At 33.0% G+C, this 144,179-nt stretch overlaps 8 protein-coding genes and 3 pseudogenes across 11 annotated transcripts; 4 read left to right on the top strand and 7 right to left on the bottom strand.

Moving 5' to 3' along the window:
* Positions 1-2,143: 2,143 nt before the first annotated feature.
* LOC145613424 (carboxypeptidase SOL1-like) lies at positions 2,144-12,710 on the top strand. The gene is made up of 15 exons (XM_081668528.1): positions 2,144-2,310; positions 2,556-2,592; positions 2,758-2,853; positions 3,123-3,153; positions 3,234-3,290; positions 3,456-3,551; positions 5,996-6,118; positions 6,884-6,988; positions 8,112-8,158; positions 10,001-10,126; positions 10,243-10,345; positions 10,988-11,050; positions 11,141-11,224; positions 11,910-11,973; positions 12,210-12,710. Exons 1-15 carry the CDS (start codon positions 2,199-2,201, stop codon positions 12,521-12,523), a joined length of 1,458 nt encoding a protein of 485 aa, XP_081524654.1. The 5' UTR covers positions 2,144-2,198; the 3' UTR covers positions 12,524-12,710.
* Positions 12,711-14,633: 1,923 nt separating this feature from the next.
* LOC145613763 (tryptophan aminotransferase-related protein 4 pseudogene) lies at positions 14,634-15,875 on the bottom strand (annotated as a pseudogene).
* A 732-nt stretch (positions 15,876-16,607) lies between these two features.
* Positions 16,608-20,757, bottom strand: LOC145615460 (tryptophan aminotransferase-related protein 3-like). The gene is made up of 5 exons (XM_081670532.1): positions 20,272-20,757; positions 19,111-19,408; positions 18,043-18,338; positions 17,422-17,702; positions 16,608-16,857 (listed from the first exon to the last, which is right to left on the bottom strand). The coding sequence occupies exons 1-5, from the start codon at positions 20,553-20,555 to the stop codon at positions 16,634-16,636; spliced, it is 1,383 nt and encodes a 460-aa protein (XP_081526658.1). The 5' UTR covers positions 20,556-20,757; the 3' UTR covers positions 16,608-16,633.
* A 1,172-nt stretch (positions 20,758-21,929) lies between these two features.
* LOC145614361 (putative S-adenosylmethionine carrier 2, chloroplastic) lies at positions 21,930-32,856 on the bottom strand (annotated as a pseudogene). Its single transcript, XR_014107095.1, has 12 exons — positions 32,823-32,856; positions 31,085-31,192; positions 28,398-28,484; positions 27,006-27,078; positions 26,365-26,455; positions 25,152-25,205; positions 24,972-25,067; positions 24,723-24,812; positions 23,477-23,528; positions 22,529-22,590; positions 22,339-22,421; positions 21,930-22,189 (listed from the first exon to the last, which is right to left on the bottom strand). The product of XR_014107095.1 is annotated as a putative S-adenosylmethionine carrier 2, chloroplastic (transcript).
* A 1,038-nt stretch (positions 32,857-33,894) lies between these two features.
* LOC145615468 (uncharacterized) lies at positions 33,895-34,630 on the bottom strand. Its single transcript, XM_081670542.1, has one exon. It carries the CDS (start codon positions 34,502-34,504, stop codon positions 33,989-33,991), a length of 516 nt encoding a protein of 171 aa, XP_081526668.1. The 5' UTR covers positions 34,505-34,630; the 3' UTR covers positions 33,895-33,988.
* A 3,217-nt stretch (positions 34,631-37,847) lies between these two features.
* On the bottom strand, positions 37,848-41,682 carry LOC145613418 (putative choline kinase 1). The gene is made up of 8 exons (XM_081668517.1): positions 41,606-41,682; positions 40,320-40,739; positions 39,622-39,743; positions 39,295-39,490; positions 39,082-39,199; positions 38,883-38,930; positions 38,433-38,533; positions 37,848-38,296 (listed from the first exon to the last, which is right to left on the bottom strand). Exons 2-8 carry the CDS (start codon positions 40,665-40,667, stop codon positions 38,165-38,167), a joined length of 1,065 nt encoding a protein of 354 aa, XP_081524643.1. The 5' UTR covers positions 40,668-40,739; positions 41,606-41,682; the 3' UTR covers positions 37,848-38,164.
* A 4,362-nt stretch (positions 41,683-46,044) lies between these two features.
* LOC145614904 (uncharacterized) lies at positions 46,045-50,533 on the top strand. Its single transcript, XM_081669974.1, has 10 exons — positions 46,045-46,128; positions 46,244-46,305; positions 48,189-48,308; positions 48,408-48,507; positions 48,686-48,766; positions 48,890-48,939; positions 49,033-49,183; positions 49,347-49,403; positions 49,691-49,812; positions 50,057-50,533. Exons 1-10 carry the CDS (start codon positions 46,072-46,074, stop codon positions 50,265-50,267), a joined length of 1,011 nt encoding a protein of 336 aa, XP_081526100.1. The 5' UTR covers positions 46,045-46,071; the 3' UTR covers positions 50,268-50,533.
* Positions 50,534-50,907: 374 nt separating this feature from the next.
* Positions 50,908-71,493, bottom strand: LOC145613396 (type IV inositol polyphosphate 5-phosphatase 3-like). 3 transcript variants are annotated; one of them, XM_081668496.1, is made up of 12 exons: positions 71,261-71,493; positions 71,106-71,157; positions 60,533-60,578; positions 60,124-60,277; positions 58,641-58,713; positions 58,451-58,555; positions 57,327-58,188; positions 55,921-56,105; positions 55,632-55,740; positions 53,296-53,438; positions 51,900-52,134; positions 50,908-51,354 (listed from the first exon to the last, which is right to left on the bottom strand). In XM_081668496.1, the coding sequence occupies exons 3-12, from the start codon at positions 60,566-60,568 to the stop codon at positions 51,328-51,330; spliced, it is 1,929 nt and encodes a 642-aa protein (XP_081524622.1). In that variant the 5' UTR covers positions 60,569-60,578; positions 71,106-71,157; positions 71,261-71,493; the 3' UTR covers positions 50,908-51,327. The 3 variants fall into 3 exon arrangements, with proteins under 3 accessions (XP_081524622.1, XP_081524620.1, XP_081524621.1); XM_081668494.1 differs by having other exon boundaries at positions 60,124-60,367; XM_081668495.1 differs by lacking the exons at positions 71,106-71,157; positions 71,261-71,493 and having other exon boundaries at positions 60,533-60,911.
* Positions 71,494-104,380: 32,887 nt separating this feature from the next.
* Positions 104,381-105,937, top strand: LOC145615287 (3-ketoacyl-CoA synthase 4 pseudogene; annotated as a pseudogene).
* A 9,709-nt stretch (positions 105,938-115,646) lies between these two features.
* On the bottom strand, positions 115,647-117,430 carry LOC145613526 (large ribosomal subunit protein P3-like). Its single transcript, XM_081668642.1, has 2 exons — positions 117,144-117,430; positions 115,647-116,021 (listed from the first exon to the last, which is right to left on the bottom strand). Exons 1-2 carry the CDS (start codon positions 117,339-117,341, stop codon positions 115,860-115,862), a joined length of 360 nt encoding a protein of 119 aa, XP_081524768.1. The 5' UTR covers positions 117,342-117,430; the 3' UTR covers positions 115,647-115,859.
* Positions 117,431-130,203: 12,773 nt separating this feature from the next.
* LOC145615193 (uncharacterized) lies at positions 130,204-133,932 on the top strand. Its single transcript, XM_081670264.1, has 2 exons — positions 130,204-133,060; positions 133,376-133,932. The coding sequence occupies exons 1-2, from the start codon at positions 130,204-130,206 to the stop codon at positions 133,759-133,761; spliced, it is 3,243 nt and encodes a 1,080-aa protein (XP_081526390.1). The 3' UTR covers positions 133,762-133,932.
* Positions 133,933-144,179: the final 10,247 nt, after the last annotated feature.

The raw sequence follows: 144,179 nt of genomic DNA on the forward strand, positions 1-144,179 counted from the left end.
TAAAATGCTAGCCCAGTTAAGCAATGCACGGAGTAGTATTACACTATTACACGATCACCTAAACAGCTCTCTAGGACTAACACTCACAATGCTAGCCTACATCTTTATGCGCTAACGATTCACCTTTTTTCAATCTATGGCTTATGAATTAAATTCAAATAGCTAATGACTACTATTCTAGGTGTAGGGTAATAGATTCTTAAACTTTTCACTTGAAAAAAGTAGCAACCTATGCAATATGACTATCTCACGCAAATTGAGCAAACCAAGTATACATTGTTTTTCACACAAATTGGACAAAGCATGTTGCATGTAGAAAACACTCTTTCACGCATAAATTGGTTGATATTGCACTACTATATTCTAGATTTGTTAAATAGAGCAAACACTCATTCACGTATAGATTAGTTAATATGGATATAATTGCCTGTTCAGTTCACATTAGTTTAACTTATTTGCATCTAGAATATAATTTGAACTTATTAACCAATCTTTCACGCATTATAATAATTTAAACTTATTATCATAACTTATTTGACTAATCTAGAATATAATTTGAACTTATTAGCCAATCTTTCACGTATTATAATAATTTGAACTTATTATCAGAATTTATTGAACTAATCTATAATATTTTTGAATTTATTAACCAATCTTTCACGCATAGATTGGATACTATATATTCTAGATTGGTTAATACTGCACTCAGGGCCGTCCCAATCATTTTCGAGGCCTTGTTCTAAACTTAGAAATTGGGCCATAATTATTTTTTTATTTTTTATTTATTTATTTATTATTTTTTTTACGAAATTATCATATAACAACATTTTAAACGAAACTCAAAAGCGCAAACTTACTTTATTTAAATTGTAAATATTATAATTATTATCAAATTACAATCTCAAATTATTAAAAATGCAAAAAGGATTGAAACAACCTAGTAAATTAAAAAAAAAAATCCCAAACTTTAATTGCCAATTTGCCAGCTTGCCACAACCCACTTCGCCACTTCACTAAATCAGTTCAGCAACTCCATGGCATGCATCTTTCTTGACTTCTTGTTAACCAATTATCATGCCCAATTTATTGTTGTTACTAATTTACTATGAATCTTAATTTATTTATTTTTTTATTTGAGTATGATAACAAAGGTTACTGAAGAAAATAGGAGATTGAAAAGAAATTTATAGGGGTAAAAAATTTAACCATTTTATAAACGAAAATTAAGGGGTTTGATTGTGCAAAACACGAAATCAATTTTTCCTTGAAAGCAATTCAAGATTTGAGAAAATATTCTTCATGCCCCTTGTAATTGATAGAAAACAAAGCGTTAAAAATGGAAATCGAATAATATGGGGGTAAAACAATAAAATCAAATGAGAAAATAGGAAGGATTAGAAGGGAAGATAGAAATTTAGGAAAAAATTTCAGAAATTTGTAGGTTGGAGTAATTCACGAAGTATGGGGAGATGAATCTATACAAATGATTAATTATGGGAGTAAATGGAGGAATCTGACTTTCATCCTTTCATTGCCTTAGAACAAATTATTTTAATTTTTATTATTTTTTATTTTTTTTATATGGTTGGGTTGGGCTCCAAAAATAAGGGCCCTCAAAATTTCAGGCCCCTATGCTAAGGTTCTGTTTGCACCGGGCCTGACTGCACTACTATATGACTTAGGAAAAACAAAATGAACAAAAAAAGGAAAAAGAAAAAAGAAAAAGGAAAAGCAATCATATCCATATTTGAAATTCACAAATTATGAAAACAAAACCTTTTTTTTTTTACACCAAAAAATCTTTTATTTTTATATAGTATAGATAATAACTCAACCTCTATATTACTTGCTCCAGATACGAGTCTCTACACGAATAAATAAAAAACTGCTTTACAATACTTGAGCGCCAACAAGTTGTAGTACATAATAATATAGCTTAAACCCAAATTGGTAGTTATTTATTTGTATTGTATCGAGTCCATCTTTACTTGAACCACATTTTAATCGACTTTGATCGTGTCGAATTTAGCGAGTTTGACCCCGAATGCACGGGCGCATGGGCATGGGGGCATTAACTAAGGTACAAAATGGCGTTACTTGTACTCAATGCGCCATCTTTTTTTGAAACACCGATCTGTTTAAACTTTAAACCCCCAACTCTCAATGAATTGAATTGAAAACCGTATGAACTAACAAACATGAATTCCCTTTCTTTGCACCTACTTTCATTCATCACTTTCACTCTTACTTTCTTCTGTTTCATCGACCTCGCCTTTGCTAAAGGCGGGGCTCTCACCTCAGAAATCCCAGGTAAAATCTTTCCTTTTTTATTTAATAATTATGGGTTCGTTTCAATTTTTATACTTGTATAATTTTTGAGTACATTTTGTTTTTGCACTAGTTTAATTTATGAATTTGGCAATTGTAAACTGTGAATTATGATTAATATGATCCCATTTTATGAATTGTAAAAAGGGGGTGAATTTATTTATATATTTATTTATTTTATTATTTATGAACTGGGTTTTGATTATTTTAATTTTAAATTTGATTAGGTAGAAGATTGTTGGATGATGACTCCTCTAAACCCAGGTAATTTGAAGTATTATAGTTATTTTTTCTTCAGATTTTGATTATTTACTGTGATTTGGTTGTAAATTTTGATTGATGGGTTAATTTATTTTTGCTGCTCTATGTCACTATTATCAATATTAAAGAGGAATTTTATTTTTTATTTTATTTATTATTTTTATGTAGGATTGATGTAACTAAGGGATACATGAGTAATGAAGATTTAGAGAATGCTATTATGGCATTTGGTGAAAGGTGCAGTAACATTTCGAGGATATACAGGTGATTGATCGGGCTTTTTCCGTATTGATTTCTTTGTACCTTGTGTTGTACATGATAGAAATTGGAAAAACTAAACTATGATTAAAAATTTGAGTAATTAATTCTCTCATGTACAGAGGAAAATAACTAAATCTTTTTTAAGCTAAATCATTTTGGGACTAAGGCTTTGTTGTTGTTAATCTTTTTTCGGCTTTTTAATCCAACCCAAATTTGAATTTACTGACTTGAAATTTTTCTCTCCTTGAGGGATTTTACATATTGCTGCTCAGTATTGGAAGGAGTGTCAATGGATTTCCACTGGTAGTATTCTCTCTTGAATTAGTTTCGTTTTGTAGTGTGTTTAGCATTGACTAATGCCTGGTTGGTTTGGTTGCATATAGTGGGTAATAGAAATTTCTGATAAACCAGGAAGTGAAGAGCCTGAACCTGCATTTAAGGTGAGTTGTCGATGTTTAGAAAGAGAGTTTTGAATGGAAGTTGGTCTTTCTGCTTGCAGTCAACAATCTTTGGCGCATCCTATCATATGTATATAACGTGCAGGATGAGGGAAGTTGCATCTTTTTAACTTACTAATTTGTCGGCCTATTATGTCGTTGATGCAGTTCATTGGAAATGTTCATGGAGATGAACCTGTTGGACGTGAGCTTCTAATACGTCTTGCAAATTGGCTCTGTGATAATCATGTGAAGGATCCACTGGTATTTCTCCTTACATTCTGGGGTAGGCAGTTATTCGACTTATTATCTTCACTTTCTATTTGGCTGTGTATTTTTCTAAAAATACGCTTTTGCTGTGATAATTTCACAAGATAAAGAGTTCATTTAAATAAAGCCTTACATAATTGAAAGATCCTTGGAAATTTCTTAGAAGAGCAGCATCGATTGGATGTAGGGTAGTAAGGAACACATATTCTAACCCACAAATCCTATCTTCCAAATCCAGATATTTGTTTTAAACAATAAACTGCTTAGAAACACCCAAACAAGCTCCTGCCTGTAAATATTTCCTCTCGAATTTCTCCCTTTGAAATCTCTCATAAGAGGTGTATTGATGTGATGAAAAACATGGTGAGGTCAAACCTACTTTATAAGTGTATAACCATAAGTCCAAATTATGTGCCTCAATAATATGTAAGCACTTCACGATGCAAAAAAAGACAAGTCTTTACCTGCCAATTTTGATGGCACGATATACATACAAACAGGTTTTTAAGTCTGCAGGTCATCAATAATGTTAATCCTCGCTTAGTAAGTTGTCACCATAAAGGTTTGATCTTTTCTGAAACATCTGAATTGCAAATGTAGTGGCCTTCCTTTTTCATCGTGGAGTGTTTTTATATGTGACCGAGATTTTGCCCCACAGATGCAAAGGAGATGCATGTGGAAATTTCTCTGAGTGATTATAGACAACATTTCCAAGTAAACGAGCCAGAAAAATACCCCTACCACATCTTACTTGATGAATGTCTTCTACTTTGAAAATTCTAAAGAGGATGTCACTATATTCAAGAAGGAAATCTGGTGTTCAAGCAAAAGGAAAAAAAACAAAAGAGACAAATAGGAACTGATTCCTATTTCAGTGTCCTCCTAAGAGGCTGTCATCTAGTTGGGTAATATACTGTCTTAATTTGAGATTCTTTTGGCAGTTGAGCTTACAAAAGAGTAACTGGTGAAGGAAAGTTAAACCAAATCTGGAGGCTTAAAGGAGAAATGATATGTCAATAAAAGCCGGTGATAGAAAACAGATGCTTCCTTTAAGTTTTTGTGGGTTTATGATAATCAATTGTAGCCAATTTGGGGAATAAGAAAGTGCATGAAGTTTCTGTGTAATATTAAGACGCACATACTGCAATTTGGCAATCTATTTGTGATCTTATGTGACTTTCATATGTATAAACCATGCACAAAAAGAGACTGTAATTATCTATTCAGGAGTAAAATAAGCTTGGGAATTTGGTTTTAAAATTATAGATTGAGACGTGAGGTTGATTGTAGGTATAAAAAATCTAGATTGAGGTATAAGAAGTTGGTTAAGAGTGAGATAGGTAAAGCTAACTGTTGTTAAATTAAGAGATGGAGAGGGAAGAAAGAGAGATTGGGTCTCTCCTCTTGTACAGCTCCTACTTAAACAATTAACCCCCACATGTAGAGAATCTCCGTTATAAATCTGGATGTACTATGCAAATAGTACATTCTTTTTTTTTTTGCTCATTTGGAGCTCTCTCAAATGAGAAAAAAGAAAGATGTAGGCTTAGATGTACATTACATCTGGATGTACAATGGAAATCGCCTAGCAGTAAGTTGCTGAAATGTGGACTACGGATGACAGTGTTTTGTTCATGGATCAGGTGACTGGAAACATTTATCATCACCTTTTTATTTTGAATATCATACTTTTACTTGTCCAGTTCCCATTTCTTATAATGTCTTCCATCCATTAAGGGTGTCTTGTGAAATTTCCACATCTCACTTGCTATTTTTCATTGAAGAAAGGGAATGAGAGAAAAAAATTCTACGATGCACATTCGTGCGTTTTCAGTAACTTTCTCTTTTACAATACTAGGTTAGGTCCCGTGCCATGCACGGTTATTTTAATTACTCTATATTTTCTTATTATAAATTAATTTATGGCATACAAAATAAAAAGCTAATATTTTTGTAGAATAAATTATATTCCACCATAATTACATCTTCTGTAAAAAGATTATTTATTTCCTTATTAATCCGTACTTAATTGCGTAATAACATAAGAAAGGTAAATATTATTGCTTGTTTATTTGGTTGACAAAAAAACTTTTCTTTTAAATAACTTCCCTAAATAATTTTTTTAATTAATTAAAAAAAATAAAATGCTAAGGACACACCAGGAAATGACACGTGTCATTGCTGGTGTGTCTTTTAGTATATAGTTATTGATATTCACGAATGTCAAAAAATCAAAATAACATATAAACTTGAAATTTAATTGTGGGTGGATGAATAGAGGTGGACAAGATATCCTATTAAAGTGACAAAGTCTATGAGATATAATTTCTTATGATACTTTGCGTGTTATTTATATATATGTACCTTGCCAGCCAATAAACAATAGAGAAAATAAAGAATGAACAGTTTGAAAATTCACGAGATTTTTGTGTTTTCAGGCAACATTAATTGTAAAAAATGTACACCTTCATATACTACCATCAATGAACCCAGATGGATATGCTCTTAGAAAGAGAGGGAATGCCAAGAATATTGATTTGAATCGAGATTTTCCTGATCAGGTATGTTTTAGCTTGCCTTTTTCATCCTCATTCTTGGGTTTGGAGTATGGACAGTTAGAGTTTTTGTAAAAAGAACACCATGCTAATTATGTTTCCAAGAGTCACAAAACTAAATTGTCTCACATTGGTTGTCATAATACCTGTCAAAATCTTTTTGGGGCTTGCGCATTGCTGTTATTTAAGGTACAATCAACAGTATATTTTTTTTTTTTCCTTTTTTCCCTGCACAAAGATATGCTTGCATGTCAATTTTCAGTCCCCTGCTCTTTGCCTAGCATCCTGCACTGAACTTATGTTTAATTGTTTACTATAGATAATCACAAGATACATGTATCTTTTTCATGCAAAGTTTCCAGAAACCAAATGTCTTGCTTTCTTGTCTTTTGCTCAAGGACATGGAAACATTTTTTTTTTCGTGGTAATTTCCTGTTAACTAGAAGTTCCGGTCTTCAAGGATATGCGCCGTCTTGCAACTTTATTTAGGAAGATAGTCAAATATATTGATTTTAAAGAACAAGAGTTTTCAGAATTTCATGGTAGTTATATAGCCATTGCAGTTTGATTTGGATGTTAGAAGCACCTACCTTATTCATATTTCCCCTTTTAAAATAAAAGGTCTTTTCAGAATATAGATAGACTTTGTTATTTGAAAACAACTTGAAGGAAAGATGTGTTTTTTAAGTTCCATCTTGAATTAGTTTATCTTTGTCTTTTCTTATGGAGCTACTGATGATGGATTTTTATGGTTAACATGGCATATCATAGTTTTTCGCTATCAATGACTTGGAGGATGCAAGGCAACCTGAAACAAAAGCAATTATGCGGTGGTTGAGAAGGATACAGTTTACAGCTTCTGCCAGTTTGCATGGGGTAGTTCCTTTTTGCCTCTTGTTTCCTTAAATTATGTCCATAGTATCCTACTGACCTACTTTGGTGTGATCATATATCCTTGAAAAAAGAAGTGTATATATTAATCTCCCTGTTGAAAAACTGAATGTTCATACCGCAGTTGTTCCAAGAATATTACCTTTAATAATTGTATGTTCATCTCTCTGTCAACTTATGGATATAGACTAGAATTAAAGTGTTGTAATTTTATTTCTCAGTTCATCTAGGGTTATAAAGTTTTGTGAAGAGTTTGAAAAAGGTGTACATGTTCTATTCTCAGTCAATCTAGGGATATTGATTATAATTGGAAGCACGGATTATATCTTGACTTGATAAGTCTTTATAAGGTTTATGAAATTTGCTTATTGCTTAACATTTGATAAGAGACACTTGAGCAATAAAAAGTTAAGAACCTTACAGTTAAGAAAAGGAAGGTAAAGGGTCTTTTGTTGAAAACCAGTTTTAATATTTCATTAGTTCTTTGTTTGTTTCAAATTTTATTTAAAGTCTCAAATCTGTCATTTCCAACGCCCGATAGTCTTTGTCGAATTGACATAGTGTGAAATAATTAGATATGTATTTATAATATGCTTCTGTCTTGGCTTTGATTAGCAAAGATTTTAATCATTTTATTAGGTGTAAAGTAATGTATCACTTCTGAGAGTTGATGAAGTGCAGATTGTTGGTTCTTTACTTCAATCATAAAGTTGATACCGAGCTTCTTAGAACTAAACTATGTCCAACATCTCCTGGCATGTCGTTCTCTTTCACTATGTGTTGTGCCTGTCTTTCGTTGCAGTCATTTTCGTTGTTACCAACAATGCCACTCTCACGTTTAATTTTTAATTTATTTTATTATTTTTTAATTATTTGTTTTAATAAATTTGGGCCTCAAATTGTTGAAAACTATTAAGAAAGTACTTAACTCTGGTTTGCTACTGAACTCAAAATTTTGTGACACACACTCACCTGTGCTCTCACTAAAGAATGAAATTCCTTAGTGGGGGGATGCTGCTGCTGCTTATCAGAACATTATATGTGGCTTGCTGGATGGTTGACTACAATAGCTGTTTGATTTATGATTTGTCTTTCCTTGATTTTGCAGGGTGCCCTTGTTGCAAATTATCCTTGGGATGGCACTCAGGATAAAAGGTATAGAGTAATGTTTTTCAAAACTCCTTTACTGATAGATAACCTGTATTCTAGCATTGCTTGTATGTTTAGAGAGAAACATAGCGCCATATGACCTACTTGTGTGTTTAGAGAACCATAGATAACCTGCTTGTGTGGTTTTAATTTCTGCAGTGAGCCAGTTAGACATCTTTCAGAAACCCTAGAGTACCCGATTCATCCATTTTATTCTGCAATGAGTAGCTTGATCTCATTTATAGGTTGCTGTTTTGTTATTTATAGATGTACCTTCTGACCTTCATGTGGCAAGGTGGTACTTTCTAGATAGATTAAGGGTCAATCTATAATAGAATAATAGTGGGATGATTAAGGATAATGAGCTGGACTATAATAAACTTGACCCTTAAGAAGGGTATTTTCACCATTAATTGTGATTGGGCTTAGGACATGGGCTTATATCATTAAGGGTCAAACACTAACCAAATGATCCAAATGTTCGGCATCAATCTTTTGAGCGATGAAGAAGCCGAAGACAATAATGATGCATAGACTATTAGGGCTCTCAAAAACAAATAATTGTATGTAATGTCTAGCCTGACGTAATATTAAAATCAGATTGTTTATAATTTAGTTAATTGCTCAGATTAATGGTTACTTTTTTTAATTGTTGTTTCTATAAGCTCACACTATATGTTATCCTAAATGAATGAATGCAATTCTTACACAAAATTAGGATTTAGCATATTAATTTTTAAGAGTTACAAATTAAGGGGGACATTTGTAACACTAAGAATTATTAAGTTGACTTTTTAGAATGCAATTTGGGCTAAAATGGCGATAAAGTGGATCAAAAGCCACATTAATTTACTATTAAAGCCAAAGAAAGACAAACAACACCATATGTAACAAGGCACATTCCAAAAAAAACAATAGGAATTGAAATTCTTTTGGGGAAGTAGAAATTCGTATGATATTCCTTACAAAATGAATGAACTTAATTACCTAAGGAGACCTAGGTAAGTGTATATTTTCATGGTTAATGTTTAACCAGACATCTAGCATTTCCTAGGAAATCCAATTACATGGGAATATAATTTTCTAAGGAATTTGCGATTCCTACATTCAGTCAACAAGACATCAATTAAGAGAGGATTCCAAAATTTATTTGGATGTGGTTAGAAGATCCTCAATTTCTACAAGTAGTGGCAAGCAAAATGAACACAAACAAAAAGATACAACAGTTGCTCTTTTGTAGTATTCTTTATTGCTTTTCTTAGCCTCCTCTTGGCTTAGTAAGCAAGCCTTAGTTTAGTAGGTTTTAGTAAACAACAATTGAAGAATCAACTTTCCAATTCCTTGTAGTTTTCTTCTCTCGTTGAATGCAATTGTGAGCCTGATTCTTTCCTTTACACAATGACTATCGCCAGTTTAATAATGCATGTATTATTTTGTTTGATTATGCTTACAATTATAGAACTCCATCCATTTTTTAAGTGACATGGTAGCTTCTGCACGGAGCTGTCATGTGTATATGTTTAAATATGTGATTGATTAATGATAATTACTTGTGACCAATATTGTATCCTTGTATTGGTTTCCAAAAATCTTTTGTGAATCTAACAAAATGTCATTTGATCTGCATGGAAACATGTGGAATTGGTCTTCAATTGTTTAAATGTTTCTTAAATTTGAAGCATTTTATTCTTTCCTTTGCATGGACAGTGAGTCTTTCTTATCACAGTTGTCAGCATCTTGTTATTCTTATTGTGTTCAAAAGTTTATCTGCATAATCTTCGTTTTCGATGTTGAGCCAACTTTTGTTTACGTTTTGGGATTGTACTCATTAATATAATTATTATTCAGAAAGGAATACTACGCAACCCCAGATGATGAAACATTTCAGCTTTTGGCTAGTCTGTATAGTCAATCTCACTATAACATGTCTACGAGCAAAGAGTTTCCTGGAGGAATAACCAATGGAGCAGCTTGGTGAGCCTTTGTTTAACTTTTTAAGCTAGTGGATCACATCTGCTGATTATTTATCAGCATTTTTAGTCGTATATATACATGTGTAATTTAACCAGTTTTACTAAATCCCAATGAAGGTATCCCATCTATGGAGGCATGCAAGATTGGAACTATATACATGCTGGTTGTTTTGAGTTGACATTGGAAATAAGTGACAATAAATGGCCTAATGCTAGTGAGGTTAGCTATTGTTTTTTCCCTTCTGACTATATAAATCAATAAGATTACAAATTAATTAATGTTATTATCTATATGTGTGGTTTTTACTGCACTTAAAGTATTGTTTTTATTTTTTGTAAAGATTTTTATCATAAAATAAATTATTGTTTTTATGTAATTTTCTTGCCATATTTTTTATTATTATTCTTGTATAGTCAGCACTACCTTATCAATTTGGATTCAAGATTTGTGGTGCCTTGATTCTACTTAATAACGATCCTTCATGGCCTGTTTAATTAGTGTTAATATATGGCGGTAATGGGAATGGTTATTGTATAATTCTGTAAAAAGAATAAATCTTCACTTTGATGGTAATGGTAGCTCGCTCCAATTATCTCGTTTTCTTCACAAATTTACATTACCATTTGGGGTGGTATTGGACTATAGACATTTACGAAGACACAAGTTTGGGGATAAGATTACATTATTATGGACATTAGAATGTTATTTAGCTTGCCTACACTTAAATCCATTTGTATTGCCGCTGTATATAACCAGTTACCAGACGGACCGTCAATGATTTTCTACGTATATAAGTGCTTTACATTAGATATTATTAGTGACAAGGTTCCTGATCATGTTGGTTTACTCTCTGATGTGCAGCTTCCTACAATTTGGGAGTATAATAAAATGAGCATGTTAAATCTGGTGGCTGCCACTGTGAAGGTATATTTAATATTTGGTTCATAATGTCTAATCCTTGTCCCCTTTCTCATATCCAGTCATATAACTAATTAGAATTGTCTTATATGACAGACCGGAGTCCATGGAAGGATTTTTTCATCAGATACTGGGAGGCCATTGCCAGCCTCTATTAATATCAAGGGATTTAATCAGACGGTGAGTTCTTTGCTGACTGTTTCTGTAAAACTTTTTAGACAAAAAGCTCTAGATTTAAATCTGGAGCCTCTCCTTCAAGTCCTACATCTTCTTCTTTTTGAGGGAGGGGGGGGGGGGGGGGTTGTTTTCCTTTCTTCCACGTCTTGCACTAGTGAGGCAGGGTTGCTTATGTGTAACATTATCGAATTTCGCCAACTGTGGACCCTTATTAGCCTATTAGGTAATTGTTCGGGATGTCGTGAAGTTCAATTTCAAACAAATTAGTCCATGTGATGCTGATTGAAATTTTTATAAGATTTTCTTCTGAATTCGAGCTTCTGTCTGTTTTTTCAGATTAAACTGTAATTCACATCAAAAACATATTCCTGTCTCACCTATTCTTCTTGAAACAAGTTGTCTAATTTGCTTTCACTCTGAATAAATTATCAGAAGTCCCTTGCCCTATGATTTTGCAGCATTTAGTGACATGTGATGTTTTGTCTTTGCATCTGGCCTCTTTTTATATGTCCATTGGTTATATAGCAGCAATTATTTAATACGTATTGACTTTGCCTGGTTGAAACTCATATGGCTCTTGCTTTTGTAATTCATCTAGTCTGCCCATGACATGTTTGGCCCATATATAGTCTTAGAATTTGAAATGAGTGATATGCTTTATAATACCCTTTCTTTTTCTTAATTACAGGTGAAAGCTGGACGTCTGTTTGCTGATTACCATCGTTTACTTGTACCAGGTGTAAAGTATCAAGGTATTCACATACTCTTCCTTTTTTTTTTTTTTTTTTTTTTTTTTGACAAAAGGAAGTATAATTTTTACTTGTTGATCTATTAAGCAAATAGTGAATAGAAGAATGGCTTCTTTCTGTATCCCTTGTACATTGTTTTTTTTTTATTTTTATTTTTTTATTTTATTTTTTTATTTTATTTTTTTTGGTTTGTGTTGGTGAAGCTACTTAAGTTATACCGTCTTGTTGTTTGTTTACAGTTACAGCCTCGAGTCCAGGTTATAAATCTAAATCGACCACTATCTTTCTCGAAGAGGGAGCCACAACAGCGGACTTTATTCTTGAACCAGAAATCAGTAGTGTGGGGAAAATACTAGAAACAGGTTGCCCTTGCTCTGGCAGCAACAAAAATAGGCTTGAAGTGGTTGATATACTTGCTCACCCTCAAATGGAGATTTCTCTCGTCATTGTTGTTGCATTTGCGTTTCTCTTGCTTTTGTACAGAAGAAAACTCTGTTTTAGCCTTCCAAAACATAGACAATTAGCTGGGTCTAAAAGACAGATTGTTGTATGAACCTCATCTTTCTCTTTTTGACAGATTAGGAAACTGTAACCTATGTTAGCACGTTACCATAGCATTGGTTGCCACAGAGCATTACCACAGGAAGGAAAAACAGCTTCGAGCAAATACTGTATAAGTGTCACTGTAGAAATACTTCGTACATTGTAACTTTTGTATACTAATTTATCGTATGTCATTGTGAGCCCTGATTTTTACTCCGTATATAGTTATAAAAGATTTCAATCATAAAGATGTTGTTTATAACAAACTCGTATGGTATTTGGAATGATTCCCAAATTCAGTAGAAACCAATATTTGTAAGTTGTACAAAAGAGAATCGAAGTCATCTTGGCTTTTAAGCAGGCTAAGCCGCACATAACGATCTTCAGCTTCAAATAATCGTCCCCTACGACCGAGGATTCCAGCTTCTTTTAGCACTTCATAACAATCCTCATCTTTTTCTCGCTCGCACTTCAACCATGCATACGCTGCCATGGTCCAAGATCATTCATAACAACAAAAAAATGTTGTACCTCAGCAAGCGTAAAAGTCAAACTGTTGTAATTTTAAGGAAACAGAGGAAGTATATGTAGACGAAACAAACATGAAAATATTACCTGGGGAAGGTCCTCTAACTCGTTGATAGAAAGAACATAATTGAGGAGGTATGTGTTGGAGGGAGAAGCGCGATGAAGTAGACAAGATTGCGGTTAGTCCTTCCCATCTTTCCTTCATTATCTTGTGTCCGAATTCAAATATTTCTCTTCCGCCTTCATCAACAATAGCTTTCAATAGCTTCAATACTCGCAATTTCGTATCATGAGACACACCTATCGTATTATGCATCACATAACTCTCCATTTTTTGATGTACAACCTCGTCCTTCACCAATGCCCACCTACATATCAAAAGAAAGTATGGAGTAACTTTTCTTTATTTTCATCTTCAACTCTAAGTCAAAGAATAAAGGGAATTTCGGCTACAAAAGTAGGGTTTGTTTGATTCATCTTTTTTTTTTTTTGAAACCTTGTTTGATTCATCTTTATGTAGTTTATCTTAATTTGGCCTATACACGAGGTACCTACATACATATACACGAAGTATATGACTATATGAGTCAAGGCTCGCTAGTCTCAACTCTCAAGTGAGTTTTATTATCACGTACACATGATGTCAAACATTTTATAGATTCAAATAAGTTAAAACGCGGTTAATATGGACTAGAAGGAGTAGATAACTGTACCCGAATCTGCTGCCAGCATGACCAGTTAACTTGGAGATAGAGAAAAGCATGAGATCTTCAGCAGCAGGGGTTGTAATAGCAGTGTAATGAGGCCAATAATACACACGATCATAAATAGTCTTAACTGAGGGTCCTTTAAGAACACTCTCTTTAAATTGACCATCAGGATTGTTTGGGGATGTCACAAATTCTATAAATGTAACGTTTTCATTGCTTGTTTTGTTCTTCCATAAGGATGTGTCACCTTTAAACTCGTATGCACGAGATTGAAATAACTCGGTTTGTGATTTGTATATCTAAAAGGAAAGATACAACAGATGTAAGTGATTAGAGATAAATGATACAGAGTAAGTGGTGGATCTAAAAATAATACGAGTATATAGCGAGGGTTAATTATTAGATTAAGATTGGTAGTTTCTATTTGGATTATATGATTTATTTCACTCCGTATATCACAATTTTTAAGGCGTTCAAGGCGAAGAAGAAGAAGCAGAAGATAATAAAATGTAAGTTTGGGTTAATTGACCCTACAATCTCTAATGTGGCTCCGTCCATCATACCACATTACCACACCAAACATTATGCTTATATGAACATCCCAATCATGTTGATGATGTATAAATGATCCCATAAAAATAATTGATATATAAATGCATGGTACTTGTAAAGTCATTTGTTATTTTTTTTTTTCCCTGAAATGTATACTACATACTATACGTAATAATAATCTAGATATTCTGTAAAAAAAAAAAAAAAAAAAAAAAAAAAATCTAGATATTATTATAATGTTGTTTCCAGAATTCTGGCAACTCAAGTAGATTTTCAAAGTAATTAACTTTAATTAAAAGTCAAAAAGTTAAAGAGTAGAAAAAAGTGGTACTAGCATATTCCATAGTTGTAATACAAGTCTATTGTGGTCTCAGGTGTCTACAGCACATGACCACTATTTATGAAAGATCAACACGACACGACTTTTTCTTAATAAATTTCAAGTAAAGTAATTAGAATACATACCGGGTAAAAAGGAACGGAAGCAACCACATAAGCAGGACTAGAGGAGTTAGAGGAAAGAACATTCACAGCAGCATTAAGTAGTTGAGTAGAGCCAGTCCCAAATACAATGTGTCTTCCTTCAGTTTCTGCATTTCCAACCAACTCATGCACTTTGCGAATGTACATCTCTAGCTCCGTTGACAGCCTCCGGCCGTTGTCGACCGGTATGTATGTATATCCCATTCGATGCCATCCTGATATCAACACTCCACTGCTTTCCTTGTTACTCATCCAGTAAGGCTCCATATACATAGGATTCCCACTGCAAAATATTACATATAGACATATAGTTACTCGTAGAATGAAAATCTAATAAGTTCATTCAAACAAGATTGTTGGGTTGATTTTGCTTGATTTGAGAACAGTTGTATAAGATTATTTGTTTGTTTTGTAAAAAGATCTCTAATAAACAATTTAATACGAAGAGATGTGCATCATACGTGGACACCAAAATAATTCTCGTGAGTTAGGGCCTGTTCATATTTACTGAACTGAATTGAACTGAATTGAGCTGAAAATGAATATTTTATGTGAGAGGGAAATTAAGAGCTAAACTGAACTGAGCTGAACTGAACTGATTGGAACTGAACTGATTGGAGCTGAACTGAACTGAACTGAAATTAAGTAAATGTGAACAGGCTCTTAGACTTATAGAGTCCTATGATACTATAACGTATTTACGTGGTTTGTACACGGTAAATGTACATAAAAAATTAATCGTGATTGTTATGTTAGATATTTGAACAAAGGGATTAAAGACCAAGAAACTCCTTACTCATCAACATCTGCAACGCATGGCAAAGAAAGAATAGAGCAATCAGGGGAAGTGTAGCAACCGTAGCACTCGCACACTGGTTTTCCATCAACAACCAACCCATCCAAGAACGCCCTTCCATGACCCGAACACGATATAGCCGCCACGTCCTCCGCCTCGATTGCCGCCTCTTGTGACCAACTTAGCTGAGTACTTAGATTATTTACATCACCCCACTTAACATTCAAGTATAAACCACTAAACACAATATTAAGGATTATTGAGCAAAGCAATAAGCATAAGTGCTTAGCCATGTATGAGCACTTTTAACTTGAGAAAAAGCTAAGCTAGCTCCTTTTAATTGGTCTAAATATGGAAAATTAGACCCTCATAATTGAACATAAAATCAACACTACCCATTATTTTTATATGCCAATCAAATAAAGCAAGCAATGCAACTATGCAAGGTGGGGTTCTACAAATATAGATACAAAAGATTGATACAGTTTTATTCTACTTTTTTTTAATTTTTATATACATAGACAACATAAAATGAGTGAAAAATGACATTATAGACTTTATAGATCAATTATTAATCATTAATCACCCCCATCTAATAATTTTATACCTTTGGATTCTATATTAAGTTTGACTAGGTGACTGATGAGTGATGACAATATTTATTTTATGTAATAATACTACATTATTTTATATTATTTGCAACGATTAGATATAAGATAATATTAAAATTCAAGAATAACAATATATAGTCAATCACGCTAGGTGTTACTCTTATTTTAATCTATCTTCGCTGTTGCAAAAAAGATATGTTACCAACTAATCTCTACCATTTTGTCATTTAATTATATCAATAATTTCTTGTTCCCACGTGATTCACATACATGCATGAAACAATCAAGATCTTCGTTAATATATATAAATATATAATTCCAAACAAGAATTATGCCCATACAAATAATTAATTATGCCCATACAAATAATACAATCTTGTATATGAGTCAATGTATTTCATCAAATAATGCGTATGTTACCAAACCAATTCAATTTATTATTACAAACTCATGGTTGTAAAATGATTTCGAAATTCAGTAGAAACCAATATTATTAAGTTGTACAAAAGAGAATCGAATTCATCTTGGCTTCTTAGAAGGCTTAGGCGTACAAAACGGTCTCCAGCTCCGAATAATCGACCCCTACGACCGAGGATTCCGGCTTGTTTTAGCACTTGATAACAATCTTCATCTTCTTCTCTTTCACATTTCAACCATGCATATGCTGCCATGGTCCAACACCATTCACAGTTCAATGTATTAATCACAATGTGTTCAAGTTCCTAAATTATTGTATTCATGTTAACTAGAACATTTAAAATATACTTTCAGCTACTACCGAATTGCAACACATCTTAAAGTCCCTAGCTATGTGTAAACATGTTAGATTAACACATTTTATTAGGTTTGGAATAGTATTTGATGTTATCTTGAAATTAATTTTCGTAAATTCAGCTTTGATTTAAATCCCTCTACGGCTCTACCTTAAACAACAACTAGAGATGGTAAAATTATATTTCGTGGCATTGAGCAGTTACACACAACCCTGTTGATTTATAATTGCAACAATTCAGCTTTTATACTATGTAGTATTTATTTACCACCCTAAAACGGTAACTTTGACCACATATTTACTAACTTTATTTTTAGTTTTATATGGACGATTAGTAGAGCTAAAGATATTAATATGCATGACAAAATTATGCAATAATAAATGTAAAAGTCAAATTGTTGGAATTATAAGGAAACAAAGGATGTATATGGTGCAACGATCAAAGAATATTATTACCCGGGGAAGGTCCTCTAACTCGTTGTAGGAAAGTGCAAAATTGTGGAGGTATATGCTGTAGGGAGAAGCGCGATGAAGTAGACAAGATTGTGGTTAGTCCTTCCCATCTTTCCTTCATTATATTGTGTCCAAACTTAAAAATATCACTTCCTCCTCCATCAACAATTGCTTTCAATAGAACCAATACTCGTAATTGGGTATCTTGTGACACACCTAACGTATTATGCTTCACATAATACTCCATTTTTTGTTTTACAACCTTGTCCTTCACCAAAGCCCACCTGCATAAAAATGAAAGTTAATTGTCTAATTTTTTTTTTTTAACTTTCATTTTCAATTCTAATTCGAGCAAAATAAAGATTTCCATATACTACATCTGTTTCAATTTATTATATTCGAACAATTTGGCCCTGTACGGCCTTGTACAAGTCTACTAAACAAGGAAAATGGGTGTCGTACGTGTAACATGTAAGATGTACCTATATACGTAATACATAAACACAAGCATATAACTATATGAGTGTTAGAGCTCACTAACTTTAGGTGACATCAAAAAATAATCTAATACAAATAATTAAGATAAAGTGAAGCTTAGTGTGAAACGGAGGGAGTAGATTGTACCCGAATCGACTGCCAGCATGACCCGTAAGCTTGGACATAGAGAAAAGCATAAGATCTTCAGCAGCCAGGGTTGGAATGGCAGTGTAATGAGGCCAATAATAGACACGATCATAAATAGTCTTAACTGAAGGTCCTTTAAGAACACTCTCTTTTAATTGACCGTCTGGATTATTTGGGGATGTCACAAATTCTATAAATGTAACGTTTTCACTGCTTGTTTTGTTCTTCCATAAGGATGTGTCACCTTTATACTCGTATGCTCGAGACTGATACATCTCAGTTTGTTCTTTGTATGTCTAACACAAAAACAGCATGAAGGTAACCAATTAAAGATATATGTTATCTACAAAAATGATTGATTTACCTAAAACTATTTGTCGGTCGAAGTGTAACACTTAAAAAATGGAGTACCCAATAAGATATATTAGAATAATAATGTAGTTGTATTTTTATAAGTTGTGATCTGAGACCATAATGCTCATTAAAGTCCATCATGGTCTCATGTCTATTGAATTAAGATTGTAGGATGAGGGAACCAGAGAAGGGGGTGCATAGGATCGGACCAAGCATGGGTTTAGCCAGCACAAGAGCTAATCAACCATGACACCAAAAAGGGTTGAATCTGGCTTGAGCTTTAACACGGCTCAAGTGGCACACATGTGGGCCTTGAGCCATGCATGAGCATGACAAGACGACCTAAGATTTGTTGGTTCAACAAGGCCCAACGTACGACTACATGGGCTCCATTTATGAAAGATTTGCATGAGCCCATGATGACGTAACTTTTTCGTTGCCCATTCTAAACAAGGCTTGTTGGCATGACACACAGGATTACACTGCCCAACGCATGAGTGTATGACTAACTGACTAAGTCGTACCTGGGCTCCATTTATGAAAGATTTGTATGAGCCCATGATGACATAGCTTTTTCGTTGCCCATTATAAACAAGGCTTGTTGGCATGACACACAGGCTTAATTACACTGCCCAACCTTTGTCTAATTTTAGGAGTTCGATTAAGGGAACTCAAAATCAAAATAGCTCAAATAGAATTATTGAGAATACATACTGAGTAAAAAGGTGTGGAAGTGACCACAAATGCAGGATTGGAGGAATTTGAGGAAAGAGCATAAACAGCAGCATTAAGTAGTTGAGTAGAGCCAGTTCCAAATACAATATGCCTTCCTTCAGTTTCTGCATTTCCAACCAATTCATGCAATTTGAGGATGTACTTCTCGAGCTCAGTTGAGAGTGTCTCAGCATATGGGTTTATATATGTATATCCCATTCTATGCCATCCTGATACCAACACTCCACCACTTTCCTTTTCATTCATCCAATAAGGCTCCATATATATTGGATTCCCCCTGCAAACAATTTCAAACCCGGCATCACATTTAGTAATCAGAATAACATACTACCTCCATTTCTTTTTAGTTGACACGTTTTCTTTTTGGGTAAATTTTTTACCTTGCATTTACAAGCTACCCTACTTGCTTTTTCATTCTCTATCACTCTCTCTCCTCTCCTTAATATATGTGCCTAAATCAAACGCGTCAACTAAATAGAAACGGAGGAAGTATTGTTTTATGTTTATGACGATAGACCTGACCAAACTAACACAAGATAAATGTGGGTTATGAATTTGCTAGAATGTAACAATACAATTAAGGTGATGTTTATGGCTTATAATTCCTTCGTCCTTGATTATTTTCTCCTTTTAATTTCATCATTGAAGTCAAATTTCATTGTTGGAGATTTGTATATGGTTTTTTTTTTTTTTCCTTTTAATATAAAACTAGTTTTTAGACCCGGACGATGTACTGAGTTACTGCATGAATAAAATTTATACTCTTGTGCACGAATAGTGTCATGATAATCAAATCATTCATCATTTTATATATTTATTCTAGTAATTCATTTAAATGAATATATGTAAGGATGTAACTATGTAACATGTCATAGCCTAGTGCTTATAAGACTATATTGTCTATACATATATATTTTTGAAATCGTAGGTGGACCGTTGAATAGAACCCATATTTTCAATTTAGTAAATACATGAGGGCATTTTTGGCAAAAGCTTTTTTCTTTTTTTTGGATACTAAGCCCCTCATGAGTTGGTTAATTGAATTGAGATTTGGAGTAATACTAAAATATATACTACGTATATGATTCTTAGATACTCGTATTTGAATAAGGAAGAGTTAAAAGACCAAGAAACTCTTACCCACCAGCATCTGCAACGCATGGCAAAGAAAGAATGGAGCAATCAGGGGAAGTGTAGCAACCATAGCACTCACACACTGGTATCCCATCAACAACCAACCCATCCAAGAACGCCCTTCCATGTCCCGAACACGATATAACCGCCACTTCCTCCGCCTCGACTGCTGCCTCTCTTGACCAACTTAGCCGAGTAATTTCATCACCCCACTTTATATTCAAGTATAAACCACAAAACACAATATTTAGGATTATTGAGAAAAGCAATATACATAAGTGCTTAACCATGATCGCCTTTTAGCTTGAAAAAAGTTCCCTTTGATTAGTCTACTATTGAAAGTCACACCCTTATATGTAATTGAAGATTAAATTAACTCTTCCAATTAATTATCATGACTAAAACTTGAGCAAATGCAACTTGGGGTTCTACTATATATTACTCCGTATTATTGATTCAATTAATTTTATTCAAAATGTGGAAATTGTCATTAAAAATCAATCGTCAACGTTAACAGTTAACACCTCAATATCATACACTTTGGATCCCAATCAATTGTCATCCAAATTATTTTATTTATACCTTTGGATCCTAATAAAAGCTTTGAGTACGTCACGTACGTGACAACATCTTTGCTTAGGATTCATTTCATAATAACTTATGTAATGTTCATCACGTTGTGTGTTGCCCTCTTAGTTCAATATGACAGTCATAATAATTTATGTAATTTTCACAGTCATGGTTTCTATCTCAAAAGAGACAATCAGATTTTTGCTCAAGAAAAAAAACTATCATGTTGCCCAACTCAAAGACTGTATCAATTTTGGAAATTAGAGGCGTTATAAGGAAGAAGCCACATAATACTCATGAAGTCGAGTCATCCTTCTTCCATCGAGCAATTAATCCCATTATGGTTGAAACCCCGAATCATCTTACTAGCTCAAACTCTAGGAAAGAGGACTTGCCAATTGAAGGATCGAGCCCATACCCATACAGCTAATTGAGTCCATTATAGCAAAGTGGAGCATGGACATCAATGAACAAAGGATTCGTGGCTCCATCTCTTACAAAAAAGTTGTCGGCATCTCACACAGTCACACTCCTATCAAGGCCAAGAGCAAGCTTACCCCCCAAAAAAAAAGCCGTCGGCATCTCACATTCCTATTAAGGCCAAGAGCAAGCTAGGAAGGAAATTATTCAATAGAGTTCTCTAACAAATGTCGTCTTCAACTGACTAAATCAAGAAGACTGGACCGGTAAAAGGATGTTTCTTTCTCAAACAAATGTCGTCTTCCAACTAACTAAACCAAGATGTCTCTTTCTCGAGTTCTAACCCAAATAACAAGTTGGTTATACAAGAAAATGTGATTCTTCCCCTGCAACGAATTGGGAAAGTCGCTGACAGAAGAAATTTTAATACCATAACCACCGCAAATGGAGACTGCTACAAGTCATAGTCCTAAGTCATATATGATTATATGAACGACAATCAATGCCACCACGAGGCCAGTTAAACAATAACTTAATGACTCTTTTGCTTTCCAAAAAACAGGTCATGACAATAAAATACAGTAAGAACGACAGTACGAAGCATGTAAAAATTTTATTTTATAAAATGCTATAAGTATGAATTAAACAAGCATTGATCTGAAGTCATGATACAATTGCTAAGACTATACCAACTAGATAAAATTTCACTAGAAAATAAGTTGTAAATTGTCAATGTGATGTTCACAAAGAGAATCAAAATTTCGTAAATAAAAGCAAAAGAAAGCAGAGAGAAAGAGATAAGAGTATGCTCATTTGCAGTTTAAGCTGAACAATTCTTGGGTTGGCCTTGGGATAAAATTTGTTTTGTCTTCTCCAAGACACCAAAAAATATCGAGCCTCCAATTCCAATCCATAAAACTCTTGGTCCAATGCCCTGCAGTACATAACAAATGCACAGCTTAGAAGTTCCTTTTTCCTGATCTTTCCCTGACCTTTAGCCAATTTGATAATAGTACAACCTAATACACAATCCCCTTCGAAAAAGGAAAAAGAAAAAAAAAAGTCCAACAGATGAGGACAAACCTTCATAAAGACATGGCTTTTCCTTCTTCTCTCAGTATGGTCCTCACACAGTCATATATGCCCTTGTACTGCTTTGAAGACCCCTGTAGAATTAAGACCAATGTTTCACAAGAGGACAGGCAACAAAACTAGCATGTTAAACTTCAAATGAAAGAAGACTCAAGGCAGAAAAAAATGGATTACTATATACCTGAATCATCAGTCGGGTCTTGATCACATCAAGAGGTGTCGTTATAGCTCCTGTTATAGCTCCTGTTCAAGCAATAAATAGTAAGTCCAGCAAGTACTAAATAGACCAATAATCCGCTTTTCTCAAAATTTATTCTCAATGTCTTGCATGCGTTATGTTTTTGAATATCCTGAAACCGATTGATCAGCCTAATCCATAGAACTCAGCCCATATTGCAGTTTTGTTATATTTGGAGCATACTACACAGCCAAGTGGTCAAAACAAAACAAACCCTCCCAATAACTTAATCTTGATTATATCATTACTCTTTCTCCAGAAGAGGATTGTTGAAGGTTTTAGGCATGAACACCATGGCTAAGGTTCAAGCCCTAAAAGTTCATTGGGGAGTAATAGTGGAGAGTTTGTATCCGGGCCTGGGTTTGGGCCCTTATAAAGGGCCAACTCAAGATCGTAAAACAACCAAAAAAATACACTGCACCCTAATTGACACCAAAGACAGGTCATAAATTTACTGCAGCAGGTCAAGATTTTATTTATGCATCGCTATCTGAATTCTTTATCCAGTCTGATACGTAGTATTTGTATCATAAGCTCATAACATTACACAGCAATATCCATATTTCATCTTAACTGCTTCTCATTCATACTAGAATAGCCATTAGCTCAGTTTACAAGAATCTGTATTTTATTTTACAAAGCGAATATAATCATAAATTCCTCACTGCCCCCAACGACTAATCCCCGCCCCCAACCCCCCCCCCCCCCCCCCAACAAAAGTAACTGAAGAAAAATGATTATGGTTGGAATAGGTATAAAATTGGAATTGCTTACAAATATCAGCCATGATCACAGCACAGCAGACTGCAGCCAGCAGCTTTTTGACATTTTTTGTTCATCAAGTAGTTTTAAGCATATTTTTACGGGGAAATAAGAAGAGTTCTTCATTACCTGCAAAAGCACCAATCAAAGCATTTTCAGGGTCATTTAGTTCCCTCTTAGCCTGCCAAAAAAAAAGTTGTATTTGGTCAATGGACATGGTAACCAAATATGTTGCTAACCATCAAACTTTCTACTTCAACAATGTTAGAAGAAAATGGGCAGGTTTTTACCAACATATGCTGAAACTGTTAATCCTAAAGCAGACAAAGCTGAAAATCTATTTGAAGATTCACAAAGAGGTTGTAAGTGTCTGTATGCACTATGAGCATATGACAGCAAATCATGAAAAGTATTCTCAAGTTTTTTAGATCTCACAAGTGAACATCAAATAGATGAAACGACAACCAGTTACAGCTTACAGAACATGAATATTTAAAGAATCATGGAACATCAAAAAATGACTCCCTCTTCAAACTTTGATTTGGCACAGAAATCAAAAGTAAAAATAGTACTTTGTAGGGAGTATAATTGTGTAGGATAGAAATAGAAAAATTATTGATGTGATGGAATTAGAAGAGTGATAAACAATATGTATTTTTTTGAATTCAACTACGATGAGTTTCATTTGGTGACATAGACAATAGATAGTAAAAATTATATTGAAATGGAGAATGTGTATAATAGATGGGGCAATTTCACTGAATAATCCTATAGTTTAGCAACTATCACAAGATACCCTTACATAGTTGCACATCTCCTTCATATATCTCAGAAAGTTTAAACAAAGAAATGTATCTAAAAAATTGGAATGCAGATGAATTTTTGCTAACATACAACAGCCCCTGTTAATGTTCCAAAATGTTTACTCCATGCCACTACATTCATAGAAACCTACTGTTATTAAATGCTCTCTATACCAACTTTTACCCATCCCAAAATGGACTAAGTTTTTTTTAAAAGCATCAGCTATGGAAGATGAGAGAATCCCACAGAATAACAGATACCGACGTTGATGCATGTGAATATATCAAGAGCTTTGTCAACATTTAACACAGAAATTCGCAACGGTATTCTACAAAAGAATAACCGGTAGCTACATTAATTGCTACTTATGTAGCTTTTGGAACTTTGACGGTGAAAAACATAAAAGCAGCCTTTTCAGGTTAAAAAGTATAAAGGTAATAATTTATCTTTTATCCTCATAAGCCTACAATTTTCGATAAATAAGCCATATAAAATTTAGCTCACAAAACAGACAAGATGAAATATCCAAATGAATATAAAGCTATTATTAAGAGAATATATATCAGTTCACTGCTAGTTTATAACCAATCCTTATTTGCTCATAGATACAAAATTGGATGGCATCGAAAGGCAAATCGCGCAGTAGAAAAGATCCATAGCCCTACAACAGAAACCAAAATTTTAGGATTGAAAGCATCAGGCAATAGACAGCAGTCCTCACAAAGCTACAATTAGAGAAAGCATGGAGCATATAGCCTACTAACCAACTTGACAAACAAGATTTTTCTATCTTTATTGCACAACAGAAGATCTCACTTACCGCATAAAGTCCTCTGAAGCCCTCTTTAGAAACAATCATACGCACTGCATTAGGGGCTGTTGCAAATTGACCCGTCTGCATCCTTTGTTTCACAACCTATAATATTGTTTAGGATGACAGTGTATTTTAAACTGTTTACACTTGTAAAACGAAAATGACAAATGGTATAAATCTTAATACCTCCGTTGGGACTCTGACAATAGACGAGGCAGCTCCTGCAATTGCACCTGCAGACTAAATGAAGTTTAAAACTGGCTGCATGTAAAATCTCTACAGCTCAGCAATGAACTAAGTTGTTACACAAAAGTTATTGTCATGGAATTATTGATGAACAGTAAATTGGCAATAAGAGAGATGCCTTGGACACATTTAACCCCAACACCCTTCGTTCCAAAAAGAAAGAAGAGGGACAAAAACTTTAGGCTACAGGAAGGCTTCAACCTCAGCGTACAATGAAAATCATAATAGAATGACCTATGCAATGTTAGATGCTAAATAATTTTTTTTTATTTTTTATTTTAATTGAAAGATAGTTAAATACTTGCAATATCAGACCATTAACTTAAAACTTCCTCTACACAGTGCATAATGAAGGGGAAAAAAAATCCAAATCCCTTTCCTCAAATTCCAGAAAGTATGTGATACATTAGGCTAACAATAAAGCAAAGTAAGTAGGATCAGATTGCAGTGTGACGAGGTCATTACCGCAAGACACCCATTGGAAAACTATAGCTTGCTATCCCTTTCGATTTAGATGCATCACTATCTAAATAAAGAGGTTTCAAATTAGATGAATCACTTTCCTTTTTAGGTAATAAATTCTCTCTATCTCTCTCATATTGCATGGGTCCTCTTTTTTTCTTTCTCTCTCATCTCCAAAAACTAGCTAGGAGTCCGTGTTTTTGCAAATATTGCTACTAAATTAACAGAGGAAGTACATAAGTACAGTATTGATTAGATAGAGGTTTGGTAACAGCTGCCAGAATCCAAAGTTAGTATTGGCGAGTAGTACTCTTGCCTCTCCCCCCCCCCCCAACACCCCGAAAAAAAAAATTATTATTATTAATAAAATCACACATAGAAAACCTCAAAAAGTGCTTCAGCAAACTTTAAAGTACTTAATGCCCGTCAAAAAAAAAAAAAAAAAAAAAAGGTACTTTATGATTTTTTTTAACAGTAAATGTACATGAAGAGGACACGATGTCCCTGGAAAATAAAATTAAACAGAACTACACATTAGCACATTTCCTTTGTATGACCCCAATAGTGTAATTTGGGAATGAAATAAATGATTATATCACCACAATTAGTCTGTCTAACACGAAAGTTTCAAATTGCATCTTCAAGAAAATTTTCAGTTGGTGTACACATTTTGCTTAATTATGCAACTTACAAGATGAGCTAGAGAACTGAAGTTCTCAGGAATAGCCTTTAACAATTTCTGCTTTACTGGCTCGTACACACCCAAAAATATCGCAGAAGCCCTGAAAGAAAACAATGAATTTCGTCTTTATAAAACTTTGCAATGTCACTAGTACAAGCTAAAGGAAAGATATAACAACTGACATACTATACAGCTAACAACTATACATGGACAAGTAATATTACTACAGTGGCAATGGTCTAAAGCAGGGTTAGGGAGGATTTATAAACAGAATATTACTTTGACAATGGCAAAGAGGCTCTTTCAGCCTTACCCCTTTCATATAAAAAAAACTGCATGTGCTTGTTCCTTGATCAAAAAGGCAATTACCGGTTGTTCTTTCAGCCTAAACCATTGCAAAACAATGGAATAAGCAATGAATGAAATGTTGTGAGACCCTGAAGGTTGTCATCAATCTATGCAAAATCCTGAAGTTGCTTACAGAAATAGGCATCATAATTGTGTACATAGCTATGTATGGCCAAGCACAGACCATCAAGGGGTGCACACTCACGCTAGTCACACATACATAACCAAGAGAGACAGAATCAGAATGGAACAAATTTGCATGAACCCAGGCAGAAAGTACTATTAAAATGGACAACACTTACGGTAAAACACCAACCAAATTTCCAGACAATCCGGAGTAGAGGCCTTTTAAAATGATTTTTCCACCACCATGAGCTGCCTAGAGTTGGAAGAGTTAAATTTAGACATTAAGTCAAAAGGCAACTTAACATATGCGTGATATAATTAACAATAAAAATACAATGGTTATAGCAGTTTCATTCTGTTAAAACTTTAATGCAGCTACAATTGACACATTAAATGAAATAGTAATATTGAGGATAAGTACAGTTTTTTTATGATTCATATTTAGATTTTGAGAAAGAAGAAAGATAGATAATTTAAGACTTTAAGCTAAGAAAGATTAAAGAGGAAAGAAATTAAATCAGTAAATACACAGAGGATAAAAAAGGGTGGACATTGAACTAGAAGTAAGTAATCAGAACTGGAAAGCAATAAACAACAAAAGTATCCTATATTCCTATGTATTATGCAGTCTTCAATTGCATTCGGAAAACTTATAACTATTGAAAACAAATATAGGCTATGAACTTAAATTACCTAGTACAAATCTTTAACTTATGTATTCTTTCCAAAAAAATCTTGGGACCTAGAATAATTTTACTTGTATTTCTTTTTTAATATCAGTGCTTCCTGCCATGTACTCGCATCTCATGAGTTACCAAGAAAATACTAATACGGATGTCAATTCAATCCAAATCAGACTCGAGTCAGTCCCAATCTGAAGGAAAGAGTCTGACCTGAAGCTGCCAAAAAAAAACAAATCTGAATCCGTTAAAAGGTCCGACTCTAATAAGAGTCTAATCGGCTTCAAACCTTCCGACTCGTGAAATTTAAAGACAATTACGCTTGACAATTTGATGACGCTTTCGTAGTTAGATTTAGTGAGGTCATGTAGTTGTCTAATTGATTTTTAAAAGTACAAGGTTGAATACCTTAAAAAGGTTGGAAAAATTGCATTTTTATTTGTAGGGTTGACTTAGATTGATCTAGGCTTGTCTTAGCAACGGAGTTGCAATTTGCAAATGAAATCAAGAAGAGAGGAGAAAATTGCAAGGCTTTGGTGACGTCGTTGGCAGAAGGAAGTGGTTTGAAGAAGTGAGTGAGATGGCAAGAGAAGCGAGGTAAATGTATGTAGCTTGTCAGTGATTGATCTTTGAAATAAAATAGCCAGTACATTACACAATAATAATAGGATTATGTTTCCCATCATCATGAAGAATATCAACCTCAACTTAGTGGTATGACAACATCTATAGATTCAATTGATGATATGCTGCATGAAGCACATATTGAAGGCTCTATACATACTCATAATAATTGATCAGATTTCAGTAGATTAGACAAAGTATAATATTCAAGCTTTAATTGATATAAAACAAATTACAGACAACAAGAAGTTGAAGATTGTAGACCTGCCTGCAGCCGAGTTTTAATTGTATCTATCGGATATAAGGCTGCTTCTACTACACCACCTGCAACAGCTCCAGCTATAGCACCATCTGTGAAAGATATTTTGTAATTATGTTATATAAGTTATTTTCTTGCCATAGGCATAATGCCAAATAGTATGATCAACTATGATGATTGAGGAACAACCTCGGAAATGTACAAAAATTTTAGAAAAAAATAGCATTATGCAACCTTAGAGAAAATGAAGGATTGAAAAATAATATTCCAACAAGAGATCCGGCGCCCAAAGGCCCAAGAACTTAATGTAGATGGATTCTTCTTGAAACCACTAAGGCTCTGCTCTACCTTATTTCACTTATTTCATGTCTAACAAATTTAGATATAGTAAGATGAGATAAGATAAGGGACGATAAATTCAAATAAATTAAGATAAGATAAAACAAGAGCTATTAAGTACGGTAAATAAGTTCGAATAAAGTATATAAGGTCCTTCATTCATGTCTAATAAGTTCATATAAGATAAGGTATATTAAGTTCAGATAAGATTTATATAAGGGCCATTGAATTTGTATAAGATAAATTAAGGTTTGATAATTTTAAAAAGGATAAAATTAAGTCAAATAAGATCCATGACAAGATATACTAAGTTCAAAGTAGGCTAATATTTCTTCAAAAAAAAAAAAAAAAAAAAAAAGGATAAAGGCTAATAAGTTTAAATAAGATAATATAAAGGGTTTATAAATAAGGGCTAATAAGTTTAAATAAGATCATAGTTTAAAAGTTCACAAGTTTGAATAAAATAAAATGTAGGCTAATATAAAAGAACACTACCTAAGGCCTCTTATAACTTAAGTATAAGCATCCTAAAACTCACCTATTTCTAGGTTTGTATCTTTTTAGACAATTCCATGCCATATTCTATTGGAAATTTAACTTGATTTACATTCTTCTAGTAACTATTTCGTATAGAATACTTATGGCTATGCAAATGTCATCATTACATAGTACAACTTTGATGCCAGCATACTAGGACATGAATTCAATATCCTATGTCTTTAATCAATGTGCCATCCTTACCATAAATACAAAAATATGGGTGGCAACCTTGTAAATGCACCAATAAAACCCTCTATTGTGCCGCCAATTCAAAGGCAATGCTTTGGTTAGCTTGTAACCTATAGCATCAAACTTAGCTTTGTATATCTCCACAACACTCTTAATGTTCTTCTTGATTTTGAAGATTCACCTAAGTCTGATTGCCTTCTTCCCTTTTAAAAGTGTTTCCAATTCCTCTGTTTATTCTTTTCAATGAGACACATTTCCTCATTCATTTCTCAAGTCCACTTCATACTTTCTTCTTACTTTCTTGGCCTCATCAAAGCTCATTGGCTCAAAATTAGAGAATAAACAGTGTAAAAAAGTATATCCCAATCTGTTAAGGACTTAATAACTAAATAAACAATCTAAAAGACTTTGATATCTCTTTGGCCAGGAAGTAGGTAGGTTAACTTGATAACGGTGAATATGTGTAAGGGAATAGAAGTGAAGTTAGGGGAAAGGTTGCAAGCAAATAGTTACATGCATACTTTGCTTCAAAGAAAGGAAGAAAATCATAAAATTCTTTCTCTTAAGCACTCCAACATTTTGACCCTATCCCCTCATCAAATTGAACATCACTAATTCTCTATTGAACAATGAAATCGATTTCTTAGATCAATTTTCACAAACCACACCGATACCTTAGTTTTTATGACTTTTTGAAGATGGCTTTTGGTGGAATAAAATGAAAATCCATCACACAGTTTCCTTTATGTAATGGAATGTCCTTTCTCCAAATTCCATGTGAATATGAATTACAATGGTAGTGGTGTTATGGCTAAAACAAAACGACAAGACTGTTAGATATGCAAGTTGAATACTTTGTAATATAGAATTTCTTACCATGTTTCTTTATGATGTTACTCTATGGTGCATTTTAGGCTTGGAGGTAACCTAAATCAGCATGACAGGAACACATTTGCTCTCATTAACTTCTGAACAGGTCTATAGGTCTTTTGTTGATGTACTCATGATGTTATTTTTTATATGCTTTAATAAAGTTAAGTATTCAAACCTATGACTTCCATCGATGAAGATTTTTTTTATTAAAAAAGCCCTACTTTGAGAGGCAGAATTTCATTATCATATACTTCCTCCAATTCATATAGGCTTTCTTACTTCCAACTTTGAAATAACTGCCTGTCCTAGATTTTTTTTTACTCCCACCACTCAATGGAAAAAGGAAAAATGCACAAGTCTATTAGAATATGCTACAATCGTTCTATTCAAGCACTGAATGATTTGTCATAAACATCTGACTGAAAACTTCAAATAAAATTAAGATCTCTAGATTATATATTCAATTGACCCATTCATGAGAAGATATTAATGCTCTTTGAAAAAGTAGCAGGCTGCATGCATGTTAGCTACTTGAAATTTCTCCTATAATCGATAAAGGTGTTTACATTTGGAGATGCAACTAACATATAATATTCTCACATAAAGTAGCCTTCTTTATGAAGTTATTATAACATGTTGGTCAGTAAAATAACTAAAATACTGTTTATTGCATCCAAGACAAGGTGGTTTCAGTAACATAAGGTCAACATTTTTCACAACAGAAGTATTTTATAATAACAAAGCAACATACCATATAGGGATTGCAGCAAATTCAATGGATTTTCTTCCATGATAATGCCAGATGATGCAAACCTCTTCTCTTGATCTTTGGAGGATCACAATTGATAATCCAAAGCACCTGCAAGATGTAACATGTCATACAAACAACCAATGTGCTAAGCACAGAAAGAGTAACAATATAAAAATAGAATGGTTATAAAAGGTAAGAGAAAGAGAGTAATAAAACACAGGGCATGCCCAAATCAATGGCACCTGGAGTCCTGGACAGAGCTTGGACGACAGTGTTTTAGAATGTGGTACTACTACAATGACATTTAGACATTTTCACCAAAAAAAAAGGTTTAAAATGTCCCTTTACACAAGGGCCTAAGGGGATATTGGAGTGTCAACACAAAGAAAAATCAAAGAGTGTATAATCTCCATGCTAAGCACCTCAACAAGTTAATTGGTTGTAAGTCATACCAAGAAAAATTGAAGAGTGTAAGATATCAATTTGGATCTTAAATAACATTCACTCACTCAAATACTTATATTCTAAACATAAGATGATTGCATCATTCGATTCACTTGCACCTTCTGGTTTCTTTTTTCACTTCCCTTATAACTATAGTCTCAATGCATAAAAAGGCTCAAGGCATGCCTTAGTGTGCCTCATTTAAGCGAGGTGCACATACCAAAAGAAGAAAAAACATCTGAAAATATTGTTGTACGCCTTTTGGTGAGCGTTATTGCTCCTTTTAGTGTGTCGCACCAAAATCCCCTCCTCTTGACCAATAAAGGTGCTTGGCCAATATAGCCTTATACCTCAGTGCCTAGCCTTGCCTCAGATGCGCCTTTTTATAAACTGGGTAGTCTGAATGATTTGAGAAGCAAGCTAATTTTGGTATAATGAAACTAGCAGCACGGAAATTAAAGAAAAAAATTGCTTTAAGCCTCTAATATAACCTAATAAGTATAACTTGCATGAAAGAATCACCCTTGACAACTACAAAAGTTAAGAGTAATGACTGAAAGATTAATTGCTCATAGCCTCATATACTAATGAAACACAAGTAGACACATTGCAGAAGTGGACCATTAGTATAATAGAGCAGCGACTACAACTAACAATTTAGCATTATTCACAATAAAACGGGCAAATAACACGTGGCTAACACGCGTACAAAACAGATTAAGTTCAGTTTAAGAATAATGTGTAGCAGAAGCAGAACATTTCAAAATTAGCATAGAACAAAGCAGATTTTGACATATAACACTTAATAGTTGATAGTGCTATGTTTGAGCATCAACTATCTTACAAGGATGTACTTCTTTTCCACTCAAATTCACTTCTTTCAGTCTAATAAAGTTCAATTCAACAATTGAACTCACTTAAATTCCTACAATTATCTTACAACTACTTCCGGCGAAAATCAAGAAAACTAAATTGTGCAGCGAAATCTAAATCATATAAGTAAAATTCAAAAGTTCAAAACCACAATCATTTGACAATGTGATTGAAGAAAATTGAGGAATTCCTGAATCAAACCATACAAGAGAGCTCACTACTTGGCAATTCATACTACAACTTTATTGCCACTCAGATTAAGGCAAACATTAAAGCACAAAATTTAGAATTATACATTGCAATTAGAAAATATAATGTAATTGAATTACTATGATTATACAATAAACAATGAACAATTCGATTAATGAAGTTGTACAAGAATCGGAATCAACCCTAGAAATTTAAAGAAATAAGAGATTACTTGAAGGAACAATAGGAGAGGTTTCTGTCTTCATTATAGCTGCCTGCTACTGCAATTTCTCTGTCTAACACAAAAATGAGGAGGATACTGTTTTCTACTGTGATTTTCTAATTTCTAATTTCTAATTTCTAACTGTTCGTTCAAGTACTGAGGAAATAAAGAACATACTCGTGCTCAAGTGAGTCGTGTTTGGATGGATCAACAAAAATCTTGTCATGAGCCATGCGGCCCATGCCTACCAATCCATTATTTGATTAGTTTTTGAAATCGGTTAAAATAATTGGCCCAATAAGTTGGTTGACTTGGGTAGATTTGTCCCAAATCTTGAAAATGATGTTTATGTACGGCTTATAATCTATTGACGTGTCTCGTTGGACTTGTCGTGAGTCATTAATTTTCACCCTATTGTTCGGATACAAGTCAGGTTTAAATTATTGTCGGTTCAGGTTGAATTCTTAGATCGGGTCAGTTTTTGACAACTCTAATTGCATATTTTTAATTTTAATTATTAACTACTTTTGGGCTCATACAATACCTTTATTCATTCTCAATTTTCATTTATTAGATTTTGTTTTAGATAAAATCATCATGAAGTTGTTGTGGGTTGCGATAAAGTGTCACATACTTACATGACAAGATAAAATTTTATTAAACACCAAAAAAAAAAAAGGCCTGTAATGGACTAATGGGTAGTACTTATTATTGAAACTATTCAACCATATCTCATATACTCGTAAATACGGAGTATATTTTTCTTACATATAAATTACAAAAAAGTAGTTGGATGAGAGTGAATAAATAGGTGTAAAAGTCAAATCGTACCGAATAAAAAAACAGAAGTATTCTTATACACCTTTATAAATTATAATCAGTCCTAACTCCTAAGTACTCCGATTATCAAATAACCCTAAGATGAAACTGGATTTATCAATGCTTGTCAACTTGAGCAATAATTATGAGACACCGATTTATTTCTTGGATATTGACTTTCTTAAATAGTTTAATAATATGCAAATTAAAGAATTTGAGAGCCGTAGCTATTAGCTACCCACCATAATTAATCCAAAACAAGTTTCTCCTTGAATTGTATACATAAATAAAATTTGAACTTACACAGAAAGCATGTAAAAAGATACACAAAACCAAATAGAACTTTTAAACTTAAGTTAAATAATCTTATCAGTAGATAAAAAACTATAGATGTACATATCTCGAATCTCTCCTTTATTAAACCCATACTTCCTTAACAATCCTTCCTTCAAAAAACCAACTTTTTCCAATACTTTTTGAGACCCAATATTCTCAACCTCTACCAAAGCTTCAATTCTTACAAGATAAGGAAATTCCGTAAAGATTACGGGTATGACCTTCCGCAAAGCACTTGTACAAATGCCGCGTCCCCAGTACTCTGAGGCCACGGCATAACTCAAATGAGCTCTAAATTTATCATTGTCTGAGCCAGGCCGAACTGACACGTATCCTATTGAATGGTTGTCGAGGCACACGGACCATCGGAAAGGATGGGGTATAACAACGTCCTTAAGGTACGTGAATGCTTCCTCCTTAGAGAGGATTGTGTTCCATCTAAGGTACCTAGTTACTTTATCATCACTTGCCCATTTAAAGAAATCATCCACGTCCGAAAGTGTAAATGGACGGATGAACATTGTTGATAGATCCATCTATAAAAATTAAAAAGCTTGATATATAAAAAAAACTATGGAGTTAATACAAGTCTCTTAAGTCTTTTTTGGTAGATATTAAGAATAAATGATGAACTTTTTTTTTGAAGTGGTGGAGAAAGACTTTCATCTCATATTCTCATGGTTATCCATTTTTGACTTTCGTGCCTCGTGACCTTGACTTAGAGTATATGACTTTTCTTTTTCCAAAAGATTTTTAATATTCTTTATTGGCAAGTGATTGCGTGAGACAGTCTTAATATAACTTATTATGAGATGAAAATGACTTGTTGAAGTTGTTGTGCTTTTAAAAGATTTTTTTATCATACACTCAAGTGTATACTTCGTATTAACATATAAAATTTAATGCGATTTTTTGTAGAACAACTAAACAAGTTATTGAGTATATTGTACTCCCTCCGTCCCTAAATTACATTCCTCTTTCTAGCATTTATTCCTCACATAATAGAGAGAAAGAGGAATGTAATTTAGGGACGAAGGGAGTAGTATAATCTCATGTGACCATTTATTGCACTAGAAGGATATACATACATTGGACAAAGTATAATATAGAGCCATTTCGTATCCTACATGTGAAGTGGAAAACGAAAACAAAGTAGGTGGACATGAGATTTAAGTACAAAGAGCCATGTTAGGATTAGGTTACCATATGCATGATTGATTGATTAAGATAATAATAACAACGTTTAACAAACTTTGTGATTGTTACTTTCTTGGTTTTTTTTATTTTTTTATTTTTTTATTTTTTTTTTATTGAACTTATTTTGTTTTCACAGTTGTTTCCTATATATTTTATATATATATATTTGACCGTTAATATCAATATATTAAAGTATGTATTAGTAACAATTACGAGTATAAAAATTTGAAATTTTGAATATACAAATTGAGAATATCGAATCTTACATGATCCCTCACAATAACACTTGTTTTCTTAATTACATACTAGTATCATAGAAATATAGAATACATAAAAATTTTATTTTCTCATATGAATGTGAGTATAATACTATAATATTATACGAGTAGAAATGAACGAAACTTACTTAGTATATTTGTATAGACTACAAATTACTAGCTAATTTATGAGTTTATCATCGATCATCCTAAACCAAAAAGGAAAAATAGTATGTATTCCCTCCATTTTTTTAGTGCAATTTTTTGAATTTTTGCATTATTAAGCTAATTCACTATATATAGCTAATTTAGGGCTTGTTTACTTCAGCTTAGTTTCAGTTCAGTTCAGCTCCAATCAGTTTAGGCATGTTCTCATTGACTGAACTCAGCTAAACTGAACTGAATATTTTATAAGAGAAGGAAATTAGGAGCTTAACTGAACTGAACTAAACAGACCCTTATTAGTTCAGTTAAGTTTCAGTTCAACTTCAATCAGTTCAGCTCAATTCAGTAAATGTGCACAGGTCCTTAGTGATTTATACATAAGAAAAAATGTAGTCGTGTAGGTATTTGTTAGAATCGTCACAATGTTAGTGTTTTACATAAGAATAAAAATACATATAGTTTTTACTTATTGATAATTAAGTGTATTAGTCAAAGTTTTAGACATGCGTACCCACGAGAAATGGTGCACTTGGGAAAAAAAAAGGGGGGGGGGGGGGGGGGGGGAAGCTGAGTATCTGTCAACAGAACCAAAATGCATAGTTTCGTATACATTTCAATTTGCCAAGAGCCAATTTAAAGAGTAAGGGACAATTAAATTAGATGAGAAGGTCAATGATCAAATTATTCTAGTTAGGGTCAAGGAAAGAACCTGTTATGTAGCTGTGTAGCATAATATGACTAAGCTTTCCTTATACCTGTTTCCATAATAAAGTGAAACATATCAAAAAAGTATCTTGATATTCTAAGTTACAAAGTGTGTAAGTCATTATCATTAGGTGTAATTTGATATGTTTACTATTTTTTTGAAGAGATTGTATGATATTTATAGTTGTAGTAAGAAGGGACAATGACATCATACTAGAATTTTGAATTTCAAAGCTATAACGCACGTATGGTGTATTGTCTAATGCAGAGGTACTACTTATCTTTCTTATGCGCATCTTGTACTCTTGCATTAATTTGGGTTCAATTTCAGTTTATATATTTAAAATTATGAGTTTGAAGATTAGATTGTATCACTATGGACACTAAGATGTTATTTAGCTTTCAAATTACACTTTAGTTCATTTTTAATACTGTCATTTATTAATTTATAATTGGCTACCAAATAGGTCATAAAAGATATAGATACAAAGCATTATATATATACAAGTATGTGGACTATGTAGAATATAATAAGAAGTATATAGCACGATTTTATAGCCTAATTGTGAATGGAAAAGGTGTAGATGAAGATGAGATGAGCTACAAGAATATTAATAATGGATTGCATAAAGCCATTTGAGATTTTGAACCATGATAGCTAGTAGAACAAAGTGAACGGGGTAGTAATTTTGTAGGGAATGCTACTACTTTGTAAGCATAACTTTTCATATAGCGTATCTCTTTTCATTATATAGTATGAACAAACCAACAAGTGCTTAGATCAGCTGGTAAGGGAGTTGTTCTAATAACTTAATCAAATAACAAGTTAGTGACTTGGGATCACAAAATCATTTGTGGGCCAAGAGAGCTTTAATTCAGCTTAAATTCGGATTAGTCAGAGTTTCGTAAACTCTAAATGACCCGTTTACGCCGTCATTTACATAAAATACTCCGCAATGTGAAACAAATCAAAGAGAATCTTGACACTTTATTTAGAAAGTAGGTTAAATTAGAAAAGTATGTAAAGTATGGCCATTAGGTATACCGAAAAAAAAAATGATATTAATATATATGTATGGTTCTATACGTATGGATATTTATAGGTGTAAGTAATGACATGATTTTAATTTCATAGGCAACTATACTGTGTTATACATACCACTAATTCACTAAATTACCTATCTTTCTTAAGCAGTCTTGCATTGATCGGGTTTACAAGAAGTTTATTGTACAAACATGCATAAGTTGTTACCTTTGTATGATTTTAAGTATCCTTTCTTAGGTAACCATGTTGAAGCTACGTACCCAACTACGCGTTTTAGTGATTGTTATAAAATTATAAGGGTAACACAAATTTGAGAATTGGACAAGTATTGAGGTTTTTGACTTTTTGTGTAGTGTTAGATAAATTTTGGTTAGAAATCTACTAATTGTCTAATTGTTCTACTACTGCTACTTAACTGTAAATATATTTCAATGTATCAGTAAAAGCCCAATAGTGTTGTAAATGTTGAGTTTTTTTCATTAATTTGAGTAGCTATATGTCATAGCAGGCTAAAAATGAATTACATATGATTGTTAAACTAGTAGATTTCAGAAGTATACATCAATGCAAGAACACAGATTCTTCGGCGAACCAGATAAGTACTGTTTCCTCATAATCAAGGTCATTAGAAGATATACATTCTAAGACTCTTTGAAACAAGGTACAAACAAGTACTTGTTCTTTACAATTTACAGCAGCAGCATCACAATGCTAAGTGATCTAATGCATTTTGAAGATCATTACATTTCGATTTTACACTGCGCTTAATTTACAAAACTTTGGGCATCATGAATAAGCCAATCCTGTTTTCTGATGTTCTGCAAGTTTCAGAAACCATTTTCACAGTCATCGCGAGGTACTGCAAAGGGACCGAGGAGTTGAGGCTTCCTTAGCCAGTACTGCTGGAACCTCTGTCGCGCATACTCCTTGTAATCAAAGTCGATATTGTTCACATAGGCCTGCCGTGACAAACCAAATACTCGTTACCAAAAACTGATATTTTTACTGAACATAATGTCCTACAATTCTACTGTCAAATCCAATAACACGAAACAGAGATAAGATATAGCGCGAATGTCAACAAAAGAGGCTTACCGAGATGATTCCCCACAAGCCCCAAAATAAATGATTTGCTAGTGAGTATTTTTCAGCATTTTGGAGCAAATTTTCCACTTCACTATCACAAATGTCATCACCTGTATGTGGACCATATGAAACACACATTACCAAGCTGTTCGAAAACACGAATTGAATCAATTGATTATGAAAGTTGTACAACATTAGAATATATGCAAATTTCCAAAATATTGATTTGGATGGATCAGCAGAAACAAACATAAAATATCAACATGAAGAATCTAAGTTAATACAAGTCGATTAGATTCCGAGTCAGCTCCAGATAACACTTATTTTGTTCTCACTTAACAACTGGCCAATTTTTCGACATTTCACTAAGCTTAAAGTTGGAAGAAATTATTTCTGAAAAAGATTTCTCAACTGCTTGGAAAGGGTAAAACTACTTAAATTTTACTGATTAACACTAACCTGATGAGTTCAAATATGCAACAACAAATCTTCGACGTTCTTCCTCATCTGTCATAAAATGCAACAGAAACTGTTAGTTTGAACTGTCACAAGTATTTCCCTAGTCCGTTAATCCAGATTTAATAGTCACGTAAATAGTGTAATTTGAACTAAACCCGGATAAAAGTAGTAAGCATAACTTATATGACCAATAATTTACCTGGATATTTAGTGTAGTCCAAAATATGAGGTTGATCAATGTGATAATTGGCAGCCATTTCAGAGAAGTGATTAGCAAGATCATAGGCAATAGGATTATAACTCGCGTATTCATAGTCCTACAGAAGGTTATTAATTTAGTCAGATAACAAATTATGAGCATAAGATAAAGAAAATCTGATGTTTTTAATCAAACAAAGTCATTGGAATTTACAATTAGAGTGACTAATTTAGTCTGTTCGTCCATCATTATGTTGCCATATTGAAGATCATTGTGACAAAATCCTATCTCTTGATCGTCTTGTGTGAGTTCCTTTTCTAAGAGCTGAATTTCGTCGTCTAAAGTATCTAATCCATACTCCTTGATGTCTGCAAGTGAGCATAAACTCTTTGCCTTCCTCAGCCAACGCCTATGTAACGCCACGAAAAAATGAACAATATTAGGTTCACTGTTGTAACAATCAGTTCAATTTCGGGGCTAATTGGTTAACTGTTAGTCACCTAATACTCGATAAATCATTTTTAAACTCGAGTTCAGTACCTCAGTCTGTTCCACAGGATGACAGTTTTCGTGCCAGGCATATCAAGGCCATGAAATTCTCTCATTTTGGTAGCAATCAGAGATGATATTTCAGAGTCACGTAAATCCTCTGCTGTTAAAGTCTGTAATTCACCCAAAAAAAAGAAAAAATAATAATTAGATTAAGGAATAATTCAGTATTTATTATGAATTAATGTGATTTCTTGTTATAATTGAATTGTAAATAGTAGGTAATCTCCATTTATAAGTTTCTAATAAAAACATGGTTGCTACATTCACCTACTCAAAATATATACCAATAAGTTCATCTAGTCGATTTGCAACAATGGAAAAAATAATCGTATTTTAATCCCAAAAGGACATGTTCGGCTGTATGAAACAATAATTTATTATCTAGGGTCATCCAAAAATATGTTCAAATATAAAAGTGTTATCTAGAATATAATTATTTCTTTGCTAGGATATTAAGAAATAAACGTGTTCTTGTTTACCATGGTGAATACAATACGTAACAAAATTTTAAACAAGCATTCAAGTCATTGACAATTAATTGACATAATGACATTCATGCTAAAATAAAATAATTTTGATATTAGTTGTAAAAGATTTTATTTATAATATTTATAGCATGGGAATTAATTAAATGAACAAATATAAAATCAAAAAAAAAAAAAAAATGTTCATACAATCATACATACCCTGGCATGGAGGAACTCTTCAACACGGCCATCGGGAAACCGGCCTAGAAGACGAGGGCCTTGGCCGTGGTGTGACAAGTTTTCGAACGTACGAATTTCATCGTCTCGATTGAAGAAGACCTCGACACCTTCACCATAAATTCTGACCAAAACTTTTCTATTAAGATCATTTTTATCATTAGGCCAAAGAATTTGAAACACTTCATTAGTCATGGCACCACTTAAACGTTTTACTTGTATGTAATTAGGGTCATTGACATCTTCCCATGTTGATGCCAATGTCACCAAAATTTGCATCAATTCCTCGGGTAATGAACCGTCTACGAATCCATTAGTCTTGATCGCCATCCTTGTACTAAAACTCGAATTTCGGGTGATGAAAATAGGGTGTATTTAGGCTTGTTTTGGAGGTTCTTGTACCTTAAGACAGGGGAAACAGAGCATTAGGACTTGGTGTTATATAGAAATGAAGTAAAATAAAAGGTGAAGAATATTATATTAATATTATAAGGTTACAACTAATATTTGACTAAGAAAAATAATGCAAACTTTAGTGGGTATATCAAAAACTTATTTTCAGTCTTATTGTACAAGTAATTCGACCGAATCTAGAGCTGACAATCTCTAACACGAAAAAGATCGAAGATATTATTATCATAAACTTTTTGCAATATGCTGTGATATTTTACTAAAACTGAAACTACATTTAATGGTGACCAATTAACTTAAAATGCAAGCTTTTAAGAGAATCATTATAATAAAAGTAAGAAATCAGAACAATAAATTTGATTCTTTTTCTAATCAAAATCATCAAATACAAGCAATTTTGCATCAATCAAAGTGGAAGATGAATTGGTTGACTGAACCAAAAAAAATTAAAAAGTAAGAATCAAAATCTTTCTTTCAATTATAACCGTTGCTTTATTGTTCTATACTTCTATCCATCCATCTCTTTCTCAAGTTGGCAATTGAATTGAATAATCAAATCAAATGCAAATTAAAAAAGTTTTTCAAAAATCATAAGAACCCCAGAAAGTGAGAAATCTTTTGGTTGGAGAACAAACATTCAGATCTTTTCTTTCTCGGGATTTCAATCCCGTGAAATCCCGTCTACATCATCGCCCTTTACACGCCAAAAACAAATGAAATAACATGTAAACATTACGAACAAAATTGAGGATTCTTAACAATTTTAGCCGGTTTTTATTAAACCCATTAATCAAAGCAGAAAAACCCAGAAATTTTTTAAAAAAATTACCCTGAAAATTGAAGAAATTTCCACTTACCAATGAGAACAAAAATGAGAGGAGAGAGAAAATGAAGGTTAGTTAGTTGCAATAACAGAGGAAACAATTGCGGGAAGTTGGACTATTTATTCTTGAAAATCAACCATTTTAGATTTTTTTTTTTTTCATTTTTTTATTAATGAAGATTTGTGGCACGCGTGTTTAAAACGCGTGAAAGGTGGGAGCAAATGGAAATTGAACACGTGGATGGATTTGATAGGGTTTAAAATCTGACTAGGAGAGAGAAAATGAGCTGAAAAGGTCTTGCTCGGCTTAACGTGAAAGAAAAAATAATAAAATAATAAAATTAATTAAAAGGGTGGAAATGAATAGTGCAAGTGGGTGATAGACACGTGTAGGTTGTCTCCCAGTTGGCGGTTATGACGGTAGAGAGTAGTGATGGTGTCGGTTAACGAAATTACCAAAATGGTTCTGCCTACCTTTTCTAGTTTTTCCTTATCCATTAAGCTTTTTATATTTAATACTTTTTTCTAAAAAAGAAAATAAAAATATTTAATTAGTTATGAAAATTGTTCCAAGGTACGGGATAATGTTTAAACCTACATTTAATTTGTTTTTGAGTTTTCCTCAAAAAAAAAAAAAAAAAAAAAATTGTTTTTGAGTTAAGTTATTTGAATTTATTCCTGTAAAAAAAAAAAAAAAGTTATTTGAATTAATTAATTCTTATCCTATCTTATTTGAATTTTGTCTCAAAAAAAAAAAAATCTTATTTGAATTTATGAAATATTAAATTTTAAATTATATGATATCTTTTCTTATCTTATTATCTTATATCAGTTATATGTATAATGGCTGATTTTATTAGTCACACATATCTAAAATATTAAAGTTAATACTATCTATGCAAATATTTGGTGAGGAGAATAGAGCGTAACTTAAACTTTGACACTAATTTTATGAGTAAATCTTAATTTATAATTTAGATATTTAATGATAACATTAAAGTTGTGTAATGACCTAATTACATGAGACACAAAAGGGATATTGTAAAAAGTCGGTTCAAATAAAATTGAGGGGGATTGATACATCAAAGTACAAATCATACAATTCCCTCAAAAAAAAAAGTACAAATCATACAATATATTATATACTTGTAGAATTTAACAAATTAATAATTAAATTATACAAAAAAAAATGTTTACATATCATTTTAATTTAAAATGTGAAAATAATATAAGTAGAACATTATTAGTGTGGCGTGTATAATTGTAAAGATAATTGTATCAAAGTAGGACAAATATGGTATTCAAGTGTCTATAAACATGTATAAATTGAATATTATTTTTCGATTATCTAACACATTTAGGTGTGCTTTATGTGTATTGTTGTCGAACATTATGTTTGACAAGTATGACAATTGAATGGTATGTCATTCTTTACAAAAAAAAAAAACAAGTACTACCTCCGGTCCAAATTACTCGCAACTTTAGGTATAAAATATTCCAAAGTTACGAGTAATTTGGACCGAAGGTAGTAATAGAATTACTCAATAAAAAGTATGAGTACCGTATTTCTCTTAGGCTGTTTTTAGATAATGTATTTTAATAGCATATACTTTGACTTGATGTTTGTCATGCTCACACCTTAGTGGTATGAATTTAATGAGCAAACCAAATTTGACTGGTGAGTCTACAGCTAAGAGTATCTCAAGTCTAAACTCATGCTTTAATGTCGGATACTTGTATATCCTTTTGACCTTATCATATAACAAGTAGTGATGGTCAATAAAGGAAATCAAGATAAGACTACAAGAAGAGGGTAGACAGAGTAGAGTGTGTTTAAGGTAGTCCAATTAATTTCTTTCGTTCAATTTTTGTATGCGGCTGGCCACATGGTGCAGCAGGGGTTACTTGTATGGTGTTACTTGTTTCTGGGGTTACTTGTATGGGTGTTACTAGTTTTGTCAGGGGTTACTTGTAGGTGTTACCTGTATTCTGGGGTTACTTGTATGGGTGTTACTGGTTTTGGTCAGAGGTTACTTGTAGGTATTACTTGTATTATGGGGTTACTTGTATAAGTGTTACTAGTTTTGGTCCGGGGTTACTTGTAGGGTGTTATTGGTTTGGTACGAGATTTTGATCTGGGGTTACTCAACCCATTCAAGTGTTCCATACAAGTAATCCCAGAATACAAGTAACTCTAGAATTGAAACAAGTAACCCAGAATACAATTTTTTTTTTCTTCAAGAGTTACTTGTACGATGTTACTGGTTTTGGTCAGGGGTTACTTGTAAGGTGTTACTAATTTTGGTCGGGGTTACTTGTAGGGTGTTACTGGTTTGGTATAGGGCATACGTACAAGCAACCCTTGAACAAGTAACCTTGAATAAGTAACTCATACAAGTAACCCATGCATACAAGTAACCCTTAAATAAGCTAGTAACTCATATAAGTAACCCTTGAATAATTAATCATACAAGTAACTAACTCATACAAGTAACCCCTGAATAAGTAATCCATACAAGTAACCCCTTAAAAAAAACAAGTAACCCCTAAAAAATACAAGTAATCAGTAACTTTTGAAAAAAAATAAAACAAGTAACCCCTGAATAAGTAATCCATACAAATAACTCTTGAAAAAAAAATTATAAGTAACCCCTAAATAAGTAACCATACAAATAATTCTTGGGAAAAAAAAAACAAGTAACACCTGAAAAATACAAGTAACCTTGACAATACCAGTAACCCTCATTATTTTTGCTGACTTGGCAGCAGGCCACACCTGCTGCACCAAAAAGGCACTGTATTTTTTTTCTTCAATAACTTATTTTTTCTGGCGACTAGAGCAACTTTAATCGTTACTTTTAGGGACTAACTTGCAATTTTAATAATTTTCAAGCTAATAGCCCAACCATTGGAGTATATATAATAATTAGCTTGGTCAAGCTAATGCCAAGCAAATTAACTTTTTTTTTTTTGATAAAATACCAATTATTTAAAAAATAAAGCTAAAAAAATCTAAATGTTAATTAGCCAAACCATTGTGGTATGAATAATAGCTTTGCAATCTTAGGTGGCATGGCAAGCTAATTTGACAATTAGCTTGCAATTGAAGTTGCTCTTAATATACTCGTAATATACTAGGTTAGGTAGTGTGCCATGCACAGTTATTTCTAATATTGTGAACAATTTTTTTTATCAAAATATAGTTATTTACTTCTATTTCATGTCTTTACAAAAATTTAAACATTGAATGTCACGTGAAAGAGTTGTTTAGCACTTTAGTCGAATGAGTATTTTAAAATTATGTCGAATACTATATACCATCATACAATTCGCTTTTTGTGTTTAGAATTTAAGCCCTTATTAATTTTTTCTCAATGTCCCTAACGTAACGACTTTATAGTATTCAAATTGCAAAGATCTAACATCAAAAAGTAAACCTAAGACATGATGTTTTTCTTCTTAAATTTTCTATTTTAAAAAAAGATAAACCAAATGCAAAGTACATGTCTTCACCTTTTATCATAACTTGTTCTCTTAACAAGTTTAAAATTGGAAATAAGGTGCGCGCAATAGGATCTAAGCTCTATTCTAATCTAGGAAAAGATGTAAAGTTTAAGAGAAACAAGGGTTATTCAATTTTGATTTAGGGCTAAAATGGTTTAGATTTGATCTGTAAAAATAATTATATTAAGCAAAATCAAACAAAGTAAAAATGATCATAATTGATGAAAATAAATCTCATTTTGGTTAAATTCAAGTGAAGAGAAGAGACATTACCCGCACAAATGATGATGGAGGCTTATGCTTTTTGCTCACTATACATCTGTTGAACATCAAGCCTAGTACAAATAACATGAATATTAACTCCAATAATTCAATGAACATACGAGTCATAACTAAGGTGATGGTATACACATTAGAGTTTATGTTCTTTTCATTTAGTCTTTTTTAATTTAATGTTCTTTGATTTTGTGCTTGATTTTCTCTGGTTGCTTAGTGTGCACCGTGGATATGCCTCAATCAATATTCAATAATACTCCATTATTGGTCATTACCAACTTTAGAATTGAGGTCTTGACTAGAGGAGTGAATTCGAGTGTTCGGGTCAGGTTTAGTGAGGTTGGGACGGATATATTTTTAAACTTGAGCCATACTAAATTATTGTGTCCATACTTATCAAAATCTGAATCGAATATTTTTCGGATCGGTTTTAGTTTGGGTTAAATTGAGTGAGATTTTGACATCTCTAGACTCTTGACTCTTCTAGCAAAAAAAAGGCCTAGTATATCCAAAAATTACTTTGTTACAATGATGGGCTGCTCCAAAATCTAAAGTGGTCGTAACGTGCCTAATTGGCCCATATGCTGGGCAACCCAAAATAGGATAATGGTGTCAATACTTGCTACGTGGCATTTTCTGAAGCCCCTTATTAATTCGTACATTTTCATCAAATGATGAGTTTATACAATCTGATGTAATTAAAAGTACTGTAAAAAGAGTATGATACAAATTCATATTCATATTTCTCTTACACATTGCATCATGTTTCTCCTCAAGGTTTTTTTTTTTTTTTTAAAAAATTGTGCAATTATTTTCCAATTTGGCTTTAATGGTTCAAATTTTAATTAATTAAAGGATTTAATTTTTGTAATTTTTTTTTTGGGAAATGAAGGCATGGAGATCAGCAGCTTTTGGGATGTATGGATACCTTAATTTCACCAAGGCTGGTTTCATGTAAGTCATAATTTAAATGTTGACCTCTATTTGTCTGTGTTTTCCCTGATGTTGTTGCATGAATTAGTTGTTGTACATTGGTAGAAATTGTGTTTTTATTGTGATATGCTATTATGTAAGTCATCATCTTTCGCCGTACTTTATGGTTTATGATTGAATTTTCTAATATGCCGTTATTAAGTTATTGATGGGTAGACCAGGAGAGGTTCTTTTTGTAAAATTATGTCATAAGGGTTTAGGGGCTTAAGTGCTTAGGAAAATGTGACTAATAGTTTAGGACCCAAACTATATATTTTCATCCATAAATTTTAGTAATTTGGGCATGTCATAAAAGCTTAATTTTAAATTGTTGTTGGTGCTTAGCTATATAATCGCCGATTGTCTAGGCTAAACTAGTAATTTACATAATCTTGTTGATAACAATTATCTTATTGATATTGAATTTTCCTGTCATTGAACAGTAATGGTGCTGAAGCTTATTTATCAATGCTTGTTTAGTTGTTTGGTTGACATAGCAATATGTGAAGTGGAAGTTCCTAAGAAGTGTAAGCATGAGAAATTGTTTAGTTGACATTTTCATAGGAAATTTTACTTTCTACAAAATAGAGGAAGTTGCTTACCTAGGTACCATAGGAGTATAGGAGTATAGGACATAGGTAAGTGGAACTTCCCTGGGGAAATCGGACTTTCCATGATCAACCAGACAAATTGAAAATTCCTAAGAATTTCTAAGAAATGACACTTCCTATGATCAACCAATTGGTCACCAATTTGTTGGCTATAATCTGGTGCGGACCTAATGTTTACTGTGTAGCATGGAAACGACTTGCACTTCAGTAACGTTAATGTTTAAAAAACAGGAAACCTTAAGCCTTGCCTATTTCTAGGCTGCACTAGCACGAAAACAGTGGGTTTTCATAAACGGGGAACCTTCATGTCCCAAATGTTTCCATGCTTCCTAGATGCTTTATTTAGTCTTGTGCTATCAAATTCAATTTTTTGTCACTAAACGTGTATTATACCGTGAAACTGATGATAAAATGAAGAAAGGTGGGATGACAGGCATAAGAATCCATGGGAGTGTCTGAGGGTTCTTCACTGTTGTCCAATATACTTCTCTTGATCAAAAGCTGTGTAGTTAAGAATTTGCAATGGACAAGAAAGAATACATGCATGAGGGTGATGACAATAATTTATATGAGGGGAAGTATATGCACTTAATCTTTGGGATGTCCTGGGCTGATTAGTTGGAGTTACTAATTGCATCATCGTTCTAAGGTTTGAAATACCGGGTTTTTTTTTACTGATCAATACATTAGACCTCTCACTGTCCCCATCATATGCAGTGATATTTGTATCAGATACAACTTAAAAGCATGGAATACATAAGATAATAGTAATCGAAACCGATCACACACTAGAGAGGCATTACCCATCTAGTCAAATTTTGATTTGTTTCATTAGTTATCATCAGAGTTTGTTGATTAATATTAAGGCCTGCATTATGAATGAAGTCTGAACTCTGAAGAATAACACGCATCTAATGTTTAGCTAATTGAATTTCTGATTGTTTATCTGCAATTAGAGTTTCTCTTGAACTTTTGAACTTCATCTTTGCAGCTGAGCTTATTAGCACAATTCCTGTTCTTCCTTCCTCTTATATGAAAAAAATGGATTGAGGAAACAAGCTACTAAAATTTTATGTTGTATATTATGTTCTTGCTGTATTAACAATTCTAACTTTTAGAAATTTCATATTTTATGTTATGCTAATTAATAATGTTATTTTTAGTCATAATAAAATAAAATGAATAATTTTATTCTTATGTTTCATCCTTGTGATTTTGTTCTTCTTAAAGTTCTAAAATCTGTTTATCATCTAGAGAACATTCTAAAAACTTTAAAGCCGAAGATATGAAAGTGAGATTGGACGGAAAGAACTGTATTGTTACTGGAGCAAATACTGGCATTGGGTTTGCAACTGCTCAGGACCTTGCTTCAAGGTATTCCCTGCGCTTATCTCAATAATTAATCCAGAAAGCGAGTTCTTATATGGAAACTAAGAGGTCTTTTGGTCATGTTATATCTATAATTGTCTACAGAGGAGCATCTGTCTACTTGCTGTGCCGTAGTAAAGAGAGAGGAGAAGCTGCTCTTTCTAAAATCCAAACTGAAACCGGAAACCAGAATGTTTACTTGGAGGTGTAGGTCACTCTCTATATAACTATTATTTAGAGACTGTTGATTCAATAATTGATCTTGTTTCAGATAAATTTCTGCTATTTCCATGAAGTCCTTAAGATCTCTTGATTGTTAACTGTTTATTTAGACAAAACTGCTGCTCTGCTGATTGCAATTGCCTTCTAAATTACATGTGTAGATATGTGATTTATCTTCTGTGAGTGAAATCAAGTCGGTCAGTGCAAAATTTGCTTCAAAGGGTACCCCTCTTCACGTTTTGGTAAGTTCATATCTCGTTTAGTGAATGAGGTCTTACACCATTTGGGGTTTATTGCACTAAAACCTTTTTGTTTTACTTCATGACTCTGAATGCTACCTGTCTTATTTGCTTAAACTGCTACAGGTCAATAATGCTGGCATTCTTGAAAATAATCGTATTACAACTTCTGAAGGGTATATTTTATGATGTTTCTGGTTAACTGAAATGCTACCATATTCTTTTTAGTTGCATTGCTAATAGAGCTTTTTCAATTGGTATGCTTTCAGATTTGAGCTAAATTTTGCTGTAAATGTATTGGGAACTTATGCCATGACAGAGTTGATGTTGCCTCTATTAGAGAAGGCTGCACCTGATGCACGAGTGATTACAGTTTCTTCTGGTGGGATGTATACTTCTCCTTTGACAAAAGATTTGCAGGTGACTGATCTTTAAATAAAATGTTAGCATTCTTTGACAAAAGATTTGCAGGTGACTGATCTTTAAATAAAATGTTAGCATTCTTTCAAAAAAAAAAATTTGTTAGCATCTTTCATATGAACAAGAACCAGGTGTAGTTTGTGACTGTTTCTTTCTAATGAAGTTCAGTGAGGAAAAATTTGATGGGGTGATGCAGTATGCTCGAAACAAGCGAGTTCAGGTTGGTAATAATTTTCATGCTCAAAATTTATTTATTTTCTGATTTTTTTTAGCTAGAGTGTTACTTAACCATTTGTATAATCATCCCCTCCCTGGTGAATTGATCGAAGTTCTACCTGTGAAATACTAAAACATTGTGGTGAAGAATATCGTATACACTTTCTTAGATTCTCTAAAATGCCAGTCCTTCAACTAAGAAAATGTACATTCATGCGTACATATCTCTTAATTTTTGTTTTGTACAGGCTGCATTTTGAAATCAGTATGTGCATTATTTGTTTGTTTCAGGTTGCATTAACAGAAAAATGGGCTGAAAAGTACAAGGATAAAAACATTGGATTCTATGCGATGCATCCAGGTTGGGCCGAGACACCAGGAGTTGCAAAAAGTTTGCCAAGTTTTTCTGAAAAGTAAGAGCTAAAGTGCTGTATTTTGTTTACCTTGGCAACCCATTTTTTCAGATTAGTTGGCCTCTTAGATGTATTGTGAGTTATGAGAAAATAATGATATGTTTGGGAAACTAGTCCAGTTTAATAGACCATTAATATGTTTTATACAAGGCTATGTCCTGATAAATGTGGATCATCAGAAAATTTTAGTTGTTTGACATCTGATTGATTGATTGACTTGATGATATGTATTGATAATTGCTAGATTTTCTGGGAAACTTCGAACATGGGAAGAAGGTGCTGATACCATAATATGGTTGGCGTTACAGTCCAAAGAGAAATTGGTCTCTGGTGGATTCTACTTTGACAGAGCTGCAGCACCTAAGCACTTGCCATTTGCAGCTACTGCTGGATCTCATTCTATTATTGATTCAATCGTTGAGGACCTTCGCTCTTTGTCCGGAATTCCATCATAATTCAAATAAGTGTGCGTGCGAGCATGCACCTTCATTTCCTGTATAGACCAAGAAGTTGCATGTACAATATAATCTCTCTGTATTTTTCCTAATTGGCTCTCTGTACGCGTGATCTGTGTAGGTTTATGGTCTAACAAGTATCCAAACCATAATAATGGAGTATAGATATTGAATTATAATGAGAAAATGTTACTCCCTTCGTTCCTTATATTTGTTATGTTTGGTTGTATTCAATAACTTTTTGATAATTAAAAATGCTATTTCCCTTAAATTTTTATTCATTGTGTTTCTCCAATACAATTTTTACACTAATAAAAAAAAAAAAAAAAAAAAAAGGAAAAAAAAAAAAAATGAACATTGATTGCTTATTGGAACATTGATTGCTTATTGGAACATTGTTGGCTTAATAACTTTTGTTGAAGATGTCTGTCCAAAATTTATAATATGAATAGAACAAATTCCTTGTATAGTGAAAGGAAACACCCAAAACAGTATACACAACAAGGAACAGAGGGAATAAATGCCTATTTGAGGCAAAGAGATGCACATATCATTGCCCTGATTATTAATGAAAAGCCGGTAATTCGAGTTAATACAGTTTGACAACAAAAGTGATATATAATCCACCTTTGGGGCAACGAAGAGTTGAAGATAGTATTTACTGCTTATTCATAGAACATCATAGGCATACAAGTTACATGATTTATCCAACTGCAAGAGCAAAATGTCATCTGAACTCTGAGCTGTCAAGGAACATACAAAACTAGTGCCGCATAGTGACAGTGTGAACTATGATTACAATACATGGAGTGCTAGAATTAGACAAAATTTATACATAATATGGTTGTTTCATCAAATGTACAATTATATCAATGTCTAAATGAATGATGATGCTCACAAATTCATGCTTTTGCCTATTTGTCAAAACCTGTACAAGTATCACAGATCAATGGAGGAAACGATCTGCAATGTACTATACCATTGAGGAATGCTGAGCACTCGAATGCTACACACGAGACAGACCGAGTCACTGGATCCAGTTCAAAAGCGGCCCACCAAGTTAGCGGACCAAGCCAGGTATGTCTTGCTGCAATAGAAACAATATAACCATTAATAAACTGAAACATTATTATATTGGATTATACTGTATATGTAAATTAAGGGCTCAGATTTGCGTGTTATGCTACTCATGACATCACATCCTACTTCCATGGACTCATGGAATATAGTTTATATGCTGCAAGGAAGCATAAAAGAGACATCCACATAAATGGACAATTGCAGAAATTAGGAACCTATCCAAATTACTTCATTACTGCACTGTCTTAATCTCCTAAAGGTGGATCGAGCATTACTTCAATTTCCTTAAACAAACTATTCTTTGTCCTGATATCAAGACTAACAGCTGCCACAACAGACCTAAAATTTTGTAAATAGGTAGTTAATGAATGTTGTAGTGATAAGCACTAATGCTTAACATCAGCTAACATAATATACTCTAGGCTGTGACAATGTCTCTACTTGAAACACACAATAAAAACGAAGAGCTGATAATCAAATTGACAACCTACCACTATGTAATTATTTATCCAGGGAAGATCACTACATCAGAAACAAAGTTTTGTTACTTGCCTCTTTCGGTCTCAAGTGGCTCAACGCCGCATTCATTCTGTGGTCAAACACAATATCTTCATTTTCCACTTCTGCATTAGTAAATGTAAGGGCCCGCTGTAACTTTCTAGGAGAGAACACCTCCACCTCAATATCATATATTGCAGTGACAGGTCGATGATCAGAAAAAATAAGTTCACATCTTCTATAATCGAGCTGCTTTATTCCTTTTCCGAATGAGAGGACACGATCACACCTGAAAAGCATACAAGTCAATACAGTACTTCCAAGCTAAGATATCTTTCATGGACAATACTAGTGAGGTTGCAAGGCAATATAGGATCTGTTGGCATTTCGAACTTACCGCTAAGAGCCTGCCTAAAGAGGCATGTTTAACAATAAAGGTGCAGAAAATAGTAACACATTCATAGAATCAAAATGTAGCACAATCTACATGCTACTGATGACTTCATTAAGAAAAATGATAAATTTAGGCTCTGTTATGATTGATGGAAAATATTTTTCGTTGATCTTCTGAAGAACAAATCTCGCACAATTGCATGAAAAGTTCCTCCTCAAAACTACTCTGAAGGAAGAGGGGTACTTGATTTTATGTGAAAAGTGAACAGAAAAAACTTACTTCCTCATTTCCTAGAATGATTACTCATTGAGAGAAAGGGTTACCCCAACCCTTTTTTTAAAAAAATCATGAAATACTACAAAATACGAGGTAACAAATTAGGAACTTATATTAAATTAGCCTAGGCATTCGGGTACACATTCATTGTGTGAATTATTCACTGTTTTTTTTTTTTACCCTACATCTCTTCACTACAATCTTCTCTTTATAAAATAAAATCTGTAAGGTTTTTTTTATAGCACTCTTGTCTGAATTGAAACACCCTTTATTTTTACCACGACCTAAAACATCACAGTAGAAACACTGACATATGTCTGCTTGAGATACATCCTGCAGAGTGCACAGTGCAGACTACAAATTCTAGCACCATACTAGATTGTACTTCTTTTACTTTTTCGAAGCAGTAATTTTACAATTTGTATAGATTAGTTCAACTAATTTAACTTTTCAAATTTTGTCGAGACATGATTTCTTGAATAACTTATTGAACATATCAGTAGAATACTTACATTTGCAAACACGGACAAATATTATGTAACAAAGCAATATAGAAGAAGAAAAAAAAAAAGAGGGGGAGGGGACTGAATGAGCTTTATTAAAATATTAGATGATCATCCAAGACAGTTAGATAGGTAACAGAAGAACCTGAGATGATTTGGAGGAGAGAAAAAGAAAACCACATCCCACATAATACGGGGAAAAACACAAAAAAAGTAGTAAAGGGGATTAGAAAGAATAAAGCTAAAAACAGCAAGATTGTATAAGCCATCAACTTACCATGCTGGGTTACGTCTCCCCACTTTCAGATCTTCTCCATAATAATTATCAGAATTCATCTCATATTTGTAAGTCGGTGGAAATTTTAATATGCCTTCAGACCATCCATCAAATACATGACCTTTTCTGAACTCTTTCACAAGCTGCAGTTATAAACGTCACCAAGTTAATAATAATAACACCATAATGGGCAACCTGTCAACAAAATAAGTTATTCAAAGAAAGTTATTTTATCCTAAGTAGTACTTTTGTCTTTGGAATTACATGATTGTTTTCTTTTGAACACTATGAGACAAATTCTAATTTACATCAATCAGGTTCTTAGTACTTCAAATTGCCACTCAATATGTTTTCATTATCTTGATGATTCCCATTCCAGGTAAACATGTGGAAGTTGACAAAAAGGCAATTATACATGACTAATTATATTTCATTGAAGGAGTTGCATATTCATGAAATGGCATATGCCAAAATTAATGAGAAATTAACATTAACGTCTACAATCACTATCAACAATCAACATCTCATTATTGGGATGATATTATACTTTAGCACCTCAAATGCTTAACATTTTGCTAGATTGGTTTTTCAACCCCACCCCTCTCACCCCCCCCCCCCCTCTCACCCCCCCCCCCCCCCCCCCCAATTTAATTCTCTCTTGGACATGTTATGACAATATACTGTAGTTTGGAAAACATGAATAAGCATGCACTTCACATGAAAATTATCAGACAAATAGGAAACTAATATTTAGCCACTGCAAAGCAGCAGACAACCTTTCCATGTCAAAGTCAAACTAAGGTTCAAGAAAATATCCCCTCCATTGTCACAGGAAGCAATCTGTGCATGAATCCGCCCCAAACCTTCACTCATCCAGATCAGAGGTGGAGCTTAAATACTAGAAGACTAGGGGTATGAATGACACATCGAATAGGAATGTCGTACAATGAGCTTCATACAAAATTAAAGCTTCTTTTAGGATCAGAGTTGAATCTTTATTCAATGTTTCTTTGCCAAATAATAAAAATATTATCAACAAAGTTTTAGTGTGAATTCGCCAAGGATTAGGTCTATCCTCTTGTTTAACAAAACTCATACAAGAGGTTTGAGCAAAATTCCCTTGATTGGCTCATTGGATTTGTCAATATATTACTTGTGCCCCTTTCTTCTAATTTCTTAGTTTGGAATTAAGTGAGCATTAATGTCTTCCAAAAGTAAGTAATTACCTGTTAGAATTGACCAGCAGTAGCTCTAGTAGTTTTTATTATAGTGCCAGTCAAAAGAATTTGAATTTTGAGCTATACAGCCTATACCATATCATGATATTTAGTAACACTTACCTGACTCATTTTGTCACTAATTCCTTTCCCAATCCAAGGAAGCTGAAGATAAGCCTACAAAGCTAAATGTAGAAAACAAAGAAAACTTATTTTTGGGCTAGGGTACTAGTATATTAACTACATAAAAGCTCTTCAAACCAGCACCAGTAAATATAATTCCGTAGTTTGAGATATGTCTAATTACTAATCCATGTGTTTCCCTCTCACTCTTTTCAAGGTAGTCCCAATGTGCTCTCATCGTTGATGTTTACACAAACTCACATATCCTTAATGATAAACATCACCAACAAAATCATTGATTACAGGGGTTATCTTCTTGACTGATGTGACACAGTGTGACAGGAGAAGCTCCTCTGCCTGGAGCCAAAGCTAAGACTTATGGTAATGCAAATTCAAAATTAACGAAATGATAATGCCCCCAATTCAGAGATTTGAAGAAAATTGGGTTTCCATTTTAACTTCTTATATATGCTCAACAAACTGAATCCCAACAGTTGTAAGCTGATTAGTTAACATAACTAATGTTACCAACAGGTCAGCAAATAATGCAACCTTACTGCACATTCAGCATAAAGCCATTCACAATTAAGGCACTATCAGATGCCACAACCGACCTTCACAGTGGGCTTAAACATACAAGTAGAACCCTACCAACCCAAAATAAATCTAAAAAGTCAGCATGTGGCACGCTCACAAAGTCACAAGTCACAGTAAATGCATTGCATGGACATTCTTGTCAGGATAAGAAATCTTACAAAAACAAAAAAAAACTAAATAGCTTGACCTCATAAAATCATGTTCTTGCATATGTAAGCACTAGAAACTAGAGCTAGAAAAGCTCAAAACAACTATGTAAAAACATGCCAGATGAAGGCTAAGTTCAAATTCCATGTGATTTTAGAAATATGGAAGATTACAGAAATTTAACTTTGCTTGTGATTGAGAGAGAAATTTTTATTTGATTCTTTTCAGAGAGTAATATATCTTGGCTCATACCTGATCACATTCAACCAATTTGGACCATTCTTTTTCGGATATTAGCTTCCGTGTATCATCATATGACATACTGATGCGATAGTTCAAATCACCAAGCCAAATTATTCTTCTGTAAAGATGAATACATAACAAATGCCATGTATCAGATCAACCAATATAGTTTTAGCAGCACTTTTACCCCAACTCCCCAGATCTCCAAATTTGTGCACCAATACAACATACAACTAGGATAAAGAAAAAATCACTTGCAGAAAATTGAGAGCAAGAAGTGTGAATAAACTGAGCTTACTCGTGATCATAAATGCTTTTAGGAACTCCAAGACCTGAACCTGTGCGAAAATATGTTCTTCGGTGTATTTCATTCACATCAGCATTCCGTTTTAGTTGGTCAGCTTCCTTTTCCCCAGATGTCAGATGAGTACATATGAAGCAGAAAAGAGTCTGATATATAGACATGCTGATAGAAACTGCTCCCTGTAAATTAAAAATAAAATTGCTTGAGTATAAAAGGTACAGTAGGCAGAAGATGCAAGTGGATGTTTGTTCCTTCTATATATATATATATATATATATATATATATATATATATATATATATATATATATATATATATATATATATATATACAAGAACAGGAATTCCATCAGTAGACAAAATAAATAAAACAGACATATAGAACTCCAAGATTTAATTTTTATACTTGTAAAAAAAAAGGGAAAAAATGAGTTACTAGATTCTCAAAGGGAAAGCAGATTGGACAGGTTTAAAGTCCAAACTCATACAGATGCTCATCTGGAAGTCATGACTAACTTTATTAAGATGCGTTTTTGTTATTAAAATAAATAACGAGAAACTAGACAAGTTTTATAGTAAAATATGTCGTCGTTACATGAAATTAAGGAAGAAACAATTGAGATCCAGTTTGATAAGATTCTCTTTATATAGTTCATGGACCAGTCAAAACTGTAAGCAAACTAATAAGTTCTTGTTTATTCATTTTAACAAGGAACAAGCAGAACCAGAAGTGGTTAAAAGGAAAATCATGGAGCAATGTTGATTCTCAGAATTTATAGCACCATGGTGTTACCAAAAGATTAAGAATGCATAGAAATGTGAATGAGTTTCTATCAAAATCATAAATAGGCACCTATCAGCAAAAAAACTTGTATATTCGTGTTTCCATCCATATGCTAACTTTACACTTACTCTCAAAACAGCTTCCCATGTAATTCACCCATAAATACATAAAAGACTTCGGCTGAGATGGAGACATGGAGAAAGGGTATCAAGATATAGCTCAATATACAATTATTATGACTTGGAATCAAAACCATCTCATTGTAAACTACTCACTAGTTACATTGGTATCATAAGGCAACCTCTAAAGATGGAACACCTTGATTCCCACTCACCATCTAAATTTTAGTATGGACTGCATGCTTAGAATTTAAGAAAAACAAACTAATAAAGAAGCTCTTTGAATATATTTCTGCGCAGCTGAGCAATTACTCCAAATCGAGTAGGCTAGAAGAAGAAATAAATTTATGTTTAGCATAAGTATGTAGAGAGGTGACTCTATCAGACATTTCCAAAATCAGAACTAAGCTTCTACATACAAAACTATAGAGTAGAAGGTTAAAGAAAGGAGGATGTAGAAATAAGACAAGATAAGAAAAGATTAGGAAAGAGACAAACCTTGTTACCAATATAGCCCATAACACCAACACCAACGGTAGACACCTTTAAGTTTTGTATATGTTTGCGCAAGTCTTTACGAACCCATATAGTGAGGAAAATTCCAACCATTTGCTTACTTGCTATCCTCACATATTCTGGTCTTCTTTTCCTTCGTATAAGTGTTTCAAGGTCAAGTTCTGCAACCGTAGCAGCATCTGACAATATCTTGCAGTCACCGTTTATCTTAAATGAATTGTATGCCCTAAATGATTTAGACATCTTACAAGATTTTCCTGACTTAAAACTAAGTGGTCTCTCCAAAACACGTTGAGCTAACAAATCTAGGGGAGGCTCAGGCCAGCTCAAACCAATCCTTTCCGTTCCACTTAATGTCTTAGTTAGTTTCGATGTCATTGGATTGATGGCAAATACATCATTTGCGTTCAGAGGACCTGACTGAAAGCTTTGTAATCTCTCAAATCTCTTTGAAGGTACTGTTTGCCTTTTCAAATCCTTCTCTACACAAACGTCTGAATAAGGAATCTCATCACCTCTTGAAACTCCAGGGTCTTTATACATTCCATCACCACTGACCAGTTTGTCTCTAACTTCATAAAATCCATTGAGCTCCTCATCCACAGGATACACTTCCTCCTCCCCTTCGCTATCAGAACCAAGTGATATCTCATCCTCTACATCAGGAATATCATCTGACGGCTTGAACTTTGATGGAGAAGGGGGATCACTGTAGCTTTTAAAGCCCTTCTTAGCTGTAATTCTACTAAGTGTATCTCGAATAATACTTTCCCATTGCAAGGCTGGTCGGTTATCTTCAGCCCCAAAAATGTTACCAGCATTCAGTGGTACAATTTCCTGGAGACTATTTTATATATTAAAAAATAAAATCAAAATCAATATTAATTTTAAAAAGACTGAGAAAGAGGTAGAAAATCATGCTATTATATAGTACAGCAAGCCAAAGGAAAAGAGCATAAAACAGCACGCATATGTTGAAGTATGCAAGTGCTTTGAAGGCAGCCTCATAGAAATAAATGAAGGTGATCACACTGTTAGAAAAACTCAAAATATATGAATGGGAATAGATAGGGAGGTACTTTAAGAATTAATAACAAAGATCTTACCCTAGCACGTATATATCAGATGGTTCGTTGATGTTTATCCAATCCTCAATATCAAGATCATCAGGCGGAAATTTTCCACCGACATTCCATGTCCCAACACATACTCTGCAATCCAGGAAAAAGAATTCAATAAACATATCTCAGAAAAAGAAACAACAGTAGTTTTCAATATCCAAGATGAAACAAGTACCTGATATCCTTCGTATGTATATATTGAGCCCTGAAAGTTTCAGAGTTTCGCCTTCTCAATCGTGGTAGGTTGTCTGACATTTAAATGTGCAGATTTATGAGAGGGCATATAATATAAGGAAAAATATGCAATGGATTGACATTATCCATGGACAAGCATAGGAAGGTATAGTTCACTGAAAACCCTCGTATTTAAGTAGATTAACAACGTTGCATAGAATAGCTCAACTATATATTCTGTCATCACAGCAACTTCTGCCAAAACACAGAGGTGCTTCGTCCAACCCTTTTAACCTTTTGCATAGTTTTGGCAATTCTCATGAAAAGTTTATTAGCAGCACACCCTGATATGTTACTCATCAAAAACAGTTCTATTTATCTTAACCTCACTTTCGATAACTACTGTTTAACACACAGTCAACCATATAAGACTAGGGTTTCTTAAAAGGTGGACATATCCATCTTGAATATTCATAATGGGTGTCTAACAAATGTAATAATTGGAAGAGCCGGAGTAACATATATCTAGAATACAGTGATTAATAGAGTGATTAGCAGCATCAAGTTCATGAAATCTTGGGTAAAAGGAACAGTGTATACAATCATTAATTTTTAGCAGATTGCTATTTGGTTAAGGGGAAAATGTGGACATTTGGGTACTGTAAACTTTAGATTTTGAATAGTTGTCCATAGTTTTTCCAACAACTTTGAAGGATAATCAATGGAGTAACAAATCAGGTAAAATATACGTAACTATATACGAGACTCATGCTTTCCCAGATATATTTTTCCTCTTAACAACCAAACATTGTCAAAGAATTTCTCAATTTTATACAATTTTGCTTAGAGTTTTCTCATTAAAAACTCTGAACTCCCAAACACACTGTACATAAGACCATTAACTATGGCAACATTACAATCAACTAATTGGACAGAATAATACCTTAATATTTTCTATACATTGAATAAAACCGAATTGACACTGTTGATTCAACTAATTGCATAAAATTAGCACTCTAAATAATACTCCCATGTCTCTTCCAATTTACATCATCGTCTTTGGAGCCAATAATTCCTAGCGAGCTTCAATGGATCGAAAAAAATCGAATTCGACATTGTTGTTGATTCAACTAATTGCATAAATTTAGCACTCTAATTACCTAGTCAACTTGAATCCTTCTCACTTCTTCCATAATCTTTTTTTTTTTTTTTTTTAATAATTTCCATAATCAAAAATTTGCAAACTTACTTAAGAAAAATCACCAAAATTATACAAATCCCAAAATAGAAAATCAAATTCTAAACAAGAATTAACACCCTGATGCCAAAGTAACTGTCACCATCAAAAATCAAACTTAACCAATTCAAACAACAGCAATTAATTAATGAAGTACTATTTATACAGTAAAAATAACAAACCATTCAATAAAATGTTCCAATTCCATGACCCTATATATATAACTTGACATAAAACAAATATATACCTTCTTCATCAACAGAAGCAAGAGAACCTAACAAATCATCGTTGTCGTAGTCGTCATCATCATCGATATCTTCTATATCGGTATCGGCGCTGTAATCGGAATCCTTGGAAGAGATGTTAAGCCATTTGCGCAGAACAACTCTAGGCCACAACAGCTGCAGGCAGGTGCAACCCAAACAACACAACTCAGCCCAACTCATCTTACCATTACTAGTACTTGAACTAGTACTTCTTTCTCCATTTCTCTACAATTTTATTTACTTTCAATTGTAAAATTTGATCAAAAAAATTTCTGGGAAATTTTTTCTGCTCTCAAATTTTTTTTTAAAAACAAAATGAAGAAAGACAGTTTACCCTCCAATAATTTGAAATTGAGGTTATTAATAATGATGATATTAAGACATAATTACCTCTAATGATCGGCGGCGAGTATGACGTGGCTGCATCCTGTGAAATCTAGAAGCTTAATATGTTAGAGTTTAGAAGAGAGAGGGTGCAAAGCTGTATATGATTGGTGGATGGAGTTGAGATAACCACCACTTTCATTAGTAATTAACGGTATTTTTTTATGTGTTTAATTAGTTTAATTTTGTATGATCAACTAATTCACAAGTCATTCGGGTCATCGGGTGGGGTGTAATTAATTTTAAATTCTTAATATTAACCCGACCTGATTCGAACTGAATGACTTGTGAGCTAGATTTGGTCAAAATCAAACACAAACTATGAAACTAGGCTAGAATGCTAGACTAATAAGTGCTTCTAGTTTGGCACTGAATGAATGAGATAAGAAATCTTGAGATACTTGTTTTTTAATCAATCATTTATGATTCTATTTTTGTCTATTTGTTTGTGCATTTAGGAAAATAAAAATACCTTCTTATTCTTCTTTTGTCCATTTGTCTATGCATTTAAGAAAAAAAAAATACCCTCGAGGAGTCAAAGATATTGAAATCAACTACTCCATCCGTCCCACTAAAATTGCCCCATTTATACGAGAATAATAGGTGACTAAATGGGTAAATTTTAATGGAACAGAAGGAGTATTGTTATTCCAATCCTCCTACTCGTATCTATCATTCAACCACAAAGTATTACCAAAGTGGAATCGACAAATTTCATTCGAGTATTTAGACCGTTTAATTTGTCAATGTAGAATTTTAACGCATAATTATCATTAAATATTATTATATGTTGATATTTAAAAATCATACTACCTCTGTTTTATATTAGTTGCAACGAATTGACATAAATATGAGTGAAAAATATTTGATCATTGCAAATAATATAAAAACGAAAGTAGTACATTGAAACATAAGACGGTCTCACTTAAAACTTGATCGTTACGAATACAAATACACCTACTTTGTAGGCCGTACCTAGTATAGTAGTAGTATCAGTATAGAAATTTGCGAAGTAGTCGTACTACTAGTATTGAATAGTGAACACAAACAAGAGGGAGGGGTGGTGAAGTGGGCCCACGCGCCATTGAGTAGAAGTGGAAATGAGTCATGTCCTTATGCCAAATGTCAATTAAAACTTTGTAATAAAGATTAAAACTTTGTAATAAAGTAGAAAATATATTTGGATACAATAGTCGACCCACTTGGCCACTAACAAGGTCAATGCTGGTATAATTTAGCGATCGTCTGTCGACTGCTAATGCATTATGCAAAAGCTTTATTGTTTATTGTTTGTACGCTATGCTTCACCACTTCCAGATTGTGGTCGATATCGTTTTTTGTTTTCAGTTTATCAATTTTAGACTATTTGAATTGAAAATTATTGAATATGAAAATCAAAAGAAAGATTCAATATTCTACATATATATAGTTTTGTTTGATTAATAAAATACAATTTGCATGACTATATATATAAGTTTGTAAATTAGATAATACACTTCAAATCACAATTTTCTATATACAAGTATTTAGAAATATTATAGCGCATACAGATCGAAGAAATTTATTTTATTTTTTATTTACAGTTTTTATTCTTTTAATTTAAACTACTGGACTATAATTTATTATGAACCATATATCTTTTGACAACATGATGTCCATCACGCTCTCACATGTACAATACAATATAGGCTCGATATAAACGTTGGACAATTATAATCAATTTTGATTTCTTATACGTATAACTTCAACACGAGCCCATATGATATAAGAATGACCGGCCAATTTTAGTTTTTTGTATAATAATGCCATGTATTCATAAAGACTGATGTTAACACCATAAATTTCTGATTTTCATCAACATCTCTCTCGTGAAAAATTGATGTTTAACATACAAAGCAAATAAAATACCAAAATAGTTTAATGTATAAGATGTTGAATTTGTGGTGGAAAAGGATTGGAGTATTTTTGTAGGGTATATCAAAGGTGAGGCTTGTATTTCATTGAGAAACAAAGCTAACTTATTTTATTGGCTTACTTTTTTTCAATTTTTGCCTATTTATTTAATGCTTTTTAACTATTTAAGGGGCAGAATCTCAAAAGTAAAATTAAACCTTGCTTTTGTTGTATACGTGCATGCTTGATCCTCTTTTTCTTTATTATTATTATTATTTATTTTTTTTTTTTTGAAGAACAAATCTCCAATTAAATGGGTGCAGTTGGGCAACCCTATTTTAGCTATGCCTTTTACTTATTCATCAACTGTCATCTTTATAAAAAAAAGCCTTGTACCAACATTAGACGGTGCCACCATAATTTATTAATTCACATGCACTTGTATTATATACGACTAGTAAAAGATGTGGAATCACCTCTAAAACACATAATCGGTAATTATTGTACTACCTTCACTCTACTTGACTTTCGCTTGTGGCGAAAGACTTTTTAATGTTTAATTTTCTTACCTTTTCAAACAACAACAAAAAATGAACTTTGTATTTTAGTTGTCCAACTTTAGGTGAAATAGGACGTAACAATTAATAGGGTAACAATTATGGGGTTTTATTGTTTTAGTAACCTTATGCCTAAAATGAGAGAATATATTTGGGCTCGAAATTTTTGCCCCCCTAGATAAGGGTAATACATCACCCACCCACCCACCCCCTAGTGTAATTATTTCAAGGTTACGTTAAAATTGAACTTAAATATCTTCTTCTCCATTTTAGTCGTCATTTGTTCTCTCTCATTTTCCTAGACCAGCTTTTAGATTAAATTATTTTTTTAACCAAATGAGAGTTTTTGGTAAATTCATGAACATTTAAATTCTTTCTCTTTTTTTTATTCGGTTTTTTTTTATTTTTTTTTTCTTGTATATTTTTTTAGAAGTTTTCCATTCGAATGTTAGTTTATGAATCTACATAGAATCTCTAGCCTTTGGTAGTATTTTATTTATTATTGTTTGAAGTTTCAACAAAATAAAATATATGTTTGAAAATAACTTTTTGTAAAAGCTAATTCTATAACAATTTTTTATAAATATCTTAAACTAATGATCTTTTCTATTATTCTTGCAATTTTTCTTTGTTTTATTTTTAAATTAAGAAGGATAAAAATGAACATGTCTAAATTTAATTAGCATATAATGTGAAGAATGTTTGATGTTACCATATCATATCAGATCAAAAACTTTAGCTAGATGAAGTTATCATAATCACTAAAACTTAATTTTGGTCCAATAGAAATTAGGCTAATAACAAAAACTAGGCGCTAACAACTTACACCTTTTATACATATTAATTCTACATGTCGTTGGTTTTTGTTATTAATTTTATTTTCAAATATGATTAGAAGAATTTTTGTAAATTTGAATGTGAGGATGATATTAAAAGTGATAGCATTTTTTGAAAAACAAAATAAAAGTTTTAATATTAAGGCTTTGGAGGTTTGTCATTAAAAGTTAGAAAAATAACTTTGCAATAATAATAGTCTTTATATTCTACTCTACAAAATTTATTGTTTATACAATTATCAATTGTTGCTTATTATAGTAGTTGATCAGTTAGAGCCATACAATCGAAAAAAAAAAAAAAAAAAAAACTACTAATGCTCATACTATTTAGATCCATTCATTTAGAAAGAGAATCTTTGGCCACATTTCTTAGGAGTACAAAATTTTCATAATGGACATTTATTGTCTAACCAAAGAAAAGAAAGAAAAAAAAGTAGTGGTTGATAATAATTATTTAATTAGGTTTAATTAAAGTAATGAGAGATGAAGTAACCCCAATAGATAGATATTTTCAAAAAGGAAAAACTAAACAACTCCCATAGATGAGCTCTTGATTTCTTAGGCCTTGTGTAGATGTCATCAAACAACTTTAAAAGAATGGATTAGCTTAGTAAAATATAGGAAATTATTCCTTTTAATTTGTCTCATTTAAATCTATTATTTGAAGAGAGATGAAATTATGAGTATAATAGAATGTTGTTAAATGTTAATTTATCTCAAGTGGTGGTTTCAAAATATAAACTAATTAATATAATGTTTTATATTTGAAGATTTTTGTGTGCTCAAATGTGTGCTTGGAAAATAATGCCAAAAAAAAAAAAAAAAAAAAAAAACAAATGAGACAAATAAATGAAAACAAAAGGAATACTTGAGAAAAGGAAAAAAAAAGTAGAATATTAGTGTATATTCTCAAGCTAATATGATAAAATGGTAGGGAAATTTAAATTTAACCATTGCCCAAAAAAGTCGACAAATTATACTCAATGACCCTACTAATTTCTTTATCCTTCCACTTTGCCTAATGAACCTATACGCATCAATTAACATGTAGAGATGACCACAAGCAACAGTTAAGATCAATAATAACGGATCACATGCACTATAAGAATGAAGTGGGACTATTTCAGCTTAATGCTAAAGCAATAACTAAATTTCTCCCTTTTTTTGAGTAAAACTCATGTATTTTTTGTGCACGTAATTAGCTAGTTGGTAGAATTTTAGAGGTGATGAGAGACTAGCCACATCCACCTAACATCTATGGAAAGATAAATTCTCAAATTCCAAATTGATCTATAGCGGTGGAGGCGGGTGCAATAGAGAAACCATAGATGCCCTAACCAACTAGTCTGCCACACATCGGCAAATTGGATATCCATTACCCATCCGGCCATCACCTATCTAAACATCCACATGCCCTCCGTGACCGTAAAACACTCATGTCTAAGTACAATTGTGGAGATTGATTTATATTTAAAGACAATCGTAAATTATCAAATGGAAGGAGATTTAGGCCCTGTTCTCTTCACCTTAAAAAAATAGTATTAAGTAAAAATAATTTCAGTTCAGTAAAAATAAGTTCAGTTCAGTAAAAATAATTTCAGTTCAATAAAAATAAGTTCAGTTCAGTAAAATTCAGTTTTCTTAAAGAAGAATTATAATAGAAAATCAGTAAAAATAATTTCAGTTCAGTAAAATTAAGTTCAGTTCAGTAAAATTAAGTTCAATTCAGTAAAAATAATTTCAGTTCAGCAAAATTAAGGTGAATCAAACAGGGCCTTACAATGAGGTTGATGAATGTTCAATTTGTTGCGGAATCAACAATTTCAACGTTACATAGGTTTTTTATTTCATGACTTCATTAATTGTGAGATTACTACTCCACCTCCTCCCAAAAATGAGATTGTATGAGTTGATTTTGGATTAATGATTGTTGACGGTATTCTTTTAAAATTTAAGTAACATTAACTAATTGATTGTCATGTGATAATTCATTTACAAAATAGCTCTACATTAGCTTTTAGGACTTAAAGCTCGATCGTTTCTTTGTCTCTCTATTATCTAATTTATCTTGCATTATAACAAATTAATCATGCGTAAAATTATGTTCCATGAAAATACTTATGTATACTTCTATATACATATTCATGTAAATAATTAATTTGTTCTATATAAATAAAAGACAATAAATAAGAGAAAACGAAAGAAATAATTTTAAGTGCGCGGGTCAAAACTGCCTCCTAGATGAGTAGCACTACATAATGAATTATTTCTTATTCCATGACCCTCCTTCAATATTCTATAGAGTATATAATCCATTTCTAAAAAAACAAAATTCATGTAAAAATATCCTCAATTAAGTTAAAAAATGGTGGGGTTTTAAGCACAAGAGTTGTTGATCTGCCTATAACGTGCAAGTGAGAAATAAATACAATATAATATGTAGACATAAGATAGAGAGCTAAAGATAAGATTTGATCAATTGGGAAATTCTATTGTCGGACCAAAATTTTATGAAAAAAAGAACATTTCCACAAATAGTAAGCTTTTTTTTTTTTTTTTTTTTTTTTTCCGATGGTGCTTTAATACGATCTCAAGTGGATCGTGCCGTACCGTCTTTATTAAGAAAATTAGGGGTTTGTCTTTCTCGTTTTGTTATGTTATGAAAAATGAGCTCAAATGAAAAAACTAGAGTGTACTCTAATTAATATTCCCTATGTTCCTAAATACTTATAACACTGAATTTTATTAAAATAATGGCTTTAAAAACCTTCATTAAGCTCCTATCGAGATTTTGGAGGTTGCTAACTATGATTTCATATTCTCTTATTTAATTACTTGTATCATTGTATGTATTGTTAAATTGATTATGAGACATGTAACATTCTTTTTTATAATTACAATTATTCTTTATTTTAAGTCATTTTCTAGATTACTAATAAGACACAAGGATATAGTTGCATACTTGCATTGTGTTCTTATTGAATAACAATATACCTCCCATATTAAGCAAAAACTTGCATTATATTGTGTGATTCCAATCCTTCACCCAAATACATGACTGTGAAAGTGATGCCGTTGAATATGGGTCTGGGCATATTGACTTAACATATTAGTCTATGTGCCGCATTTCAATTAATTATGGGAAGTATTTTTTTTATATTATATAAAAATGATGTTTAATTTTATTTATAACTAGATTAAGTTCCGTGCCACGCTTAGGGCCTGTTCATATTTACTTAATTTCAATTTAGTTCAGCTTCAATCAGTTCAGTTCAGTTCCAATCAGTTCAGTTCAGTTTAGCTCTTAATTTCCCTCTCACATAAAATATTCATTTCAGCTCAATTCAGTTCAGTTCAGTTCTAATCAGTTCAGTTCCGCTCCAATCAGTTCAGTTCAGCTCAGTTTAGTAAATATGAACAGGCCCTTAGTTTTAACGAATACAAAATTTTATAACAAATTATAATGTTTATTCAAAATCTACCAAAATAAAATCCTCATGATTTTAAATGAAATTGAAAAAGCCTGAATCTTAATTTATATCCAGAATTGAGTTTCAAAAATAAAAGTAAAATAATATTTATAATATAAAAAATATAGAAAATATGTAAATATTTTTTTTTAGGAAGTGAATATATATACAATTATATGATTTGGTGAATATTTTTTTTAAGTAAGTGAATCACAATTATATAAAAAGTGAATTTTTTTTTAAATAAATAAAAAAAAAAAAAGATTTGGAGGGAAAAAACAGCACCAAGGAGTGACACTTGTGTCTGTTTTAATATTATGTTATTGAAATATATAAATGACTACATTAACACCTACAAAATCAAACACAAAATTTCTTGAAGTATAAATCAATTATCAATTACATAATACTAAAGGCGAATCTGACATGACACTTGTCATGTTCTGATTAAAAAATTTCCCGCCACTTTTTTCTTTCCCTTTTTATTTTTTCTTTTTGTACAAAATCTTCATTAATATCAATTTATATAACCTATAATATTTAACCTTCAATTTGGCAATTATATTCGAAATGTATTCTATATGCATATTTTTTATAACTTTTATAATAGGTATTTTTCTATAATAAACAAACATATAAGGTAATATATTAAATTAGAATAATGTACTAATCCCGTACTTCGTATCATTCTACAATGTATTTTTTTCCTTGAAAGTTTTTTTTGCTCCAACCAGGATTAGACACTTTAGCTTTTACAATAAATTTTTTGATTTATTTATAGTTATAACACTACAATTCAATAACTATAAACATAAATATAAAACAAAAATTAAAAAACCTTGATTATTAATTTTCGTAAAAGTTAAGTCAATTAAATTTGTATAAAACATTTTTCCGGTTATAGTATGCTATAAAATATTGTGCCGGTCAAAACATGCCAGCAAAATAGGAAAATACGGGGTATATAATTACATTGCACGGGTTATAATTAACATAAATTTTATTCTCATATAAACAGTATAACCATTAAATTTGAGTGTTTTTTTTTAATGTTTATTAATCAATAACTTTTGATAACAATATAATATTAATTCAAGTTATTTTTTTTTTTTTGAAAAGAAATTCAAGTATTTGTTTTAATTTTTTTTTATATATAAATATATTTATGTTATATTAACATTGTAATTCATAATTTGATTAAGTAAAACCGTGCATTGCACGGGACCTTAAACTAGTATTCAAATAAGGACAAAGATGGGTATTTGAAGTTCAAAAGGTCAATATTCCTATATAGTACCTCCTCCAAAAGGTCAATATATAACTAAATACACGTAGTACTCCGTACTACAATTAATAAGTCGGCCGACGTATTTATTTACAGTACTAAACTACGGAGTATTTCGTACAAGTTCTGTGTGATAAATTTCCTTGGCACAATTAAATGTAACATAATACGGAGTAGCATTATCAATAAAATATTAGCTCATTTGATAAGTTTTTTACCTCAAATTCTAGAGGCTTGGGTTTCGAATCCTGTCAAATTATAGTATTTAGGTGTAGAGATTTTCTTATCCTCTACTAAATAAAAATAAAAAAAAAACGTAAGAGGTGTGGCTCGATTTTGATCGTTGCTACCATTAAAAAAAATGTAACATTGGTAAATAACTAAATATGGAGTAAAAGAAAAAAAAAAAAAAAAAAAAAAAGGCATGTGGTAAAAGTTATTGTGTTAAAAGTCATATCAATTCAGAAGACTATGCAGTACAGCATAAATCACATAATTCAAACGTGTAGTCACATTCATACGCCTTTGATCATTGCTACCTCGGAGAATAAATACATCCTCCTTTTTTTCTTCTTTTTTTGTTTTAATTTCTTTTGTTTTTTTGCGGTTCATTTCATTTTTAAAATCATTATATCACACGAAATCTAACAACAAAGCATTGCACATTAATTGTTTGCCAGTTTTAATAAAAGCATCGTCTATAATTATTTGTCATTGACTAATGACTCATTACTAATACTTGTACTCCGTATAACATACTATTGATATTTGATACTAGTATAAAGCATAGTCTATTCGAGTAATTGTGCACAGTAATTATTTGTCACGTCAAATGGATAATCTACTCGTATATTTTTTGTCGTTTGGAGTCATTGCTACTCTATTAGAGACATACTTATGTCTAAAATTTCGTAAAATTCAATTTTAATTAACGCAAGTACTAAATGCAGTACAAAATAACCTAAATGCAGAAATTAATTAATAATATGAAAATAATAAAATGACTGAAATACCCTTTTCCAAAATAAAAAACTGATTTGCCATTTCACCAGGCTTTTTGTTTTTACATTTCTTATTTTGCAATTCATTATACTCGCCTATTTTTTTCATTTCATTCACAATTTTAGCCACCAATTTTTTTTTTTATTTTTTTTGCAATTCATTTCATTCCATCATTTCCCTTATAATTCTTCAATCTAATAAGCCCTAGAGACGAAGAAGTCGTTCACCGCTCATAAACCATCCAGTCTTAGGTTTTTTTTTCGTTTTATTTTTTTGTTGAATTGTTATAATTTTTCATTATAAGTACCCCGACTTTGTTTTTCGGGGGTACTAGAGACCCCCGGAAATCTTAGCCGGGGGTACTAAAGACCCCCGGAAATCCTAGCCGGGGGGTACTTGAGACCCCCGGAAATCCTAGCCGGGGGGTACTTGAGACCCCCGGAAATCCTAGCCGGGGGGTACTTGAGACCCCCGGAAATCCTAGCCGGGGGGTATTGGAGACCCCCGGAAATCCTAGCCGGGGGTACTTGAGACCCCCGGAAATTGTATGAGGGGGTGCTAGAGACCTTCAAAAATATTAGCCGTATAATATGGAAATTTTATGTTGTTTGATTGTTCATCTATTACAACACATAATTTTCATACCTCAAAAAAATGTCGTAGTGCATTTCATTATTGTCTAGGAATTTGTTTAGTATTGAATACTCCGTACTAAATAGGATACAAGATTGAATACGTTAGAATATGATTGTAAATTAAACAGTTGGAATGATTGATTTAATTTTAATCATTTAAAAAAGTGTAAAGGATTAAGTAAAAACAAGGACAAAATTGGAATATAATTTTTTTTTAAAATATAACTTATCCTGCATTTAGATAAAATTGTCCTGCATTTAGTACTCCCCTTATATCATTACTAAGATGTTTTAATCAATTTCAATCTTTAAAAATTGATTTCAATGATTAAAAATCGTTTTCCATCATGAAAATAAGTGGTCAATCCAAGTAAACGTGTACTAATACTATGCCCTGTTCGTTGTTTATGTGAATGCGTTGATTATACTTTTAATTAACACATATTTGCTTTGAAAAACGATTATTCACTCGTATTCAAATGATTAAAAATGATTATATCTCAAAAACAAAAAAGAAAAATATAGGATTCGTTTGGTATCATTGTCTATTTTGCTGACAGCAAAACCCGGAAAACACCCTTTTTGGTTTCACATTTACGTACAATCCCTTCTTCCTCTGTCCTTAGATTGAAAAAATTCTAACAAAACTTTATCCGATTTTAGGATTTTATACTATAAAAAAACTAAAAATAAAAGTGGAATAATATAGTTATTAATTTATGCAGAAAAGGTGAGACTGAATGATTCCTTCATAAAAAAGGGGTGAAAAAGAGAGGAATTATTCAGGATAAGATCTATTAACAATACATAAATAATCTAATTTAACAAATAAATAAATGAATAAAAAATCAAATAAAATTATGCTGATTCACAGTTAATGGAGTAAGAGAGAAATTCACACCTGATTTGCTCTAGCTTTGCTTGATCAGATCAATCAAATTTGTCTTCAAATTCTGCGCAAACATTTCAAAATTAGGAATATCATCAAAAATGTATAAATTGTATTTTTTTTTTGAATAATTTAATGTTGGGTGCAAAAAATGTAGAAGAAGATACCTAAAAGAGGAAAGGAAAAGAATATAGTGAAAGTTAAAAAGACGGCTGAGATTAATATTAGTTGGGGTTTAATTAGTAAGAAAAACAGAGTTTTGGTTAAATATAGGAATGAAATTTCCTATTAAGCGTGTTAGTATTATGAGTTTGACTTGGGAAGAATAAAATTGGTAGTTGGATGGGGAAGGAAGGAAAGAAAGAAAGAAGAGGGTGTTTGTTTGTTTGAAGAGACTGATCGGTGGACTAACAAGACGGTGCTCATATATATATTCACACTCGCTTTTCTAATTTCTTCGAACTTTTAGTCTTTTACAGACCATTTTTATGCATGGGGTGTATGTTTTTTTGTGTGGTCAGGGTTAATCGAGATAAGTAGCCCCTAACCGAGTAACCTCTTAAGTAATCCCGGACCGAGTAACTCGGATAATTCCTAACCCCCTGTCACATGTGTCTGGTTACTTGCAATATCAGGTTAGATTACCGGTTGGGTGCAATAGAAATTAAAACCCCCAAAAATTGGGAGTGATGAGGAATAATCCAAAGTAGGGATTAATTTGGGCGAACGAGGCAAAGTTTAGAATAATGAGAGAAATTTACTTTCTACGACACTATAAAATGAAAAATAAGTTTAAAAAAATAGGAAAAAGAATGTCGTATGCTTCCTCTTGCTCTGATGTAGTTGCAACACGAGGGTTTTAAACTTTTAGCACAATTCATAAACTCCCTTATGACATATTGTGATCAATAATGTTACTTCATCTATTTTCTCTTGTTTGTCTTTGTAGGGAATATTTCAAGCATTATGACCCCAAACTTGAACCCCACTGTGATCATACACTAAAGTATGGTGGCGTTCCAAAGGGAAAGAAAAGAGAGCAAAAGAGTCGCCAACAAGTTTTAGGAACTTGTAAACCCAAAAGACAATCCAAAAGGACCATCAACTCCATAAGGTCTTGAACCAAACAGAGTCCGGGGATGAGGGTATGAATCCAATCTACAAAAGAAAGGACCCGCCCTATAAAATAGGCCTCTACTTTGTTCTGCTCGTATTCATGCGCACTTTTCGAATAACATACAAACATTATATTAAACCTACCTTGTTTATCTATGTTGGTTGAAATTAATGCACAAACAAATCTATTATTGGCGATCACTTGAGTTAAAATCACATTAGCCTAAACCAAATTATTAATTATCTTATTAAGCGTGATTTCAAGTACAAATTCCCTTTAACAATCATAAAAGGTGTGATCAAGCAATAACAATAAAAATAATCAAGCAACATAATAAATAAATAATAACAATAATGATGATAATAGCATGATAAGGCATAATAAAGCTTAATAGAATAGCAAGATCCTATGCATGATACTAACAAGATTAATAACAAATCCTAGCATGTCACTAAACGATAAAGATCAAAGCTTTAAACCTAACATGGTACTAACATGATATTAGAAAGAGTAAAGGCACCCTAAACATGATACTAGAAAGCATTAAATAACATCCTAACATGATACTAGAAAGCATTAAAAGCATCCTAACATGATACTAGGAATTAAACATCAATAAACATGCTTTCTACATTGAAAGAGAGTAATAAGATTACATACTTTGAAGTCTCGTACCTCTTTCTAATAACAAAATACACAAGTTAGTAAACTTCAATGAAAATAATAAAGAATAATTAAAGAATTAAATTGAAATCAAATTAAATAAAGTTTTGACTAGTTTTGGACCAAACCCTCAGAAAATATCAAACCTTACACGTCTAGGGCGAAGGCAACTTCGAACTTGGCTAGGTGTTTCAAGATTTTGTGAATGCGGAATATTGTATTTAGGAGGTTAGTTTAGAAAGAGAGAGAGAGAAAGAATTAAGCTATATTGCTTAGAGAGAGAATAGAGAGAATTAAGGATGAGAGTTGATAGCTAGAATTGATGAAAGTTGATGATCTGAAAACAGAGGTTCGGACCCTATTTATAAAGAAAATAGTCCGGAAAAATACAGAATTTGATAAGGAATAAAACTACACGCTGTCGCCAGGAATCGACTCTATCGCGACGCGACAATGTCTGTCGCGAGGCGACAGGGTCTGTCGCGTGGCGACAGACTTGTCGTTTGGCGACAACCTATATTAGCGTGTTTTCTTCACGCGGAATCCGATCTTTAATCAACTTGATCTACGGAATCCGTACAGAAGATAAAATACGTATTTTTAAGATAATAATAATAAAATAATGTTTTACTCCAAATAAAAGTCTATTTTAAAAATAAATAATTATTAAATCTAATAATATTAGAATTAAAAAGAACCTTCTAGAAACTTCTAGAAAATTATAATTAATCCTAATGATTTTAGGAATAATAATCAATATTGGGCCCTCCTCTAGATCATTAGGCCGTATGTAAATAATTAACCGGGCCCACTTTAGTATTTTGGCCATAACTTCCTCAATATTCATCGGAATTGGGCTTATAATATATCGTTGGAAAGGCCTTTTCGAGCCCCATCCAAATACACTATTATTGGACCTTAATTATGGACAAAACTAAACTGGTTTGACTATTTTCAAATAAATAGAGTTATTTTCAAAAATAGAGAGAAGAGAATTTTAATAAAACTAAACTGCAACACTTGACTTTCAACCACTTTCACCTCATTCGATTATGGTTCGACGTGAAAGACATTCATCACTGGGTTTGGTTTTGAGGAGACACGAATGGGTGTCTACAGTCCTATTAAGAATCTTGATGCATTTTAGGGGTCGTTTGGTTCACACGGGGTAATCGGAATGGAATAGAATGGAATGTAATTACCTCATTTTTGTTTTGTTGTTTGTTTTAAAATCAAAAGAATCAATCCCACCACCACACCACCACAACCACAACCACCACATATTTCATTAATTCCATCATTTTCCAACCAAGAAACCGCCCGCCGCCATTAGCCATCCCTCCCCCACCCCTCGCTGGCCCCACCACGGCACATCCTCCCTCGAAAAACCTCCCTTAGGCAAGAAAAACCCTAAAAACTCCCCTCCTCTCCGTAAAACCGCCAGACTACCCTCCCACCACCCTCGAAACCCTAGTCCACCCTTGAAACCCTAGTGACTAGGGTTTCGAGGGTGGTGGGAGGCTTGTCTGGTGGTTTTACGGGTAGGGAGGGGAGTTTTTAGGGGTTTCCGGGGGGGGGGGGGGGGGCTATGTGAAGTATTACGAGGGGAGGGAAGGCGGTAGATGGAGGTGCAGCAAAGGGGCCGAAAGAGGTGCGGCGATCGGTCGGCAGCGGTGAACCTTTGGAGGTAAAGCAGCGGTGCAGTGGCTGATTTCCGGTGGTGATGTGGTGGTGTGAAGGTGGATAGGGAATGGGAATGGAAATACCTAGGGGGGTGGGGAATGAAGTTGGAAGGATTTGGGAAAATGGGGAGGGTAAAGGGAATGAAAGAAAGTCTATTTTCAATGTATTTTTAGGTTTATATTTTGAAAATAATATGTAATCAACCTAAGGGTTACCTTTCCTATATTATCTTAAATCATCCTAAAGAATAATCTATATTATGGAGTAACTATTACTAAAATAGATCATGCTGACATCATTAATAGACACATGCATGTCAATTGCTTTTAAAAAATATTATTTCGCCTAAACTATTGTTGATATCATTATAGTTTTATTCCTCCTAAATTTCAAGACTAAATAAAATACTTCTTTCAAGAAAAAAAAATTATGATTACACATTTACATCAAGGGACCGTTTGGTTGGGGGTAGTAGGAAAGGGAATGGGAATTAGCTGGCCCGATTCCCTTTGTTGATGTTTGTTTAGCACTTCCTTTCTTCAGCCCGTCTTGTGTGTGGCTAGCCACACCGTGTGACCACTTATAAAAGAACAAAGTAACACATATAACACTGACCAAATAACCCCTGTAACACTGACCGAGTAACCCCTATAACACTAATCGAGTAACCCTATAACACTGACAAAATAGCCCCTTTAACATTGACCAAGTAACCCCTATTAAACTAATGAAGTAACCCCTGCCACACGGTGTGGCCAGCCATATATAAGAATTTGTGTATCTTTCTTCATGAAGGTTAAGGATTATGCTTATTGCTTAATGTCAATTGAGAAGTATTTATAAAACTAATGGAATAATAACCAATTAGTCAATTTCATACAGAAGTTGCAGGTTAGCAGCACAGTAAAAGGAAAGTAGCTTGGATTGAGAAATGAAAATGGGAAAATCGGGAAAGAACCAAATTAATTAAAAGGAGTTGGGCTCGACCATCAAGGTCGCACCAAAGTATTGCTCATCATGCCACGTAGTAATCTAATTGATTTCGATGTTCCCTTCTTTACTTCTTTTAAATTTGTCTTTGGATTCTCAAACATTTAAAAGTCGACTTAAAATTGCACTTGTATTTCAAAATGTATACTTGCTCTTTAAGAATTTAAGACAATAGGTCCTATGTTTGGTGTTGTCAATTTTTTGTAAGAGAAAAAAAATGATATGATGGATTAGTTGCACTTGATGAGGTATCATTTGGAATATTGCTTTCAATTGGATTTTAAATATACTTGATATGGTTATGCATTCTTAATGATATTGACATTTTGTTTTAGAGTATGTTTTATGATTCTAGTTTGATTCTTAGTAATTTGTGATTCTGTACATAACCGAATCTTGAGTCTTGATCAAACCATCAATTTAAATTTTTGGTCGAGATGGTTTTTTAACGTAGTATAAGAGCAACGTGACATTGGTTTAAATTTCATTCATACCTCATGTTTAAGAGGAATTTATCCTGCGATGGCTGGGTATATTTAACAATAACTAAATTGTGAGTTGTCAACTTGTCATCATCAATTCGTTTCAAGTACTTACTTGTAAACATATGTATAATTAGGGATGGCAATTGGGCGGTGCGGGTGCGGATACCCCCTCCCCCATACCCACACCCGCCAAAATATTTTATACCCACCACCTACCCGCCACCGACGGCGGGTAATTTTTCAACACCCACACCTGCCTAAGCGGGTAGAAACCTAAACCCACACCCGCTCCACCACCCAAGTGGATATCCACCACCTGCGTTTACCCGCCTTTACCCGCTAACGAAATATATATCAGTTTTTTTTTTATATAAATTTCTCATATAAATAGTCATTATACTCTAAAAATTGTTGCAAATATATAGTTAATTTGAAATACAAACAATTAAAGTAGTCCGACATCATAACAAATACTAAAACTAAAACTAAAATAATAATAGTCTTATTTCCTAAAAATAAAAACTAAAACTAAAATAATAATAGTCTTACATTGGTGGGTATTTGGGCAGGTATGCAGGTAATTAGGCGGGTAGGCGGGTATTGGGAGGGTCAGGTGGGTATTGGGCGGGTATTACTCAAAATCCACCACCTACCCACTATCCACGGCGGGTATGACTTTTATACCCATACCCGCCTACATACCCGCCAAGCTTGTACCCATACCCGCACCAACTGGGGCGAGTGCGGCGCGGGACCCGCTTTTTTATACCCACCTGCCATCCCTATGTATAATGCAGAGTACAAGAAATATAAGAGGAACAAATTATTGAACACTTGACTCAAGTATCAATTTATCGATTTACCATCCCACTTACAAGAAATTTTACTAATGCTATAACTTTTACTTTAATTTTAACCACAATCCTCCATACTTTAATCCTCAATTAATTTTTATGCCTAATAATTTATTAAAACTATGAATAACAAAAACATGGATGATATGCATTTGATTTTTACCAATTTGAATTTAATATAACTTGAGTCTACTTATGAATTTATTAAAACTTGTTGTAAATTATATTTAATAATATGGGCTATATGGCCTTTATCAATCCTTGTTGAAACTTATTACAGTACTCGAATTTTATTTAAAATTTTCAAATTTATCATAACCTATCAAATCTTATAAAAACCTATTCCTCATGAAGAACATGAGATTAAGGTGAACAAAATAAGGTCTAAATACAAAAGCTCTAAATCTCAAATATAAAATTCGTAGCTGCCCAATTATGGAAACTAACACTCGATCATAATAGGGTTAAGTTTCGATTGCAGTAAGATTTCCTTGGCAGTGGCTTTATTCTGTGCAAAAGTCAACATCATCCTTACCTTGGGAAAATGTTTATGGCTGAGATTCTTCCATAGTACATAATGAATTAAACTTTACAAGAAACCACTGCTAATTCGCCATTTGTTCCTAATCACATTAATTTAATTACCATATCATTATCTTCTCTATTCCTAAGTACGTCAACATTATATTAATTAACTTGGTGATCAAACGCAATTACTTAAACTAAGTTGGCTGAAAGCTGTGTTTTGTCTCCATATTAGTGTTAATTTATTTCATCTACGTGACAAATGATCATTTCTATTTGTCTTCTTATAGTTTAATTGTACTAATCACCTAAGTTTAAGCATAATCTTACAAATTGATTATTGGAACATTATAGAAAGTACAATGATCTAGCACCTCCACATGTCCCTAGGGTAGAATTGCACAATTAAGAACATTGTACGAAATATTATATTTCCCTAGTGTTGATCCTAAATTTGTGCTCTAAGTTTGTTTTGTATGTATGAATTGATGCCAAGATTACCAATTAAGTTAATTTTTATGTTCTTAAAATATTGGTATCCTTATACTAACTTAAGAAGGCAAGGATGCATGGAAAATTTATAAAGGTCGATGACATAGATATCTTATGTATGCAATAAATATTGGACATCAGCACTTGTCGAACACACCTCAACATGTGTCCGACACCCCAAATGATGTGTCCGACACTTTAAATGGTGTGTCTTATAGTAATTTTATATAAACAATTAAAGGACACATGTACTAAGATACTTTTGAGACAATTATGCCATCTTTTATAGCTAAATTCTTTACATGACTAAATAATGTTGCTAACAAAATAATGTTCATGACCTAATTATCACTTCTCAATATTAAGAAGATCATAAACATTAATTTGTCCCCTGGCCTTTATTTTGGATGACGTTTTTCTGTTTTAGTATCATATCCTTCTAGTAGTTGTTTTTGTTAAATCTAGATACTAAATAATACTACCTCCGTTTCTTTTTAGCTGACGCGTATTCCTTTTTAGGAAGTTCCTTTTTAGTTGACACGTTTCCTTTTGGGGTAAATTTATTACCTTGCATTTACAAGCTACCTCACTTGCTTTTTCATTCTCTATCACTCTCTCTTCTCTCCTTAATATATGTGCCTAAATCAAACGCGTCAACTAAATAGAAACGGAGGAAGTATCTAATAAGAAACATTGTCGTTTAGCCTAGATAATACCTAAGAAATATTGTCTATTAAATGACAACTACATCAAACATTTGGATAGAGTTTTGTTCTAGTCGATTTTGGATGATAAATTACTCTCTTATATTTTCACCAAAAGTAGATCTAACTGATTGAATCTCCATAACTTATCATGATCAATTAAAAAACATTACTCATATCATATTCGACGTCACATCTAACCATAATACGTGTCAATTCATTTTTATAGAAATGATTTTAGATACCATAAGTAGTATTTGGATATATCATTGGTTTCTGTTAAAGATGATGTATGATGGTACTATACAAGCCACACTGAGAGCTATGAATAAAGTCATAATCTGATTGATAATTGAAACTGTATATTCTGATGGTAATTTGGAATATGCATATGATATGCACCTGAAAAGAAAAAAAGGAATTTGAGAAACAAGACATGTGAAAATAAGAATCTATGTAAGTTTGTTGGGCTGCTATCATCATCCATTAACATGTGACAATGTGACATATGAGTATATGACTATGAATCTATGATGCAACCAACCACTTTCTCAGAAAGCCCATTTTAAACCTTCAAGATCAGATCACTGTAGTAGTTTTGGTTGGGACCGAGTTTTTTTAAGTGTTATAATTTGATCATTACACATTTATTTATGATATTTTATTATACGATAATACGAAGTGTTATAATAAGATATAGTTAAGAAAAAAATAAGGGGTGTTTGGTTCACATACTTAAGGTATAAGGTATTGGTTTAGATTTTAGAATAGCTGAAACTCGTACCTTATGTTTGTTTTATGATTTTAAGAGTTGCAAATTCATATTCCAAACTCTCAAAGTACGGGGTTTAAAATTAAATCTAAGGGGGAGGTGGGTTTGGCTCAATCCCATACTTTTAGGTATCAAATAAACGAAAAAAACTGCATTCCATAATCATGCCAAACATATGGTATTAAGAATCAAGTTCCAAACTCATACGACTATGGTTTCATTATTCCTGATTCCAACCCCATACCAGTTTGTGAACTAAACACTCCCTAAGTGTATTTGAAAAGTTAGTGGTTCATGACTAGAGTTATTCCTTCCGTATTTTATTACTTGTTCCATTTCTCCATGCGCGGAGTTTTAGGAGGAAGAGTAGAAAGTAATCAAATTTGATATCATAAAAACCTTAAAATACACATTTCTACATGAAATACAACATACTTGTTACTAATTTAATAATAAAACACGGAGGGAGTAAGTTAATATTGCTTCATTGAAGGTGATTTCTAGTTGGTAAAGTGACCTACCAATTTATTTATTTTGACTATAGGAGCTTGTTTAAGGACTTGAAAAGTTGAAAACTTAATATCATGTTAGGGTGTTATTGTGGTTAATTGAAATTGTCTGGTAGCAAGTTTAATTTCATTGATGATGATTATAATGATAATTAGTTTTGATTTATGTGTTGATTTATCTTGTAAGTATTATAAGCTCAAAGCAAAGGTATGTAAATATGTGGATTGAGTTATTTCACAATATGGAAGTTTTGTTACTCGCTCATGATAATTATAATGGAATTAGTAAAGAAAGAAATAAAGTCTTAAATGACGAGGTTGAGGATTTGAGGTACTTAAAATTTCCATCCCCATCCCCGCCCCTATGGCGGGTCAAAAATTCATCCCTATTCCAAAACCATCCCTGCCCACCCCCACTTAGCTTAGATATCCGCCCCCACCTAATCCCCACCCAAGATTTACGTGTCTAATCACCGCCTTTCAATACACAATCGTACATAATTAATATAGATTACAAAATTATATATATATATATAGTTATTATACACTTTTTTTGTTTATAATATAAGTGTATTATAAAGTGTTATATTTACTATAATAGTATATAATTTTGTTTTTGAAAAAATATAAATGTGGCGTATGTAGTGGTAATAGGGTGGATACAAAGTGGGGCGGGGCTGGGATGGGGTTGGTACAACCAAAAATCTACCCTCGCCCCATCACCCATGACAGAGGTATGATTTTTATTCCCATCCCCGCCCCACCACCCGTCAAAACTAAGATATCCATTGACCTGCCAAACTGACATCCCTACTTTGAGGTGCCTTATGCAATTAAAGATGTTTATACACCGAGGTAGTTTAAAAGGATTCCACATTAAATTAAATATTGTTCTTCACCAATAATTCAAGAATTGAATTGAAAATGTGAATTGTTTGAATGATAAGTGTTTGATTGCTTGTACTATTTTGTATATGAGTCACCACCATGTTTAAACCTGTAAACTACGTAAAGTAAAAGATAGATAAACAATAAAACTCTGGATTTGTGCATATTTAGGGTATTAACAAACAAGTGTTGGGGTTCACGGGGTATAGTCGTGCACTTTTCTAGAGGTCGTTTGATCTACGAGTCTTTTTTTCTTTAAATACGCTTTGAAACATTAAGGGGTTAGTTGAAATCTCATACTTCTCCGTCCCATAATATAGTTCTTACTCCGTATTGTGTTTTTTTCATGGTATTAAAGAAATGGGAGAAGTATAAGTACATTAAAAGTGGAAAAAAAAAAGTACAATTTATGTGTATAATTTAAGGGTAAATCAAGAAGTTTTGATGAATAAAGTTAAAAAAATAGGGTATAATAATCTTTACATACTATATATAAATGAAAACAGAAATATGTAGTAATATTTTGGGCTCTAAATTTAAAAAATAGAAACTATATTGTGGGACGGAGGGAGTACTATCTATTAGGGTGACAGAGTTGCATCCCATCTACAGTCTGCATGTTTAGTGATGTTTCCTAAAGGAAGCATGGGTTTTAGATTTACCATCCGTACAAAGCTTCTTGTTCGTCAAAAAATAAAAAAACGCAGAGGCTCCATAGAACCTCAACACTCACTGTAAATATTCGTCTACCAGCGATGCGCCACCAAATCTCCTCTCAGGTACGTATTTTCCCCCTTCCACCACCAATTCAATTTATTAGGGGTAAACATTGAATTTTTGTCTGATTATTGGTTTAATTGAAGTCGATTAAGAAAAATCATTCGAAATTCATTGATTATGCAAAAATCTAAATGATGTATGTAGCATTTACTCAATAAAATTTGGTAGAAGGAAACAATTGCCAGAGATTAGCATAGACCATAAATTTTTGGAGGCATATTATGAACTGGACTGAGCTGCCACTTATGTTTAGGGATCGTTGGTTCACTGAGTTAAGGTAAGCTTACAATTTGAGACATTTTCTTGTATTCGTTGCTCTTAAACTAGTGAAGCTATCCATATTGTGTTCTGTTTCTAATTGTTAGTTTTGCCTCTTATTTTTTGGTTTGTTTTGGATGTTATTGATTGTTGGACTATCTCCGTTTTATATTATTTGCAACGATTTGACATAAGGTGTGAGTGCAAAATGTCTAATCGTTGCAAAATAATATGAAACAGTGGTAGTATTAAACATTAGTAGTGAATATTTTGTTCAGGTGTTTAAAAAGCTTATTAGTGAATATTAGCTTTGAGAATATTCTAATAGCCTGGTTGGGTAAGCTCTCTGTTCTGATTGTTGGGCGTTACATAGCTGTATGTAGGGTGATTTTTTTCATGTCCTAATATCAGCATTAATATCAAGAAGAAACTGGATCGAGTGCAGTGGCGTATGCAGGAATTCAAAAGTATGGGTTCGGTATTGTTACAAAATATTTTTCTGTTTTTTTAGTTGACACCTTTTGACTTTTACACTATTTTCACAATACACTTTGACTCGCTTTGTGGTTTATAGATACGATAAAACATATTCATGTTGGCAAACGTGATAAATAATGCTGTCAACTAAAAAAAATAGAGGAAGTAAGATATAGCCCCCAATTTTTTAAAATTGCAACGTTGAGGATTTTATGCTTGTCAATGCAAACTCTTTAACTATAATATCTTAGATTACGTATTTGTAAAAATTAAAGAAAGTTGACATCATTAAATCATTTTTCTAGACGAATTGAATCTAACAAGATATCAATTTTGTTTTTTTTGAGAGAAAACAAGATACCATTTGACTGTACATATTTTTCCCCAACATAAGAATCACAAATTTAAAAAACAATAAAAGGAGAGTGAGTAAATCTTGTAAACTTACAAATGTTGCAATATTAAATTTGAATGTAGGTTACATGGTAATCAAACCTTTGTCCTTGAAGAAAAAGGGGGAAAAAAAAAGACTAAGAAATTAGAAGCAAAGGGGAAAAAAAGGCTAAAAAAAAAATGAACTTACAAAGGATCGAACCTTTGAACAATAAGCCCAAAGTACAATTTAGTGAGTCAGTCCTCAACCACTATGCTCCGCTACTTTCCAAGTTACATTTTGGCACATTAATTGAACATATACGTTTTTCAGGTGTTATTAGCGAAATAAAAAATTAAAACTTATAATTTTTTTTCAAAAAATCTGTGGGTTCAATGAACCCTCCTAGATCCGCCCCGAGTGGGTGATTCTGTATATATAATTGAGCTGTCCTTGATTAAGTGATATTCGTTCCGACTGCTAGTGGTCTAGTGCTCTCTATACATATAATTTCCGTTTGGGTAAATTCTGTAAGTACTAGAAGTGTTCCCAAGCGTGACAAAGACCCCGTTTGATTCTTCCTGAGCTCTAGACTCTAACTCCTATTGAATTAACATAAGCTGACTTAACAGTTATATCTCACAATCCCCTCATTAGTAAGAATATGAAGCCATGGAGCGAAAGAATGGCCTGGTTGAGTCTCTAATTCTCTGTGGAAAGCTTTTTCATATTAGAGCGGAGTTCAATTTCCACTGTTTGTTCTTTTGGTTTGTTTCTATTGTCAACACTTAAGAGTCTTTCCTGGGATCATAATAATCCTCCCTCCTCCCCCTACTTTTCCAGACATACATTGCAAATTGGCAAGTACCACCAGGAGTTTTTGTGGAAATGCACCAAATGCGAGTTTCTGTCATGGATAAAATGGGAGTGGTAGAAGGTGCAATCCTTGAGGTGACACATGAACACCAACTCGGCGTTAAGGTTTGTTCTTGCTTTTATCTGGTTTGTGTACATTTAGCCACTATCTTACTTTGTTCCCCTTAAAATTTTGCTTATATGGCTAATTGTTTATACTTTATAGCATCATGTTTGTCTTAAATTTCACCTGTATTATATGTTCTCTTAGATCAATTTATGTAGTGCGATTGCTTCCATTTTAAAAATGCAATTTACTAATGTCTAGTGTCCATAAACCATGCAGCTTCATGGTAAAGTCATATAGCATTTCTTTTCAATTCGTCGGACCACGGATATTTATTTTATTCCCTACATTCAAGGAATGTTGCATTGTTGCAGCTGATATCCGCCACATGCCCTCTACATTTCTTAGTTACCTGATTTTTATCTCTGTCAAATTGCGTGGATTGAAAGTTATGTTAAGTAAAAGGCCATATATAATCTTCTAAAAGCGTAAAGATTAATTTCTTAGGAAGTGATTGATGGTTTCAGAAGATTATATATGTTAAGTAAATGGCCATATATAATCTTCTGAAAGCACATCAGAAGGTGAATAAAATGATAATATAATCTTCCCCTTCCTCAACCCCCTTACCTCCCCCTTCCCCTTTTTCTCATCAATTCAAGGTGGATTTTGGGTGGTTAACCATCAAAATTTTAAGGGGAACAACGTAAGAAAGTGATTAACCATCAAAGTTCGGATTATTTAAATACAATTCAAAGATGGGACTATTTATTAAAGAGAATGGGTAAAATATGAGATTATGTTTACCAATTTTTCCTTTTTTAAATTTATCTTCTTAGTTTTTTATTTTTCCATTGCTATTCCATCCTTTTTGAAAGATTACAAATATAAAAGGTTCACATATCTTAAAAGTTATAGAATATTCACATATCTTAAAAGTTAAGTTTGTGCTACAATGATTTGCTTTATCTAGAAATATCAATCGAAATTGTTAAAAATATCTTCTTAAACATTGTATTTACGTATTCAAGGTATTTTCTTACTTACAATTTGGACTATAAGTTTAAATTTTACAATGTGAACATCCTTCAATTGTATTTCTAAAAAAAATTCGAACCCACAAATTTAAAATCCTGAATACACCACTAATTGGGAGAGCAGGCAAAGTGAAGATACTGTGACATTAAATTTAAAAAGTTACCCATTATTCAATGCTCTAAGTACAAATGGTTATTAAGTGATCGGTGAGTGCCGCTAAAGTTAAAATTAAGTATTATTGAACAACAACTAGATCAGCACTAATTATATTCTTCAAAAAAAAAAAAAAAAAAAAAGATCAGCAGTATTATATGGGCTAGACCGTTAGCATTTTGAGCATTTAAGGAGCATATTAAGAAGATGATTGTAATGAAGATGTGTGTTGAAATGGAAATGTGGAAAAAACTTGGGCATTGATATTGAGGATAAGATGAGAAAGAATCAACATTGAGGATAAATGTGCCATTAAGGAAGCTGGATGTTAATGGAGATTTCAAATGTTAAGAAGACTTGGTTGGAGGAAAACAAATGATTTTTTATTTTGTATTTTTATATTATTTTTTAAATGTGGGTTTGTAAGAGTTAGCACTGGATAAAAGCGAATGGAGGAAGAAGATTTCTGTGGACAGGCACAGGAGATAGGTAATTGGTTCATGCAACCAACTGGCTTGTTTTGTTGATGTTATTACTTGTTTGTCCATCTTTAATAGGTTTAACAGCAATAAGTCTCTGAAATGTCAAAACTGATATCTTTTTCTCTTATGTATACAATATAGGCTGCATTTGAAACTGAAGAATCTTATTACAAAGCCATTGGTTATCAAGAAGAAAATGGGAAGACAGAGACAACAGATAGCTATCTGGATCGGATCGAATTATCCCTGATGAAACTATATGGGGCTCTAGTTCAGGTTTGCATAATTATATTGCTTTCCAAGAAGATGTTGAAATTGCTTTCAATTCCCTCACATTACATTCAACTTAAATCATGTGTTTTTCCCACGGTTGCTCAAGGTGTTCAGAACATGCATGGCTTGGAAGAAGTTTGGGCCTGGCTTGCACGGTTCTTAAATGTTTTCCCACCTAATCGATACACTGCTGTTGCTTTTGAGGCTTTCCTAGAAGTAAGTTGTCATCTGTTTGGGATACTTGATCTTGATGCCTTGGATATATTCTGATATATTTTGTCATGTGCACAAATGGCAGGGTTTGCTCTCAATAAAAAATACAAGTCCCAGTTTGTAAAGGTACTAAACAGGGAGTTTGTGCCTAAACTGAGAGCTCGGGACCCTAATGCTGGTTTTAAGATAAGTAGGATCAGGAATACATAAAATAACAGAATTTTCTACAGGAGCCAACAGGATGACGTCTTCAGGGGGCTTTGCTGTCACATACTTCTGTTCGTTCCAGAAGCAGATCAAAGACGAGCAATATCACCATGCTCCAAACAGACACTTTACCTGTCATAGGTATCCTCTAATGGTATAGCAGCTGCTTTGAAATCGTAGTGTATTATAGAAAGCAATATGATACGTCTTGTGGTCTCATTTTTTGTACTTGTATTTGCATTTTATGTTCAATGTGGTAGATTGAGTACTAAAACTCCGTACTTAAATGTCCTTGAATTATCTCAATTTTAGTGAAAGAAATATCCCATTAAATTATATATAGGTCTTCAATCAATGAACGAGTCCTCATATATGTAGTTTTCGTATGTAATTCAATGCAACACAACGCATCAGCATAACCCATTTGGTCTTGGGGCGAATTGCAGACATAACTGAATCGCCAGAAACAGATTTCCTCCATAATAATGACAGTTCGGATGGCTTTAGTTGCATGGGAAAACCAATAACGATACCACCTCTAAGATCTATCGAACTACTCAAGCTAGTATTACCACCTAAAAGACTTGAGAGGTAATGTACAGCCTTATTCTGGTCTGAATAGAACAACGGCAAACATCAATGGATAGACTGGGCAAGCATCCAGAAACTCTCCACAATCACAGCTTGTCTGAATGAAAAGATTAAGGATTGATATACTAGGTAAGTAAATATGAATGGATAGATTGAATAAGCATGACAAGAAATGGTTTTGACATTGTTAGGACTCGGAGGAGTGACAAGGAGGAGAGAAAAGCCCACACTAAAGTCCAAGTAAGGTTCCATCTCAAAACCATACCATAGGAGGAGTAGCTCACTTAGGTTACAAACTAGTGGTTTCAATAAGTATTGCCCGCTACCAGGTAGGGACAACATATGTCCATACCTACGTTGAAAAAAAAAAAAAAAATAAAATAAAATTTCGCTAAGTGTTGGAAAATCAAAATCCGCTATTTTAATACTGTTATTTTAGGTCTATGCGTGTTTTAATAAAGTTGAAAAATGTTATATGCTCCTTTAATATTGTTATCAAAGTGTCGTTTTGCTCTTTTCAGTAGTACTTTTATTTGCAAACAGTTGCATACTGTTATTGCCTAAGAAAAATCTGTTATTAAGGAAGACAATATTGTTATTATAGAATTAGAAACTGTTTTACTAGTACAACTGGGGAAACTTGGTATCAGAGCCAGACGGTGAAATCTAAGTAAAATTGTTAATCAAATTAAATAATTAAGTAAAGCTGGAGAATACTAGACCATCTACTGAGCGCAAGAAGCCTGATTTTAAACACTACTATCATATTCCTGAAAATACTAATAATTTTGGCCCAGTCCTTAATTATATTATAGATCAAATTGGTGAGCTTAAAGTAGAAGTTGGTAGCATACATTGTCGTTGCATGAGTAGTGAACATAAACTATCAACAACGATATCAGAGATTAGTAAAAACATAAGTGAGCTAAAAGAACAAGTTAAACAAGTACAACTTGCTTTAACAAACGAAGTAAGACATCAGTTTAATAAAGAAGTATCACCCAATAAGGATAAGGTTGTTCCTTATAAATATAAGTATCCTTTTCAAAATTTAGATAAAAATAAGAAATTTACTGTATCACTCCCTAAAAGACCTACTAGTAATCTAGAAAAGAATAAAGAAACTAAAAATGAGCCATCATCTTCAGGAGAAAACAATTGAAGAATTGCAATTCTTGTTTGATAAAGAAGAAAATACTAATAAACTAAATGATATCATGAAAATAATATCTGAAAAAATGATTGATGTCGGTGTAGTTAATAAGAATAACTATGCTACTTTAGAAGAAGACCTGTATCAACAAATGGGATTAATGAAACTAGATGATTTGGAATTTCTACCTATAGAAAGGGTTAAGCAAAAAATTGAAAATAAACTAGGTAAAAGGGTAATGGATAGTAATGATGTTGGAGAAGAAATTATTAATGAGAATAATAATGTAAACAATGTTATCCAAAGACCTAGGTATCAAGGAGAAGGAAGTTGCACACGACCAAGATACATACCAGGGAAGACTACCCGATTTAGTGTCAAGGTTATGCCAAATCAAATTCCTAAACATGAAGAGGTGACCCTTGAACCTATAAGTCAAACTGGCTATAAGCTTAAGTTAGATGGTGTAAGAGATAGACAAGATGTTTTAGATCAATGGAAAAAGAGCATGAGTAGTGTACTCAATTCAAACACCGAATGGACTTCTGAAAATTTCCTAAATTACATCGAACATAGTTTCTATGGCTGTGTAGAAGATTGGTACGATGGAATAGATGAAGAAGTCAAAGCTACACTAAGAGCTAGTGAATCTCCTACTAGAATGTTCAGACAGTTATGTCAATACATCGAGTTAGAATTCATTGGTCCTAGAGCTGATCCTAATGAAAAACGAATGGAATATCAAAGAAAGTTAAGTAATTTGTCCATCTGTAATATGAAATATGTTGATAATTACATCATGGAATTTGAAACATATTATTATAAAATTGGTGAAAATGAAACAAATCTTGGAATGTTCTACGATAAACTACCAAGTCCACTCAATGAAGAAATTAGTGAAAAATATCAAGAATGGAGAGATAAATTCTTAGCTAGGGATGGCCTAGGTAATAGAATTGTTTTTCTCAGAAAATGGATTGAAAAGAAATGTAGAGAGGTTGCTGGAACTCAACAAATGAAGAGACAAATCCTCACTTGTTGGGATTTCCCAAATAACTATGGATGTGAAAGGAAAAACTATAATAAGAGAAGATATTATAAAAGAAATAAATTTGATAGATCAAGAGGAGAGACCTATAAGAAGAAGTATTATAAACATAAATATAGAAAACCAAGTAGGTTTTTCAGAAAGGCAACATATTGTCCAGAGAAAATGAAAACATGCAAATGTTGGTCTTGCGGAGAATTAGGACATTATGCTAATGAATGTAAGAAAGCTAATCATAAATTAATGGAAGCCTTAGGAAGTTGGGATTACATAGAAATACCAGAAGATGAGGCTTTAGAATTAGCTTTAAGTAATAATAAAGGAATAGTAGAAATAATAGAAGAAGAAAATGAGTATAATGAAGAACCTGAAGATAGTGACGAGTGTGAATTTGAAAATTATGAAGAAATAAATAATATGATGGAAGGAGAGGTATTAGAAGACTCTGAATCAGATGACGGTGAGGATAAAAGTAAAATGACTGTAGGTCAACTAAAAAGAGCTGAGTATTCTATTGATGATAAAGACCTAGACCAAATGAACAAAGAAAGTTGGAATTTTCCCCAGATTACTAAAGATAAAATATTTAAAACTTCTCTCTTCAAAATTAGAACTAAATATGTATGTGAAGAAATGGAAGGAAGTATAGTAATTGAGAATTGCGAAAAGAAAGCAGCAGAAATTAATATCATAAACTGGAAAAGCATTAAAAACCATAAAGAAAAAGGAAATTATTGTTATATTTGTATTGGTGCAGTGCAGGTATACATAACTCCTTTACAAGATTTTGGTAAAAATGTTAAATGTTTAAGCTTTGTCTGTGATGTTAGACATAAAGAGTTTTATGATCAGATTGTTAGTGGCATCACTTGTAGCTTAAGTCAAGGAACGGTAAGCTATATATGTGAACCAAGATATTACGTGAGCTTAGAAGATTCATATGCTCCAAAGTTTCTAGCGATCAAGTTATTAACTCTTGGAGTAAACATGCATATAGGGACTCGACCTATACAGTTAAGATGGAAGGTAGTCTATAAGTTAGTAAACACTATAGATTCATCTTTCAAAAAACAAATAGTAGACGCTCAGAAATATGAGCAAGGAGGAGGTCCTAAAAAGAAAATAAGCCCTATAAAGGTAAATCCTAATGAGATAGAAATTGAAAAAACATGGGAAGAGTTCTTTATGAATCCTACGGTAAAAAATAGGTCAAGTAAGATGTTAATAGATGAATCAGGATTACTCCATATTGGAATAACTACGAATCCTAAAATGCAAAGAAGTATGAGTCTTAGAACAGCAAGTCTAAGTAGACAAAATTCAACTATAATAAGAATGAAAAAACAAGTCAATGAGAAACCCGAAGAAGATGAAGAAGAAATATTAGACTTAATTAAAAAGTTTAATGAAACATATGAAGCTAAAAAGGCCCTAAAACAACCAGCAAGACATAGTATAGATATTGGTTCATGTTCTAATCTAGAAGTGCATGAAGATCCGGATAATTCTATTATTGATAAAAGAAAGGTTATTGGATATAAAACCAAAACCGTGAGTGAACCAGTATATGAAGATGAAGTCAATATGCAAATAGAAGCCTGTAATGAAATATCTAGTACTAATCCTAATATCATTTATATCCCAATTGATATATGCATTAAAGATTATAATAAATATAAATTATGTGCATATATTGATAGTGGTTGTTCTACATGTTTTGGAAAAAAGTCATTATTCCCAGAATTCTTATGGAAAAAGGCTAAAAATCCTATGCAAGTTAGAATTGCTAATAATAGTGTCATGATGCATACGGAAATAATTGAAGAATTACCAATAGAAATTGGAGGAGTTCAATGTGTTATTCCTATTTTATGGGCTACTGATCAACCTAGTCATGATATGATAATAGGAAATAACTTTCAAAGGTTGTACTCTCCATGCACTCAAACCATTGATCAAATAATATTTACTATTAATGGTCATTTTGTTCCTATACAAAAAATAACAAAGGCCTATACTCATCAGACTATGGAATTTGCGCGCAGCCAGCGTGGTGATAGGGTTACACCTACACAACGAGAGGTTGCACTTAGAATTTCTCAGTGTGATGTATCATTAATAGATCAGATAAATAAGCAACAAGAAAAATTATGTGAAAAACTATATTCAACAAATCCATTAGAACATTGGGAAAGGGATAAGGCATTTGCTAAGATAACTTTAACAAATCCTAATAAGATTATTAGAGTAAGACAAATGGTTTATACCTACCAAGATATATTAGAATTTGATGAACAAATAAAAGAATTGTTGAATAAGAAGTTAATTAGGAATAGCAAAAGTCCTCATAATAGTCCAACGTTCATGGTTAGAAACCATGCAGAAGAAAAAAGAGGTAAAGCTAGAATGGTCATTAATTACAAACAACTAAATGACAATACTGTTTTTGATGGCTATTACATTCCTAATAAAACTGTGTTATTTAATAGAATTCAAGGAGCCACATGGTTTTCTAAGATGGATTGTAAGAGTGGCTATTGGCAAATTAAAATGGAAGAAAAAAGTATTCCATTAACTGCATTTAGTGCCCCTCAAGGGCATTATGAATGGTTAGTAATGCCTTTTGGATTAAAAAATGCTCCACAAATATTTCAGAGAAGAATGGATAATATTTTTAGAGAACTTAATCATTGTTGTTTAGTTTACATAGATGATATTTTAATCTTCTCAAAAGATTTAGAGCAGCATAAGAATGATCTTAAAGCGGTAACTCAAAAATGTGCTGAGCATGGTATAATCCTTGGAAAAGATAAATGTGATTATGCTAAACAAGAAATTGAGTTTCTAGGATTAGAGATTAAAGCAGGACAAATAATATTGCAAAAACATATCCTAGAAAAGATTGAAAAATTCCCAGATAAGATTGAAGATAGAAATCAACTAGAAAGATTTCTAGGATGTTTAACTTATGCTTCTGATTTCATAGAAAATCTTGCTCTATTAAGAAAACCATTACAACACAAACTCAAGAAAGAAATCGCTTGGAACTGGAAAGAAGATGATTCCAAAATTGTTCAAAATTTAAAAGCTATGTGTAAACATCTTCCTATACTAACACTACCTACTAGTGAAGATGATTTGATTCTTGAAACAGATGCTAGTAATGAGCACTGGAGTGCTGTATTAAAAGTCAAAGAAGGAGAAAGACTCTGTAGATATAGCAGTGGAAGTTTTAATAAAGCTGAGTTAAATTATCCTACCATGCAAAAGGAAATCCTTGCAGTTATTAGAGGGATCGAGAAGTTCTTAATCTTCTTAGCCCCTAAACAGTTTTTAATAAGAACAGATTGCAAAGGCATACTTGGTTTTGTTAAAAAGAATTTGTCAAATATGCAAGCGCAAGGGAGACTCCTGCGTTGGCAATTATGGCTTAACCAATTTTCTTTTACTGTTGAACATATACAGGGATCAAAGAATTCTTTGGCAGATAGCTTGACCAGAGAGTTAGCCAATGGTGAAGAAGCACAAGACATCAGAAAAACCTCCTGCCCATCAACTAGAAAAGATGGAGGCAGAGAGAAAAACTCTTATTGAAGAAACAAATAAAGCAATGGAGCGGGTTTCACCCTCCACTTAGGCCTTGATGGAGGCCATGATTGTTTCATCAAAAAAGAGATCTCGAGATGGTTTGATTAAGAGTTGTCATGTAGCAGTTCGAAGGTTCCTAATGTACGAAGTAATGGTCATTATCCTACGACTCATTCCAGATGTTCAGGATATAATACTAAATAAAATAAAAGATAACGATTTCAAATTCTGGTACGATTTAGTTGTATCAAGGTCATACAAGTTGTATGATGTTTATGATCTAAGGGGGATTAGAATAGTATTCAACACTAATTCCAGAGTGGGTACTGTGTCAATTTGTCCACATTTTCCAGATTGGAGGACACCATATGTGGCGGAGCACTACAAAGCTTGGGATTATGGAATGGTTCATAGTATTGTCCCATTTCCTGATCACAATACTACTTTCATTGAGAAGCTCACAAAATTTCAGAAGTATGTATTTAGGAGAATTTATGATGCAACAAGATACAAAGGGAGAGTTGAACAAGTCCTTGTACAAAGTGCAAACATTGAAATGGTGGAAGGAAAAGTTAGCTCTCCACATTTCCTGATCATGTTTGAAGATGTTCATCGCAAAGTCAAAGATCCAATCTGTATCCAGCAAAGGCGAGTAAGGGATCCCACGGAGGCTAGAGCATATGGATTTTTCTATATTGCTCAGTATCTTAACCAATTTATGGCAATAAAGGAAGAGCCACCAATCATAATACATGTGGGAAATACTACAATAGTAGCACCAGAATGGTTAAAGAATTATTTAGAAGAAGGAATATTACATGGTGAATTAGTGTATGATTATCTTGAACAAGTTGAAGCTGGAAGATATTTATCCTTAGAGGGAAAAGAGCACTTATTTGAGATCTTTGTCACATGGGACGAATCCTATGCTGCCAAATGTGTGATGGATCTCGGAATAGAAGAAGACAACCAAATGTATGTCCATTATGAAGAAAGTAAGGACAACGAAGGTGGTCTACAAAATATGATGGAGTCCTGAGCCCACACCAGAAATTATGTATTCTACTTTTACTGTTGTTGCACGTTTTATTTGTTTTAAAGAATCTTTAGGAAAGCAGTGGACGATATTCACTTGCTGAGTCATGGTTTCTGTAAACCATAGAAAGTGTCGGTGACCTTTGTAAGCCTTCCCCTATATAAAGGGCATTAGGCAAAGAAGTGAGGGCAGGCTTGAAGTGAGTTTGCTAGAGCATTTCTGAAAACAAAAGAATTCTCTAGAGAAAATCCTCACCTTAAGAGATAGATTGGTTTTCCATCTCTCTTAAAGTAGAGAAAAACTCCATTTCTTGTCATGTCTGTTTAGACTTTCTTTTTTTTATTTCTGTGAGAAATGAGTGTTGTAATCTCTTCAAATTAAATAAAATTTTCCTTTCAGAAGGAAACCTTTATCCTCTCAAAACTTATGTCACAAATGAGTTAGTTTTATGTTTAAAAATTACCATCACAAATACAATAAAGATTGTTTAAGTAGAGATTACGATCTAAGGTAGGAAACGAATCAGATCTGTGATGTGCCTAATCTAAGGAAGACGGGGTTGGGGTTAGCTACCTTGGTAAAGCCGGAAGCTCAGAACGCCGGAAGTTCCATTGTCGACTAAGTTCAGGTATTGGTCAAAACTCTCTACGTAAAACATTTTTTATTGCAAAGCATGGTGGACTATTAAATGAAAAAACTAATTTGTTTAAGATATAAGTAGTAAAGTAGTGAAAACTAGTACCAATAAAAGTCATATAAATTATCAAATTAAATTATAGTAATAATCTGTGTAAATCGTTATTTTAAATCATTGTACTGTTATTAGTTTATCAAGTACTGTTATTTATTTATTAAGTACTGTTATTTACCTTAAGCTAAAAAAAAAAAGTGACGTCACTTGGTATTGGGCGACGCGACCTATACCGGGTAGCGGTCCATCATTCCTCCTAGTGGTTTTTGTTTAATTTTTCCATGTGGGACAACAACTCACACTTGCAAGCTAACAGACATATTATTTGATGACCACAACCAAAAGCCATATTCTTAGACCATCATCACTCAAGGTATAAAAATTTATGCCATCCCTCTCTCTACCACTTTCTCACTTCTCCACATCATTTATACCACAATTTAATATACTTTTTCCAAAAATCGTCCCACCCATGGTATAAAAGTAGTTTACCACCACACTTTCTCTCTCCTATTTGTATTATTAGTACACTTAATTTAATTATAATTATGTTTCATTTTATTATTAGAAATAATTAATTAATGTTTGTAAAGTTAATTAAATAAAATAAGCAATTTAGGTAGTAAAAAGCGAATTCGAAAAAATATATATATAAAACTATATCAATATGGGTGTCTATGTGTAGGTCTTGAAAATTATGAACAATGGTAATTTTTTCATAATATTTTACTTTATAATTTTTTCTTAAAATGGAAATGAAAAAAACCATGCCACATGGCATGACCTGGTTGGTTTATGTTTCACGGGGATCAAAACAAATGTTAACTATGGGATGGTATATATCATCAAATGGTATAATTTTATACCACCAATGTAAAAAAAGTGTAAGTTTTTAATGAGTTTTTACACCGTGGTATAAAATTATTCCACAAGTGTTGATGCTCTTAGGAGTTAGGACTGGTGATGCATCTAGGACAAAGCTGTTCCAAATAAAGATAATAGAAGATTAATCTTTTCTATGTGACTGATAGGCGCAACATATGTTAATACTACATGTAGTGTTAAGAAATTTTATTCTTTCGTGGCTATCTAAAAACTCGGGAAAAAACTCCCATCTATTTATTTATATCTCTGTTTCATAAAATCTGCAACATTGTATATATATAAGTACATTGCATATATACAATGTTGGTCAATTAAAAAGTCAATTAAATTTGTTTATAACATTGTATCGGACTGCTGGTCAAAGTACGCCAATAAAATAGGGACGGATGGGTATATAGGTACATTGAATTGCAGAGGTAGAAATTAACATAAATTTTCATTCTTAAATAAAACCCGTATTAATTAAATTTCTTTTATGTAGTATGTTTAAATGTTTAATGATCAATAACTTTTGACATCAATATATATATTGAATTCAAGTTAATTTTTTTTATTGAAAAGAAATTTTAGTTTTTTTTTTTTCTTTTTGAACATTACTTTAAAATTAACATTGTAATTCAGGTTAAGTAAAACCGTGTTGACCTTCTTTCAAAAAAAAAAAAAAAAACCGTGTTGACCTAGTTATCTATTAAAAAATACATCTACAATCTCATTTAATATATTTGGATCAAAATACTTTGTGACTGGACAATTTTACTTGGTGCTCCAACTAATGCTCACAAAATATTTCCCCTTTATAAAAAAAAAAAAAAAAAAAGTCATATTAGATTTGTTGATCAACTCAATTTTTGTTTGTTTGATGACTATATTGATAGGAAATTTTTGAAAGTCAATTATTGATGGCTTTTAATTATTGAAATTAAGTATGACACCAAAAAAAAAAAAAAGTTATAGAAAGAATGACAAGCCTTAATTATTTATTTATTGGCCAAAAATTGAGATTGTGACACTTGTGTTTTTTAGGTCACATATGTTTTTGGGTGTTCTCACCCGATTCAATATTGACTCTTTGGGTTAATATAATTAATCTAAAATCGGGGCACACTAAAGGGTAATAGGTTTCAATCCTCTCTAAATTGTGGTTTTGGGATCAAACACGCGATTCTTCCTACCATATTAATTGTAAAATTTGTTATATTTGCAGTATTATCTACTACATTATCTATATGTATATATATAGGTATTAATTTTTGACAAGATATATATAGGTATTGAGGTAGGGAGATTAACCGTATGGTTAGACGAAGAAAATTTTTTCGCTCGTCTTATGTATCGCGCTCGCTTTTCCTCATTAATTCCGACTGCATCCAGGTATATATTCACATTAAATTTAAAAGTGATGTTTGTATGCTTTCTTTATCTAACTCTACATTTTATGTTATACGAAGTACAATTTTTTGGCCCCTAAAAGATTAAGTTTCAAGAAATAGCACCCCCAAACTTGGTGATTTTCTTTTTATTTGCAATATGGAATAATTATTCGTCTCAACTTTGTTTATGTTGTTATGTGTACTTTTTTCAGTTATAATCTCATTTAAACTTTTTTTTTTTTTTGGTCCAATCTGATTGTCTGATTTTATATGCGAGTTTTTCTTTGGAATATTCAAACAAAGTGGACAAGGGCAGAACCCACATCCAAAATTTTTGTCTCGAAAATGATTAATTGATACTCGTAGTAACACTACATTTTGTCATAGCAAACAAGCCAACTAAGCGATTTAACCATATTATCGTAAAGCAGTATATATAAGTAGTTGGTTGTTGTCATAAATATAATCAAAAATATATAAATTTCCCTTGTTTTAATTATGAGCTGATTTGCACATAATTATTATCGCCTGTCGTTTTTTGCAAAATCCACCATTACTTTTAATTGTTTAATACATACGACATTAATTACATTCAACTATTCTGATTGGTTAAGGAGCATGTAACTATAGATATAAATTTCTGTTAAATGTTTTCAAAAAAAAAAAAAAAAAAATCTGTTAAATAATTGGCTTTAATTTTTGGACAAGTGGAATATTTATGTGATTTGAAATGGCTACTCCTACTAGAAGTCCTATCTTTTTAAATGATTAATGATTTCATATAATTTGTTTCTGCTAAAGATAAGATTCAAATCAGTTTGAACACTTCATCCAACTCAATATAATGCACCTTGTTGCTGTGTCATTCATAGTGTATCACGGCACGATAGTGTCAGAAATAAACACCCAAATAATCATGCATGCACTCATCAGTCATCACCTCGTTCTAAAGGTTGATATGGAGTACTTTAAGTAAGGAGTATAGTTAAGAAAAATGCTCTAGCTATTGAATCATAACTTTGCACAAGTCAATATATATGTCTTGCGTTTGTAGACAAGACTTCTTAGAGTCTTAGAATTGACGAAAATGATACATTATACTTCCTCCGTTACATATTATTCGCAATAAAGGAATATTTTATGTAAAAAAGAGAAGTATTATGTAAAGAAGGGAGTATAATACAATCCCCGGTGTATGGCGCATTTTTATGTGGCTGGTCACACCATGTGAGCGGCTGACGTACGAGGTAACCCCTGATCGAGTAACCCTTGACTAACTAAGCAACCTCTGACTGATTGAGCAACCCTTGACTAAGTTACCACCGACTGAATAAAACCCTTAACCAAGTAACCCTGGCCACTGCTTCAAAAAAAAAAAGTAACCCTGACCATACGACGAGTAACCCCTGACCGACCAAGTGACCCATGATCAGCTGATCAAGTAACTCCAGCTACACGGCGTGGGTCAGCCAGATACAACACTTTGTGAATAAATTAATACTCGGATTGATCAATGTCGTATGTTACAGGGCATATATCTTTTCCTTTCTTATACAAGGATTGGTAATTATCCTAAGAGTTGACTAAATGATTTTATTACTTTCTAGTTGAACGTTCAATTGATTTGCCTCACAAACGTTACTACGTTCACATACATTGCCTGTTCGTTAGATTTCCACTTGCATAATTGACTGTAATTTGGAACTCGATTGTAGGGACTAAGGGTGACAAGAGATGAAGCAAATTAAAAATGGTAGATGTTACAACGTACCCATCCATAATTGGGGGCCGGCAGTGTAAGATTACAAGTCCTTTAATTTTGGCAAGTAGTGGGGCTTATAAACAAATATAAAAAGGCATAATAAATTATTATTAGACTTCCGAATCTTAGACAGTGAGGCGGATATGAATTTGAGAATGTAATTGCCAACATACAACCCACTCAATCCATCCGCCCTACTTAGACTATATTGTTTTCATCATAAATATATTTTGAATTTGAGTTTGAGTTGGAGCATGAACTAACGGGCTTAAATTGAGGTTGATAGTCATACATAAACAAGCCTGAATTAAGTTATCTTTTATGAAAATTAGATAATACACCCGGGTGCACCATGCGTATGGTGCACCGACTAATAAAAAAAAAAGCGGAAAGAACATACAGTATTTGATAAAGAACATACCTTTAATATGTTCTTTGAGTATAATTATATGTTCTTTACATTATAACTTATGTTATTTAACATATGTTGATAAACATATACGAAGTATGTGTTTTTGGGTATAATAATACAAAGTTTGTTCTTTGAATTTGCCGTGTATGTTCTTTAAGGTCGTAGTGATGCCCAAATTCCATTTTTATTATCATATGTCATATTTAAATTACTTTTATTGTCGTATGTTCTTTGAGTTTGATCAGTGTGTTATTTATGTATTAACTATATGTACTTTACAATATAAATTTTGATCTTTTAACATATGTAATTTTGAAAATTGATATTGAAATCTTAATTTATTTTAATTGAAAATAGTATTAGAGTAAAAAACTAAATTATTATGGAAAGTTGATTATTATGAGAAGTTGATTTTTTTGGGGAAATGAAATCTTTGGTAATGATTTTTAAAGAGGTGATCAACATTGGCATGACTCGCAGCCCGACCCGATGGGACCCGAAATAGGGTGGGTTTGGGCAAGCCTAAAAATGCATTTTAGTTAAAATCCGAACCGGGCCCGAAAACCCGCTACTTTTTCACGGGTTTGGGCACGAAAAATTATGGTATGGCCCTGCCTTACTTGATTTTTTATCATCTCTAATTTTTTTCTGTTAATGTATAATTTTTCAGAAAACTTTTATTAAGTTTTTATCTCGTTCTTTTTATTATATCTTTATGTTCTTTGGTAATGCATGTTTTTGTCAAATACAAACATGTTCTTTGTCAAATATAAGTATGTTCTTTATTAAACACAGGATGTTCTTTCCGCCTTTTTTTTTATTTATCCGAGTGTACGATGAGCACTGTACACCCGTGTGTATAAACCACGGATTTATCTTTTAAATTCAATATTTTTAATGTATACAATAGGATATTGAGAGTTTTTTTTTTTTTTTTTAGACTTTAGATTTTAATTCTGACTTTGAACTTAGCTAACCTAGCATATGAGCAAGTTAATCAAAATAAATAGACAAACAGACTTAGGAATGAAATCATTTAAATTTTCACAAACATTAACGAGTTGAGCATGAAATGATGCTTGTCTTATGTACTTAACAATCAAGTCTTATCGAAATCAAATACCTAATTAAGCAATACTAAAAACCACGCTCTCTCTCCTCTCTTAGTCCTCTCTTCTCTCTCCTCCTTTTCAAGCCCCCCCTTTTAAAACCCTAGGAGCTCTCCGGAGTTTTGGCTCTGCGGCCGTACTCCGGCGAGCCTCCTCATCTTCTTTCTTATTTTTCTGCTTCCCTTCTCCTTTCTTTTCAATTTCCCCTTATTGTCTTATTCGTCTTTCTCACACTCGGAAAACCGACGAAGCTATCACCTTCTTAATTTATTGAGGATTTTTAATCCCTTGTTAAGGTGTTTGTGTGAGCCTATCCTAGTTATCGAAGGTTTCGAGGGAGTTTTCAGATCGTCTTCGACGCCGTATCCCACCTTTGCGTGGGAGGTTATAAGTGCTCGTTCAAAGGGTCTCTTCACCAGTGAAACAAGGCTTAAGGACTAGTCCTAACGCCGCTGTCATTGGTCATCGAAAATTTTGACCGAGACGAGAACGGTAAAGTTAGGGTTACGGTTTCGTGGGTCCTTGCACTAGAGGGCTAGGCCTAACGCTATCGCCAGGAGAAGTTCGTGACGAACACGGTAAAATTAGGGCTAGGGTTTCGAGGTTCCTTGTGTTCGTAGTTTCGGGTTTTTCGGTTTGGACGATGCTCTCCTTTGGTTTGTTCTCTTTCCTAAGTATGCTATTTCTCGGTAAATATCAGAGTTTTCTTGTCTTAGTTTGTTTTATGGTATTTTTTGGCCTCCTTTGGTTGTTTTCCGGGCTATTGAGTTGTTTTGGCTATAGTATTTTGGATGGTTGTGTGCAAAGGCAGCTAGGATCCTTTGTTAAGGATTGTATGTGGTACGGTTATAGTGGTAAGAGAGTTTACAGGTGTGGCTGTTGGGGGTTTGAACAAGAAGTTGGCCTTGACTAAGGTGAAGTGTGTATTTTGTTGGAGTGGTATTGGTTTGGTTTCTTTTCCCTCGGTTGTAATGATTCTTGTGATCATTACTCTTGAAATTTGTTATCTAAAGCAGGCGCCCAAACTTTGTTTTGGGACTTCTTGAGCCTGGACGTTGTCAAAGCTTTCTTGCCAACAAGGAAAGCTATTGATTGGAAGGTCACTAGTTCAAGTGACGCGTTTGAATACCTTACTTGGTGATGAGTTGATCCCGCCATGAAAGGAAAAGCTAGCCATGGTCAAATAGTTTCGATTTTCTTCGTTGCTCTCTTTATGGTATGTGCAGTGTTTTTGCTCCTTGGTTTGTAAGGAGTCCCTCATCTTGACGACATGTCCGGCCAATTCCAGTTTAATATTGTTTTTAATGTCAAAAGTTGTTGTATGTAAATGCTTAAGTGTTAAATTAAAAGTCATGCCTTAAGTTTTAGTTCTTGTTTTGTATTCTGTAAACTCTGATTTTATAATACATTTGCTATTGTAAAAAAAAATTAGAAAAATAAAATAAAAATCAAGTCTTTAATGAGCTTGTTTGTGAATAGCTCATCAATGTATGTATTACTCATCTAATCGACATTCATATCTTTATTCTAATTTGGACTAATACATAATTTAGCCCTTGGTGTGACTAAACTTTAACCGTATATAAATACGTTGTATATATGATACTCCTGTATACTCTCCTTCATATTGCTCTTCTCACTTTGTGACACAAGTGAGAAAATTAAAACAATATGAAAAAAGGAAGTAAATATCATCATGTATGATCTAAATTGCTAGCTTAGTTCCTCAAACAGTATGTTTTCTATGTGTCCAATTTACATACATTTTTTAATAATGAAATTCAAGTTTTTAATGATTATTAGTAATAAGGTTATGCTTGTTTACCTTTCAAGCGCGTATTAAGTACTACTCCAGTACTTTCCCCATCTCTTATTTTTTGCCCCATTGTATGAATGGGTCAAGCTTTGACTTGATATGATTTTTTTTTTTTTTTTTTTTTTTTTTTTTTTTTTTAGGGTTATAATTTGACTTGACTTGAGTAATTTTGTTTTGGTCTGATCTTAACATACAACTAATTAGACTAAACTCCAACTACAATTGTACGTTACCCTCTCTTTTCTATAGTGTTGGTGACGTTTGTTATTTTGGGCGTTTTCCTTTGGATTATTTTTATTTTTTTTTTTTTTTTTTGAAACAACATTTCAATTATTTCTTAGATTAACATAATTTTTTACTCATTTTTTCTCATACATATGAAAAAAACTCGTATAAAACTTTCATATGCTACAGTTGTTGATCTAAAACAATAAAACACAATATTCATGGCGTATTATAGTACTTTTAAAGAAACCGAAAACCGAAATTTCAACCCATTACATTAAGCCCATTTTCTTTTAATTATAAAGCGAGTATCTCAACCCCTATCCCCTTTCATATATAAACCAAAGTTTAAAATAAAAAAAAAAAAAAAAAAAAAAAAAAAAAAAACTAATTCTCCTTTCTTAGCATCTTATTTTATCAAAAAGAATGTATTAAAAAAGGTTGAATGATTGTAAGAATAACTAGGTGATATTCAAGTTTCGGGTTTGAATGTTGTGAAAGAAGGGGACAAAATTTGGTTTGGATTGGATTGGATTCTAATTCAATTAGAAAAATCAAATTAATATGGTTTGGATTCTGTTTTGAATATAATCCAAACCGCAAACCAAACTTTCACCCCTACTCATTAGTTCTCTTAAAATTCTTAATTAAAGCATTATCATATTGTAGTCGTTGTTGTCCTTGTCATATATAATATTAACCGTGTAAGATGACTTAATCTTTAGTAGTTTACTCTCTCCATTCCTAAATAATCGACATGTCTTGTTTATTTTCACTATTCATGTTGACCATCATTTTTAATTAAAATATGTAAACAAATTTAATCAAGAAATTGCTAAATAGGTATTAATAAAGTTTCATAATATCAAATTTTAATGATTTTTACTAACATTAAATCTAAAAACTAAAATCAAACTAGTGCATTGTCATGCATGCCAAATTTGACTGTGTATTATTCAGGAATAGAGAGAATATCATTTATGGAGTGCTCGTACAATAAGATTTAAGGTGTCTGACATGTGTTGCCATATCAATTCCTCTAAACCTGGATAATTGACAGTCAAAGTCAACACACATAACAATGCACTAGCTTTACTTTAGTCTTTAATTTTACTTAGGAATGGAGGATTTGTTAAAAAAAAATTGGTCAAAGTTAATATACAAAGCCTATTGAAGCTGTTAGTCAACGAGGGTCAACGATAAGTAACGAAAATTATTGAGGCGCGCATTTGAAAAACTGCCTCATTTGCAATATAGATGGTGGCAAATATATATGGGTGGATGTAAATAATTAAATAGGTAATGGGTATTTGAATAAGATTTATGGGCCGAATGAATGTATACACGTAGCATTTGATTTTCAAATGGTTATTTCGTATGTGTGTGTATATATGGGTATTTTGTATCAACCATTTATTCATTATATTATTGTATTGTTGGAACTTGGAAGATGATGGGCATATAGAGAATGAATTTAGGTATAAATGGCCAAATGGGTATGGCAATGCCATATCAATCCCTACTTTTAATAAGTGCTTCAGCATATATACATGACAACATTACTTTTAACACATGAAATTCATCGTATGTAGCTTGTGTAGTTGTTGCTTACTAAGGTATAGATTTGGTGCAACACAAAGACGTACAGTTTCATGGTATACGAAACATTTAATTTTAGATTAGTTGTGGAGTGTATACTTGCACTCCGTATTACATAATAACTTAATTCTTTTATCATAATTTACTTGTTTGGTGTCTTAATTTACTTACCTCATTTTTTTTTTCAAGAATTTTTTTTGTTTGTTTTTTTCGATATAAGATGCATTGGGTCTCACACTCACCATTTGATCCACATTTTCTTCACTTCTGTTTCAATTGCATAAAATCTTATGCAAAAAGCAACGGGTTTTGTAAATTAAGATGAGGCCGGAAAACATTTAGTATGAGGGAAATGAATTGGTTATTGATGATAGAGTACTTAAAATTATCAACCTAATTTTTTAATTAATAGAATTAGTCATGCATACCTTTTATCAATGTACTTTGTGTTATATTGCATGCACTTATCTAAACACAGATGGAATAAATATAATTACCTGAAGTTCGTAATCCCTATCCGGCTAACTTCGTCCACTATAGGCAGGCTAATTATAGTAAGATTCTAGCTCTAATTATCTACTAGAAAATTAACCACAAGGTTCACAACCACTCGTCACTCAACTTAATTCATACAAGTATTTCCTTTTACATGAATTTCCAAAATATAAAAACAACTTAATAAAACGACAAGTAAACATACATTAATAACAACAATTTATCTTTATAAATGACATAATTAAAATTTCAAATATAGTAAAACCTTCTATCAAAGCAAAATTGCTTAAATGTTTCCAAATTTCCAAATATACTGTTAAAAGGTTGAACCCATTTGATTTCATGTACATAGAAAATTAAAGATTTGCACCAAAAATAGGAAAAAGGTCGGCATATATTAGATACGCACTGAAGCCAGCCATTAATCGCCGTACATATTTTTCCAACTGTAAAAAAACCGAATAATCAAGACGTAGTTATTGCACGTCTACCCAACCTCTTTGCATGCTTCTCAATTTATACACTCAAATTCTCTCTTTACAATTATATAAATTCTCTTCATATTCTTCCATTTTTTTCACTCATACTATATTTTCTTATACCATATAATATAAGAAAAGAATACAAAAAAAAAAAAAAAAAAAAATATATGAAGATGTTATCCTTGACATACACTCAAATGTTCCTTCAAGCCTCATTTTTAGCTCTAATATTGTTATCCTACATTCCTCCGTTCTCTATTTTCTCCGTGTTTTTTCCTTTAATTTTATTTTATGCGGTTTACTACTTTTTCTTTAAGCCGTACCCCATCCTTCTCCTCGATTATTCTTGTTACAAACCTCCCGTGGAACGGAAGTGTACTTTTGATGTAGCCGAGTATTTTGTGAAAAAGACTAATTGTTTTTCCGATAAGAGTTTTGAGTTTATGCGTTCTATTTACATGAAGTCGGGTTTAGGAGAGGAGACTTATGGCCCTCCTTTTATGTTTCAAGGGCTTAATAAAGGGACTTTAGACTCTGCATTGTTAGAGGCTAAGGAGGGTATGTTCTCGGCTGTCGATATTGTTTTATCGACGACCGGGATTGATCCTTGTAAGGATATTGATATTGTTATTGTTACTTGTGGTAGTTTTTCACCGGAACCTTCTTTGGCCTCGTTATTGGTTAATCATTATAATATGGGCCCCAGTGTAAAAATATACAATCTTAGTGGGATGGGGTGCGGGAGTGGGATTCTCTCTATCGATATGGCTGCCCATATTTTAAGAGGCACGGGGCGAAATGTCAAAAATGCCCTTGTCGTAGTCACGGAAAATATTGGTCTTAATTGGTATTATGGGGAGGATAGGTCAATGTTGGTGACTAATTGCATTTTTCGAGTTGGCTGCGCGGCGGCGATCGTGACAAACGATCCAAATCGCCGCCGTGACGCCAAGTTCCAACTCGACCACTCGCTTCGGACCCACCACGGGGCCGACGATAGCTCCTACAAGGCAGCATTCCAAGAGGAAGACTCAAAGGGCAATACGGGAGTTTCACTCACCAAAGACTTAATTCGAGTGGCGGGTCAAAACTTACGGGCCCACTTAACCACCCTTGCACCAAGAGTCCTCCCAATTAGTCAACTTGTTCAGTACGTGAAATCGGTGGCACTATCGGTGTTGACTCAAGGCGAGTCAAAACCGATAGTGCCCGACTTCACAACAGCATTTGATCACATTTGCATCCACACGGGTGGCAAGGCGGTAATTGAGCAAGTAGGGAAGGTATTAAAGCTACACGACGTGGTAACCGAGCCGGCTAGGATGACCCTCCACCGGTTCGGTAACACGTCGAGTAGCTTAGTGTTTTACGAGTTGGCTTATTTTGAGGCTAAGAAAAGGATCAAAAAAGGGGATAAAGTTTGGATGATTGCATTTGGGACAGGATTTAAAGTTGGAAGTTTGGTATGGAAAGCGTTACAAGATTCAAATTATGATCACAACAATCCTTGGTACGATTGTATCGATAGGTACCCACTTAAGTCATGGTAGATGGGGAGTAATTATAATTATAAATATAATTATTATAATTATACACAATCAACGACACGACATTGTGTCGATTTGTTATTAGTTCAATTTCACAATTAAGATTAAAGTCGGGGTTACTATTATAGTGTAAGTTTGGGTTCATATATAGTAATATAATACGTAGGTTGTTTAATACTCGTAAGCTGAAACATAGGTATTCATGTGCATGGGTCGTGGTCCGATTTTACTATTAAGTGTAAATTTAAAATTTATATATGGATCTAGGGACATTTTTATTAAGGAAGCCTACCTACTAGCAACTAATGCTAGGAAAAACAGGTTCCTAACTTTTATTACAGATATAATGAAATTGTTGTAATAGTTGCTTCTTGTACTAATAATAACGTGAATTTTGATTTATTATTACAGATGTAATTCAATTTTTTTTTTTATTTGAGATGCCAATGAATTTTTTAATCAATGCGTTTGAATGATTGAAGTCAAAGTCCAATCTAGCTCAACTTTCTAAAATAAAATACAAAAAACACAAAAAAAGTTCAAGCTGGCTCCTTGAAAGTAAAAGTTCTAGTAAGAGATCATTAATTTGGTAAGTTCTTTTTTTCCAAAATCACTAGCTATGTCAAAGTTCAAGGCAATTAATGAGGCTAACCTACATGTTAGCTGAAAAATACTCTTTATATGGTTAAAGTTAATAAATCGTAATTCTTTTTTCCGATCCTTTTCTATATACACAAATTCTTATGTGTGGCTAGCTATTATAGGATTAATTCGTTAGTGCTACTGGTTACTTCGTCAATATTATTGTAGGTATTCGGTTAATGTTATAAAAGGATTACTTAATTCTTTTATAAACGGACATAGGTGATTTGCACACAAAATGTGCTGCTCTTAATAAACTTTTTGTTTGTTCAACTTCATCTAAAAAATATTATTCATGTTTAAAAAGTTTTTTAATTTCAAATATAATCTTTATATTTTAAGTATATTTTTTAAAATCAAATTACCCTATTTTTTCTTTAAAATGTATGCCCACATTTTTTTTTTCATCCTTGAAAACAATAATTTGTTGTGCCTGTATTCACTTTTTATTTCTTGAAAAAAGTTGCCAAGCAAACAAATGAATAACTACTGTACTACTCTCGTACGAGTAAATACATGATACTTGGTAATTTATAGTTTTATACTGAACATTTATTGATGTCTTGTTAATAAACAATAAGGAGTAAACTGTTTTTTTGTCCTAGTAGTAGTTTAGAAATTAATGTTGACGGGAGTAATAAATTGCTTAATTTGAAATTAATGTTGTACGACATACTACTACTATATATTATGAGATGACGGGAGTAACGTCTACAAATCAAATGGAGTTACTAACAAACTTGAAATTAGATATCAAACATAAGCATGTTAATGTTAAATTGTCCTCATTAGTCATTATTATCGACAGATTCATTATTAATTCAATTGGTAAAAAGCAAAGAAGCTTCAATTTTAAACATAAAATTTCTAAGAATAATAATACGAAGTACTCTATCATTTATTACGTATGGCCTATTGCATGGAAAATAATTTCCTTCATTACGTATGGGCATATGGCCAATCACCTACATGAGTCACATCTATAATCTTGATCGAGTCACATCTATAATCTTCTCACGTGGGTGAAAATGTGGAGTTTATAGCTTAGAAGCACTATTTAATGCACTTGTTAAAAGAATTTTCCTTATCTCAGCTCGCACCTTAATTAAATGAGTCCTATTATCCCTATTCTTTGTTAAATATTGTAATACGAGTATGCGACTCGTTTACAGAAATTTCCTTATCTCATCCCTCAAACGAGTCTCCTCGTCTTATTCTTTTCAAAATATTGCAATACAAACACGACACACGCAACAAGTGGTGACGGCCGGGATGGTGGTGAAGGGAATCTAGTAATCCACCAATGATTTAAGGAGGCTAGGGTCCTTTACTCTTTTAAGAAATCTGAGGGTGATTTGAATAATAGCTAGAAATAAATATGGTTGATACCTTCCTCAACGGTCTTAGTGATTGTCAAGTAGAGAGATATAGTAGGTGTGAGAGTGGATATTGTTCAAATTTAATGACACTTTATCAATTCTCTCAACAATCACAACTCACAAGTACTTAACAGCTTCTTTCAATTAATATTTCACATTTAGTGCCCACGGACCCATAGTCACGCATATGGCCAATGGGAATAGCCTTATAGGTGTAGCTATTACTCTATTGGGAGAAATATACAAGTTCATCTTCGTGATAAAATAAAATTTGTTTATCTAAGGGTGTAATTGTCAAAACATGCATTTGAGTATGGGTAATTTTGTAACTTCAGCGTAAAAAAAAAGTTAACACTGTTATGCTTGCAACACGGCCTTAATGGAGGATCCTAAATTCGAAGAACTTTGACTAATAATGGAAATGTCCGAAGTTTCGATGGAAAAATTCAAGCTCAAGGGCAATTTTAATGGAGGGGCATGTCATGCCTAACCTTTGGGGTTGACCATGCCTATAATTTCTCCCTTTGTCTTAGGGTTTTCGTTGAATTCGGCAGCAAAATTGCCGAAAATGGTGGCCTGGTGGGCATGTCGGTGGAGACAAAGAAGATGAAAGGTGCATGTGCCGTCAGAAATGGCAGTGTCAATGGTGAAAATAGTATAGTGCACCCGGGTGCACCATGCACCCTGAAAGAACATTAGGCTTATTTTAAAGAACATGAGGAAAAAAAAAGAACATACGAGTGTTTGAAAAAGAACATGCTAGTATTTGAAAAAGAACATGCATAATAGTGTTCAACACAAGAACATGTTTGTGTTTGACAAAGAACATGGCCCTCCGAAAAGAACATTAGACATATTTTAAAGAACATGGAATAAAAAGAACATGTTAGTGTTTGAAAAAGAACAAGCCAGTGTTTGAAAAAGAACATGCTAGTATTTGAAAAAGAACATGCATAATAGCGTTCAACAAAAGAACATGTTTGTGTTTGACAAAGAACATGACCTCCGAAAAGAACAATAGGCATATTTTAAAGGACATGGAATTAAAAGAACATGTTAGTGTTTGAAAAAGAACAAGCTAGTGTTTGAAAAATTAACCTTGCTTTGTTATCTTCCAGTTGGCTTCAATTCATTACTATTCTTCTTTCTCCTCTAATTGTTCTTTTTTGAACAACTTGTACTTTAGCTTTAATTATTTCTTTTTTTAAAAAAAAAACCCCAAATTCACAAAATTAAACACTTTGTCTTTAAAATTATTGACGAAAAACAATTTGCATGTATAAAATTTATACTTACATTTTACTTGAATCCACCATTTGTTTAAGTTTGAAGGTTGAATTGTTGAAATAAGTTCAATTTTTTTCTTGGGTTTCACTTTGTAGATGAACAATTTTGCTATTTTGAAATTTTTTTGAAAAATAGAAAAAGATAAAAGAGAAAAGTTATGGAGAGAGAAAATAAATGAGTACTTTGGAAATGATATTTACCCAAATTCATTGAAATTCTTAAATGAAAATGATGGTATAAAGGAGAGTAAAAATTGGCAGCAAGAAAGAGAGTGATAGGAAGAGAAAGAGGAGTGAGAAATTGCAGGAGAAGAGAGTGATGGATTTGCAGTTGCAAGAAAATTAAAACATGTTCATTTTTTACCCATGTTCTTTTAAATATATTAAATGTTCTTTTGGGTGCACCATGAGCATGGTGCACCAACCACAAATTATGTCAATGGAATCTAGGTGCAGTGGGTGAAGATGAAGGTGAAGGAAAGCTCGAGCTCCAATCCTTCAAAGAAGTTAATACGAGATAGCCAGTGATGTCTGCGGAAATGGTGATGTCGATGAAAAATATCTAGGGATCGGGCTAAAAATGAAGTTAATGCCAACCTTCCGTTGTGATATAATTCAAAAATATTTTACATGACGACTAACATTTATTTTCTTTTACCAATATATGAATATATTTTACATGGCAATGCATCTTTCTCCTTCTAGGTACTTCATTTTCCACTAACTTGACTTACTAGTTACTCTAACTACTTTTTTTTTTCTTCTTTAATCTTGCTCTAAGGTCCTAAACTTCACCTAATAATTTGTCTCATATACAATTATTGCCTCTATTCCTTTTAATTCTTCATGTTTTGAATTTTAGAATTTCTTGTGTACATCTTTCACCACTAATATATTCAACAAGATAATAGTAAATAAAGAATCTAGAAAATAAAATTCAAACCGAATTTAATAATATCCTACATGATATGTTTTTATGTTATGGTACGATAGTAAGTTTTTACAGTCAAAATTTTTAAAAGTGACCATAAAATAATGTTAAAATATAAGAATTAAAAAGGAATTTTTTTTTTTTTTTTTTTGACAAGAATTAAAAAGGAATATAGAGAACATAGAAAGTACTGTACTAATTTGTATAATTAATAAAGTTTGATCTGTAATTTGAACTACAATTTATTAAATACTTCGTACTGCTTAATGAAACCATGATTTGTTTATTATTACCTAATTTTATTGCTATTAATTGTATTAAGCGATAGTAATTATACATTTATACTCCTCTAATGTCTACATCAATTATTCCCAGGACATGACAAAGGGTCACATACTCACATATGTAAAGAGACTCAGTAACGTGATTGCTAGAGGTCAACTTGTAGTTGACAACACCTACTAGTCACCATTGTAGGTGCTCTCAACTTCTCAAGGTTTAATGCCTTACACTTTGGAGAATAAATGCATTAAGAATCAAAATTCACAAATTCACACATAAGGCCATAACCAATAAAAATTAAGTAAATCAAAAGTACACAACTCTTTTATATAACTTCTTTTCTCTAGTTTATTTTAGGAAAAATTAGAAAAAAATAATCCCAACTTTGGATTAAAGAAAATAAAGACCCCCCAAAGTTCGGATTATTCCAGAATAATCCAAAGTTGGGATTATTCTACCAAAATTGATGAAAGTTGGGGTTATTTTTCTAATTTTTCCTTTATTTTATTAGGAAATGAAATTTTGATTGTTACACGTTCTCGTTAAAAAAAATGTTACGTTGCATATAAGTACGGGCCTGTTCTCATTGACTGAACTCGGCTGAACTAAACTGAACTGAACTGATGAAGTGAACTGAACTCAACTGAACTGAACTGAAATGAACTGAATATTTTATAAGAGAAGGAAATTAGGAGCTGAACTGAACTGAACTGAATTGAGCTGAACTGAACTGAACTGAACTGAATTTCAACGTAAGAGAACAGACCCTACATTTATGCAAGTTTGGGGCAGGGATCATGCCGGTCTAGGGGGAGGATTAGGTGGGCGAGTAGGCAGAATTTGGTAGGTATGAATACCTAAGTGGGAGAATGGACATTGATCTATCGATGTTTTCATAATGTGGCCGCGGGGTTGCGGATGGATGAGAATTGAAAAATGAAGTCATGGGGATGGGAATTCCAACATCCGCCCCCACCAAACCCCACACGGTATATATTAATAACTCTATTAGTAATCAAATAACTTAAATAAAAAAATAAAAGTATATAAATATAGTTATAAGCTCCTAAGAGCAATTTCAATGGTTGAAGCTAGCTAAGGACTCGCTTGTAATTTAAAATAGTCCCGAACTACTAGCTCGACCATTGGAGCTAGTTATGCAATTATCTTGGCCAAGCAAGCTAATTTAGTTGAAAAAAACTTGTCAATAATTAAGATGAAAACAATAAATTATTAATTTAAACACTAAGTTAAGGGCCTGTTCTGATTTACTGAAATGAGATGAACTGAAATGAACTGATTGGAGCTGAACTGAACTGAATAAAGCTGAAATGAATCGTTTATGAGAGAAGGAAATGAGGAACTGAACTAATTGGAGCTGAACTAAGCTGGATTGAATTTAAGATGAAGAGAACATGCCCTAATTCACTAGTTGCTAGTTATTGGGACTCAAACTAGCTATAAAGATAATTAGTTTAAAAGCTTACAGTAACAATTAACTTGCCATTGAAATTGCTCTAAGGGGTGCATACATATAAGATGAAAAAACAAAGGAAAAAAAAAAAAAAAAAAAAAACCTTAGCATTAATTAATTTCACCTATACACATGTGTTTGTCATTAGTTGCTAAATTTATATTGTATGGTGTAACATTTTAAGAACCGTATCTAATGTTTATAAGCAACTCTCATAGTGCCCGTATATATTGCACTAGCCTTAATAAATTTGCAAATATTTAAGATCAAAAAAAGGTTTGGATTTGGATGTTTGCATTTAAGACTGGATTTTAAACTTATACTTCTGGTAGAGAATGACATTTAATTTAATTAAAATCTCCATGATCCTTAGAATGAATTTTTTTCTTGGAAGACATGGTCCTTGGAATGATTGTATTGTATCTTTAATTTGTATGATTTGAATTTGATGCTTATCACTCAAAGTCCTTTTCTAATTACACATGAATATTTGTTATACAACCTGTTCTTTGAAAAATACTTTCTTGTTTTTCATACTTACAACACAACTTTTTGGCAAATTATTTGAGGAAGCGATTAGACTAAGTAAAGGGACGAATTAATAAGCTATAGAATTTAAACCATAGTAACTTATCATTTTCTTCTTATCGGTGGTAATATTTTGTCAATGAATTTCTATGTTTACTTAATTTGATATCTCCCTTAAAATGTGTGCCAAATTAATGTGTTGCAACAAGGAAATAAAAGCGAAGGAAGTATATGTCAGTAATACCTTTTTTCATTTTGTGTTTTTTCCTCGTGATCTCACATCCGCCATTACATACATAATTAGTTCAACATGGTAAATGGAAATATGACGTAAGAGAAATAAGGTAATTTCTTTAATCTTGAAATGAATATAAAAATTACATAATTGAAAAAAAATACACATTTATACAACCTTAATAAAATTTGAATTAATTATAGAAAATGAAGGAAATATTAGAATTATCCCTTTGTTTCAAAATAAATGCATTACAATACTTGACATTGTGAAAAAGTGCAACAATATTTACTAATCTTCTTTCTATTACCCATTTTTCCATGTTTAATATGTAATTAGTGAGTAGCCTGGACGTTGCCTTGGGATACTACTTCTAGTTGTACAACTGCTAATATTTAAGAGCATATAATTATATGTACTCCATTTGTCCCCAAATTTTAGTCCCAAAATGTTCACCCCATTTGTTTTTTCCAACAACCATTAATATTAATTTTTTACCCAAATTCCCTCCAATTTACAACAATATTTGTGCAAATTTAAATTTCCCATGTAAGTTTTGTTTTCCCATGTATTTTTATTACTTTCTCTCTTTACTTTTTTGCATATCCAATGTCAATTAACTTTTTCAATGTACTTTTACTATTTTTATTTGTGTTTATTAACTCCCGTGAAAAAATACTCATAAGGGACTATCAAATGGGGATGAAGGGAGTATAAAATAAGTATTTTCAACACTATTATAATATACTATTATTTAGTGTGCAACACTAAAGCATAATTGACTATTTGCCAAGACGGTTAAACAATAACCTTTCTTCAAAGAGGTCAAGTGTTCAAACCTTCTCATCCATATATTTTCTTTCAATATAGTTGAGGCAACATGAAGTATTGTTGGTAGTTCGGATGATGTGGCATGTTGAAGAATTGATGAGTAGATGACGAGGCATAATAAGGAGTTGAGTGAGTGACGTAGTGTAGTGAGGGGTCTACATGGCGTAGAGAGTATGCCTGACATCTTTCCGCAAAGTTTCATCACTTTAGTGGAGCGTCTGGAGACAAATATTATAATAAACTAGCCTTTTGCCCTGTGCAATGCATAGATTGTTTATAGGTATATAATATAATTTTTAATTTTATGATATGTTTTTTATTGAAGAATTGATGAGTAGATGACGAGGCATAATAAGGAGTTGAGTGAGTGACGTAGTGTAGTGAGGGGTCTACATGGCGTAGAGAGTATGCCTGACATCTTTCCGCAAAGTTTCATCACTTTAGTGGAGCGTCTGGAGACAAATATTATAATAAACTAGCCTTTTGCCCTGTGCAATGCACAGATTGTTTATAGGTATATAATATAATTTTTAATTTTATGATATGTTTTTTATTGAAAAATGAATAGTTCATAAAGGAGAAAAAGGGGTGACAACTGAATGTAATTGTAAAAGATATTAAGTCAGGGGAAAGTGAACTAAACATTCATTCATGTATTGAATTAAAGCTAGTGTATTTTTTTAATATGAGAAAGGTTAAATGAAATGACATGACATATGGCATTGGTGAAAATTATAATTTACATGTGGCATTATAAGGATGATGGTTTGTGTTTTTAAATACTAAAGTATAGAAGTATAGATATAGAAGTATAGATATAAATATAGATTGTTTCCCTAGTCCTCCCTCACTTTCTCTTTTAAATAAATAATACTTCCTCTGTTTCTTTTTAGTTGACATGTTTCTTTAGTCACGTTTGCCAATGCACAACTTCAACCATTTATATCTTTATTTGCCGATACGTAAAAATTATGAAAAGTTGATAATTTGAAACTATATGTCGTGACGAATCTAACAAGACCCTACATGACTATATTTTTCATTACGTATAAAACACAAAACACGGTCAAAGGGGAGTGTGTGAATAGTGCTAAAATCAAAACATGTCAACTAAAAAAACGGAGGTAGTATATTTCATATGTTTTCTTTTATGTAGAACACTCTTTAAAATAAAAATATCACAAAATAAATAATATTATTGACTATTTGCTTTATCACAAATCACCACCGTCACCACCACCACAACGCTACCAATATCACCACCACTGCACTCGCCGCTCCCGGCCCCTCAAAACCACCACCAACCAACCACCCTCATTGCCTTCTCCAAAGCGGTCGTTCACCCTCACTACCTTACATGGAAACAACACCCACCTACCTATTTTCATCGAAATAACACCCTCACCAATCCAAGAAATTAACCCTCTCCACAACCACCACCAACTAAATTCACATAAATTATATTTATGGTGGTCAAAATTGGACGGATTTGACCACCACAACGTCAATTCAAAAGGGACGTGGTCTAGAGGTTAACAAAAGGAAGGGGGGGGGGGGGGGGGAGGTTTTCGTGCCAGATTCGACCAAATGAGATTGTGAGACCGGATAAGTTGTGGTGGTTGGCCGTGTGGCAGTTTAGTATTTTTCTTAGTACTTGATGTTTCGATTATATTGTACAACTTTTTTTACTGTTACAATATCAACAACAGTAGGTATGGCGGCGACGGTGTATGTTGTGGCGCAATACCAATGATGTTATATGGTGGGGCATGTAATTAGGTTGATTAAGTGTAGTCGATATGTTTCACATAACAGAATTACAAAGCAAGTGAGAAAACAAAAAAAATTATTACTCTATCATACATCGTAGTTACATTAAAGCATTTGTATTGGAGAGATAATTATGTACAGTAGTTAAATTTGTACAATGGGGATGAGTCATGGGACACATAGCGAGAGATCATGCATGGCCTTGGAGCTTTAGTACTCCGTAATAAACTAAGTGCATAGATTACACCAACACACACTTGAACCAAGAGTAAACTCTAAACTCTAACAGAAGTAATTCACATGCAAATCCCTCCTTGCTACACTAAATTAGTGCAATGTGGTGATAACATAGCAGACTCGAAATAATCCTAATTGCCAGATCCCCAGGGATCTCAAAACTAGCTCCTGAAATCAATCACCGTTGTATCGTAATAATCAAAGGTAAATGAAACCCTATAAGGCTAGAACGAAAAATTATAAATGAAACATGACTTAATTACTAAGTAGTGGCACTATGGCAAGGTCAAAGACATAAATATGGGCATTATCATCAAAAGAATTAGAGAATACAATTAAAAGAAAAGGCCAAGAACTGTAATACCAGCTCCAAACAAAACTCTCAGAAAATAGGTTCATCTAGTATACTGATTACTGAACATCTAAACAAAATTCTAGTACTTAGGAACACCTCATAACATACTGACATGCCGAAAAAAAGAGATGTTACATGTAATTAACACTCTAGTCAAAGAGTGAGAAACCCATATCCTCATCCTCACTTTCCTCCTTCTCTGGCTTCTTCTCTTCCTTAGGTGCTTCTGCGGCAGCTGCTCCACCTGAGGGAGCTGCTGCAGCTGCTCCTCCACCGACAACTGCGGCGGCAGCTGCTCCTCCAATGATCACCTGGACCAAATCAAAAGAAGAATTGAGCAATGTCAGCTGATTCACAACTCTAAACAAGAGTATCACGAGATACATTAGGGAGTCCTCATTGTTCAGTTATGCTACGTAATCTCATTAACCTTGCACAGCCATGTCAAAAACTCAAAATTACATTACATTATATAGCTATGATACTTATAATTTCAATCATCCATGTCCGACACCAAAACATATGGACCAAAAACATGTACTTTGTATTAAGTTTTCAAAAAATAGCCGAGAAGAACATGTCTCACTATAAACACTTTCTTATACCATATACCATAATACCAATGCATATACGTACACCTTCAATTACAGTAAGCAGGGGAACTCCTATAAACTTATCTGAGAATGTCAATTATTTTTCTTTCCAACAAACTTCTAGGTGCGATCAAACAAGACACTCCTTAACTACTCGAAACCCGTAGCAACCAGGTCACAATCACCTTATAATCAGGTTCATGTGGAACGAACCGACAGGGTCTTTAGGACTAGTTAGATTTGGGTCATATAGCATCTCTGTCATTAAGAGATGATCATGTCATTATCAGATCAATTTATCAATCAATCAAAGCCTTAGGCAATTTACGATCATTTAAATTTATGATTCAAAATTATGATCATTCAAATTTATGATTCAAATTTTACGTTTCTAAATTGTATTTCGGATTAGTGTCTGCTACTAAAGTTTAGTCGTTTCAAATTCAGATCAGATTCTTTTCATACCAAAGCAAATTCAAGTCACTACGAGTTCACATCATCATTAAACTTCAGATCAGATTCAAATCAGGTTCAAATCAATCCAATCACCCAAATTCAAATCCAATTCAATTTTACAAATCAAACAAAAAAAATTAAATTTACATCAATTCAGATTCCAAATTCCAATTCTCCAACCTACAACAACAACAGAAATCCAGAAAACAAAAAATCCAACCATAAAACATAAATTCAGGTTCAATACAATCATAAAGCCATTCAAGTCACTACAAGTTCACATCAAAATCAAACTTCGGATCAGATTCAAATCAACTCTTAAGCAAGCAATCAAAACCCTAAATTAAATCACAAAATCTAAGAAATCATAAGAATCCGACAAACCTGAGCAACAGCAGAGGAAGGGGTGATGTAATTGAAAGAGGATTGAACAGCGCCGGAATCACCGGAACTAAGGGCGGTTTGAACGAGCTTCCTCTGAAGATCGAAGGTGGAATCGGCGGCGGCTTCAAGGTCGCCGGAGTGTTGCTTGGCGGACCAACCATCGCCGGATTTCTTGCAAACGAAGGTGTATACTCCCATTGTCGATTGATTTGCGAAGAAAATTTAGGAGAGAGAAAAGTGAGAAGAAGGTAAGCTTCGAGTTTGAATTACGGCTTTCGAGGAAGAAGGTGAGAGATCCTATGAGGTGTTTTTTATACTATGTGCCTATGTGGTTTTTCCAAAACCCTAGATTGGTTGAATTAATTAACTGAATTTTAAATTTAAATATTTTGAGTTTTTTTTTTTTGGGTGTGTTTGTATGATGTTAGGGCTTTGAAGTTTAGCCCAAATTCTCGTCAAAAAAAAAAATGTTTGGCCCACCCAAATTTTAAGATGCACCATGGTGCACCTATTTATAGGTGCACCACGCCTATACTTTTGAACAATCAGTAAAAAAATCTGAACAATTACAGATTTTGAACATGTAGTAAAAACATCTGAACATTGCAAATTTTGAACATTTAGTTAAAAAAATCTGAACAATTGCAATGCATCATGCCTATACTTTTGAACATTTAGTAAAAGAAATTTGAACCAAAAAGAATTTTGAACATTTAGTTAAAAAAATCTGAACATCACAATTTTGAACATTTAGTAAAAAAAAATATGAACAATCGCAATGCACCACGCCTATAATTTTGAACTTTTAGTAAAAAAATATGAACAATCAAGAAGTTTGAACATTTAGTAAAAAAATCAGAACAATCGCAAATTTTAAATTATTACGAGCTAGACAAATTTTGAACTGACTCGTAATAATTCAATAGTTTTGTAATATAAACTGAACATTTAATGTATACAAAATGAACATTTCTTGATAAAATATGAACATAAAAATTGCATGTTTATGTTCAATTTTTGTGACGTGTTCATAATCTTTTTACTAAAATGTTCATTTTCATTTTTTGTAAAATGTTCAATTTTTTTTACTAAATGTTCAAAAGTATAGTTGTGGTGCACCTATTTCTAGGTGCACCATGGTGCACATAATACTAATTGTTTAGCCCAAATTAGTTTTATGTTTCGTTGACCTTTGTATACATCAACGAACATGATCCATTAAAGATGGAATCAAAATCGAACCAAAAAGATGTCGAATTGTCCATGATTGGGATATAAATAAGATTTCAAGGCACAATTAGAGATGGCAAAGTACAGGATTCGGATCGGGCAGAGCTTCACCCGCATCCATCCATCATTTCAATCGCTCTAACCACATCCATCCATCACCCGCTTCATCCATCATCCATATCCGTCTATCCATCATCCGCAGATGAAACGAGTGGATCGGATGACTAATGGATGAACATTTTATGATAAAAAAATTCACATGAAATTTACTTTATGGTTATTTCTACAATAAGTTATTACGTACAAAGTATTTTTTTGTAAATAAAAAGGAAGTACGAAATACATATTATTTGAAAAAAATTATTTTGCGACATGTAAAGTATTTTTATTGCATATTCAATTATTTCTAATTAAAATTCTTACATTACCTTTATACGAGTATATGTTAAACGGGTGGGTAGATTGGTAGCGGATGAAAAAACCATCATCCACATCCGATCCGATCCATCATCCACTTCATCCATCACCCTCTTTTAATCTATTTATTTTGGGTTTTTGTCCATTTATTTTAAGCTGGTGAATCGGGTTAGCGGATATCCATCTAATATTGTCATCCCTATAGTACAATTTGCACCCTTTAGGGGTTTTAGCCATGAGGTGGGTTTGCTTGATTGTAATCGAACTTTAAGGTATGTGGTCTAGTCCAGATTACATTGTCCGTAATATGTTGCTTGGTGGCCGAAAATAAATAGTGGTAAGCAAATGAATTTTAAGTGTAGAACTGTAGTGTAATATGGTAAACAAATATATAATCTCTGTGGGAACACAATCTTATCCCCAAGATTGTGTTTTTTAATATTAGGTGGGAATGGAAATTATGAAGAAAAATAAATAATTTGGGGGTCATCTTGAGTGATCATGGGAATAAACATTGATTTTCTATCGAATTTTACATACAAATTAATTTTTATAATTTTACATACAAATTCATTTTTATTACCATTGTTTATAATCGGTTACCAAACAAGTTGTGACTTGATTAGCTCTACGACCTTTGTGATGTCAAAGAAGAGATCTTGGGAGTTCTTAATGGCTTCGATTGCTTCTGAGCTGAACATTGCATTTTTTTACGCAAAATAGAAAAATATTATATCAAATCGAAATTAAACGCTCGAGCAAAAGCAAAACAGAATTTTGCATGTGTACGTAGCAACCATTTCCTGCATTGAAACATAAGTACATAATTACTAAAAGTAGTGCTAGGGAAGCTAGTATAAATTTCTATAAACATAGACAAAAGCCATCCTGCATATAGCATTTAGGGTACAGGGAACTACAGGACACCACTACTTCGATGAGATTAAGTTGCAGCATGGTAGGTTGGGATTTCATTAACGTATGCTTCAAAGACTTCAGCAGGGGATAACAATAAGCCTCTATTTATCCCCTTTCTTCACCTTAGTTTGGCATGGAAAATGGTGATAGTCCAGTCACGTTCCAAAAGGGAGGCCAAATCTCTGATAACATTTCCAAGATCAGAATCCTTGTATATGTCTGGGCTCTTGAGCATTTTGGTTGATGCATCAGCATCAGCTTCCAAAAAAACTAGTTGGATCTTCCTCTTCCAAGCAATAAGAAGCCCTTCTCTAATAGCAAGCAATTCAGAAGAGGCTGCAGACAAAGCATTAAAGTTTATGGCACAATTTTCCTGCCATAGCCCTTTAGAACATCAAATAACTCCTCCCCAACCTACATTATCAAAACTCATCCATGACCCATCCGTGTTGAGCTTGAAGTGGCCAGCTTGAGGTGGAGCCTTAATTCTGCTAGTTGGGGTAGCAGAAAAGGATGGCAAATCCAAATGTCCCTGTTTTAATTTAAGAGAGAAAAGATAATCCACTAGGAATTTGTTGAAAGTTGATTGAATAAATACCATTTTCCGTTCAAAAATTGCCATATTCCTAGCTTTCCCAAGGTGCCAAATGGCTACCAAAAAATTAGTTTTCCAATTAGAATTCCCATTAACTTTAAAAGCTAATCAACCTTGAAGATTAGAATTATAAAACTTGTGAAGATCAATAGAAAAGGAAGTGAATTTTTCAAAAACCAATTAAGGACCAAAAGGCTGTAGAGTTAGGGCAATCTCTTAAAATTTGTATAGAGTCCTCTAAAGGATTTTCACATCGAATGCAAATAGGGTCAAAGCATAAAATCTTTTTCTTTAGAGCACTACAAGTTGTGGTAAGATATCTCTAACCAAATTCCAAGCAATCATTTTATATTTATAGGGAACTTTTATTTTTCAGAGATTTTTCCCCAAGAGAAAGTGGAAAGAAAGGTGGTGTTTAAAAGGAAGGAAGGTGTAGACACCTAAAAATGTCTCCCCAAAACCAAACCCGATGATGAACAACCTTTCACCGCCACTATTGGTCGGGTTTAGTATTTAATCCCGAGAGTGCTTAAAAATCATATTTAATTAAATTCGTATTTCTGAATAGTCCATGGATCAGTTTTGGTGTTTGGTAAAAGCATAGTTTTAATTTCAGCCCAGACCTTTTTATTTTGGCCCAAACCTTTTATTTTATTTATTTTCTTATTTTAGCCCGATTTTAATAAATCAGAAAAATGGCCCGAAATAATCCATCGGCACCTAAATGCTGAATAAAATTAGGGTTAAAAGTGAATTTAGACGGAAAAAAGGACAAAACTGTCCCGTGTCACGACAAGGAATCCCGCGCCACGGGAAACATTCCCGTCTGACGGAAAAATGTCCCGTGTCACGGGAGACCTGATGTGACACGGTACAGTTTGTGTCCCTTCCGCGTAAACCCTAACGCGTTTTCTTCCTCCGTTTGTTTAAAAGTCTCCCGTGTCACTCAAAAGTGTACCGTGTCACGGGATTATCTCCCGTCTGACGGTGGAGTTTACCGTGTCACGGTACACTTTGCCGTGTCACGGGATACTGTTTTAGGGTTTCTGTCATTTTAGGGTTCCGTGTGTTCCCTCAGCACATTTTTCCTATAAATAACCCCTCATTTCTGATGTACGGGGCATCAAATACTCTCATTTTCTCTTCTATGCTCTAGCCTAAACACTAGCCTACCCTTCTCTCTTGCAAAATACCTTCCTTAAGCACTCCAAGGAGTCCATACTTTACCCGGAGTTCTGTCATTAAACTACGGCGTGAAAGGTAGAACTGTTTGAGGGTTTGGCCCCAAATCAATTCTCATTTAATTTAATTTAATTCCATTTTAATTATTGTTTAATTAATTTTCCTTTAAGTTACTAACGCGTTTATTGTTTTTTATAGTAGCAAGCAAGCAAAATCAAAGTAAGGAATCATGTTCCTTTTATTTCTATTATTTTTCTAACGATTTTATATTGTTGGATTTATTGCTATATTGCTTCCAATATTAATGTTTGTTTATTCTATATTTATGATCACCATATTGCATGTTTAAAGGGAATATGTAATTGAATGTAACGACTAATAAGATAATTTGGACAACCGGTTTAGGTTCCTTTTAATCTTACTATTAAATCGAAGTGATCACTAATAATTGGAATTATATGTTGCATTAATATTCAACCAATTTAGCTTAATAATAGTTTGGAGCGAATTTGAATTTTGTTTGTATGCCTTTGAGATCACAGGAATACTTTTCAATATAAGAATCGAGTAGAGGCCAATACGGGCGAATGTGACTCCATGACTCACTTCGTATATTCATCCCCGATCCTCCTTTCGTGGTTCCGAACCATATGGAGTTAGTAATCTCATGGATTATGAATGGGGTGTAACCTTCACGGGTCAATCGTTGTTGCCTATCGTTGTCCCTTAATCGTGGTTGCCTTTTATGATCCGTGAACGGTTTACAAGTTCCTTAAAAACTTGTTGGCGGCTCCCTACTTTCCTTGTCCTTAATCGCGTTCCTAATCGTATATGTCAATTCTCACTTCCTATGAGTGCCAAGCATATTCACACCATGCTTTAACGTAGGCGCACTTCGAGCGACGCCTACAGAAGGTAAGGTAGAGTTATAAGCAGACTTGATAGTGAAGCTACCATGTTTTTCAAGAGAACATTTTAACCTATCCTTAACCCGAATTAGTTTAGGAAGAGGGTGAGCCAAAATAGGAGAGCAGATGTGGGAAGGGATTAGGTGTAAAACATCATTCAAAGACCATGAGTTGTTCCTAATAATGTTAGAAGCACGCCAATGTCCTCTAGAGTTTGGAATTTTGATATTAGGAAGAAGGTATAGAGGACAGTCACCAATCCAGTGGTGAAACCAAAGATATGTGTCCTCTCCGTCCCCAATATTAACAATAATTCAAGATTTGAGGATGTTTCTACCGGCAAGAATATCATTCCAAATAATAGAGTTTGTTTTTTTTTTTTTTTTTTTTTTTCAAATTATAGTCTAAAAAACTACAGTATTCAAGATATTTGCTGGTAAAAATTTGGACCAATAATTTAAAAAGATTGAGTTAAAATCTTCCATCATAATCAATCAATCAATCATCAATAACTTAATACTAAAACAGACACCGGGAGTGACACATGTCACATCCTGGTGCTGTTTTTTCCCTCCAAAACTCCCCTTCCCTTTTAAACTTTTTTTTTAGGTTAATATTTGATTCTATAATAATATCATTCTTAATCTCTTAAATTATCTTTATGACATTCTTTTTTACTTGGTGTTCATAATTATTCTATACACATTTACCTAAATAATTATTCCTACGCCTTTTCAATTATTTTTTAAATAGACTATTTTTAGATTTTGCCAAAAAAGTAAAAAGTAATACAAATTGATTCATATAATAGATGTTAAGTAAATCACTTTAAAACATCACTTAATTTTTTTTGCAAATCACGTAATGAAAAAAATCAATATCTTAGTAAAAGAAAAAAAAATTATTATCTTATGCCGATACACTTGATTGAGATGATAAATTTATTACATCAAACATTCATAAATAATCTGCATACTAAAAGATACATCAAACGTACTGACAATCTGCACACTAATCTGCATACTAATCAATATCGTAGTAAAAGAAAATGTAACAATTAGATTAGTGTTGCCCACTATTGATTGTTCTTGCCTTTAATGACTAGAGTAATATTTATTTCCATTGAAATGATATTTAACATAAAAAGTTGATATATTATTTGTAATTCATATATATATATATATGTATATGTATGTATGTTGTGCAGTTTTGCTAATAGTTTTACTGATGGTTTTATTATGTTGTTTGATTAATGTTTGATATTTATTAAAAATGCATTTATAAATAAGTATTTACTAATACGGCCACTAGGCTTGATGCCTTGATCAACCCAAGCCCCACTTGAAAAATTCTCGAATTTGGACAACCCAAAAAATCTATTTTTGTTAATTTTTTGCTTTGCATATTAATATAGATTATGACATTATAATTTCTATATATGTGATGTGTATGTTTTATCAAATTTTATTTGTTAGATATAATTAATTTTTCATAAAAAAAATTAGACTTGCCGTGCACGGCACGGGCCTTAAAGCTAGTTTAGCCGTAAAAGAAAGGTTCCATCTTTTTAAATCTCTTAAACCTAGACCACCTTTAGCCATTGGGTCACAAACGACATTCCAATTAGTTCTAGGAATAAACCTAGACCTATTAACCCGATTCCAAAGAAATTGTTTACAACTTTTTTTAATATCATTGAGGACACTAGTACGCAACATATTAGTTTGCAATGCATAAACAGGTAAGCATTAAGCACAAACTTGATTAAAGTACATGGACCTACCATAATTAGAAGTTTTGCTTGCCAAGCCTTAACTTTAGCACTAGTTTTGGGAAGAAGAGGAAAATAATCAAGATGAGTTAATTGTTTATGACTAATAATAATACCTAGATATTTTCCAAAGTTAGTAGTAATTAAGTAATTTGGCAAATATCACATATAGACTTTCTCACATTATAATATTAACTCATTATTCGAGGAAAAATGGCTGAAGATTTTTGAATGTTGATGGATAAACCTGATATGCTTTTAAAATGCTAAAGAACTTCCATCATAACATTAATATTAGAGGAAGTTTCTTTTCCAAAAAGGAAAACATCATCAGCATATATATAATAAGTGAGAAATATTAATATCTTTGGAAAAATTCATCGGCTTCCAAGAACCATCACTAACCCTAACCTGAATCACAGAAGAAAGGCGATCTAAATAAAGGACAAAAATATAAGGGGAAAGAGGGTCACCTTGACAAATGCCTCTCAAAGGGGAGAAAGATTCAGTTATTTCACCATTCCATAAAAGCGAAATGGAAGGAGAGCAAATACAATTTAAAATAAGATTAACAAGGTTAAGAGGGATGTTAATACCAAGAAGAGTATCATTGATAAAACTTCATTCTAAACTGTCAAAGGCTTTTGTTAGATCAATTTTTCTTGAGGAATTGTTCAAATCTCATAAAGGATTGCATAAGACTCCACTTGCTGCAATTCTTGAGGTTTTTTTTTATTTTTTATTTATTTATTTTTGGGTTCCTTACACATCTCGCAATTCTTAATTTTTTTAGATTTACATGCTATCGCTGCTCTATATTCACGTTACTTCGGTACATCCTATTACGTATCACAAAAGCGATTGTCAATGTAGAGCTTGTGGATAATGTGAAAATCAAAGTGTTTTAACAATCATAAACAAACATATATATTGATTACTAACTTTAAACAAATGAACTAATTTACGATCTTAAAATTTAACCCTCTAAATGCAAAACACAATGAGGATCACCATCTTAAGTAACCCTAGATTTATGATTGACCAACCGTTAAAAATACAAGTAACCCATGATTTATGACAAAGTTGTCCTTAAAAATACTAGATTAGTAATCATGTAATATTAACAAAGTAACCCTAAACTGCTTGGATTGGGTAGTAAAAGTCAAACCAAATAAAATAAAATTGTATTAGGAGAGGAGAAGATAGTGATGGTGCATTGTAACTTTGTAAGGAATATTATGTAGTGATGGCTTGGTGTGGTGATAGGTGAAGAAATAACTATTTCCCTCATTTAAGGAGTAAGAGTTAAACTAGGGGGGTGGGGGTAATGAATCCTCCACCAAACACCTTATCTCCCTAAAGCAACACTATTAATTTCTTGTATTTTTACTAGCTTGAATTTTATTACCCTCTTATTTTATTACCCTCAATTCACATAACAAAGTGAGTAACCCTTAATTTATTATGACCGATCCGCCTTATTAAAAATACGAGTAACCCCTGATTTATGACGGTGTAACCTTAAAATACAGACAAAGTCACGAACCTCTATAATACTCTACTTGTCATTACGTGAAAACAAAGAGAAAAGTGATGGAGATCATACTCGATCTAATTATATCACTAGAAGCTTATAAAAAATCTTGGAAATTTTTAATTACCACTAACTCACTGAAAGTATATTTAGTACTCCCTCCATTTCATAATGATGTTCCTGTTTCGCAAATCGATGCAAAATTTTAGCCATCTTTGACCGCAAATATCTTTAATCTCACACTACCAAAAATTATAAAAGTTAGATATTAATAATCTACTCACCAAGACGAATCAAACTAGATCCCACATGACTATATTTGCTCTTATAGATTAAGAGAAATTTAGAAAATTCTCTCTTTCTTAAAAAAAGTCAAAGATTCAAAACAGAAACATCATTGTGGAACGAAGGGAGTACCACTACAAGCATAAATAACACTACTCCGTAATATTCAATGAATATCCAATACTAGTACATAGTATTATTTGACAACTCAATGTTTCTACTCTAAATACAAATATACATTTGCACATACATATGTGAAATTACTTATATACCCCTGTTATGTATGAGGATATACATAACGGTTATTCCTTTCAAGCACTCATGTTATGGAGTATTCTTTGTCTAATAAAATAGTCCTACAAAATACTCCTATATCCTACCATAAGATTCCTTTAGTGGCACAAAAACCTTCATGCTGCCTGCTTCAATACTTTGGAAAATTCGAAGAATATGATGTGATATGGGGAGTAATTAACTAATTACTAATTTAAGTACAAACAACTCAATCCACCTTGGTAATACTGTTTTTCTAACTTTAATCCAATAAAATCTAATTCTATATATACAACTATACAAGCATATATGATATATACAATCCAGATATGACTATATAAGCATCAAATACATATATTTTTTTTTTTAATATTTCCGAGTGTATAATTTAGAGAATTTGTCCCTCTTTTGGCGTAAAAATTCAATTGTTTTTGTTGTTATTGAAAATTTGTGAAAAATTCACGAATTGATCACGTAAGTACTCGTAATTCTGAGTAATATTTTGTCTTAAATCTTTATAAAGTAAAATAAAGTACGAGTATTCGAAAAATTAAGTGAGTTGTTTTGTTCTAAAAAAACAAAAAAAAAAAAAAAAATAAATAAATTGAATGAGTGTTTCTTGTTTACGTATGGTGTGGCTAACTTACAAGATGAAGAGTCAAAAGCTAGCTATATAACTAAAATGGGTTAGCTTAATTAGTTGAGTAAATTAGTTGAGTAAATTAACATCCTCAAATCGTAAAATGTGCCATTAAATTAAATTACCAAATTCTCTCTCCTCACGTTACTCTTTCACTCAATTTCTCTTTGCTCTTCTCCCAAAACCAACCCACCACTATCTCCTCGGTAATTTAATTACCTCCTTCCTCTCTTTTCCTTGCTTCCTTTTTTACCACATTGTCTCGGTGAAATTTGGGGACGAAATTTTTTTACTGCTTAATTTACCATCAATGCTATTCAAATCTTTCAATTATGCAATTAGGTCATGTCATGAAGCTACTTAAACAAAAATATTTAATCAATATGTTTCTCAACCTTTTTAAAAGCGACAGAATTCTTAAAAATAGTGTTTGGATGATAAAACTCTCTAAAATGTTTATTTACTTATATGTCCTTATTAATGTTAAAGTATGCGGAAGAAAGAATAGTATGCATACATATATACCCATAAAATAGTTGTTTATATATTTTTTCTCATTGATCCTACCAATAACTAAATTTGTGACATAAGGTCAAACAAAAGAGCTCCTCGGACATGCATAACTTATTTATGGCGCGTGCATTGAACATGTTAACCCACTCTAGTTAATCCAATTGTTTAGTCTTTTTACATTGTTATTACTCACAAATTAAACACTACCTTGACCATTTGTGATTTATACTTATGAATTATGATAAAACATGTGTTTAATTGAACTAAACTGGAAGAACAAGGCATGTTTATGATCAAACCCTTTATCTTAAGATATTTCCACCTACAATTACAAGCAGTGGAGATCAAACTCTTGATCTCAAGGTTATAAAAGTAAATCCCTACCAATTACAATAAGGGTTTGTTCTTTTCAGCTTAATTTCAGTTCAATTCAGTTCCTAATTTCCTTCTCTTATAAACAATTCAATTCAGTTCCTAATTTTCTTCTCCTATAAACAATTTAATTCAGTTCAGTAAAATCAAAACAGATCCTAAATTAAACTTGATATTGGTGTCGAATATGAGTTCCCGAGTCCAATTATATTTACCACTACACGACAAGGTTACAAGGGGCTTAATTAACCCATGAATTATACAAGCCACGTAAGGTTTAACAAGGGTTTTATGACTTTTATCTAGTTTCACGCCTACTAAATTAAAAAACTCTGACACATACACATTAATTAAATTAAAATTAATCATATTTAATAGTCACAAAAAGGTTGGAATTATGTTACTCCCATACGAAGGAAAAAGACAATTAATGGCTTGCTTGCTCCAATCTTTTAAAGTTTACCTTTCACACTCTCCTAAGTTGCACTCTTAAGTCTTGTATTTGTCATTAATATCACTCTTTTTATTCCCAAGGTACCCTCGTGTTATCTATGACCCGGACCCTGAATACCTTGATTGTACCCGATTTGTTTTTTGTCCATTTTATTTGCTAGACTTATTTGGAAATTCGTTAATCAAGGTTAACCCACACGAATCTAATAAGTGTTGTTTAACATAGTAACAAAAGTTGTTTTTATTGTTGTCTATTTCATGTGGAGGGAATAGATTATCCGGAGTATATGTATTTAGAATTACATAAGTTTATAGTTTATAGTATATTGTATTAAGTAATTCGTAATTTATTTTAGCAGATGCATACAAGTGATAAATTTAGTATTGAACATGCATGCTCTTCTCTTGTTCTAACGAGTCTCTGTATGCTCAATTTCTAGTCTCAAATATTGTTTCAATACTTAAATGGTTACATTGTAGTTTAGTTTGTTTAGGTGTTTGCAGAATTGATCTTAATGTTCTAGCCACATTCATGAATAGAATTGATAAATTAACTCTTGTATTCCTCCAAATCAAACATGCTACATGGCAGCATCAAGATGAAATAGTATAGAAATGATTAGCTTATTCTCACTAGTTGTTATGAATTTTGAGTGTGCTTGTTTGTATAATTTCAAACACATTTACTCTTTTACCATTGTCATTGGGTATAATAGCTAAACACTAGCCTATATTGGACATCTAGCTATTATGGAGTATAATATAAGGATAGTTGTGCGTCATATCATATCATGCCCACTTACCTTAAGCCTAATCTATTATATACAATGATGTCTTAAAATTTTTAATAGAGCAACGCAAGCATGAGCTAAACTCATGTTCCATTGTTGTGTGGTGCAATGGACTAGCTCAACCCAGTGCCATCTTTATAACAACATAACAACAAAAACAATTATTTGGTTTACCTTATAGTCACTTATCATGCTTATGACTCAAACTAAATAGGCTTCTGATTAATTTTTTGTAAGCTTAAATCTTAACTTAATATACCGTAAAAGATGAAACAGAAGAAATACAGAGTAACTTATAGCACAAATATGACAAATTGGTACCAAAACAACCATAAAAAAATTTAAAACCCCAACCCAAATCTTGCAACCCCCTAAATAAAGACGAGTTTATAAGAGTGGATAAAAGCGTATCTTACACTCTGACAAGAAGGGCAGTTTTGTCATGTTCCCCAAATTTTCATACACCAAAAATAATTAAACTACTAATTACAGTTTATTAACTACTAATAATATAAAGGGTCATTAAGAACAAACAAAAACCCAAAAAAGCAACACTCTTGTGGCGCCGATATCACGGCACTTGAATAACATTTTTATATTCAAAACCATCCAATTTTTAAAATATCCTCCTCATTTTCTCCCTTATTTTTGGCTCCCAATAAACTTATACTGTAGTATACTCTTAAACTATGCCTTGAGCATACAACCTTGTGACTCCCTAGCCACCCTACCTTCTCCATTACCAAACACTCCCTTTTTTTTTTTTTTTTTCCTCTCTCCTCCCTTCAAGAATCCAACAACTCCACACCAAACTCCGGCGGCACCGTTTCCGGTAAGAAACCTTTGCTTCGTCTTTTCCTGTTATAAACAGTATCACTATAAAGTTTAGAAAAAATAAGTTCAGCAGAAGTAAGTCCGACCCCTTTTTTTTAGTTTGATATTGGTATGTAGAGTGAAGTATTAGTTAGAAGTAGCATTTGCACATGCACTTACCTCAACTACACAACATTTGTGTAAAGTTTAAGCATGAAAGAGATAAACTTTGTCTCCTCCATAGCTAATCACCACCATTGACCATCATCATCGCCACCACCACCACCACCGTCGCAACCACCACTTAAAACCTCTCATTCCAACCCCCACCATTTTTTTTTTTTTAAAAAAAGAACAACAATTAAATGAAGACATCCAAACATATAACATTATTATTAATATTATTTCATATGATTTCCATGATTTGGGTAGTCTCAGTTTCAAGTTTATCATCAGATGGAAAAGCATTACTTTCTCTGTTATCATCAGCAGACCCTGTTTCAAAATCATCATCTTCAGTATTATCAACATGGAATCCTTCCTCTGAAACTCCATGTTCATGGGAAGGAGTTACATGTTCACCCCAACAAACTGTCATTTCTCTTTCACTTCCAAACATTTTCCTTAATCTTTCATCTCTTCCTTCTCAACTTTCTTCGCTTTCGTCATTACAACTTCTGAACCTTTCCACTACCAACATATCAGGATTCATTCCACCGTCTTTCGGCCTATTCGGCCACCTCCGTCTCCTTGACTTATCTGAGAATAACCTCTCAGGGGAGATTCCTAGAGAGCTTGGGAAACTTTCTAATTTGCAATATCTCTACTTGAATGCTAACAGGCTTTCAGGTAGGATACCGCCTTCGCTTTCGAACCTGACCTCTTTGGAGGTACTTTGTCTACAAGATAATCTCTTAAACGGGTCAATACCTTCTCAGTTGGGTTCATTGGTGTCTCTACAGCAGTTTCGGCTTGGGGGTAACCCGTATTTGACAGGGGAGATTCCTCATCAGTTGGGTTTACTCACTAATCTGACTACATTTGGGGTTGCTGCAACTGGTTTATCAGGTTTTTTACCTTCTGCATTCGGGAATCTTGTTAAGTTAGAGACGCTTGCAGTGTATGACACCGAGATTTCAGGGTCTATTCCTGCTGAACTCGGGTCGTGTTCTCAGCTAACGAATTTGTATTTGCATATGAATAAGATGACGGGTGTGATTCCTCCTCAGTTAGGAAGGCTTAGGAAGCTGACTAGCTTACTACTGTGGGGGAATTCTCTGACAGGCAGTATACCAGCTGAGATATCCAATTGTTCGGCGTTGGTTGTGCTTGATTTATCGGCTAATAATCTGTCAGGGGAGATTCCTGGTGAATTGGGGAAGCTGGTGCTGTTACAGCAGCTTCATCTGTCTGATAATGCGCTCACAGGTTCGATTCCTTCTGAGATGAGCAACTGTACTAGTCTGACTACTCTGCAGTTGGATAAAAATCAACTGTCAGGCTCGATTCCACCACAGATAGGTGATCTGAAGTACCTGCAGAGTTTCTTCCTGTGGGGAAACTCGGTGTCAGGGACTATTCCTGCTGAGTTTGGGAATTGCAGTGAACTTTACACGCTTGATCTTTCGAGGAATAAGCTCACTGGATTGATTCCAGAGGAAATTTTTAGGTTAAAGAAGCTCAGCAAGCTAATGTTGCTTGGGAATTCATTGACTGGTGGCTTGTCTCGAGGTGTTGCGAATTGTCAGTCTTTGGTGAGACTGAGGCTTGGTGAAAACCAGTTGTCTGGACAGATTCCGAAAGAGATAGGACAGTTGCAGAATCTTTTATTTCTTGACTTATACATGAATCGTTTTTCAGGTCATATTCCTCATGAGATAGGTAATATTACAGTGCTCGAGCTGCTTGATTTGCACAATAATCATCTGACAGGAGAGATCCCGGCAGAGTTGGGAGAGCTAGTAAATCTCGAGCAGCTTGATCTGAGTCGAAACAGCTTTACAGGACAAATTCCTCAGAGTTTTGGGAATTTCAGCTACCTGGATAAACTCATCCTTAACAAAAATTTGTTATCAGGGCAAATTCCGAAATCCATCAGAAACTTGCAGAAGCTTACACTGCTTGATTTGAGCTTCAATAACTTCTCAGGAGCAATCCCACCTGAAATCGGCTTTTTGACAAGCTTATCCATCAGCTTGGACTTGAGTCATAATTCTTTAAGTGGTGAAGTACCTGAACCAATATCTAGTTTGACACAACTGCAGTCTCTTGATCTTTCTCACAACATGCTTTCGGGTAAAATCGCTATCCTTGGTTTACTGACAAGCCTCACTTCCTTGAATATCTCCTGCAACAACTTTGCAGGTCCAATTCCTGTCACCCCTTTTTTCAAAACCTTAAGTCCAAATTCCTTCTTTGAGAACAATAACCTCTGCCAGTCCCTTGATGGCTCCACATGTTCTTCGAGTTTCTTCAGGAAAACCGGGCTAAAATCTGCCAAGACAGTAGCTCTGATATTTGTGATCCTTGCATCAGTTACAATTGCACTTGCAGTTTCATGGATAGTTGTTATGCGAAATCGCAGGTACATAGTCGAAAAATCAGGTGCAAACTGTGCTGCTGCAGCAGGTTCAGATGATTTCTCCTATCCTTGGACTTTCATTCCTTTCCAAAAGTTCGGTTTCACAATCGACAACATACTAGACTGCTTGAAAGACGAAAACATCATTGGAAAAGGGTGTTCAGGTGTTGTTTACAAGGCAGACATGCCCTCAGGAGAGCTGATTGCTGTCAAAAAACTGTGGAAAACAAAGAAAGAAGATGAAGTAATTGATTCTTTCACTGCAGAAATACAGATTCTTGGTCATATTCGACATCGAAACATTGTAAAGCTCTTAGGGTATTGTTCAAACAGAAGTATAAAGCTACTGCTTTACAATTTTGTACCAAATGGGAATTTGCAGCAGTTGTTACAGAATAACAGGAACTTGGACTGGGAAACGAGGTACAAAATTGCTGTTGGATCAGCTCAAGGTCTTGCATATCTTCATCACGATTGCGTGCCTTCGATTATCCACAGAGATGTTAAGTGCAATAACATACTTCTTGATGCTAAGTATGAAGCTTACCTCGCTGATTTCGGGTTGGCTAAGCTCATGCATTCTGCTACCTATCATCATGCCATTTCCAAAGTTGCTGGATCTTATGGATATATTGCTCCAGGCAAGTTTATTTCTTCATCTTAAATTACTTGTGATTCTCTAATCATTTAACAGGAAATGCATAGAATTATGTTACTGTATAATGTTTGTTTTTATAATTATCTGTTGCATGTGTTTTATTTTCAATGTTTCGATTAATGAAGCAAACCTTGTTGTCACATTATTTGAAGTCGTGATTTAAGGCCACGGATTCAGTGGTGCAGACACTCAGGAAAAGATTTACAGCATTATTAATTCATAAAACACTGTCATAATTTTACTACTGAGTTTTATCATGTTATAACAGTTAGTCTGACAATCTGTACATATGTTGCAGAGTATGGTTACACAATGAACATAACAGAAAAGAGCGATGTATACAGTTACGGAGTAGTCCTTCTGGAAATCCTAAGCGGACGCAATGCAATCGAAAACCAGCTGATGGGAGATGGACAACACATAGTTGAATGGGTGAAGAAGAAAATGGGAAGCTTTGAACCAGCAGTATCAGTATTAGACGCGAAACTGCAGGGACTACCAGACCAAATGGTGCAAGAGATGCTTCAGACTCTTGGGATAGCCATGTTCTGTGTGAACTCGGCACCGTCAGAGAGGCCAACCATGAAGGAAGTAGTAGCCTTGCTCATGGAGGTGAAAACAACTCCTGAAGAATTAGGAAAAACTTCTCAACCTTTAATAAAACAGCCTTCAACTCAGAGTTGATTCTTTTTTTTTCTTTGTTAAATCTCTTAGTAGTCTTTTTCTTTAAATTCCTTATTGTAGTCATTTTAGAAAAATGTGGTCATAATTTATCATTTCATGTCATTTACCACATTAGCCAAGATAAGAAAACCTTAGTTATGATTGTACAGCTTTGTAGGAACTATCAATGTGTTCAATTCCTTTTGCTCTAAATTCCGTTTCTCTCAATTTAAGTTTCCTATTCAATACTTTTGAATGCAAATAAGCATACCGTTATTTTTCTTAACAATATATTATGTTGTTTCTACTTTGACAATGATTCAATGATTCTCACATAGTCACAGGAAAAGTCAAAGTAGGAATAACATTTAGAGACGAAAAGACTGTTTTCTCGGCTAAACTAATTTCTTTGAAAAGAAAGTTTCTCTCTAACTAAAAGAATCAAGTAAGGTCCAGTGTAGATGAAAATACATCGTATATATAGCCATATAGGTACTATTAAGGATAGGCATTTATTGCCGCGACATGACTAGAGTTCGCGTTTCTGTGATCATCGGTCGTTGTTTGTCAACTTTACAAGCATGAGTATCTTGACATCTACTTTGCATGTACTCTATCTATTATTTACTAAAAGTTTCTAGAGGTTATGAAGAGTTACAAAGCAAAAGTGCACATAATGACATAATATAATGTGTATGTAATTTATGTATGTAGTAATATGAGGGCCTTGTGTTGGAGCTTAGGAGACAATTAAGAACAAACCACGCTTAAGGCTTATTGCTCACATGACTTTCCAAATGGTCCCCTAAAGCCTAAAACTATCATTATCATGATCATGTTTCACTTGACTCCATTTCCTCCTTTGACTACTTTTATGTCAAAAGAATAATGGATCAATTCTATATTATTACTTCATAAATTTTTAATTATAAATTTATTATTACCAAGTGATTAAAAGCCTCTTATATTCCCAACCTTCTAAACATTCATTTGCTAGTGTATTATTAATTTATTATACTACTCAGCTCGTATCTAATTTGAAGGGAAATTAGAAGTTAGATAAGAATCGAACCTTCAACCTTTAATTTTAGTTGATAAACCGACATTCCTAAGTCCTTACCATTGGAATACCTCTAGGGATTTATAGATATTTCAATTTGTAATTTCCAAACATCAATTCACATCTTCATCTCCTAATTACCAAAACTATTTCCGTTATTAAACAAAAAATTGTCAATAGAATTAGTTGGTTTTCGGTCGACATTTTACCCTCTAAATCCCAATTCCACTTCACAAACTATTCTCACTACCAAAATCCCAAATAAATTGACCCTTCGACTCTTCAAGATTCTAGTGCAACTTTTACTATTTTAGGCTTTTAGCACTCTCAAATTTTTAGGAACCACAATTATTATTATATGCAAATAAGTGTCAACTTTAAAACAGTGACTTGCACTAGGACAAAAGTTGGTTCTAGCATAATTTTGTCCGATCAGTTAGTTAGCCGGCAACTGAACATGAGACAATCTAGCAAGCCATGACTATGTAGTCATGTAGATACAACTAAACCCCCACCTTTATTTTTCAAGGTGGACCAATCAAGCTATCCTATTGCTACTCCATGCAACTCTATTTACTTGCCTCAATTTCTCGATCTTCCATAAGGTTTTTTGAAATAAAAAAGTAATGAGGAAAAATGGATAGATTAGTTCACAACGGGAGAAAATCATCTGTCCCATATTTTGTGTTCCACTGGTGTTCCACTAAATATAATTGGTTCTTAAAATATTTATTTGCCTTTTAAAATTTGAGAAGTGGGACCTTGTAATTATTACAACCAATAATACTAAGTGAAACACAAATGAAACATGAAAAATGGGACAGAGGATTTAAACCCGTTTACAACCTAATTCAAAAGAGAATTTTCCTATATAGAAAATGGATTGATGAATTGTATACCTTAAAAAGATATACGGGGCAAGTAAAAAGAACAAAGTGAGGATCATTTTCTTTTTATACCAATCAAATTATCCAATTTATATCAAGCCATATAAAGGTAAGTAAAGACAACACTTACCCTGTTTCACATTTCACAATAAATTGACTCTATACCATTCACACACTAACTTTTGTGTTAGAGATAATATCGGAAAATATATGTGTGATTTATTTTTCGTGTTAATCTTATTAGGAGAATAATATATTTAGGTTTATTATATATTAAGATATTATTTAAGTATATCTTTTAGGAAAATTGTTTCCTATCTTATGTTCTTAGGTTTTGTATAAATACTCTACCAATTGATGAATAATAAAAAGCCATTCTATTCTATTTCTCCCTAATTTGTCATTTGACATGTTATTTTTATTATTTTCAAAAACAATTGTCGTCATTATTAATATACATGGAGTATATATATTCATAATATCACTTTTTATAATAACTACTAATTATAATTAAAATTATTAACTATCATTAGCAAGTTTGTCAATCAAATTGTTACAAAATTCAAATAGGCAATCTAGATATGTAGGGCTTGTTTGGCATCATTTTTGGTTTTCAGTTTTCTGTTTTTTTTTTTAAAACTAAAAACCAAAAACAGAAAACAAGAAAAAGGCGTTTCCTCATTTCTGTTGTTAGTTTTCAAAATTATCATGATTTAAATAAGTCTAAATAATTTTTGATTCATTATGTGACATAAATAATATACTTTTAAAAAACAAAAAACCAAAAAACAGAAAACCACAACGATGCCAAACGAACCCGTACTTTTTTTTTTTTGAAGGGTAAGATAAATATCATTAATTGAAAGCCATACGGCATCTACAATAAGCAATATAGAAAAGTAAAATACAATCTAAATTAATCAAGTAAAAATCCTCTTTAAAGAAACTATGATGATGAGAAACTAGATCTAACGATGAAGCACAGTCTCTGATTGTTCGCTGAAATATGCAGCCTTCTGTGAGGGAGTCCATCTTCTTGACATAGTTTCGGGAAAATTCAATACGATGCCAAACGAACCGGTACTTAGTTACTTACGAACAAGCAATAATCAAGCTCTCCTATATATAATTGCTTACTTTATGCATCCCTATTTACAACATGTTATCATTTAAAACTAGTTTTTTTAGCCTGGCGATGTCCCGGATTATTACATCAAACTAACTCATCATTAGTATACATTGTAATTTATGATTTAATTTTCTTGTAATTAAATTTGTTATTCATTTGTCTTTTGCTACATATTAATATTTTGTATTCAAAAGATTATATACAAAATCACATAACTTGGTGGTAAGACATTTAATTATAAAATTAGAAACTATGAGTTCAAATCTTGTGGAGAACTTTTTTTTATTTTATTATTATGAGTGCATGACATGTAATGAAAACCAATAGAAGGGAGAGCCACGTGGCGTAATGAGTACTTGAATGGATAACGTGGCGTAGTGAGGGGAGCTTACGTGACATGTGGACGTTGCTAGAAACGCCTTTTAATATATTAGTATAGATAGATAGATGTCGTTAAATCATTAATAATGTACATATTCATAATATTGACGATTTATAATAAAAGTTGATATAATTAAAATTCTTCAAATTGGTACAATCATTTACAAGTGTATCACTTCAAATTGCTACAAATTAAAATTCTTAATGGAGGAAGTACACCAAAGATCGATTCCATTGATTTGTACTTATCTTTAGGCAATTTAAACATAAGAACAAGCAATTATATGATATGACTAACATGGCAACTAGGCAAGTGTGTTTGTTTTTAGACCATATGATGATACCCAAAATAAACAAAATTTCAAAAGAGGGACCTTCTATATAAAATTGTCTTGTTTTCTTTTCAACCATCTTGCAAGCTACCACATTTTTCTTATCCTCAGCCGTTAGAGAACTCACAGTCTATAGTGTTTCTTTTTGTAACTTATGCAAGATCCAAAGTGTTGTAATTCTTAATAGGGATCTTCATTTCCTAATAACGTTTTGTTGTTCCCTCATATTCTTCATTATATGACCACCAAGTTTGTCTAATAATCCCTTTAGGTGATCAAGAGGGCTTGATACTTGATAGGGGTTTTAGATCTTCTGCCTTATAAATGGTTTGGGAGCCTATGGTGACTAGTGAGAATCAAAGATTTGGAAGCTTGTGATTGACAGTTCAAAAATTAACTCCTAAATTATTATATAAACCTGTATTGTATGTTATTATGATATAAGGGTCAGTTCTCAGTGACTGAACTAAGCTAAATTGAACTGAATTAAACTGAACTCTGCTGAACTGAACTGAACTAAAATGAATATTTTATAAGCGAAGGAAATTAAGAGCTGAACTAAACTGAACTGAACTGAGCTGAGCTGAGCTGAACTGAACTGAACCGAATTTCAACGTAAGAGAACAGGCCCTAAGTGAGGGTGGTGTTCAAAAACCCAGTTCGGATCGGAAAAATGGACCAAACGGTATCGGACTAACTCCAAGTTTGACCGAAGTAAGCGATTCAATCTTTGGGCTAAGAAAAAAAATTTTCGGTCTGGTCCAAAACCCCTTAAAAAAATGATCTTGGACTAGACTGTTCCCCCCCCCCCCCCCCTAAAATTATGCATAATATCTTTAAAAATGATTAAGGGCCTGTTCATATTTACTGAATTGATGAGCCGAACTGAACTGAACTGAACTGATTGGAGCTGAACTGAACTGAACTGAATTGAGCTGAAATGAATATTTTATGTGAGAGGGAAATTAAGAGCTGAACTGAACTGAACTGATTAGAGCTGAACTGAACTGAAATTAAGTAAATGTGAACAGGCCCTAAGACTATTCTTAATAAGGTTTTTTTTTTTTTTTTTTTTTTTTTAATAAAGATTAAATAGTCATACTACATCTACAAAGAGATTATAATCTAATAAATACATGATAATTAAATCAAATAAAAACATCCTTTCAGCATACGATCGTTGTTGCAAATCATACATTATTCACACCTTCTTTCATATCGCTGTGATTTACAACCTTTTTCGACGAGGGGTCTATTGATCTGTTGTAATCGTGAAGAAAAATTTTCCTTGATTCATCTGATAATAATCGAAGGATTAACTTCTTTTTCGATCCTACACAAATCTTCACTCATAAAACAACTTGTACCATACTAAACTCAAAATAAAAAACAAAACTAAAACAAAGCCCACCATAGGGGCACTTACTACACTCAAACCCACTGTAGGGGTACATAGATAAAACCTTCAAAGAGTGAAGGAAAAGGGTCGAAAATAGCCAAATTTCTCCAGCTTATGAAACACTTGTTTTTTTTAAGAACCATAGAGAGAAAAAAGAGAAGAGACGGCTAGCGTATTAGATTTCAACTTTTACCTTATTATCTACTACTAGATGAAACCCGTGCAATTCACGGTTTGTTGGAATTTTTAAAGTAATTTTTTTTATTAATGTGCTAAAATTGGTTAAATATTTAGATAAAATTTTTAATATCAAAAGATAATATTTAAAAATTTCATTCGCCAATTTTGCTTGTGTGCCATTTGAATAATTGGGTACCGCTAAGATTTACATATATATATATATATATATATATATATATATATATATATATATATATATATATATATATATATATATATATATATATATATATATATATATATATATATATATATATATATATATATATCAATATATACCTATACTAAAGGCGAAACCAGAAATGACACTTGTCATAACCTGGTTAAAGATTTTCCCTCCAAAAGGTTTTATTTTATTTTTTCCTTTTTTTTTCAAAGCTTCTTAGAGAAGTATTTAGTTTAATAATTACTTTACAATAATATTTCTTTTCTATTTGGCAAGTATAGTCATTTTTACACATTCAATAAGGATTTATATATTTATTTATTTTATGACGGGAACAAAGTCATATAATACAATAATGTAATATTATCTATAACTTTGTAATGTAATCCATGGTTATTTTTATTAGTCGTGCATGCATTTTTTCCTCTGTTTTCTTTAAAGATTCAAAAAAATTGTAATTACAGGACTTTCATCCTATTTTGCAGTTTGATATTATTTTTTATAGTAAAATAATTGTATTAAACTAATGATAAATATTGAAATTACCGTGCATGACACGGGATCTAACCTAGTATGTATATGTATGTATGTATATATAATATATATATATATATATATATGCACATATATATATTCATATATATTTATATAGTTCTAAGTTATTCGATTCTTAAAATTAAATTTTCTAGTCTCAAACATAAAAATCCGGCCTGGAATAGAAGTCGAGCCCATCATCCCGTCCCAAAATAATTATTTCTTGGATGGGTCATAACCAAGAATTTTAAACATTTAGTTAATTTGTTTGGTGGAAATTTCCATTTGGGTCGGGTTTTTTGGCTGGGGTGGTTCCCCCGGTCAAGGAAGGGGTTCTGGTGGCAGGGTGGGACAGGATGGAGAGGGGGTGCTGACGATGGAGGTAGGGCTGCCGATGGTGGCTAGGTTAGGGTGTAGGGTTTTTTTATTTTCCTTTTTATCCAATATCAGTTTTTTAATTTTTTTTTTTTGGGGTAAAGATCAAAATTTCCTAAAAATAATTTAATTATCGTTAAAACTATACAGATTTACAAATTATTAAACTCACCTGGTTCACACTAATTTATTGTAGACCATTAACATTAGAGAAACTATGGTTGTTTTACTAATAAAAAAAGGGTCACTATAATAAAAAAAAAGGAAAAATTGCTCCCATTAATCTGAACTTTGCCTCGTCCGCCCAAATTAATGCATACTTTCGATTATTATTTATCACTCCCAACTTTAGGGGGTATTAATTTTTATTGCACCCTACCGGTAATCTAACCTGATAGTGCAAGTTACCCGACACGTATCAACATGTGATAGGTCCAAAAAAAATTAAAAATAAAAAGAAAAACAAAAATTAAAAAAAAATAAAAAACTACCAAACCCAGCCCCTATCCTATCCCAGAAAATACCCCTCCCCCGCTGCCGGAAAACGGCGGCCAGCCCACCCTCGAATACTCCTCCCTCGTTGCCGAAAATCAGCGCGTAGCCCTCCCCCGCCGTCGAAACCCACCCCTTTCCCTTCCCCGCCCCCGAAAACCCCTTTCTCGCTGCCGGAAAACGACCGTCACCCCATTTCCTCCACTTTCGCCTCCGTTTCCGCCCTCTTCCCCTTCGTTTCCGCCCCTTACTCTTCGATTTTCTCCCTCGATCGACTTTTTCTTCGGCTTCGTCGGCCCATTCTGGAGGTTTACCAGCCAGTATCGCTGGACTTTGGTTTGGCCGATCCCACCTCGAAGCTTCTCTCTAACGCCGATAGCGGTGTCGCTGACACCAGCGGTGACCGAAATCTGTCGATTTTCGCCCTTCCCCTCAGATTTCCGGCTGCTGCTTTGGTGGCCGGTGCTCCGGGGGAAACGGGGATGGCTGGCAGTGGGTGGCTGCGGGTTGGGTGGTTTTGTTTTTTTTTTTTTTTTATTTTATGTTTTGTAATTTTATTTATTTATTTACTTTTGAACCAATCCGGTAGCGACACGTGTGCAACTAATCACAAGTCAACAAAGTTTACCTCTTCAACCGGTTTCAAGTCATTTGGGTGCAATAGAAATTAATACCCCTAAAGTTGGGAGTGATATAATAATCCAAAGTAGGGATTAATTTAGGAGGACCAGGCAAAGTTTAGATTAATGGGAGCAATTTTTTCTAAAAAAAAAGGTCAATATGTTGAAATAAAAGTCATTTTGGTAATATATAGACTATAAGAGGTTATTAGTGAAATATTTTATATACCGGTCAATATGAATAATAAAGGTCACTATGTTCAAATTAGGGTCATAGCGTCGTATTTCAAATTCACAATAATATTAAGGAAAAACTGACTGGAATAATCCCACCTTGGGTCGTCCGCTGAAAATAATCCCACCTTTGGATTATTTTTTAATAATCCCACCTTTACCCCCGATCTTTTTTAATGGTCCCAACCGGTAACTTAACTTGCTGTAGCAAGTTACTTGACACTTGTTTACACCCGATTAGTCCAAATAAAAAAAATTAAAAAAAACAATTAATTAATAATAAAACCACCCACCAGCCAAACCACCTCCCCTTTCACCGATCCCAGCCCGCCGACCTCCCCAGCCACCAATCCCGGCACGCCAACCTCCCAGCCACTAACCTCGACACGCCAGCCTCCTCAGCCACCGATCTCGGTGCACCAACCTCCCCAGGACCCCAGCCACTTACCCCGACGCGCCGATCTCCCTTTTCTCAAGTATACGATTGTCCCATGAAGCCGACCACCCCCATTGCCCTACTCCGGCCTCGCAACCACCCCCCACCCCCACTTTCAGCTTTTCCGACATCCCCTGCCCCCTCTGGCCGCGTCGACCTTCCCCTTTCCCGAATTCCGGCATCCCCCTACCCTCTAAAACCCCTTTCCCATCCCGATCCCAACCCCCTTTATTTTTACTGAATTGAAATTATTTTTGCTGAACAGAAATTATTTTTACTAAACTAAAATTATTTGTACTGAGCTGAAACTATTTTTACTGAACCGAATTTATTTTTACTAAATATTTTTTTTAAGGTGAGATAAACAGGGTCTTAGATAGGTATTTATATAAAATTTCATAGTATAACAATTTTTTTTATAATTATCTATCGAAATGGAAGATAAATAATATACATGTTTTGTTGCATATATTTATGTACTACATATTTTTTTTTTAAATGTTCAGACCAAAATATTTATTAGGGGATAAGTTACATAAAATTAATTGAATAATTATACTTAACAAATAATAGAAATTAAAAATAATCCAAAATATTATGAGTATGATCTAATTACAAAATTTATTTTTTGTGTGATTTTACGTATTATAACTATGGGATGATAAAAATTATCTTATAAAATTAATTGTTCAAATATCTGATTAATAAGCTGAGATCAAGATCAAAAGAAATTTACAAAATGATATAAACTAGATGAAGCCCGTGCGATGCACAGTTTGTTTGACATTTTTAAAAATATTTATATTGTATATATGTGCTAAAATTTGTTACATATTTAGATAAAATTCATATTATAAAAGGAAAAATTGACAAGAATAATCCCAACTTTTCCTCATTCGCCCAAAATAATCGCAACTTTGGATTATTTTTTAATAATCAAAACTTTGATATAACTCCGCTGTAAATAGTCCCAAGTGACCGGTAACCTGTTGAGTAGGTAATTATTTTTTTAAAAAAAATTATTTTACACGTGTCACCACGTGATTGGTCAAAAATATGATTTTATTTTAATTTTATTATAAAAACATGATTATTCTATTATTTATTTTTTTATTTGTTACCAACTAATACTTATTTTTTGTTCAAACAAAATTAATACTTAATTAACTAATTTAAAACTAAATAATTAAAAAAAAGCTAATTAATTTTGCAAACTAAGCCAGCCACCTCCACCAGTCCACCACCCTACCTCCCTTGAGCCACCAACACCAACCCAACCACCTTCATCATTCTACCTCCACAACCCAACACCCACCTCACGACTGAAAACCAAGATGCGTCCATCGCAAATGCCCAATAACAAGAGCCACAACATTATCAATGATCTCTTCGGGCCGAGAAATAGCGGCAGCTCGATGAAGTGGAGAAGAGCAACATCGGCTCGATAGAGTGGAGAATAATAGCGGCGGCGATGGGAGGAAAACGAGGGTCAAGGGAGTGGAGGAAAGCAACGGTGGGATGTTGGGTTTTAAAGGGTTTCATAGGGGAAGAGGGTTGGTGGTTAAGAGGGAGAGGGGCTGCGCGGAGACGACGCGGGTGGAGGAGGAATGCGCGCTTCCAGGGCTGGAGGGCAGGGGGTCGGTGGCAGGTTGGGCGGAGGAGAAGGTGGTTGGGGTTGGTGGGTTGGTTTTCTTAATTAATTTTTAATTACTTCCTCTGTTCTTTTTTACTTGACCTGTTTATTTTATCACGCTTGCCAATGTAAAACTTTAACGATTAATAACTTTGATTCTCCATGAGCAAAAGTTGTAAAAGTTATATATTATGATAGTACTTATTGAGACAATGCAAATTCAAAAACATACTACATGAATATGTTTTTCATTACACATTATTCACAAAAGACGGTCAAAGGAGGGGTCGTGAATAGTGTAAAAGTCAAAGCGGGTCAAGTAAAAAAGAACGGAGGAAGTAATATTTTTTCTTAAAAAATAACATTTTAAATTTATTAATTTATTTATTGACCAATTAGGTACCAACACGTGTCATCCAACTTGTTATAATAAGTTAGATGACCTGCTGGGACCATTTGAAGCAAATTAATATTAAAGTTTGGATTAATAAAAAATAATCCAAAGTTAGGATTATTTTGGG

Source organism: Chenopodium album, chromosome 25 (genome assembly GCF_948465745.1).
Source record: "Chenopodium album chromosome 25, dcCheAlbu1.1, whole genome shotgun sequence".
NCBI classification, from domain to species: Eukaryota; Viridiplantae; Streptophyta; class Magnoliopsida; order Caryophyllales; family Amaranthaceae; genus Chenopodium; species Chenopodium album.

What these genes read in the sequence shown, in the direction of transcription:
- LOC145613418 (XM_081668517.1), bottom strand. Translation starts at nt 40,667, where the DNA reads ATGGCGATCAAGACTAATGGATTCGTAGACGGTTCATTACCCGAGGAA. An exon ending in CTAAATTAGTCACTCTAATT is followed by an intron (nt 39,200 to 39,294) that starts GTAAATTCCAAT and finishes AACCTTCTGTAG; the next exon opens with GACTATGAATACGCGAGTTA. An exon ending in GGACTACACTAAATATCCAG is followed by an intron (nt 38,931 to 39,081) that starts GTAAATTATTGG and finishes ATTTTATGACAG; the next exon opens with ATGAGGAAGAACGTCGAAGA.
- LOC145615460 (XM_081670532.1), bottom strand. Translation starts at nt 20,555, where the DNA reads ATGGTTAAGCACTTATGTATATTGCTTTTCTCAATAATCCTAAATATT. An exon ending in TGCGTTGCAGATGCTGGTGG is followed by an intron (nt 19,409 to 20,271) that starts GTAAGAGTTTCT and finishes AATTGTTTGCAG; the next exon opens with GGGGAATCCAATATATATGG. An exon ending in CTTCCACACCTTTTTACTCA is followed by an intron (nt 18,339 to 19,110) that starts GTATGTATTCTC and finishes TTTTTGTGTTAG; the next exon opens with ACATACAAAGAACAAACTGA.
- LOC145615193 (XM_081670264.1), top strand. Translation starts at nt 130,204, where the DNA reads ATGAAGACATCCAAACATATAACATTATTATTAATATTATTTCATATG. An exon ending in TTATGGATATATTGCTCCAG is followed by an intron (nt 133,061 to 133,375) that starts GCAAGTTTATTT and finishes CATATGTTGCAG; the next exon opens with AGTATGGTTACACAATGAAC.
- LOC145614904 (XM_081669974.1), top strand. Translation starts at nt 46,072, where the DNA reads ATGATACAAATTCATATTCATATTTCTCTTACACATTGCATCATGTTT. An exon ending in CGTATTACAACTTCTGAAGG is followed by an intron (nt 48,940 to 49,032) that starts GTATATTTTATG and finishes GTATGCTTTCAG; the next exon opens with ATTTGAGCTAAATTTTGCTG. An exon ending in CTTTGACAAAAGATTTGCAG is followed by an intron (nt 49,184 to 49,346) that starts GTGACTGATCTT and finishes TTTCTAATGAAG; the next exon opens with TTCAGTGAGGAAAAATTTGA.
- LOC145613396 (XM_081668494.1), bottom strand. Translation starts at nt 60,568, where the DNA reads ATGCAGCCACGTCATACTCGCCGCCGATCATTAGAG. An exon ending in CTCGCCGCCGATCATTAGAG is followed by an intron (nt 60,368 to 60,532) that starts GTAATTATGTCT and finishes ATAAAATTGTAG; the next exon opens with AGAAATGGAGAAAGAAGTAC. An exon ending in AAAAGCATTTATGATCACGA is followed by an intron (nt 55,741 to 55,920) that starts GTAAGCTCAGTT and finishes TCATCTTTACAG; the next exon opens with AAGAATAATTTGGCTTGGTG.
- LOC145613424 (XM_081668528.1), top strand. Translation starts at nt 2,199, where the DNA reads ATGAATTCCCTTTCTTTGCACCTACTTTCATTCATCACTTTCACTCTT. An exon ending in AACATTTCGAGGATATACAG is followed by an intron (nt 2,854 to 3,122) that starts GTGATTGATCGG and finishes ATTGCTGCTCAG; the next exon opens with TATTGGAAGGAGTGTCAATG. An exon ending in ATCATGTGAAGGATCCACTG is followed by an intron (nt 3,552 to 5,995) that starts GTATTTCTCCTT and finishes TTGTGTTTTCAG; the next exon opens with GCAACATTAATTGTAAAAAA.
- LOC145615468 (XM_081670542.1), bottom strand. Translation starts at nt 34,504, where the DNA reads ATGGATCTATCAACAATGTTCATCCGTCCATTTACACTTTCGGACGTG.
- LOC145613526 (XM_081668642.1), bottom strand. Translation starts at nt 117,341, where the DNA reads ATGGGAGTATACACCTTCGTTTGCAAGAAATCCGGCGATGGTTGGTCC. An exon ending in CTTCCTCTGCTGTTGCTCAG is followed by an intron (nt 116,022 to 117,143) that starts GTTTGTCGGATT and finishes GATTTGGTCCAG; the next exon opens with GTGATCATTGGAGGAGCAGC.